The sequence below is a fragment of the Marmota monax genome, unplaced genomic scaffold, assembly GCF_021218885.2.
Source record: "Marmota monax isolate L192 unplaced genomic scaffold, Marmota_monax_Labrador192_F-V1.1 WCK01_AAM20220418_F8-fsc00007, whole genome shotgun sequence".
Classification (NCBI taxonomy): Eukaryota; Metazoa; Chordata; class Mammalia; order Rodentia; family Sciuridae; genus Marmota; species Marmota monax.
This window is the reverse complement of record NW_026692781.1, coordinates 12,554,179-12,698,357: the sequence shown is the minus strand read 5'-3', so window position 1 is coordinate 12,698,357 and position 144,179 is coordinate 12,554,179. Positions and strand designations below refer to the sequence as shown.

The 144,179-nt window shown below is 38.9% G+C and overlaps 5 protein-coding genes across 65 annotated transcripts in view; 3 read left to right on the top strand and 2 right to left on the bottom strand.

Moving 5' to 3' along the window:
• Positions 1-57,766, top strand: part of Ttn (titin) — a 266,741-nt gene extending 208,975 nt beyond the window's left edge. For 49 of the 50 annotated variants that reach the window (XM_058580253.1, XM_058580254.1, XM_058580267.1 and 46 more), the window contains 53 exons: positions 1-195; positions 495-794; positions 1,561-1,848; positions 2,191-2,487; positions 2,578-2,880; positions 2,980-3,285; positions 4,106-4,393; positions 4,485-4,775; positions 4,866-5,153; positions 5,321-5,908; positions 5,997-6,101; positions 6,520-6,717; positions 6,808-7,104; positions 7,198-7,785; positions 7,876-8,178; positions 8,291-25,396; positions 26,203-26,499; positions 26,604-27,191; positions 27,286-27,588; positions 27,699-27,995; positions 29,361-29,648; positions 29,760-30,059; positions 30,287-30,589; positions 30,680-30,985; positions 31,100-32,866; positions 33,182-33,475; positions 34,118-34,405; positions 34,522-34,821; positions 34,918-36,984; positions 37,086-37,388; positions 37,490-37,795; positions 37,888-38,178; positions 38,273-38,569; positions 38,711-39,016; positions 39,911-40,216; positions 40,302-40,583; positions 40,757-41,350; positions 41,470-41,757; positions 41,859-42,158; positions 42,616-42,918; positions 43,204-43,506; positions 43,620-44,204; positions 44,333-44,638; positions 44,758-45,057; positions 45,715-46,290; positions 46,388-46,693; positions 47,170-47,763; positions 47,886-53,578; positions 53,701-53,857; positions 54,560-55,251; positions 55,345-55,498; positions 56,016-56,318; positions 56,450-57,766. The exon at positions 1-195 is cut by the window's left edge and continues 108 nt beyond it. In XM_058580253.1, coding sequence (XP_058436236.1) covers positions 1-195; positions 495-794; positions 1,561-1,848; positions 2,191-2,487; positions 2,578-2,880; positions 2,980-3,285; positions 4,106-4,393; positions 4,485-4,775; positions 4,866-5,153; positions 5,321-5,908; positions 5,997-6,101; positions 6,520-6,717; positions 6,808-7,104; positions 7,198-7,785; positions 7,876-8,178; positions 8,291-25,396; positions 26,203-26,499; positions 26,604-27,191; positions 27,286-27,588; positions 27,699-27,995; positions 29,361-29,648; positions 29,760-30,059; positions 30,287-30,589; positions 30,680-30,985; positions 31,100-32,866; positions 33,182-33,475; positions 34,118-34,405; positions 34,522-34,821; positions 34,918-36,984; positions 37,086-37,388; positions 37,490-37,795; positions 37,888-38,178; positions 38,273-38,569; positions 38,711-39,016; positions 39,911-40,216; positions 40,302-40,583; positions 40,757-41,350; positions 41,470-41,757; positions 41,859-42,158; positions 42,616-42,918; positions 43,204-43,506; positions 43,620-44,204; positions 44,333-44,638; positions 44,758-45,057; positions 45,715-46,290; positions 46,388-46,693; positions 47,170-47,763; positions 47,886-53,578; positions 53,701-53,857; positions 54,560-55,251; positions 55,345-55,498; positions 56,016-56,318; positions 56,450-56,748 — 42,983 coding nt within the window. In that variant the 3' untranslated portion in view covers positions 56,749-57,766. The remainder of the gene's footprint in view (positions 196-494; positions 795-1,560; positions 1,849-2,190; positions 2,488-2,577; positions 2,881-2,979; positions 3,286-4,105; positions 4,394-4,484; positions 4,776-4,865; positions 5,154-5,320; positions 5,909-5,996; positions 6,102-6,519; positions 6,718-6,807; positions 7,105-7,197; positions 7,786-7,875; positions 8,179-8,290; positions 25,397-26,202; positions 26,500-26,603; positions 27,192-27,285; positions 27,589-27,698; positions 27,996-29,360; positions 29,649-29,759; positions 30,060-30,286; positions 30,590-30,679; positions 30,986-31,099; positions 32,867-33,181; positions 33,476-34,117; positions 34,406-34,521; positions 34,822-34,917; positions 36,985-37,085; positions 37,389-37,489; positions 37,796-37,887; positions 38,179-38,272; positions 38,570-38,710; positions 39,017-39,910; positions 40,217-40,301; positions 40,584-40,756; positions 41,351-41,469; positions 41,758-41,858; positions 42,159-42,615; positions 42,919-43,203; positions 43,507-43,619; positions 44,205-44,332; positions 44,639-44,757; positions 45,058-45,714; positions 46,291-46,387; positions 46,694-47,169; positions 47,764-47,885; positions 53,579-53,700; positions 53,858-54,559; positions 55,252-55,344; positions 55,499-56,015; positions 56,319-56,449) is intronic. The other variant, XM_058580271.1, reaches the window with a different exon arrangement.
• A 16,387-nt stretch (positions 57,767-74,153) lies between these two features.
• Plekha3 (pleckstrin homology domain containing A3) lies at positions 74,154-98,096 on the bottom strand. Its single transcript, XM_046447233.2, has 8 exons — positions 97,690-98,096; positions 92,865-92,981; positions 86,871-87,026; positions 84,201-84,337; positions 82,582-82,746; positions 79,322-79,365; positions 77,759-77,874; positions 74,154-75,103 (listed from the first exon to the last, which is right to left on the bottom strand). Exons 1-8 carry the CDS (start codon positions 97,727-97,729, stop codon positions 74,976-74,978), a joined length of 903 nt encoding a protein of 300 aa, XP_046303189.1. The 5' UTR covers positions 97,730-98,096; the 3' UTR covers positions 74,154-74,975.
• A 2,011-nt stretch (positions 98,097-100,107) lies between these two features.
• Positions 100,108-113,005, top strand: Fkbp7 (FKBP prolyl isomerase 7). 5 transcript variants are annotated; one of them, XR_009227025.1, is made up of 4 exons: positions 100,108-100,445; positions 101,834-101,985; positions 107,324-107,438; positions 109,291-109,424. XR_009227025.1 is itself a non-coding variant. In XM_046447634.1 (4 exons), exons 1-4 carry the CDS (start codon positions 100,123-100,125, stop codon positions 112,842-112,844), a joined length of 768 nt encoding a protein of 255 aa, XP_046303590.1. In that variant the 5' UTR covers positions 100,108-100,122; the 3' UTR covers positions 112,845-113,005. The 5 variants fall into 5 exon arrangements, 3 of the variants coding, with proteins under 3 accessions (XP_046303590.1, XP_046303589.1, XP_058436223.1); XR_009227026.1 differs by having other exon boundaries at positions 109,294-109,407; XM_046447634.1 differs by lacking the exon at positions 107,324-107,438 and adding an exon at positions 112,683-113,005 and having other exon boundaries at positions 109,294-109,424.
• A 2,427-nt stretch (positions 113,006-115,432) lies between these two features.
• Pjvk (pejvakin) lies at positions 115,433-124,014 on the bottom strand. Of its 6 annotated transcripts, XM_058580238.1 has the most exons (8): positions 123,483-123,653; positions 121,851-121,942; positions 121,345-121,534; positions 120,423-120,618; positions 119,221-119,362; positions 117,657-117,774; positions 116,121-116,219; positions 115,434-115,918 (listed from the first exon to the last, which is right to left on the bottom strand). In XM_058580238.1, the coding sequence occupies exons 2-8, from the start codon at positions 121,857-121,859 to the stop codon at positions 115,626-115,628; spliced, it is 1,047 nt and encodes a 348-aa protein (XP_058436221.1). In that variant the 5' UTR covers positions 121,860-121,942; positions 123,483-123,653; the 3' UTR covers positions 115,434-115,625. The 6 variants fall into 6 exon arrangements, with proteins under 6 accessions (XP_046303459.1, XP_046303461.1, XP_046303460.1 ...); XM_046447503.2 differs by lacking the exon at positions 120,423-120,618 and having other exon boundaries at positions 115,433-115,918; positions 121,345-121,412; positions 123,483-123,649; XM_046447500.2 differs by having other exon boundaries at positions 121,345-121,942; positions 123,483-123,654.
• On the top strand, positions 123,920-139,329 carry Prkra (protein activator of interferon induced protein kinase EIF2AK2). Of its 3 annotated transcripts, XM_046447511.2 has the most exons (8): positions 123,920-124,057; positions 124,623-124,792; positions 128,184-128,265; positions 131,166-131,244; positions 132,348-132,465; positions 133,978-134,072; positions 135,157-135,331; positions 138,644-139,329. In XM_046447511.2, the coding sequence occupies exons 1-8, from the start codon at positions 123,993-123,995 to the stop codon at positions 138,799-138,801; spliced, it is 942 nt and encodes a 313-aa protein (XP_046303467.1). In that variant the 5' UTR covers positions 123,920-123,992; the 3' UTR covers positions 138,802-139,329. The 3 variants fall into 3 exon arrangements, with proteins under 3 accessions (XP_046303467.1, XP_046303468.1, XP_046303469.1); XM_046447512.2 differs by lacking the exons at positions 123,920-124,057; positions 124,623-124,792; positions 128,184-128,265 and adding exons at positions 128,294-128,640; positions 129,978-130,087; XM_046447513.2 differs by lacking the exons at positions 123,920-124,057; positions 124,623-124,792; positions 128,184-128,265 and adding an exon at positions 128,294-130,087.
• The last annotated feature ends 4,850 nt before the right edge of the window (positions 139,330-144,179 follow it).

Sequence of the window (144,179 nt, the reverse complement as noted above, 5' to 3'; positions counted from 1 at the left end):
ACCTGATTGAACGAAAAGAAAGAAACAGCTTGCTGTGGGTGAAAGCTAATGATACTCTTGTCAGGTCAACCGAATATCCTTGTGCTGGCCTTGTGGAAGGTCTTGAGTATTCATTCAGAATCTATGCCCTAAACAAAGCTGGTTCCAGCCCACCCAGCAAACCAACAGAATACGTAACGGCGAGAATGCCAGTGGGTGAGTATTTTTTTCAATATTGTAGAGGCACATTTAAATCTTGGGGCCTCTGAAGATTACTAATTTTCTAGAATAGCCTCCCTCCCACTGCCCCATCTCTTACCATGGAAGTCTACTATATATAACTCTCTTTGAAGCATATAGCACAGACTCAAGAGCTTCCCGTGTGGGGGATTATTAAAATGGGATGACTGTCATCCTGTTGAGTTTGTTACTTAGTTCACATTATCACCTCTGTGGCTATGAGTTTAAACTTCTGCAAAGAAGATATATGCTGAGACGATCTCTTTTGGTTTTAGATCCTCCTGGGAAACCTGAAGTTATCGATGTTACCAAAAATAGTGCATCCCTCATTTGGGCCCGCCCCAAGCATGATGGAGGCAGCAAAATCATTGGCTATTTCGTAGAAGCTTGCAAACTTCCTGGTGATAAGTGGGTTCGGTGCAATACTACACCTCACCAGATTCCCCAGGAAGAGTACACAGCTACTGGCTTAGAAGAGAATGCTCAGTACCAATTTAGAGCAATTGCCAGGACTGCAGTAAACATTAGCCAGCCTTCTGAACCCTCAGACCCAGTGACTATCCTTGCAGAGAATGGTAAGATTCCATTGTATATTATAGACAAAGATGCACAACATTCATGATATTCATTTCTTCTGATAAAATACTAAGTTTACACACACAGAAAAAAGAAAAATAAAACAATAGATATTTCTATATAATACTAAAAAGTATGATTATAGAGAATGTTAACATGCTAAACTAGAAAGCAGGATACTGCATTCAGGACTAAATAATTTCAAAAGTAAACATTCACAGAAAGACGGCAAAGAAATGCATTTAAATGACATTATGGGAACTTACTTTTTATATTTCCAACACTGTAAGATTTCTTGGTATAGAAATTATTTTAAAAAATAATATATACATTATTTTAAAAAATCATATTCTTGGTGGTTACCAGAGCTGGGGATTAGGGAGGTAGGGAAAAGGGGAGATGTCAGAGGGTTCAAAGTTTCAATTAGAGAGGAATAAATTTTAGTGATCTATTGTACAGTGACCATAATTAATAATGTACATCTCAAAATTGTTAAAAGAGTAAATTCTAAGTGTTCTCACCACAGATAAATGTTTAGTCAGTGAGGTGATAGATGCACTAACTAGCTTGACTTAATTATTCCACAGTGCATACATATACCAGAACATCACATTGTATCTCATAAATATATGCAATTATTAGCCTATTAAAATAAATAAAAATCCCATTCTTAAAAGAGAACATATGAATTTTTAATATTATTATTAAGAATTAAACTATGTATTTTCACATACATGAACTCCTTTTCATCTCATTTCTTTCCAGTTCCTCCCAGGATAGACCTGAGTGTGGAGATGAAATCTTTGCTTACTGTGAAAGCAGGAACCAATGTTTGCTTGGATGCTACTGTTTTTGGTAAACCAATGCCAACAGTTTCTTGGAAGAAAGATGGCACACCACTAAAACCAGCAGAAGGCATAAAGATGGCCATGAAGCGGAACCTGTGCACCTTGGAGCTATTCAGTGTGAACCGGAAGGACTCGGGAGACTACACCATCACTGCTGAAAATTCAAGCGGTTCCAAATCAGCTACCATTAAGCTTAAAGTATTAGGTAACTAAAGCATTTAATTAGAATCCTGCACTTAGCTTTGGTTAACAAGATGCAATAAGATTTACAAAGTAATATGTGAGAAAATTATATATCCTACTATGTATTTCCTAAGCACAGAATTAATCTTATCTCAGAATAGTGTTTTAGAGCTGAGAAGAATATTAGAAACCATATGTTCCAGGTACCTAATTTTACATATGTGGAAACAGATTCTAGAAAATTAAGCAACTTTAAGGTCACAGAGGAAGTTAATGACATAAAGACCGCAGCTCAGGTCTTCAGACTTCTAATCTATATGGAAGTAGAAAAACTTCACTTTCATTCCTTATTTTTTTTTTTTAGATAAGCCTGGTCCTCCAGCATCTGTTAAAATCAACAAAATGTATTCAGATCGTGCAATGCTTTCTTGGGAACCTCCTCTTGAAGACGGAGGCTCAGAAATCACCAACTATATTGTTGACAAACGTGAAACCAGCAGGCCCAACTGGGCTCAAGTCTCTGCCACTGTGCCCATCACCAGCTGCAGCGTGGAGAAACTTATAGAGGGCCATGAGTATCAGTTCCGCATCTGCGCGGAAAATAAATACGGAGTGGGTGATCCAATCTTCACTGAGCCAGCAATTGCTAAAAACCCATATGGTAAGAATGTTTTCCTATAGTTTTTCCTTTTCCTTTTTAAAAATTACCTGTTAAGCCTGAGAAATTAACCTTTCAAATCAATCCCTGCAGACCCACCTGGACGCTGTGATCCTCCTGTCATCAGCAACATAACCAAAGACCATATGACAGTCAGCTGGAAACCACCAGCAGATGATGGCGGTTCACCCATCACTGGCTACTTGGTTGAAAAGCGAGAAACTCAGGCAGTTAACTGGACAAAGGTCAACAGAAAACCTGTCATTGAAAGAACAATAAAAGCAACGGGTCTTCAAGAAGGTACCGAATATGAGTTCCGAGTTACAGCTATAAATAAAGCTGGACCAGGCAAACCCAGTGATGCATCCAAAGCTGTTTATGCTCAGGATCCTCTGTGTAAGTCTACATGGGAGTTCCATATGTGTGTTCTAATCAGCATTAAACAACTGGGAAGGAAAGTTTTACTAAAGTTTTCTATTTTTGTGTTTTCTGCAGATCCACCTGGCCCACCAGCTTTCCCTAAAGTATATGATACAACCCGGAGCTCCGTGAGTCTCTCCTGGGGCAAGCCAGCCTATGATGGTGGTAGCCCTATCATCGGTTATCTCGTTGAAGTCAAACGAGCTGACTCTGATAACTGGGTGAGGTGCAATTTACCAGAGAAACTACAGAAAACACGCTTTGAGGTTACTGGCCTGATGGAAAACACGGAATATCAGTTCCGTGTGTATGCTGTTAACAAGATTGGATTCAGTGACCCCAGTGATGTGCCAGATAAACACTGCCCCAAGGACATCTTAAGTAAGTATGACCAGGAGAAATACATAGGGCTTTTCTCATTAACCGTATTCTAGGAGGGAGACTAGAACTGTTATATATTTATAAGTTTTAACTTTGGTAATTCCAGAAGTACATTTTAGGAGAGCTGGGTGGGTACTTCAAGGTATCATAGAACAGGCCAAAGGAAATGCAAGGTGGTTTGTGGTTCTGAAAGGTTTTTTTGTATACACAAGAAAATGTCATGTCTTCGAAGGAATATGGAATTTTATTCTGAGAATAAAGAGGGTTTTTTTAACTTAGTGAACTATTATCATTCTCATGGTTTTCATTTACTCTTCTAATCCAACCTCTCTCTAAGAATATTACTGGCAGACTATCCATCTTAAATTCCCTGCCCCTTGTTCTTCCTAGTTATTCTCTGTAACAATCCCCTTTTAGTTACCTGGTATCATATTTCATCCACTTTTCTTCATACATTGAAATAATAAAAGGAATCAGGGTATTTGGCAGAGTACCCTCACTGAATACAAGAAAAACCAAAAATGGAATAGAGCCAATGACCAGCCACCTACTTTCTTTAATATACGTAGAGTTTGAGGGTTCAAGAAAAGAGGAAATATAGGTCCCCCAAGGAAATTTTTGTTGAGGCTAAAACATATTGGAAAATGGAAGGGCCAACAATGGGTACAAAATATTGAAATAGTTATGAAGATGACATTAAGGATGTTCAAAAGTAATAAATAATTTTAGAAATTTATAAGTGATAAGGTCAGTCCATGGAAATCATTTGAGCATTAATTTTTTTTTTCACCAAACCTTTCTCCACCCCCAAATTAAATAGTTCCACCTGAGGGAGAACTTGATGCTGAATTAAGGAAGACACTCATATTACGTGCTGGAGTTACAATGAGACTCTATGTACCAGTAAGAGGACGTCCACCTCCAAAGATTACTTGGTCAAAGCCCAATGTCAACCTAAGGGAAAGGATTGGACTGGACATAAAGTCAACTGACTTTGACACTTTCTTACGCTGTGAAAACGTAAACAAATATGATGCTGGAAAATACATCCTAACTCTAGAGAACATCTGTGGTAAAAAGGAATATACCATTGTAGTGAAAGTGCTTGGTAAGTCAAAAAAAAAAAGAATCATATGTTTAAAACTATGGCTTCTGTATCTTTTATATATTCATTTCTTACTTACCCATTACTTATCCAGATACCCCTGGGCCACCTGTCAATGTGACTGTTAAGGAAGTATCCAAAGACTCTGCTTATGTTACCTGGGATCCTCCCATTATCGATGGTGGAAGTCCCATCATAAACTATGTGGTAGAAAAACGTGATGCAGAAAGGAAGTCCTGGTCCACGGTGACAACTGAGTGCTCAAAAACAAGCTTCAGAGTATCCAACTTGGAGGAAGGAAAGTCCTACTTCTTCAGGGTGTTTGCTGAAAATGAGTATGGCATCGGTGATCCCGGTGAAACACGAGACGCCGTGAAAGCTTCTGGTGAGCAAATGAACTACAGCTCCATACAGTTAAGTGACATCCAACTGTGGTTATTTGGGGCTTAGCCTCATCATTTCTCTTTTGCTTTAGAAACCCCTGGACCAGTTGTGGACCTGAAAGCATTGTCTGTCACCAAGTCATCTTGTACCATTGGCTGGAAAAAGCCTCGTACTGATGGTGGAAGTCGAATTACTGGATATGTAGTTGATTTCCTGACGGAAGAAAATAAGTGGCAGCGTGTTATGAAATCATTAAGCCTGCAGTACTCCACAAAAGATCTGACTGAAGGGAAGGAATATACCTTCAGAGTGAGTGCTGAAAATGAAAATGGAGAAGGAACCCCCAGTGAAATCACTGTCGTGGCAAAGGACGATGTCGGTAAGCTTCTCCCTCTACATCTTCATTTTCTCTTTACTATCATCAAAAGTGTGTCCTTGAGCCCTAACCACTAGCCTATCAAGCAAATCCTTTAAAATCCATATGATCTGAAAGAGTTAATTGCCTGGTCTCAAAAATGATAACAATTCATCTCTGCTGAATTACAGTGGCTCCTGATCTTGACTTAAAGGACCTACCTGATCTATGCTACTTGGCTAAAGAAAACAGCAACTTCCGTCTTAAGATTCCCATAAAGGGCAAGCCAGCACCATCAGTATCCTGGAAGAAAGGGGAAGATCCTCTGGCAATTGACACAAGAGTCAGTGTTGAGTCATCTGCAGTTAACACAACTCTTGTAGTGTATGACTGCCAAAAATCTGATGCTGGAAAATACACAATCACACTCAAGAATGTTGCTGGCACAAAGGAAGGAACCCTTTCCATAAAAGTTGTTGGCAAGCCTGGCATCCCTACTGGACCAATCAAATTTGATGAAGTCACAGCAGAAGCCATGACCTTAAAGTGGGGTCCTCCAAAGGATGATGGAGGTTCTGAAATCACCAACTATATCCTGGAGAAGAGAGATTCTGTAAACAACAAGTGGGTGACGTGTGCCTCAGCTGTCCAGAAAACCACCTTCAGAGTAACCAGACTTCATGAGGGTATGGAATATACCTTCAGGGTCAGTGCTGAAAATAAATATGGTGTAGGAGAAGGCCTGAAGTCAGAGCCAATAGTGGCTAAACATCCATTTGGTAAGTGCCTCAAGGCTAAAAACAAAGCAACACATGGTTTTGTGGAGGTTCCCTGTTTATAAATCTTGTACTATGTACTTTCTTCTAGATGTGCCTGATGCTCCCCCACCTCCCAATATTGTGGATGTTAGACATGATTCAGTCTCTCTAACTTGGACAGACCCCAGGAAAACGGGTGGATCTCCGATTACAGGTATTTAATTTGCTCTTATCCCACAGGTTTTCTACCAATGTTCCTTCCAAATATTTCCATGAAAACTATATGACTGTGTGCTCATTCACAGCATAAAGTACATATACAATAATGTATTTTTCTTTCAGCATATGTGGCTAATGTTTAATTTCATTGAAAACCTCCTAATATAACAGTTAATAGGGTGTTTCTTTGTGATATGTAATATGGGTTAAAACTGTTGAACAGGACAATAACAATGCTATTCCAAGAAAAGAAATGGCACTATGCCTGGGTAATAAGAATATAGATGGCAAAAATGATCATCTATTTAATATATCCTATATAAACAATTTTGATAAAAATACATGTAAATTTTTAAAATACACTTATATTTATACTTGCTATCCGAATTGATACATCCATGGGTTATTTGCAGGGTATCATATTGAGTTCAAGGAAAGAAACAGCCTTTTGTGGAAGAGAGCTAACAAGACTCCTATAAGGATGAAGGACTTTAAAGTGACAGGATTAACTGAAGGTCTTGAATATGAATTCAGAGTTATGGCAATCAATTTAGCAGGAGTGGGCAAGCCAAGCCTGCCATCAGAGCCAGTTGTAGCACTTGATCCAATTGGTAAGTCATTATACAAAGAAAAACCTAAGGGCATTTGCTACCTGAAGCAAATGTTGATATTCATTTGACTGGCTTTATTTTTTGTTTTAGATCCTCCTGGCAAACCTGAGGTTATTAATGTAACAAGGAATTCAGTGACTCTCATATGGACTGAACCCAAATATGATGGTGGTCATAAGTTAACTGGATATATAGTGGAGAAGCGGGATCTACCTTCTAAGTCTTGGATGAAAGCCAACCACATTAATGTTCCAGACTGTGCCTTTACTGTAACTGACCTAGTTGAGGGTGGAAAATATGAATTCAGAATTAGAGCAAAGAATACAGCAGGTGCCATTAGCGCTCCATCGGAAAGCACAGAAACTATTATTTGCAAGGATGAATATGGTAGGTCAATTTTACTTTTTACTTTATTTAAAAAATAGCACTAAACCTCCTTCCTTTTCTGATTGCAAATGTTTTTTTTTTTTTCCTTTGCAGAGGCACCAACCATTGTCCTTGATCCCACAATAAAAGATGGGCTTACAATTAAAGCAGGGGATACCATTGTTTTGAGTGCCATTAGCATTCTTGGCAAACCCCTTCCAAAGTCAAGTTGGTCCAGGGCAGGAAAAGACATTAGACCATCAGATATTGCTCAGATAACTTCAACCCCAACATCTTCCACACTTTCTGTCAAATATGCCACTAGAAAAGATGCTGGTGAATATACGATCACTGCTACCAATCCTTTCGGCACAAAGGAGGAGCATGTGAAGGTAACAGTCCTTGATGTGCCTGGTCCCCCAGGTCCTATTGAAATCAGTAACGTTTCTGCTGAAAAAGCAACACTTACATGGACACCTCCTTTAGAAGATGGCGGATCACCAATTAAGTCCTATGTTCTTGAAAAGAGAGAAACTAGCCGGCTTTTGTGGACAGTGGTTTCTGAAGATATTCAGACTTGCAGGCATGTGGTAACCAAGCTTATCCAAGGAAATGAGTACCTTTTCCGTGTCTCAGCTGTAAACCATTATGGCAAAGGAGAACCTGTACAGTCCGAACCTGTCAAAATGGTAGACAGATTTGGTACGTAGAGCACAGAAAAAGAATCGACAAGAACATTTATAGCAGATTTTAGGAAATCATGGATTTCTCACAAATTTGTTTCCTTTTTAGGTCCTCCTGGCCCTCCTGGAAAGCCAGAGATATCAAATGTCACTAAGAACACTGTCACTGTCAGCTGGAAAAGACCAACTGATGATGGTGGCAGTGAGATCACAGGATATCATGTAGAAAGGAGAGAAAAGAAAGGCTTGCGGTGGGTGAGAGCCACAAAGACGCCAGTTTCCGATCTCAGATGCAAAGTGACAGGACTGCAAGAAGGAAACACCTATGAGTTCCGCGTCAGTGCAGAAAACAGAGCAGGAATTGGTCCACCTAGTGATGCTTCAAATCCTGTTCTAATGAAGGATGTAGCATGTTAGTATTTACCTTTCTCCACCCTGCTCATTGGGGAGTTCCAGTACTTTATATAAATTATCCAAAAGCCAAAGTCTTAACATACACTTTTTATCTTTGTTTTTTTTTTCAGATCCTCCAGGACCTCCTTCAAATGCACATGTCACTGATACTACCAAGAAATCTGCTTCTTTAGCATGGGGCAAGCCTCATTATGACGGTGGACTAGAAATCACTGGTTATGTGGTAGAGCATCAAAAAGTAGGAGATGAGGCTTGGATAAAAGACACAACTGGAACTGCCCTCAGAATCACTCAGTTTGTTGTCCCTGACCTTCAGACTAAAGAAAAATATAATTTTAGAATCAGTGCCGTCAATGATGCCGGTGTTGGGGAGCCAGCAGTGATTCCAGATGTTGAAATTGTAGAGCGGGAAATGGCTCCTGATTTCGAACTAGATGCTGAGCTTCGAAGAACACTTGTGGTCAGAGCAGGACTCAGTATTAGAATTTTTGTGCCAATTAAAGGTCGTCCTGCTCCTGAAGTGACATGGACCAAAGATGACATCAACCTAAAGAACCGGGCCAACATTGAAAACACAGAATCATTCACTCTTCTGATCATCCCAGAATGTAACAGATATGACACTGGTAAATTTGTGATGACCATTGAAAACCCCGCTGGGAAGAAAAGTGGCTTTGTTAACGTCAGAGTCTTGGATACACCAGGTCCTGTCCTTAACCTGAGGCCTACAGACATCACAAAGGACAGTGTCACGCTGCACTGGGACCTGCCTCTGATAGATGGGGGCTCACGCATAACAAATTATATTGTGGAGAAACGTGAAGCAACAAGGAAATCTTATTCTACAGTTACCACTAAGTGTCATAAGTGCACATATAAAGTTACTGGCTTGTCTGAGGGATGTGAATACTTCTTCAGAGTGATGGCAGAAAATGAATATGGAATTGGAGAGCCAAGAGAAACTACAGAACCCGTAAGAGCCTCCGAAGCACCATCACCCCCAGACAGCCTTAACATTATGGACATAACCAAGAGCACAGTCAGCCTGGCATGGCCCAAACCCAGACATGATGGCGGCAGTAAGATCACTGGCTACGTGATTGAAGCCCAAAGGAAAGGCTCTGACCAGTGGACCCACATCTCAACGGTGAAAGGATTAGAATGTGTTGTGAGAAATCTCACTGAAGGGGAGGAATACACCTTCCAGGTGATGGCGGTGAACAGTGCTGGGAGAAGCGCCCCTCGAGAAAGCAGGCCTGTCATTGTGAAGGAGCAGACAATGCTTCCAGAGTTGGATCTCCGTGGCATCTATCAGAAATTAGTCATTGCCAGAGCTGGTGAAAATATCAAAGTGGAAATTCCAGTGCTCGGTCGACCAAAACCCACAGTTACATGGAAAAAAGGAGACCAGATTCTTAAACAGACACAGAGAGTTAATTTTGAAAATACAGCAACTTCAACCATCTTAAATATCAATGAGTGTGTCAGAAGTGACAGTGGGCCCTATCCACTCACAGCAAAGAACATTGTAGGAGAGGTTGGTGATGTCATCACCATTCAAGTCCACGATATCCCAGGGCCACCAACAGGACCAATCAAATTTGACGAAGTTTCATCTGATTTTGTAACCTTCTCTTGGGACCCACCTGAGAATGATGGAGGAGTACCAATAAGCAACTATGTAGTGGAAATGCGACAGACAGATAGTACTACGTGGGTGGAGTTAGCAACCACGGTAATACGGACTACCTATAAAGCCACTCGCCTTACTACTGGAGTGGAGTATCAATTCCGTGTAAAAGCTCAAAACCGATACGGAGTTGGACCGGGCATCACATCAGCATCTATAGTCGCCAACTATCCATTTAAAGTTCCAGGGCCTCCTGGTACCCCTCAGGTTACTGCAGTTACCAAGGATTCAATGACAATTAGCTGGCATGAGCCACTTTCTGATGGTGGAAGCCCCATTTTAGGATATCATGTTGAAAGAAAAGAACGGAATGGTATTCTCTGGCAAACTGTGAGCAAAGCATTAGTACCAGGCAACATTTTCAAATCAACTGGACTTACAGATGGTATTGCTTATGAGTTCCGAGTAATTGCAGAAAACATGGCAGGTAAAAGCAAGCCAAGCAAGCCATCTGAACCAATGCTTGCTCTGGATCCCATTGACCCACCTGGGAAACCAATACCTCTGAATATTACCAGACATGCAGTGACACTTAAATGGGCTAAGCCTGAATATACAGGAGGCTTTAAAATTACTAGCTATATAGTTGAGAAAAGAGACCTTCCTAATGGAAGGTGGCTGAAAGCCAACTTCAGCAACATTTTGGAAAATGAATTTACAGTGAGTGGCCTAACAGAAGATGCTGCATATGAATTCCGGGTGATTGCCAAAAATGCTGCTGGTGCTATTAGCCCACCATCTGAGCCATCCGATGCCATCACATGCAGAGATGACCTTGAAGCACCAAGGATAATGGTGGATGTTAAATTCAAGGACACTGTTATATTAAAAGCAGGCGAAGCATTCAAGCTGGAAGCTGATGTTTCAGGTCGCCCACCACCAACCATGGAATGGACCAAAGATGGAAAGGAGCTTGAAGGCACGGGGAAATTAGAAATAAAGATCGCAGATTTCTCCACTTATCTGGTGAACAAGGATTCTTCAAGGAGGGATAGTGGTGCCTATATCCTTACAGCAACAAATCCTGGTGGCTTTGCCAAACACATTTTCAATGTCAAGGTTCTTGATAGACCAGGCCCACCTGAAGGACCTTTAGCTGTATCTGATGTAACATCCGAAAAGTGTGTATTGTCATGGTTGCCTCCACGGGATGATGGAGGTGCCAAAATTGATCATTACATAGTGCAGAAACGTGAAACCAGCAGATTGGCATGGACAAATGTAGCCTCAGAAGTCCAAGTAACAAAACTAAAGGTTACTAAGCTTTTGAAAGGCAATGAATACATATTCCGTGTCATGGCTGTAAATAAATATGGAGTTGGAGAGCCACTTGAATCAGAACCTGTGCTTGCAGTGGATCCTTATGGACCTCCGGATCCACCCAAAAACCCCGAAGTTACAACTATTACTAAAGATTCTATGGTTGTCTGCTGGGGACATCCTGACTCTGATGGTGGAAGTGAAATCATAAATTATATTGTGGAACGGCGTGATAAAGCTGGCCAACGCTGGGTGAAATGCAACAAAAAGACCCTTACTGACTTAAGATACAAAGTGACTGGACTGACAGAAGGACATGAATATGAATTCAGGATTATGGCAGAGAACGCTGCAGGAATTAGTGCGCCAAGTTCTACCAGTCCGTTCTATAAAGCTTGTGACACTGTGTTTAAACCTGGCCCACCAGGTAACCCACGTGTTCTGGATACAAGCAGATCATCCATTTCAATTGCATGGAATAAACCCATTTATGATGGTGGATCAGAAATCACTGGGTATATGGTTGAGATTGCCCTGCCAGAAGAAGATGAATGGCAGATTGTCACACCACCAGCTGGGCTCAAGGCAACATCTTATACCATCACCAACCTCATAGAGAACCAGGAGTATAAAATCCGAATCTATGCCATGAATTCTGAAGGACTTGGGGAACCAGCCTCGGTTCCTGGAACTCCAAAGGCTGAAGACAGAATGCTGCCCCCAGAGATTGAACTGGATGCTGATCTGCGCAAAGTTGTCACTATAAGAGCCTGCTGCACTCTGAGGCTTTTTGTTCCAATCAAAGGAAGACCTGTACCTGAGGTGAAGTGGACCCGGGAACATGGAGAGTCTTTGGACAAAGCTAGCATTGAATCCACAAGCTCATACACCCTGCTTATTGTTGGAAATGTGAACAGATTTGACAGTGGCAAGTACATACTAACTGTAGAAAACAGCTCGGGCAGTAAGTCTGCATTTGTGAATGTTAGAGTGCTAGATACTCCAGGCCCTCCACAGGATCTGAAGGTAAAGGAGGTCACAAAGACATCCGTCACATTGACATGGGACCCTCCTCTCCTTGATGGAGGCTCAAAAATAAAGAACTACATTGTTGAAAAGAGAGAATCAACAAGAAAAGCATATTCAACTGTTGCAACCAATTGCCATAAGACTTCCTGGAAGGTAGACCAGCTTCAAGAAGGCTGCAGTTACTATTTCAGGGTTCTCGCCGAAAATGAATATGGCATTGGGCTGCCTGCTGAAACCGCAGACTCTGTGAAAGCATCAGAACGACCTCTTCCTCCAGGAAAAATCACTTTGGTGGATGTCACAAGAAACAGCGTGTCACTCTCCTGGGAGAAACCAGAGCATGATGGAGGCAGCCGGATCCTAGGCTACATTGTAGAGATGCAGAGCAAAGGCAGTGACAAATGGGCCACATGTGCCACAGTCAAAGTCACTGAAGCCACTATAACTGGACTGATTCAGGGTGAAGAATACAATTTCCGTGTTTCAGCTCAGAACGAGAAGGGCATCAGTGATCCGAGACAACTAAGTGTGCCAGTGATTGCCAAAGACCTTGTCATCCCACCAGCCTTCAAACTCCTGTTCAATACTTTCACTGTACTGGCAGGTGAAGACCTTAAAGTTGATGTTCCATTCATTGGACGCCCTACACCAACTGTAATCTGGCATAAAGATGATGTACCACTGAAGCAGACAACTAGAGTAAATGCAGAGAGCAAAGAAAATAATACACTACTGACAATAAAGGAAGCCTGCAGAGAAGACGTTGGACATTACACAGTTAAACTGACTAACTCAGCTGGCGAAGCTACTGAGACCCTTAATGTTATTGTTCTTGACAAACCAGGGCCTCCAACTGGACCAGTTAAAATGGATGAAGTGACAGCTGACAGTATTACTCTTTCCTGGGAACCACCAAAGTATGATGGTGGAAGTTCCATCAATAATTACATTGTAGAGAAACGGGACACTTCCACAACCTCCTGGCAAATTGTGTCAGCCACGGTTGCAAGGACAACAATAAAAGCTTGCAGATTAAAGACTGGGTGTGAATATCAGTTTAGAATTGCTGCTGAAAACAGATACGGAAAGAGCACCTACCTCAATTCAGAGCCCATCATAGCTCAGTATCCATTCAAAGTTCCTGGTCCTCCTGGCACACCATTTGTCACACTCTCCTCCAAAGACAGTATGGAGGTACAATGGAATGAGCCAGTCAGTGACGGAGGAAGCAGAGTCATTGGCTACCATCTAGAACGCAAGGAAAGAAACAGCATCCTCTGGGTCAAATTGAATAAAACGCCTATTCCTCAAACCAAGTTTAAGACAACTGGCCTCGAAGAAGGCATTGAATATGAATTCAGAGTCTCTGCAGAGAACATTGTGGGCATCGGCAAGCCAAGTAAACCATCAGAATGCTACGTAGCTCGTGACCCATGTGATCCACCAGGGCGGCCAGAGGCAATCATTGTCACAAGGAATTCTGTAACTCTTCAGTGGAAGAAACCCACCTATGATGGTGGAAGCAAGATCACAGGTTATGTGGTGGAGAAGAAAGAATTGCCTGACGGCCGCTGGATGAAAGCCAGTTTTACAAACATCATTGACACCCAGTTTGAAGTAACTGGCCTAGTTGAAGATCACAGATATGAATTCCGAGTGATAGCTCGCAATGCAGCAGGTGTGTTTAGTGAGCCTTCAGAGAGCACAGGGGCAATCACAGCACGAGACGAGGTGGAGCCACCCAGGATAAGTATGGACCCCAAATACAAGGATACAATTGTGGTTCATGCTGGTGAGTCATTTAAGGTTGATGCAGATATACATGGCAAACCAATACCAACCACTCAATGGATAAAAGGTGATCAGGAGCTTTCAAACACAGCCCGACTAGAAATAAAGAGTACTGACTTTGCCACCAGTCTCAGCGTCAAGGATGCAGTACGTGTTGACAGTGGGAATTACATTTTGAAGGCCAAAAATGTTGCCGGAGAGAGATCTGTCACTGTGAATGTCAAAGTTCTTGACAGACCAGGACCCCCTGAAGGACCTGTTGTTATATCAGGGGTTACGGCAGAAAAATGCACACTAGCTTGGAAACCTCCACTTCAGGATGGTGGCAGTGATATCATAAATTATATAGTAGAAAGGAGAGAAACCAGCCGCCTGGTTTGGACTGTGGTTGATGCCAATGTGCAAACTCTCAGTTGCAAGGTTACTAAGCTTCTTGAAGGCAATGAATACATTTTCCGTATAATGGCAGTAAACAAATATGGTGTTGGTGAACCTCTTGAATCTGAGCCATTAATTGCCAAGAATCCATTTGTAGTACCAGATGCACCAAAAGCTCCAGAAGTCACAACAGTGACCAAAGACTCAATGATTGTTGTATGGGAAAGGCCAGCATCTGATGGTGGCAGTGAAATTCTCGGATACGTTCTTGAAAAACGAGACAAGGAGGGCATTAGGTGGACAAGATGCCACAAGCGTCTGATTGGGGAGTTGCGCTTGAGAGTAACTGGACTCATAGAAAATCACAACTATGAATTCAGAGTCTCAGCTGAGAATGCTGCTGGACTTAGTGAACCAAGTCCTCCTTCTGCTTACCAAAAAGCTTGTGATCCTATTTACAAACCAGGCCCTCCCAACAACCCCAAAGTCATGGATGTTACCAGATCTTCAGTTTTCCTTTCTTGGAGCAAGCCCATATATGATGGTGGCTGTGAAATCCAAGGATACATTGTTGAGAAATGTGACGTGAGTGTTGGTGAATGGACAATGTGCACCCCGCCAACTGGAATTAATAAAACAAACTTAGAGGTAGAGAAGTTACAGGAAAAGCATGAATACAACTTCCGCATTTGTGCCATTAATAAAGCTGGAGTTGGTGAACATGCTGATGTCCCTGGACCTGTAATTGTTGAAGAAAAACTGGAAGCACCAGACATCGATCTTGACATGGAACTAAGGAAAATTATAAATATAAGGGCAGGTGGCTCTTTAAGGTTATTTGTTCCCATAAGAGGCCGTCCCACTCCAGAAGTGAAATGGGGAAAGGTGGATGGTGAAATCCGAGATGCGGCTATAATTGATGTCACTAGCAGTTTCACCTCGCTTGTTCTTGACAATGTCAATCGATACGATAGTGGAAAATATACTCTCACATTAGAAAACAGCAGTGGAACAAAGTCTGCCTTTGTTACTGTGAGAGTCCTGGATACACCAAGTCCACCTGTTAACCTGAAAGTCACAGAAATCACCAAAGACTCGGTATCAATTACATGGGAACCTCCTTTGTTGGATGGGGGATCCAAAATTAAAAATTACATCGTTGAGAAACGCGAAGCCACGAGAAAATCATATGCTGCCGTTGTCACGAATTGCCACAAGACATCTTGGAAAATTGATCAACTCCAAGAAGGTTGCAGTTATTACTTTAGAGTCACAGCTGAGAATGAGTATGGTATCGGCCTACCTGCCCGCACTGCTGACCCAATTAAGGTTGCAGAAGTTCCACAACCTCCAGGAAAAATAACTGTGGATGATGTCACCAGAAATAGTGTCTCTCTGAGTTGGACAAAGCCTGAACATGATGGTGGCAGTAAAATCATTCAGTATATTGTGGAAATGCAAGCTAAACACAGTGAGAAGTGGTCAGAGTGTGCTCGAGTAAAGTCCCTTGAAGCAGTAATTACCAACCTAACTCAGGGAGAAGAATATCTTTTTAGAGTCATTGCTGTAAATGAAAAGGGGAGAAGTGATCCTAGGTCCCTTGCAGTTCCAATAGTTGCCAAAGATCTGGTCATCGAGCCAGATGTAAGACCTGCATTCAACAGTTACAGCATACAGGTTGGCCAAGATTTGAAAATAGAAGTACCAATTTCTGGACGTCCTAAGCCAACCATCACCTGGACTAAAGATGGTCTTCCCCTGAAGCAGACCACAAGAGTCAATGTTACCGATTCACTTGACCTCACCACACTCAGTATTAAAGAGACTCATAAGGATGACAGTGGACAATATGGAATCACAGTTGCCAATGTTGTTGGTCAGAAAACAGCATCCATCGAAATTATCACTCTAGATAAACCTGATCCTCCAAAAGGACCTGTTAAATTTGATGAAGTCAGTGCTGAGAGTATTACCTTATCCTGGAACCCTCCAGTATACACAGGAGGCTGCCAAATTACTAACTACATTGTTCATAAGAGAGATACAACCACCACAGTATGGGATGTTGTTTCTGCTACTGTTGCTAGAACTACTCTCAAAGTAACTAAACTGAAAACTGGTACAGAATACCAATTCAGAATATTTGCTGAAAACAGATATGGACAAAGCTTTGCCTTGGAGTCTGATCCAATTGTAGCTCAATATCCTTACAAAGAACCCGGTCCTCCAGGCACACCATTCGTCACAGCCATTTCCAAAGACTCTATGGTTGTACAGTGGCATGAACCAATCAATAACGGTGGAAGCCCAGTCATAGGTTACCACCTTGAGAGAAAAGAAAGGAATAGTATTTTGTGGACAAAAGTCAACAAAAGTATTATCCATGACACCCAATTTAAAGCACTGAATCTTGAAGAAGGCATTGAATATGAATTCAGAGTTTGTGCTGAAAATATCGTTGGCGTAGGCAAGGCAAGCAAGAATTCTGAATGCTACGTAGCCCGAGATCCCTGTGACCCACCAGGAACACCAGAAGCAATAATTGTTAAGAGAAATGAAATCACTTTACAGTGGACCAAACCTGTATATGATGGCGGAAGTATGATTACGGGCTACATTGTAGAGAAGCGTGATTTACCTGAGGGCCGCTGGATGAAAGCCAGCTTCACCAATGTCATTGAAACTCAATTTACTGTGTCAGGTCTTACTGAAGATCAAAGATATGAATTCAGAGTCATTGCAAAGAATGCAGCCGGTGCCATAAGTAAACCCTCTGACAGTACTGGACCAATCACTGCCAAGGATGAGGTTGAACTCCCAAGAATTTCAATGGATCCAAAATTCAGAGATACAATAGTGGTGAATGCTGGAGAAACATTCAGGCTCGAGGCTGATGTCCATGGAAAGCCCCTACCTACTATTGAGTGGTTAAGAGGAGATAAGGAAATTGAAGAATCTGCTAGATGTGAAATAAAGAACACAGATTTTAAGGCTTTACTTATTATAAAGGACGCCATTAGAATTGATGGTGGACAGTATATTCTAAGAGCCTCCAATGTTGCAGGTTCTAAGTCATTCCCAGTAAACGTAAAAGTGTTAGACAGACCAGGACCTCCAGAAGGGCCAGTTCAGGTTACCGGAGTCACTTCAGAAAAATGCACTTTAACATGGTCTCCACCACTTCAAGATGGTGGCAGTGACATTTCTCACTATGTTGTTGAAAAGCGAGAAACCAGCCGACTAGCATGGACCGTTGTTGCTTCAGAAGTTGTGACTAATTCTCTGAAAGTTACCAAACTATTAGAAGGGAATGAATATATTTTCCGTATAATGGCTGTCAACAAATATGGTGTTGGAGAGCCTTTGGAATCTGCACCGGTACTAATGAAAAACCCATTTGTTCTTCCTGGTCCACCCAAAAACCTTGAAATTACAAACATTGCCAAGGACTCCATGACAGTCTGTTGGAACCGTCCAGATAGCGATGGTGGAAGTGAGATCATTGGTTACATTGTAGAGAAACGAGACAGAAGTGGCATTAGGTGGATAAAATGTAATAAACGCCGCATCACAGATCTGCGTCTGAGAGTAACAGGCTTAACAGAAGACCATGAGTATGAATTCAGAGTCTCTGCAGAAAATGCTGCTGGAGTTGGAGAACCTAGTCCAGCTACAGTGTATTATAAGGCCTGCGATCCTGTGTTCAAACCAGGCCCACCCACCAATGCACACGTTGTAGACACCACTAAAAACTCAATCACACTTGCTTGGGGCAAACCCATCTATGATGGTGGCAGTGAGATCCTGGGATATGTCATAGAAATTTGTAAAGCAGATGAAGAAGAATGGCAAATAGTCACTCCACAGACTGGCCTGAGAGTCACACGATTTGAAATTTCAAAACTCACTGAACATCAAGAATACAAAATAAGAGTCTGTGCCCTCAACAAAGTTGGTCTAGGTGAGGCTGCATCAGTTCCTGGGACTGTGAAACCAGAAGATAAACTTGAAGCCCCTGAACTTGACATTGACTCTGAGCTAAGGAAAGGAATTGTGGTAAGAGCTGGTGGATCTGCCAGAATTCACATTCCATTCAAAGGTCGTCCAACACCTGAGATCACCTGGTCTCGAGAGGAAGGTGAATTCACAGATAAGGTCCAAATTGAAAAGGGAGTAAACTATACCCAACTATCAATCGATAATTGTGACAGAAATGATGCTGGCAAATACATTCTCAAGTTGGAAAACAGCAGCGGATCGAAGTCTGCTTTTGTAACTGTGAAAGTTCTCGACACCCCAGGACCACCACAGAATTTGACAGTCAAAGAAGTAAGAAAAGATTCTGTCCTACTGGTATGGGAACCACCCATCATTGATGGGGGAGCCAAGGTCAAGAACTATGTGATCGACAAACGTGAGTCAACCAGAAAAGCGTATGCTAATGTGAGTAGTAAATGCAGCAAAACAAGTTTCAAAGTTGAGAATCTTACAGAAGGAGCCATTTATTACTTTAGAGTCATGGCTGAGAATGAATTTGGAGTTGGTGTTCCAGTGGAAACTGTGGATGCCGTGAAAGCTTCTGAACCTCCTTCCCCACCAGGAAAGGTTACACTCACTGATGTGTCCCAGACCAGTGCATCACTTATGTGGGAGAAACCGGATCATGATGGTGGTAGCAGAATCCTGGGGTATGTTGTTGAAATGCAGCCCAAAGGAACCGAAAAATGGAGCACTGTGGCTGAATCCAAAGTCTGTAATGCAGTTGTTACTGGTTTGAGTTCCGGACAAGAATATCAGTTCCGTGTCAAGGCTTACAATGAGAAAGGAAAAAGTGATCCGAGAGTGCTTGGTGTTCCTGTCATAGCCAAGGACTTGACTATACAACCTAGTTTTAAGTTACCATTTAACACATATAGTGTCCAAGCTGGAGAAGATCTTAAAATAGAAATTCCAGTTATAGGCCGACCAAGACCTAAAATATCTTGGGTCAAAGATGGTGAGCCTCTGAAGCAGACAACAAGAGTAAACGTTGAAGAAACGGCTACTTCCACTATTTTGCACATTAAAGAAAGTAGCAAAGATGACTTTGGAAAATATACCATAACAGCAACAAATAGCGCAGGCACAGCAACAGAAAATCTCAGCATTATTGTTTTGGAAAAGCCTGGACCTCCAGTTGGACCAGTGAGGTTTGATGAAGTTAGTGCGGACTTCGTGGTCATATCTTGGGAACCTCCAGCCTACACTGGTGGCTGCCAAATAAGCAACTATATCGTAGAGAAGAGAGATACAACCACCACCACTTGGCACATGGTATCGGCAACCGTTGCAAGAACAACAATTAAAGTAACCAAACTGAAAACAGGCACTGAGTACCAGTTTAGAATTTTTGCTGAAAACAGGTATGGAAAAAGTGCCCCTCTGGATTCCAAACCAATTATTGTACAATATCCATTTAAAGAACCTGGACCACCAGGAACTCCTTTTGTGACATCAATCTCAAAAGATCAAATGACTGTGCAATGGCACGAGCCAGTTAATGATGGAGGCAGCAAAGTTATCGGCTACCATCTTGAACAGAAGGAAAAGAACAGCATTTTATGGGTCAAGTTAAATAAAACTCCCATTCAAGACACCAAATTCAAGACAACTGGGCTTGATGAAGGCCTTGAATATGAGTTCAAAGTTTCTGCTGAAAATATTGTTGGCATTGGCAAGCCTAGCAAAGTGTCCGAATGCTTTGTTGCTCGTGATCCATGTGACCCGCCTGGTCGTCCTGAGGCCATTGTTATCACAAGAAACAATGTCACCCTGAAATGGAAGAAACCTGCCTATGATGGCGGCAGCAAAATAACAGGTTATATCGTAGAAAAGAAAGATCTACCTGATGGCCGTTGGATGAAAGCCAGCTTTACCAATGTCCTAGAAACTGAATTTACAGTGAGTGGACTTGTAGAAGACCAAAGATACGAATTTAGAGTTATTGCAAGAAATGCAGCTGGCAATTTCAGTGAACCATCCGAAAGTAGTGGTGCCATTACTGCAAGAGATGAAATTGACGCACCAAATGCCTCTCTGGATCCCAAATATAAAGACGTCACTGTTGTTCATGCAGGAGAGACTTTTGTTCTTGAAGCTGATATCCGTGGAAAACCAATACCTGATATTGTTTGGTTGAAAGATGGAAAAGAACTTGAAGAAACAGCTGCTAGGATGGAAATTAAATCTACTATTCAGAAAACCACACTTGTTGTCAAAGATTGTATACGGGCTGATGGAGGTCAATATGTTCTGAAACTTAGCAATGTTGGTGGTACTAAGTCTATACCAATCACGGTAAAGGTACTTGACAGGCCAGGACCTCCGGAAGGGCCTCTGAAAGTTTCTGGAGTTACTGCAGAAAAATGTTACCTGGCATGGAACCCACCTTTACAAGATGGTGGTGCTAGTATTTCACATTACATCATTGAAAAGAGAGAGACAAGCAGACTCTCCTGGACCCAGGTTTCAACAGAGGTACAGGCTCTCAACTACAAAGTCACTAAACTTCTTCCTGGTAATGAGTACATTTTCCGTGTCATGGCCGTGAATAAATATGGAATTGGAGAGCCCCTGGAATCTGAACCTGTTATAGCCTGTAATCCTTACAAGCGGCCTGGTCCTCCTTCAGCACCTGAAGCCTCAGCAATCACCAAAGATTCTATGGTAGTAACCTGGGCCCGCCCAGTGGACGATGGGGGTGCTGAAATCGAGGGCTACATTCTTGAAAAACGAGATAAGGAAGGCATTAGATGGACCAAGTGCAACAAGAAAACACTGACTGATCTCCGGTTCAGGGTAACTGGCCTTACCGAAGGCCACTCCTATGAATTCAGAGTGGCTGCTGAAAATGCAGCTGGTGTGGGTGAGCCTAGTGAGCCATCTGTGTTCTACTGTGCATGTGACACCTTGTATCCACCAGGTCCACCAAGCAATCCAAAAGTGACAGACACTTCCAGATCTTCTGTGTCCCTAGCATGGAATAAGCCAATTTATGATGGTGGGGCACCTGTGAAAGGCTATGTTGTTGAGGTCAAAGAAGCCACTGCTGATGAATGGACAACGTGCACACCTCCAACAGGATTACAAGGGAAGCAGTTCACAGTGACTAAGCTTAAAGAAAATACTGAATATAACTTCCGGATCTGCGCCTTCAATTCTGAAGGGGTTGGTGAACCTGCAACTATCCCTGGTTCGGTGGTTGCTAAGGAAAGGGCAGAGCCACCAGAAATAGAACTTGATGCTGACCTGAGAAAGGTGGTCATTCTACGTGCAAGTGCTACTTTACGCTTATTCGTCACTATCAAAGGTCGACCAGAACCTGAAGTCAAGTGGGAAAAGGCAGAAGGCATTCTCACTGAGAGGGCCCAGATCGAGGTGACCAGCTCCTACACAATGTTGGTGATTGATAATGTGACCAGATTTGACAGTGGTCGGTATAATCTGACATTAGAAAACAATAGTGGCTCCAAAACGGCTTTTGTGAATGTCAGAGTTCTTGACTCACCAAGTGCCCCTGTGAATTTGACTGTAAGAGAGGTAAAGAAAGAATCAGTGACTTTATCCTGGGAACCACCACTTATTGATGGAGGAGCTAAGATCACAAACTACATCGTTGAAAAGCGAGAAACTACAAGAAAAGCCTATGCTACTATCACCAACAATTGCACTAAGAATACCTTTAAAATTGAAAATCTACAAGAAGGATGTTCTTACTACTTCCGCGTCTTGGCTTGCAATGAATACGGAATTGGTTTGCCAGCTGAAACAACTGAGCCCGTGAAAGTGTCTGAACCACCCCTCCCACCTGGAAGAGTGACTCTTGTCGATGTGACCCGGAACACAGCTACAATTAAGTGGGAGAAACCAGAAAGCGATGGTGGCAGCAAAATTACTGGTTATGTAGTCGAGATGCAGACTAAAGGCAGTGAAAAGTGGAGCACTTGCACACAAGTTAAGACCCTAGAAGCAACTATATCTGGCCTGACGGCTGGAGAAGAATATGTCTTCAGAGTATCTGCAGTAAATGAAAAAGGACGAAGTGATCCAAGGCAACTTGGAGTGCCTGTAATTGCAAGGGATATCGAAATAAAACCTTCAGTAGAGCTTCCCTTCCATACTTTCAACGTAAAGGCTAAAGACCAACTCAAGATTGATGTGCCATTCAAAGGAAGACCTCAAGCTACTATAAGCTGGAAAAAAGATGGTCAAACTCTCAGAGAGACAACTAGAGTCAACGTTTCTTCTTCAAAGACTGTAACAACACTAACTATTAAGGAGGCTTCAAGGGAAGATGTTGGAACTTATGAACTCTGTGTTTCAAACAGTGCTGGATCCATAACAGTTCCTATCACTGTAATTGTTCTTGACAGACCAGGGCCTCCAGGACCTATACGTATTGATGAGGTTAGTTGTGACAATGTCACCATTTCTTGGAATCCTCCAGAATATGACGGTGGCTGCCAGATTAGCAATTACATTGTTGAGAAGAGAGAAACCACTTCTACAACATGGCATGTGGTTTCACAGGCAGTTGCAAGAGCATCCATTAAAATAGTTCGTTTAACAACAGGAAGTGAGTATCAGTTCCGTGTTTGTGCAGAAAACCGATACGGGAAGAGTTCCTATAGCGAATCTTCAGCTGTTGTTGCAGAGTATCCATTTAGTCCCCCAGGTCCTCCTGGTACTCCTAAAGTTGTGCATGCCACAAAATCTACCATGATTGTTAGCTGGCAAGTGCCAGTTAATGATGGGGGAAGTCAAGTAATTGGCTATCACCTTGAGTATAAAGAAAGAAGCAGCATTCTTTGGTCCAAAGCCAATAAAACCCTCATTGCCGACACTCAAATGAAAGTCTCCGGTCTTGATGAAGGACTGATGTACGAGTATCGTGTATATGCTGAGAATATTGCTGGAATTGGTAAATGCAGTAAATCTTGTGAACCAGTCCCTGCCAGAGATCCTTGTGACCCTCCTGGACAACCTGAAGTCACAAATATCACAAGAAAATCAGTGTCACTTAAATGGGCTAAACCACACTATGATGGTGGAGCTAAGATCACCGGATATATTGTTGAACGTAGAGAACTCCCAGATGGCCGGTGGCTGAAGTGCAACTTTACCAACGTACAAGAAACATACTTTGAAGTAACTGAACTTACTGAAGATCAGCGTTACGAGTTCCGGGTTTTTGCAAGGAATGCTGCTGACTCCATTAGTGAACCCTCTGAATCCACTGGACCTATTACAGTTAAAGATGATGTGGAGGCTCCAAGAATTATGATGGACGTCAAGTTCCGAGATGTCATTGTTGTCAAAGCTGGAGAAGTCCTTAAGATAAATGCAGACATTGCAGGGAGACCTCTGCCAGTTGTCTCTTGGGCCAAGGATGGCATAGAAATTGAAGAAAGAGCAAGAACAGAAATTGTCTCAACAGACTTTACTACCTCATTAACAGTTAAAGACTGTGTAAGACGAGACACTGGTCAGTATGTACTAACACTGAAGAATGTTGCAGGAACTCGGTCTATGACAATTAATTGCAAAGTACTTGATAAGCCTGGTCCACCAGCAGGGCCACTTGAAATAAATGGCCTTACCTCTGAAAAGTGCTCTCTTTCCTGGGGACATCCGCAAGAAGATGGTGGTGCAGACATCGACTATTACATTGTAGAAAAGCGTGAAACAAGCCGCCTTGCATGGACAATATGTGAAGGAGAGTTAAGAACAACATCTTGTAAAGTGACCAAATTACTGAAAGGCAATGAATATATATTTAGAGTGACAGGTGTTAATAAATACGGGGTTGGTGAGTCCCTAGAGAGTATAGCTGTAAAGGCACTAGACCCATTTACAGTTCCAAGTCCACCCACATCTTTGGAAATTACCTCTGTGACAAAAGATTCCATGACACTTTGCTGGTCAAGACCCGAGAGTGATGGAGGTAGTGAAATCTCTGGATACATAATCGAAAGGCGAGAGAAAAACAGCCTACGATGGGTGCGGGTAAACAAAAAGCCAGTTTATGATCTGAGAGTGAAATCAACAGGACTTCGGGAAAGGTGTGAATATGAATATAGGGTTTATGCAGAAAATGCTGCTGGCCTAAGTCTTCCAAGTGATCCTTCTCCTTTAGTTCGGGCAGAAGATCCAGCATTCTTACCGTCTCCTCCATCCAAACCCAAAATTGTGGACTCAGGCAAGACATCTATAACTATTGCCTGGGTTAAGCCCTTGTTTGACGGTGGGGCCCCAATAACCGGATACACTGTAGAATACAAGAAATCTGATGAAACGGACTGGAAAACTGCCATTCAGAGCTTAAGAGGCACTGAATACACACTAAGTGGACTAACAACCGGAGCTGAATATGTTTTCAGAGTAAGATCTATCAATAAGATTGGTGCCAGTGATCCCAGCGAAAGTTCCGACCCCCAGATAGTAAAGGAAAGAGAAGAAGAACCTGTATTTGATCTGGACACTGAAATGAGGAAGACCTTGATTGTCAAGGCTGGTTCCTCATTTACCATGACTGTGCCTTTCAGAGGAAGACCAGTACCCAACGTCTCCTGGAGTAAGCCAGACACTGACCTCCGCACTAGAGCATATATTGATTCCACAGACACTCGTACATCGCTTACCATTGAAAAGGCCAACAGAAATGATTCTGGAAAATACACATTAACGATTCAGAATGTGTTAAGTGCTGCTTCACTGACCTTTGTTGTCAAAGTCTTAGATTCTCCAGGTCCTCCAGCCAACGTTAATGTACATGATGTAACCAAAGAGACTGCGGTGTTATCCTGGGATGTTCCTGAAAACGATGGTGGAGCACCAGTGAAAAACTACCACATAGATAAACGTGAGGCCAGCAAGAAAGCATGGGTCTCTGTCACCAACAACTGTAACCGCCTCTCCTACAAGGTCACCAACTTACAAGAAGGAGCTGTTTACTACTTCAGAGTCGCTGGAGAAAATGAGTTTGGTGTGGGTGCACCGGCTGAAACAAAGGAAGGAGTCAAAATAACAGGTATGTCTTAAGAAGGAAAATCTATATACCTTCATTCATTTTGCTAGAATAGTGTGGCCCATTCTACTTAGTCATTGCTTAAATGGTTTTGGTTCATACCATAAATTATTCATTCTAAAGCACAAAATAAAAATCTCTAATAGAGAAAACTTTTGTTTACTTAAATGTTAACAAATTACATATCTAGAAATTCAAAGTGTTGAATTTAAGTAAAATTAAATTTAACTGCATACACACCCACACACAAACATAGACTGTGTGTATGTATTCAGAAACTGGATGATGACATTCCTGACTTTCCTAGGAAATTAGTTTTTTGGGTTTTTTTTTGTTTTTTTGGTACCAAAACACTCCACCATTTGAGCCACATTCCCAACCCTATTTTGTATTTTATTTAGAGAAAGGGTGTCATTGAGTTCCTTAATGCCTCACTTTTGTTCAGGCTGGCTTCCAACTCGTGATCTTTCTGCCTGGGCCTCTGGAGCCGCTGCAATTACAGGCATGTGTCACTGTACATGGCAAGATTGGTCACTTTGTTTCTCCTTTTCTATCCATGATGAATTTGGGGTACATTTTATCATCTAATCTAGGTCAATTTAAAAGCAAATACTTTGACATATAATAACATGATTTGGGGGAGCTTTGGTTGACTCAATAGCCAAACTCGTCATATAAAAAGTAAGAAAGATTCAAAAGTAAGCATATGGCCTTGATTTAAAAGTTCTATTTTGACAATGCATGAAGAGCACATGGGAAAGAATGTTGTTAATAATTCTTCCCTTTCTTTCAATACTTTGTTTTCTTAGAAAAACCAAGCCCACCTGAAAAACTTGGAGTAACAAGTGTATCCAAAGATAGTGTTTCCCTCACCTGGCTGAAGCCTGAACACGATGGTGGAAGCAGAGTTGTACACTATATAGTTGAAGCGTTAGAAAAAGGACAGAAAAACTGGGTTAAATGTGCAGTGGTAAAGACAACCCACCACGTTGTTTCTGGTCTGAGGGAGAATCATGAATACTTTTTCCGAGTCTTTGCTGAAAATCAAGCTGGCCTGAGTGACCCACGAGAACTCCTGCTTCCTGTTCTTGTAAAGGAGCAACTTGGTATGTCTAATTCTATGTAGAAGCAAATTTTGAAATCACTTACATTGTTTTGATTTTTAAAAACTCTTTTTTCACCTCCATTTTTCCATGTTCTTATTTTTCAGAACCCCCTGAAATTGATATGAAGAATTTTCCAAGTCACACTGTATATGTTAGAGCTGGTTCAAACCTGAAAGTGGACATTCCAATTTCTGGAAAACCACTACCCAAGGTGACCTTATCAAGAGATGGTGTCCCCCTGAAGGCAACTATGAGATTTAATACTGAAATTACAGCTGAGAATCTGACCATCAATCTTAAGGACAGTGTTACAGCGGATGCTGGAAAATATGAGATCACGGCTGCCAACTCCAGTGGAACAACCAAAGCGTTCATTAATATCATTGTGCTGGACAGGCCTGGTCCTCCAACTGGTCCTGTTGTTATTAGTGACATAACTGAAGAAAGTGTGACTCTCAAATGGGAGCCACCTAAGTATGATGGTGGAAGTCAAGTTACCAATTACATTGTACTCAAGAGAGAAACAAGTACTGCAGCATGGACAGAAGTGTCTACAACAGTTGCAAGAACCATGATCAAAGTCATGAAACTGACCACAGGAGAGGAATACCAATTCCGCATCAAGGCAGAAAACCGCTTTGGCATCAGCGATCACGTAGATTCTGCTTGTGTGGTCGTCAAACTGCCATACAGTGAGTTTTCAAACTTTTCAAAGATCCTAAGTTTCCATTTACCATAAATGTGCAAAATAGCTGTATTCACCTATGGGTTTTCTCTCTCTTGTAGCAACACCTGGACCACCATCTACACCATGGGTCACTAATGTTACTCGAGAAAGCATCACCGTGGGCTGGCATGAACCCGTGTCTAATGGAGGCAGCACAGTCATAGGCTATCACTTGGAAATGAAAGACAGAAACAGTATCTTATGGCAAAAAGCCAACAAAATGATCATCCGTACAACTCACTTCAAAGTCACAACAATCAGTGCTGGACTTATTTATGAATTCAGGGTGTATGCAGAAAATGCTGCAGGTGTTGGAAAACCCAGCCATCCTTCTGAACCTGTCCTGGCCATTGATGCCTGTGGTATGTGTTTGTCACGACAGTTCTGACACCTTGAAAATGCAAATCTTGTTTCTGTAAAGCAAAATAAATTGGCATAAGTGCCACTAATCTTCTTTCTCTCGTTGCCACAGAACCTCCAAGAAATGTCCGTATCACTGATATTTCAAAGAACTCTGTCAACCTGTCATGGCAACAACCAGCTTTTGATGGAGGAAGCAAGATTACAGGCTACATAGTTGAGAGACGTGACCTTCCAGATGGCAGATGGACCAAAGCCAGTTTCACCAATGTTATTGAGACTCAATTCACCGTCTCTGGCTTGACTCAGAATTCCCAGTATGAATTCCGTGTCTTTGCTAGGAATGCCGTTGGTTCCATCAGCAATCCATCTGAAGTTGTAGGGCCCATTACATGCATTGATTCCTATGGTAAGCATTATTGGAACTTTGAACTCCAACAGCTATCTAACCTAATACCATTTCCTTAATTTAATAATTTTTTGCTGCATGTTGTAATTAAGTTTTTGAAAGAAATTATGAACTAGCTGGGATACTTAGGAAATGTCCTTACCTATAAATTGAGAGAGTTGGACTATATAAAGTATCTAAGGACCTTTCCAACTTTCGTGATTGATTGTATAAGTTGGTGCTTTCATTCCCTTTAAAATTATCAGAGCCAATAGTTAACTCCATGTGTACATCCTCACAAAATATTGCTCTTAAATAAGTGGAAGACTGTAAACAGGGACTTTCATGATGACAGTGTTAGCAGTAGCTAGCATTTATTACACAAATTCTCTTAGTTTAACAACCTTAAAATTAGCCATTTTACAAAAAAGAAACTGAGATTTAAAGTGCTTATGCAAATTCCCCAAGGTCAAGCAGCTTATTAGTGATGAAGTGGGATTCTTCAGAGCCCTAACATCACTGTTCATCAAATATTCATATACTTGACCATTATGGAAAGTAACTGGTACATTCAACTAACAATGGTTTGAAAATTGAAATATCATGAGAGTTAAGAACCCTGTGACACTTTTCCTAAAATTTCTCCGTTTTCAAAAGGGAAAATGAGCCACTATATTGCCTGGACAAAGTATCCACTCCCACCCTCCTGTTGAGAATCCCAGGGCTACTTTGTATAAGCCAGGCTTTGCAGACACTAAATCAATACTGCTGTTATTGTGAAGCAAGTCAAATTTACTTCTGTTTCTCAATGGTTCTAAGCGCCCTGGTATAAAATATTCCCAGTAATATATAATATTATGAGTAGAGCATTCAAAGGTCTGACATGAACCACTCACATGTGGATAGATACCAGTGAAGTGAGACAGGAAAAGAAGAATAGGAAATGGTCAGAAGACATGGAAAGAAAACTAGAGGGAAAGAAAACTAGAGTGAAAGAAAATGCTGAAGGCTGCTTCTTCAGTAATGTTCTCCCTATGCTATCCCATCTCATCACTGGGATGAAATACCTAACAGACTTTAAAACACATTTAGAAGGCAGTGAAGTGCCTGTGCAATTAGTACAATGTTATTGAGGTCAGAGCTTTTTCATAGTCTTTCTTCCCCATCTAGGAGAATAGCTTATAAAATTTTAAAGTTTAAAATAATAGGTGACTAGGATTAGAAGTGTGTGTGTGTGTGCATGCGCGCGCACGCGTGTGTGTGTGTGTGTGTATGTATATATATATATTAGTTTAGTAAGGGCCAGTGACCCTATTTTGAGGTTGTTATGGCTATTTCTTTCATCCTGAGGATATATTAAATATTTCTTATTTGTCATTCTTACAGGTGGACCTGTAATTGACCTACCTTTAGAATATACAGAAGTTGTCAAATACAGAGCAGGTACATCTGTGAAGCTCAGAGCAGGCATTTCTGGCAAACCTGAGCCTACAATTGAGTGGTATAAAGATGACAAAGAATTGCAAACCAATGCACTGGTGTGTGTTGAAAATACCACTGACCTCGCATCTATACTCATCAAAGATGCCAACCGCCTTAATAGTGGAAGCTACGAATTAAAACTAAGGAATGCTATGGGCTCAGCCTCGGCCACTATCAGAGTACAGATCCTTGGTAGGTACTCAATACAGGCCAATGTCATATTTTGTTTGCCTAAAATGTAGTAATTTAAAATTAGTAGACTTTTAGAAGCACTAACATATCATCTTATTCTTTCATTGGCAGACAAACCAGGACCTCCAGGTGGACCAATTGAATTTAAAACTGTCACTGCTGAAAAGATAACACTTCTCTGGCAGCCCCCAACTGACGATGGTGGTGCAAAAATCACTCACTACATTGTAGAAAAGCGCGAGACAAGCCGTGTCGTGTGGTCTATGGTGGCTGAAAATTTGGAAGAGTGCATCATCACAACCACCAAAATTATCAAAGGAAATGAATACATCTTCCGGGTTCGAGCTGTAAACAAATATGGAATTGGCGAGCCACTGGAATCTGATCCGGTGGTAGCCAAGAATGCATTTGGTAAGATGGGATTTTATTAGAAAACTAAAAATCATGAGAAGTTTTAAGATAAACTATTCTGCTAGACTATGAATGCTTTCTTAAAATTATTTCCTTTTGTATCACGTCATATCTTAATGTCATCCTTTTCACATGGTAGAAAATATAATAAACTAATATTCTTAGATAGGATTCAAAGATCAGAAGATAGAATTTGCAAACTCATTTGCCTTTTTCTTTCTAAATAGTTACACCTGGGCCACCAAGCATACCAGAGGTGACAAAGACTACCAAGAATTCAATGACTGTTGTCTGGAACAGGCCAATTGTAGATGGTGGTAGTGAAATAAGTGGCTACTTCCTTGAAAAACGAGACAAGAAGAGTCTAGCTTGGTTTAAAGTGCAAAAGGAGACGATCCGTGACACCAGACAGAAAGTGACAGGACTCACAGAAAACAATGACTATCAATACCGAGTTTGTGCTGTAAATGCTGCTGGACTGGGTCCATTTTCTGAACCATCTGACTTCTACAAAGCTGCTGATCCTATTGGTAAGTGTTCTTACATGCAGCAGTAGCATCTTTTGTGTGAATAAATTGTATATGATTCTGTAATTACCATTTTATGAATGGTCATTCCAGATCCTCCAGGCCCACCTGCCAAGATAAGAATCGCAGATTCAACAAAGTCATCCATCACTCTTGGCTGGAGTAAACCTGTCTATGATGGGGGCAGTGCTATTACTGGATATGTTGTAGAGATGAGACAAGGAGAAGAAGAGGAATGGACCATTGTTTCTACCAGAGGAGAGGTCAGAACCACAGAATACGTAGTGTCTAACCTGCAACCTGGAGTCAATTACTATTTCCAGGTATCTGCAGTAAACTGCGCTGGACAAGGAGAACCTATACAAATGACCGAGCCTGTACAAGCTAAAGATATACTTGGTATGTACACAACTGGTGTGATTGTGTTTTTATCGTTTTATTAGAGTATTTCCAGGAAAAGACTCACTTTCTTGCTTTTAAAATTCACTGTTCCTGTCCATTTTGTGTCTACAGAGGAACCAGAGATCGACCTAGATGTGGCTCTCAGAACCTCTGTTATAGCTAAAGCTGGTGAGGATGTCCAAGTGTTGATTCCCTTTAAAGGCAGACCTCCACCTACTGTCACCTGGAGAAAAGATGAGAAGAATCTTAGCAGTGATGCCAGATACAACATTCAAAATACTGATTCGTCTTCGTTGCTCACTATTCCTCAAGTTACTCGCAATGATACAGGAAAATATGTTCTGACAATAGAAAATGGGGTGGGTCAACCTAAGTCTTCAACTGTGAGTGTTAAAGTGCTCGATACACCAGCCGCCTGCCAGAAACTACAGGTTAAACATGTTTCTCTAGGCACAGTCACTTTGCTCTGGGATCCTCCGCTCATTGATGGAGGATCTCCCATAATTAATTACATTATTGAAAAGAGAGACGCCACCAAGAGAACATGGTCTGTTGTGTCACACAAATGTTCCAGTACAACCTTTAAGGTAACAGATTTGTCAGAGAAAACGCCATTCTTCTTCAGAGTTCTTGCAGAAAATGAAATTGGAATCGGGGAACCCTGTGAAACCACAGAGCCAGTGAAGGCTGCTGAAGTACCCGCACCTATTCGAGATCTCTCAATGAAAGACTCAACAAAGACATCTGTTATCCTGAACTGGACCAAACCTGACTTTGATGGTGGGAGTGTCATCACAGACTATGTTGTGGAAAGGAAAGGGAAAGGCGAACAGGCATGGTCCCACGCCGGCATAAGCAAGACATGCGAAATCGAGATAGGCCAACTTAGAGAACAGTCAGTCCTGGAATTCAGGGTGTTTGCTAAAAATGAGAAAGGGCTGAGTGATGCCGTCACTATTGGGCCAATTACAGTGAAAGAACTCGTAATCACACCTGAGGTCGACCTGTCAGAAATCCCTGGGGCACAAATCTCAGTGAGAATTGGGCATAATGTACACCTTGAACTACCTTATAAAGGAAAACCCAAACCATCTATCAGTTGGCTAAAAGATGGTTTGCCACTGAAAGAAAGTGAATATGTTCGCTTCAGTAAAACTGAAAACAAAATAACCTTGAATATTAAGAATGTCAAGAAGGAACATGGAGGAAAATACACTGTTATTCTTGATAATGCAGTGTGTAGAAATTCTTTCCCCATTACAGTCATCACCCTCGGCCCACCATCCAAGCCCAAAGGACCCATTCGATTTGATGAAATTAAAGCTGACAGTGCCATCATGTCATGGGATGTACCTGACGATGATGGAGGAGGAGAAATCACTTGTTACAGCATCGAGAAGCGGGAAGCCTCACAAACTAACTGGAAGATGGTATGTTCAAGTGTTGCCAGGACCACTTTCAAAGTTCCTAATCTGGTCAAAGATGCTGAATACCAGTTTAGAGTTAGGGCAGAAAACAGATACGGAGTCAGCGAACCACTTGTCTCAAACATTATTGTGGCAAAACATCAGTTCAGGATTCCTGGACCCCCAGGAAAGCCAGTTATATACAATGTGACTTCTGATGGCATGTCACTAACTTGGGATGCACCAGTTTATGATGGCGGTTCCGAAGTTACTGGATTCCATGTGGAAAAGAAAGAAAGAAATAGCATCCTCTGGCAAAGAGTGAACACATCACCAATATCTGGAAGAGAATACAGAGCTACTGGACTAATGGAAGGCCTGGATTACCAATTCCGTGTGTACGCTGAAAATTCTGCTGGCCTAAGCTCACCAAGTGACCCAAGCAAATTTACCTTAGCTGTTTCCCCAGTGGGTAAGTAACTATTATTCAAATATATTTAATTAAGCAATCAAATGTATTAATACAAGTAAAATCAAACACTGCTTTCCTTCCATGTGTCACCTTCTTCCTATCTTCTTGTGACTGGACAACTGGTGAGGTAAAGCAAGGGGAATAATCTTAAGTCAGTCTAATAAAATAATTTAAAGTTCTTTTTAGACTAAGAAGCAGAAAGTTAAAATTAATGAATAAAATGTGTTGGGGAAAGTATTCATGTAATTTTTCTTCTCTTGAGTAAGAACTGGTTACAGATATAATGAGGCACTTAACTTCCTTATGATTTTTCAGACCCACCTGGCACTCCTGACTACATTGATGTCACCAGGGAAACCATCACTCTTAAATGGAACCCACCACTGCGTGACGGAGGCAGTAAGATTGTGGCCTACAGCATTGAGAAACGGCAAGGGGAAGATCGCTGGGTTAGATGCAACTTCACCGATGTCAGTGAATGTCAGTACACAGTTACAGGGCTTAGTCCTGGAGATCGGTACGAGTTCAGAATAATTGCAAGAAATGCTGTTGGAACCATTAGCCCACCCTCACAGTCTTCTGGCATTATTATGACAAGAGATGAAAATGGTAAGCATTTACAACACTTTTAGTGTCACTAAGAGCGTTTTACACTTTCAAAAAAAAAATAGTTTTGGCCACTGGTCTATAAAAGGAGAACAGAAACATCATTTCATACAGATTACCCAAGAATGTTATATAGATGAATTAGATCTTTCCTCCCTTTTAAATGAAGAGAAGAAAAACCATAACTGAAATCAGTGCTTTTTACAATGTCTATTATTTCATTCCATTCCCATATAAAGATCATGCAAGTGATCTAGCTTTGTAATTTTAGCCAGTTATAATAATTGAAAAAGAGCCCCAAGAAGAGGTGTCCATCTGTATTGGAGTTACTAAAATACAACATATAACCAACCACACAGTCATCACCTTGCTTTAGGTACAGCTAAAGGCCTCTTGCATGAACCTGTTTGAACATGCAGCCCTATCTGGAAGTAAATGACCTGTAAAGGTTTCATTTATAATGATGGGAAGATATTTGACCCCATAATCTAAATGCCATTATCAGTCCTACTTTCAAAACAGTCTGGTAGCACAGAATTCATTGCCTTGCCAGACTTTATGATGAAAAATATGTTGATGAAAAATATGTTGATGTATGTCTTTATAAAGCAACACTAACATGCAGTATCTCTATTTCTTTTATAGTTCCACCAACAGTAGAGTTTGGCCCTGAGTACTTCGATGGTCTCATTATTAAGTCTGGAGAGAGCCTTAGAATTAAAGCTTTGGTTCAAGGACGACCAGTACCTCGAGTAACTTGGTTCAAAGATGGAGTCGAAATAGAAAAGAGGATGAATATGGAAATAACTGACGTCCTTGGATCCACCAGCCTCTTTGTTAGAGACGCTAATCGGGACCATCGTGGTGTATATACAGTGGAAGCCAAAAATGTATCTGGCTCCACAAAAGCAGAAATTACAGTGAAAGTGCAAGGTAGTTTTAAAATATTTTATTAATGTTACAATTTATGGGACTAAGATTAAGGACATACCTAATTGTATTTTAATGAAGAGGAAAAAGAAACTAACTCTTAACACTTTTTCTTACAGATACACCAGGAAAAGTAGTTGGGCCCATAAGATTCACCAATATTACTGGTGAGAAGATGACCCTGTGGTGGGACGCACCACTAAATGACGGCTGTGCTCCTGTCACCCACTACATCATTGAAAAAAGGGAAACAAGCAGACTTGCTTGGGCATTGATTGAAGATAAATGTGAAGCCCACAGTTACACTGCCATTAAATTAATAAATGGCAACGAATACCAATTCCGTGTTTCTGCAGTTAACAAGTTTGGTGTTGGCAGGCCACTTGACTCTGACCCGGTGGTTGCTCAAATACAATACAGTAAGTTTCCAGTTTTACTAAATGGTACTCTGTCATAATACCAACTTCCCAAGCAAACGTGTCTAACTATCTTGAGTTTTCCCCCTCCTTTTGCAGCTGTTCCCGATGCCCCCGGCACTCCAGAACCTAGCAACGTAACAGGCAACAGCATTACATTGACATGGGCAAGACCAGAATCAGATGGTGGCAATGAGATTCAACACTACATCCTTGAAAGGAGAGAAAAGAAAAGCACAAGATGGGTGAAAGTGATCAGCAAACGACCCATCTCCGAGACGAGACACAAAGTCACTGGTCTGACAGAAGGCAACGAATACGAATTCCATGTCATGGCTGAAAATGCTGCAGGAATAGGACCTGCAAGTGGTATCTCAAGACTCATTAAATGTAGAGAGCCTGTGAGCCCACCAAGTGCTCCCACCGTGGTCAAAGTGACAGACACATCAAAGACAACTGTGAGCTTAGAATGGTCCAGACCAGTCTTTGATGGTGGCCTGGAAATAATTGGGTACATCATAGAAATGTGCAAAGCTGACTTAGGAGACTGGCACAAGGTGAACACCGAGGCCTGTGTGAAAACAAGATACACAGTCACTGATCTACAAGCAGGTGAAGAATACAAGTTCCGGGTTAGTGCTATCAATGGTGCTGGAAAAGGAGACAGCTGTGAAGTGACTGGCACAATTAAAGCCGTTGACCGATTAACAGCTCCGGAGTTAGACATTGATGCAAACTTCAAGCAGACTCACATTGTTAGAGCTGGGGCCAGTATTCGCCTCTTCATTGCCTTCCAGGGTAGACCTACTCCTACAGCTGTGTGGAGCAAGCCAGACTCTAACCTTAGCATTCGGGCTGATATCCACACAACAGACTCCTTCAGCACCCTCACTATAGAAAATTGCAACAGAAATGATGCAGGGAAATACACCCTTACTGTGGAAAACAACAGTGGTAGTAAGTCCATCACATTCACTGTCAAGGTGCTAGACTCTCCAGGACCACCTGGTCCAATTACCTTCAAGGACGTGACCCGGGGATCTGTCACACTCATGTGGGATGCTCCTCTCCTTGACGGCGGTGCCCGAATCCATCACTACGTGGTAGAGAAACGAGAAGCAAGTCGCCGCAGCTGGCAGGTTATCAGTGAAAAATGTACTCGCCAGATCCTCAAGGTCAGTGACCTGGCAGAAGGCGTTCCATACTATTTCCGTGTTTCTGCAGAAAATGAGTATGGTATTGGTGAACCCTATGAAATGCCAGAACCCATTGTGGCCACAGAACAGCCTGCTCCACCTAGGAGACTTGATGTTGTCGACACCAGCAAATCCTCTGCAGTCTTAGCTTGGCTTAAACCTGATCATGATGGAGGCAGTCGGATCACTGGCTACCTTCTTGAAATGAGACAAAAAGGTTCTGACTTCTGGGTTGCAGCTGGTCACACCAAACAGCTGACTTTCACAGTTGAGCACCTGTTGGAGAACACTGAATATGAATTCCGGGTGAAGGCCAAGAATGATGCTGGCTATAGTGAACCCAGGGAAGCCTTCTCATCTGTCATCATCAAGGAGCCTCAAATTGAGCCTACTGCAGATCTCACTGGAATTACCAATCAGCTCATAACTTGCAAAGCAGGAAGCACATTTACCATCGATGTGCCAATCAGTGGTCGTCCTGCACCCAAAGTAACATGGAAACTGGAAGAAATGAGACTTAAGGAGACTGATCGAATGAGTATCACAACAACAAAAGACAGGACCACCCTGTCTGTAAAGGACAGCATGAGAGGTGACTCTGGCAGATACTTCTTGACCCTGGAAAATACAGCTGGTGTTAAAACATTTACTGTCACAGTTGTGGTCATTGGAAGACCAGGTCCAGTGACTGGCCCCATCAAAGTCTCATCTGTGTCGGCTGAATCATGTGTCCTATCATGGGCTGAACCTAAAGATGATGGAGGCACTGAAATTACTAATTACATAGTTGAAAAGCGTGAGTCAGGCACAACAGCTTGGCAGCTCATCAATTCCAGCGTCAAGCGCACTCAGATTAAAGTCACTCATCTCACAAAATACATGGAATATTCCTTCCGTGTCAGTTCAGAGAACAGATTTGGTGTCAGCAAACCTCTAGAATCAGCACCAATAGTTGCTGAGCATCCATTCGGTAAGAAAAATTAAAATCATATTTCAAAGTCTCATTTATTAAATATTTCCACTGAATTTTGTAAAACCATATTCACATTTGATGCCTTTGTTTATATTCAGTCCCACCAAGTGCTCCTACCAGACCTGAAGTGTACTATGTGTCTGCCAATGCCATGTCAATTCGCTGGGAAGAACCCTACCATGACGGTGGCAGTAAAATCATTGGCTACTGGGTTGAAAAGAAAGAACGTAACACCATCCTTTGGGTGAAGGAAAACAAAGTGCCGTGTTTGGAGTGCAACTATAAAGTGACTGGTTTAGTCGAAGGGCTGGAATACCAGTTCAGAACCTACGCACTCAATGCTGCTGGTGTTAGCAAGGCCAGTGAAGCTTCGAGACCTATCATGGCTCAAAACCCAGTCGGTATGTATATAAAAATCAGGGGTTTGCATTTGTCTTTTGCTATTATTGGTAAACTCAGAGAACTCGGTTATAATTTTAACCTTATTTTTCATCTCTTCTAGATGCACCAGGCAGACCAGAAGTGACAGATGTCACACGATCCACAGTATCACTGATTTGGTCTGCCCCAGTGTACGATGGAGGCAGCAAAGTCGTGGGCTACATCATAGAGCGTAAGCCAGTCAGCGAGGTTGGAGATGGCCGCTGGCTGAAGTGTAACTATACCATTGTGTCTGACAACTTCTTCACCGTGACTGCTCTCAGTGAAGGAGACACTTATGAATTCCGTGTGTTGGCCAAGAATGCAGCAGGTGTAATTAGCAAAGGGTCAGAATCCACAGGCCCCATCACTTGCCGAGATGAATATGGTAAGAAATAGTCAACGTTCTCCTTTAAATTATCACAATTTATGTGGGAGTAAACTCAGATATTCATTCACATCTCTTTTGCGTATTGACAGCTCCACCCAAAGCTGAACTGGATGCCCGATTACAGGGTGACCTGGTTACCATCAGAGCAGGTTCAGATCTTGTTCTTGATGCCGCAGTTGGTGGCAAACCTGAACCCAAAATTATCTGGACCAAAGGAGATAAAGAATTAGATGTCTGTGAAAAAATCTCTATGCAGTACACTGGCAAACGAGCCACTGCTGTGATCAAGTTCTGTGACAGGAGTGACAGTGGAAAATATACCTTAACAGTGAAGAATGCCAGTGGGACCAAGGCCGTGTCTGTCATGGTCAAAGTACTTGGTAAGCATGGTACCAGTTCTTGAACTGTTACAGCATTTTCGAGGGTGAGCGGAAAGAATGGTCTTCATCAAGGCTTATCACACATCTGTTTCAGATTCCCCTGGCCCCTGTGGAAACCTCACTGTCAGCAGAATAACCGAGGAGAAATGCACTTTAGCCTGGAGCCTTCCTCAGGAAGATGGAGGAGCAGAAATAACTCACTACATTGTAGAGCGCCGTGAGACTAGCAGGCTCAACTGGGTGATCGTGGAAGGCGAATGCCCCACTCTATCCTATGTAGTTACCAGACTCATCAAGAACAACGAGTACACGTTCCGAGTGAGGGCAGTAAACAAATATGGCCCTGGTGTGCCTGCTGAATCAGAGCCAATTGTAGCCAGAAACTCATTCAGTGAGTATTAACACTTTTAAACACTTTGGTGACCAAAACATAATGGGATCAGGAAGGGGGGAGAGGGGAAAAGGGCATTCATGATAATAGTGATTGTGTTCAATTCTGATCATTATCCTTATTTCCATACAATACAAACAGCTATTCCATCACAACCTGGCATCCCTGAAGAAGTCGGGGCTGGAAAAGAGCACATCATTATCCAGTGGACAAAACCTGAATCTGATGGTGGCAATGATATCAGCAACTACCTAGTAGACAAACGTGAGAAGAAGAGCCTGCGCTGGACACGTGTCAACAAGGACTATGTGGTATATGACACCAGGCTGAAGGTGACCAGCCTGATGGAAGGTTGTGACTACCAGTTCCGAGTCACGGCAGTGAATGCTGCTGGGAACAGTGAACCCAGCGAAGCTTCCAACTTCATTACATGCAAAGAACCATCATGTGAGTTCTAAGAATCATACGTTAACCTAATGCCCATCAAAACCATTGACAAATAATTGTCCAACATGCCATTCCAAAGAGCTTGTAAAATTTATGAAATGTGCATGCCTAGAAAAGTGTATGTTAGTCTATCTTAGATACAGGCTAGACAGAGAACCCTGTACTTCTGTTGGTAAGTTAGCATTAGTGTTGCTAATAAATTATTAGCTAAATTATCAGTGTCGATAAATTATCGCAGCATTTTTTCCAATTTGTGAAAAAGAAATTAGTCTGCTATCAATATGAAAAATATGTTTCGTAAATCTTCGTAAGAGTGCATTATAGTGGAAACTACTGAAAAGAAAAAAGTCAAGTCCCTTTTGAAAAGAGGCCCAAGAGGAGTATAAAATTTCTAATATTTAATAAGTTACTCATAAAATAATTGTTATGAGAGCTTCAAAACTAAGAGACAAATCCTTTTACAGAGGTTGAGCTCAAGAGCTCAAAGGAATAATTCATTGGTACTGAATGGAGGGATGAGGAAACAGATTCCTGTGTTCAATAGAAACATAGAGGTGATAAATGATATAAACCCAGTGAAAGAGAGCAACTAAAGAAAGTCCCCACAAACAGCTAAGCCCACTGTTTAACCTAAGAGAGAATACATTCAGCTAGCCAAAGTAGTAGGGAAGAAACATCTAACTTCCTGAAGCAATCTGATTATTAAAATAATATTAGTGATTATGTGGCATATATAGCTGTCCTGTAATATCAGAAAAGCCCAGTTACAAAGCTGGTCTCGCTGAATATGAACAAAGAGCAATAATGCCTTTGTGAATCTAGAAAACCAAAATTACAATTCTCAAAGTTTCCTTGTTTGTATAATATCGACATCCCACTTTTTAAATTCCACAGATACCCCTGGACCACCTTCTGCTCCAAGAATTGTGGATACCACCAAGCGCAGCATTAGTTTGGCATGGACCAAGCCCATGTATGACGGTGGTGCTGACATCATTGGATATGTTCTTGAAATGCAAGAGAAGGACACCGATCAGTGGTACCGAGTGCATACCAATGCCACGATAAGAAATACTGAATTCACCGTGCCAGACCTTAAAATGGGCCAGAAATATTCCTTCCGAGTTGCAGCTGTGAATGTGAAGGGTATGAGTGAATACAGCGAAACAATTGCTGAAATTGAGCCGGTGGAAAGACTAGGTATTTATAATGAAAGCTTTTAAATGAATTAATTTCTCATTCTACCTGTTCATGAATTAATTAAATTTTGGTATTTACTTTCTAGAAATACCAGATCTTGAGCTTGCAGATGATCTAAAGAAGACTGTGACCCTCAGAGCTGGGGCCACGTTGCGCCTAATGGTGTCTGTATCTGGAAGACCACCTCCCGTCATCACATGGAGCAAAAAGGGGATTGACCTTGCAAACCGGGCAATTATTGACAACACTGAGAGCTATTCTTTACTTATTGTGGACAAAGTTAATCGATATGATGCTGGAAAATATACAATTGAAGCAGAAAATCAATCTGGCAAGAAATCAGCAACAGTCCTTGTTAAAGTATACGGTAAGTCTTAAAATTGAGCACACTGTGAGTAGATTCTCTAAAATGGCTCTTTGACTATGATTGATCACTTCTTTAGAGAAGACCTGTGTTGATTATATTTTCCTTTCCCCAACCCCAAATTTATCAACCAATCAGGCAAAGAGGAAATATGGATCTTTCATTCTATTTTTTAGATACTCCTGGTCCTTGTCCATCAGTGAAAGTTAAGGAAGTTTCAAGAGATTCTGTGACTATTACTTGGGAAATTCCCACAATTGATGGTGGTGCTCCGGTCAACAACTACATCATTGAGAAACGTGAAGCTGCCATGAGAGCATTCAAAACAGTCACTACCAAGTGTAGCAAGACACTTTACCGCATTTCTGGACTTGTAGAAGGAACCATGTACTATTTCAGAGTCCTGCCAGAAAACATTTATGGTATTGGAGAACCTTGCGAAACATCTGATGCAGTCCTAGTCTCAGAAGTGCCATTGGTGCCTACAAAGCTAGAGGTGGTTGATGTCACCAAATCCACTGTCACTCTCGCCTGGGAAAAACCACTTTATGATGGTGGTAGCCGACTCACTGGATACGTTCTTGAGGCCTGCAGAGCTGGCACAGAGAGATGGATGAAGGTCGTCACACTAAAGCCCACAGTGCTAGAGCATACTGTTATTTCCTTAAATGAAGGTGAACAGTATCTATTCAGAGTGAGGGCACAAAATGAGAAAGGTGTGTCAGAACCAAGAGAGATCGTCACAGCTGTGACTGTACAAGATCTCAGAGGTATGTACTAAATAGCCAAAAAATAACAATAGTAAAATAAAATGAAAACATTCAGAGTTAATAACACTTTATTGTTAGAAATAATGCCTAAAACTAAATGCCTAATTTCTCTCTCATAGTGTTGCCAACAATTGATCTTTCTACAATGCCTCAAAAGACTATCCATGTCCCTGCTGGCAGACCCATAGAGCTGGTGATTCCTATTGCTGGACGTCCACCTCCTACTGCTTCCTGGTTCTTTGCTGGTTCTAAACTGAGAGAATCAGAGCGTGTCACAGTTGAAACGCACACTAAAGTAACTAAATTAACCATCCGTGAAACCACTATAAGAGATACTGGAGAGTATACACTTGAATTAAAGAATGTTACTGGAACTACTTCAGAGACCATTAAAGTTATCATTCTTGGTAAGAATGTGTGACAAAGATACAAGAAAGTTGTTGATGTTCGGTCACCCAATTTTAATTTGAAGTAAAAATTAATTTTCTGGATTTCTTTTTCTTTTTAGACAAGCCTGGTCCACCAACTGGGCCCATCAAAATTGATGAAATTGATGCTACATCAGTTACCATTTCCTGGGAACCCCCTGAATTGGATGGTGGTGCTCCATTGAGCGGCTACGTAGTGGAACAACGTGATGCTCACCGTCCAGGATGGCTGCCAGTTTCTGAATCAGTGACTAGACCAACATTTAAATTTACCAGACTCACTGAAGGAAATGAGTATGTGTTCCGGGTGGCGGCAACAAACCGCTTCGGGATTGGCTCTTACTTGCAGTCTGAGGTCATAGAGTGCCGCAGCAGCATCAGTAAGTCCTCGCAGCCTTCTACCACTCTCCCTGCCTCTGATTATGAATGTTAACAAACAAGAATTGGTTTTCAGTATGCCCTGATGAGATGAAAACTGGCTCATAAAATTAACTCCAGGATCTAAGGTTTCTAAGCCTCCTTTTAACATGATTTCTTTTTTAAATGTCTTCATTCTTAGAGAAGAGGGGAATTAGAAAAGGAGCATGGAAAGAAGGAAGAAATGGAGGAAGAGAAGTAAGACGGAACCATCAAGCTGTTATAAGAAAAAATAGAGTGCATGCATAAAGTTTATAAATTGAAGAAAATGAGGAACAGAAAAAAAGTACAAAAGTGAAAGCATTGGGAAAAATATTCACAAGTGTTTCTAATATACCATTTAAAATGCCAAAACATGAATAAAATGAGTCTTTAATTTATTCTCAATGCCATGTTGTGTTTACCTCTGTCTTTCTGTAGGCATTCCTGGACCGCCAGAAACATTACAGGTATTTGATGTCTCCCGTGATGGCATGACACTTACTTGGTATCCACCTGAAGATGATGGCGGCTCCCAAGTGACTGGATATATTGTGGAACGCAAAGAAGTGAGAGCAGATCGGTGGGTCCGTGTAAATAAAGTACCAGTGACAATGACACGGTACCGCTCCACTGGCCTTATTGAAGGCTTAGAATATGAACACCGTGTCACCGCCATTAATGCAAGAGGGACTGGAAAACCAAGTCGTCCTTCCAAACCCATCGTTGCCATGGATCCGATCGGTAAATAACATTTTGTATAAGTCAAGCTTATTGAGATAGAATTTATATGTAGTAAAATTCATCCTTCTGAAGCATGTAGTTCTATGAGTTCTGAAAAATGTGCTGTTTTGGAATCACCACCGTAATTAAACTACAGGAAATAGAATACAAAGATTTAGAAAACAAAAAATAGTCTAATGCTAATAGTCCATCAACAACTCAACTGAATGTGTTAGATGGCATGGTTAACTTTCAGTTTTGCAGCAACTTTAACAAGTTATGTTTTTGTTTTATTCCTCTTCCCAGCTCCACCAGGAAAGCCACAAAATCCAAGAGTAACTGATACAACAAGGACATCGGTCTCCCTAGCCTGGAGTGTTCCAGAAGATGAAGGAGGATCTAAGGTCACAGGGTACTTGATTGAAATGCAAAAAGTAGATCAACATGAATGGACCAAATGCAATACCACCCCAACCAAGATTCGGGAGTATACTCTAACACACCTACCTCAGGGCGCTGAATACAGATTCCGTGTCCTAGCTTGTAATGCTGGTGGACCTGGGGAGCCTGCTGAGGTACCAGGAACTGTCAAAGTTACCGAGATGCTTGGTAAGACGTGATCATTTACTTTCTGCTATACCTACCTTAAGACTTATTGCCTAAACCTCTCACATTTAAAAAAAAAAAAAAAATCTAAATTATAACCTTACCTTTTTCCCCAGAATATCCCGACTATGAACTTGATGAAAGATACCAGGAAGGTGTCTTTGTAAGACAAGGTGGAGTCATCAGACTTACCATACCAATCAAAGGAAAACCATTCCCAATATGTAAATGGACCAAGGAAGGCCAGGATGTTAGTAGGCGCGCCATGATTGCAACATCTGAAACACACACTGAACTTGTGATCAAGGAAGCAGTCAGGGAAGATTCTGGAACTTATGACTTGGTTCTGGAAAACAAATGTGGCAAGAAGACTGTTTACATCAAGGTCAAGGTGATAGGAAATCCCAACACTCCAGAAGGGCCACTAGAATATGACGACATTCAAGCCCGCTCTGTAAGGGTCAGTTGGAGACCTCCTGCTGATGATGGCGGTGCCGACATCTTAGGCTACATCCTTGAAAGAAGAGAAGTGCCTAAAGCTGCCTGGTATACCATTGATTCCAGAGTCCGGGGTACATCTCTGGTAGTGAAAGGCCTCAAAGAAAATGTGGAATACCATTTCCGCGTTTCAGCAGAAAACCAATTTGGCATAAGCAAACCCTTGAAATCTGAGGAACCAGTCATACCAAAAACACCACTGAGTAAGTACTTGTTCAACCACAAAATTGTAAAAAATTACTTCAGTATTCTTGTTTTTAAAATGAAAGCCATCAGTTTCCACGATTTGAGACAGTCTGTGACAGGTATGGGTTTTCCACTTTATTTATAGATCCTCCAGAACCTCCAAGCAATCCTCCAGAAGTACTCGACGTGACCAAGAGTTCTGTGAGCTTGTCCTGGTCCCGACCTAAAGATGATGGTGGCTCTCGAGTCACAGGCTACTACATTGAACGCAAGGAAACATCAACTGACAAGTGGGTCAGACACAACAAGACTCAGATAACCACCACAATGTACACTGTCACTGGGCTTGTTCCTGACGCCGAGTATCAGTTCCGCATCATTGCACAGAATGATGTTGGCCTAAGCGAGACCAGCCCTGCTTCTGAACCAGTTGTCTGTAAAGATCCATTTGGTAAGGAGAAAGCCTCCAGAAGGACTAAAAATCAAAGAAGCAAACTATCTTGTTGACTCTTTTTCTCTTATTTTGCCTGTAAATCTTATTCTCTTCTCAATTTTCTTAAAATATTTCAGATAAACCAAGCCAACCAGGAGAACTTGAGATTCTTTCAATATCCAAAGACAGTGTCACTCTACAGTGGGAGAAACCTGAATGTGATGGTGGCAAAGAAATCCTTGGATACTGGGTTGAATATAGACAATCTGGAGACAGTGCTTGGAAGAAGAGCAATAAGGATCGTATCAAGGACAGGCAATTCACAATAGGGGGTTTGCTGGAAGCTACTGAATATGAATTCAGGGTTTTTGCTGAAAATGAGACTGGGCTTAGCAGACCTCGAAGAACAGCTATGTCTATAAAGACTAAACTAACATGTAAGTAGCCTTGAGTTCTCTGCCTATAATTTATAAACTAAACAACATATTAAGACTAACTATTCTTCTATACTAAGTAGAACTCCATCAAGATTTACTGGAGAACAAGTGTTTGGAAACAAATCATTTGCTTTGGCATATGGATACATAGGGAATAGCTGATAAGTTCTCTGAGAAATCATTCATGGCACATAATGCCAACAGGAGATGTTAGATGCATGAACTAAAGCACATTCCTGGAGCAAATTCTCTCTCTAATGCAATGGTGGTTTGTTTTGTGTTTTTTTTTTTTAATACCTCTTAGCAAGATTCAAAGGGTTAACAAATGTACCCAACTCAAGGAACCTAAGAAGGGGCAAGAATACTTAAGGTTTATAGAGAGAATGCATATTTCCCCAAAATCTTTTATTACATTGTTAATGTCCTCCCAATCATAAAACAGTCACTCTATATAACAATATGATGATGGGCTCAATTCATTCATTTTCCACATGACTTTAGCAAAATGACTTCAAAGAATCTGTAAGAATTGAAGTCATATGTAACTGTTAGCATAATAGTGCTACCAGTAGGATAAATTCATTGCTGATGTACAAGGACAAAGGATTATAGATTCAGTAGTAATAATGCATTAATATTATGATTCATCTCCTCCAGCTGGAGAGGCCCCTGGAGTACGCCAAGAAATGAAAGATGTTACCACCAAATTGGGTGAAGCTGCTCAACTCTCATGCCAGATTGTCGGAAGGCCTCTTCCTGACATCAAATGGTACCGATTTGGTAAGGAGCTCATACAAAGCCGGAAATATAAAATGTCTTCAGATGGACGCACACATACTCTGACAGTGATGACAGAGGAACAAGAAGATGAAGGTGTTTATACCTGTATAGCTACCAATGAAGTTGGAGAAACAGAAAGCAGCAGTAAGCTTCTCCTGCAAGCAGCGCCACAGTTCCATCCTGGTTACCCACTGAAAGAGAAGTATTATGGTGCTGTGGGTTCCACGCTTCGACTTCACGTCATGTACATTGGTCGTCCAGTACCTGCCATGACTTGGTTCCATGGACAGAAACTTTTGCAAAACTCAGAAAACATTACTATTGAAAACACTGAACACTATACTCATCTAGTCATGAAGAATGTCCAGCGTAAGACTCATGCTGGGAAATATAAAGTTCAGCTCAGCAATGTCTTTGGAACAGTTGATGCCATTCTTGATGTAGAAATACAAGGTATTTTGGTTTTGCTTATGGTGATTTTCTGTTTTTTAAAAAAAATCTTGGGAAATGCACTATGAAAATCACTACAATTATATTTTTCTCCCAACAGATAAACCAGACAAACCTACAGGACCGATTGTGATTGAAGCTCTACTAAAGAACTCTGTGGTCATCAGCTGGAAACCCCCAGCTGATGATGGCGGCTCTTGGATCACCAATTACGTAGTAGAGAAGTGTGAGGCCAAGGAAGGGGCTGAATGGCAATTGGTGTCTTCAGCCATCTCAGTGACAACCTGCAGAATCGTGAACCTCACAGAAAATGCTGGTTATTACTTCCGGGTTTCAGCTCAGAACACCTTTGGCATCAGTGATCCCCTGGAGGTGACCTCAGTTGTGATCATTAAGAGTCCATTTGGTGAGTACAACCTGGACCCTCTTTTCTCTTATCTCATACACTAACACCTGTCTTTACAAAAAAAAAAAAAACTCTTTTAAACAGAAATAAATTTTGAAAAGAAATAGCAAAGATTCAGATAAAGAAGAATACCTTTTCTCTCACTTTAATTGAATGTTTGCATATCTAAAAGGAGACACATATAGTCTAGCTCCATCTTTATAGGGGAGTTTTATTTTTTGACACATTTCTTAGCATAGGTTAACTAGTTCCATTTGTCTAAAATAGCTATATTAAATAGAACTTTGGAATTATTCACTTTTAGGGCTGGGGTTGAGGCTTAGTGGTAGATTGCTTGCCTAGCATGTGTGAGGCACTAGTTTTGATCCTCAGTACCACATAAAAAATAAGTAAATAAAATAAAATTTAAAAAATAATAAGCTTTTAATAAAGATGCCTGTTTCACCTCATGACTTAAATCTTTTATTTTCTAATAGAAAAACCAAGTGCTCCTGGCAAACCAACCATTACTGCTATCACAAAAGATTCTTGTGTGGTGGCTTGGAAACCACCTGCGAGTGATGGAGGCGCAAAGATTAGAAATTACTACCTTGAAAAGCGTGAGAAGCAGCAGAATAAATGGATTGCTGTGACAACAGAAGAAATTCGAGAAACGGTCTTTTCAGTGCAAAACCTTATTGAAGGTCTTGAATATGAGTTCCGTGTGAAATGTGAAAACCTAGGTGGTGAAAGTGAATGGAGTGAAATATCAGAACCTGTCACTCCCAAATCTGATGTCCCCATTCAGGCACCACACTTTAAAGAGGAACTGAGAAATCTAAATGTGAGATATCAGAGCAATGCTACTTTGGTCTGCAAAGTGACTGGTCATCCAAAACCTATTGTAAAATGGTACCGACAAGGCAAAGAAATCATTGCAGATGGATTAAAGTATAGGATTCAAGAATTTAAGGGTGGTTACCACCAGCTCATAATTGCAAGTGTCACTGATGATGATGCCACAGTTTACCAAGTCAGAGCTACCAACCAAGGTGGATCCGTGTCTGGCACAGCCTCCTTGGAAGTGGAAGGTAAACACGAATCAATAAATGTCAATTTGGTGTCTGATAACCTACCATTAAAATGTTGGGGGGAGTGTTACACTTAATGAGATTACTACATCATATTCTTTTTTTCTTTTATTCTGATACAGTTCCAGCTAAGATACACTTGCCTAAAACTCTTGAAGGCATGGGAGCAGTTCATGCCCTCAGAGGTGAGGTGGTCAGCATCAAGATCCCCTTCAGTGGCAAACCGGACCCTGTGATTACCTGGCAGAAAGGACAGGATCTCATTGACAATAATGGCCACTACCAAGTTATTGTCACAAGATCCTTCACATCACTTGTTTTCCCCAATGGAGTAGAGAGAAAAGATGCTGGTTTCTATGTGGTCTGTGCTAAAAACAGATTTGGAATTGATCAAAAGACAGTTGAACTTGATGTGGCTGATGTTCCTGACCCACCCAGAGGAGTAAAAGTCAGTGAAGTCTCACGAGATTCTGTCAACTTAACGTGGACAGAGCCGGCTTCTGATGGTGGCAGCAAAATCACCAACTATATTATTGAAAAATGTGCAACTACTGCAGAAAGGTGGCTTCGGGTAGGACAGGCCCGAGAAACACGTTACACGGTGATCAACTTATTTGGAAAGACAAGTTACCAATTCCGGGTAATAGCCGAAAATAAGTTTGGCCTGAGCAAGCCTTCTGAGCCTTCAGAACCAACCATAACCAAAGAAGATAAGACCAGAGCTATGAATTATGATGAAGAGGTAGATGAAACCAGGGAAGTTTCCATGACTAAAGCATCTCACTCCAAAACCAAGGAACTCTATGAGAGATATATGATTGCTGAAGATCTTGGACGTGGCGAGTTTGGAATTGTCCACCGCTGTGTTGAAACTTCCTCAAAGAAAACATTCATGGCCAAATTTGTCAAAGTCAAGGGGACTGATCAAGTTTTGGTAAAGAAAGAGATTTCCATTCTAAACATTGCTAGGCACAGAAATATCTTATACCTCCACGAATCATTTGAAAGCATGGAAGAATTAGTTATGATCTTTGAGTTTATATCAGGACTTGACATATTTGAGCGCATTAATACAAGTGCTTTTGAACTCAACGAAAGAGAAATTGTAAGTTATGTTCGCCAAGTCTGTGAAGCACTGGAGTTCTTACACAGTCATAATATTGGACACTTTGACATTAGACCAGAAAACATCATTTACCAAACAAGAAGGAGCTCCACAATTAAAATCATAGAATTTGGTCAAGCTCGTCAGCTGAAGCCAGGGGACAACTTCAGGCTTCTGTTCACTGCCCCTGAATATTATGCACCGGAAGTTCACCACCATGATGTTGTCAGCACAGCCACAGACATGTGGTCACTTGGGACACTGGTATATGTGCTGCTGAGTGGTATCAACCCATTCCTGGCTGAAACTAACCAACAGATAATTGAGAATATCATGAATGCTGAATATACTTTCGATGAAGAAGCATTCAAAGAAATTAGCCTCGAAGCCATGGATTTTGTTGACCGGCTATTAGTGAAAGAGAGAAAATCTCGCATGACAGCAACTGAGGCACTCCAACACCCATGGCTGAAGCAGAAGATCGACAGAGTCAGTACTAAAGTCATTAGAACTTTAAAACACCGGCGCTACTACCACACTCTGATCAAGAAAGACCTCAACATGGTTGTGTCAGCAGCCAGGATCTCCTGTGGTGGTGCAATTCGATCTCAGAAGGGAGTGAGCGTTGCTAAAGTTAAAGTCGCATCCATCGAAATAGGCCCAGTTTCTGGGCAGATAATGCATGCAGTTGGTGAAGAAGGAGGATATGTCAAATATGTATGCAAAATTGAAAATTATGATCAGTCTACCCAAGTAAGCTGGTATTTCGGTGTCAGACAGCTGGAGAACAGTGAGAAATATGAAATTACCTATGAAGATGGAGTGGCCACCATGTATATCAAAGACATTACCAAATTCGACGATGGTACCTACAGATGCAAAGTCGTCAATGACTATGGTGAAGACAGTTCTTACGCAGAGCTGTTTGTTAAAGGTGTGAGAGAAGTTTATGACTATTACTGCCGTAGAACCATGAAGAAAATTAAGCGCAGAACAGATACCATGAGACTCCTGGAAAGACCACCAGAATTTACCCTGCCTCTCTATAACAAGACGGCTTATGTGGGTGAAAATGTCCGGTTTGGAGTAACTATAACTGTCCACCCAGAGCCTCGTGTAACATGGTATAAATCGGGTCAGAAGATCAAACCAGGTGATGATGACAAAAAGTACACGTTTGAGTCTGACAAAGGTCTTTACCAATTAACAATCAACAGTGTCACTACAGACGATGATGCCGAGTATACGGTTGTGGCAAGGAACAAATACGGTGAAGACAGCTGTAAAGCAAAGCTGACGGTAACCCTACACCCACCTCCAACAGATACAACCCTAAGACCCATGTTCAAACGGCTACTGGCCAACGCAGAATGCCAGGAAGGCCAAAGTGTCTGCTTTGAGATCCGAGTGTCAGGCATTCCCCCACCAACATTAAAATGGGAGAAAGACGGACAGCCACTGTCCCTTGGGCCTCACATTGAAATTGTCCATGAAGGCTTGGATTATTATGCTTTGCACATCAGAGATACTTTGCCTGAAGACACGGGTTACTATCGAGTCACAGCCACAAACACAGCTGGGTCCACCAGCTGCCAGGCTCACTTACAAGTGGAACGTTTGAGATACGTCAAACAGGAGTTCCAGAGTAAGGAGGAACGGGAACGCCACGTCCAAAAACAGATTGACAAGACGCTCAGAATGGCTGAGATTCTTTCCGGAACTGAAACTGTGGCCCTGACACAGGTAGCCCAAGAGGCTCTGAGAGAAGCGGCTATCCTTTATAAACCAGCCGTGAGCACCAAGACTGTAAAAGGGGAATTCCGACTTGAAACCGAAGAAAAGAAGGAGGAGAGAAAACTCCGCATGCCTTATGAAGTACCAGAGCCACGCAAGTACAAACAGACCACCATTGAGGAAGACCAACGCATCAAGCAGTTCGTGCCCATGTCTGACATGAAATGGTATAAAAAGATCCGTGACCAATATGAGATGCCTGGGAAACTGGACAGAGTGGTTCAGAAAAGACCCAAGCGCATTCGCCTTTCCAGATGGGAACAGTTCTACGTGATGCCCCTCCCGCGCATTACAGATCAATACAGACCTAAGTGGCGCATTCCCAAGCTGTCCCAGGATGACCTGGAGATGGTGAGGCCCGCCCGCCAACGTACACCCTCTCCAGAATATGACTTTTATTACAGGCGCAGGAGACGCTCTCTGGGTGACATCTCCGATGAAGAGCTGCTCCTCCCCATTGATGACTACCTGGCAATGAAAAGGACAGAGGAGGAGCGGCTGCGTCTGGAGGAAGAGCTTGAGCTGGGTTTCTCCGCTTCACCCCCCAGCCGAAGCCCTCCACGTTTTGAGCTTTCTAGCCTCCGTTACTCTTCTCCACAAGCTCACGTCAAGGTGGAGGAATCAAGAAAAGACTTCAGATATTCGACCTACCACATCCCTACCAGGGCTGAAACGAGTACGAGTTATGCAGAGCTGCGGGAACGGCACGCCCGAGCCTCGTACAGACAGCCCAAGCAGCTGCAGAGGATCATGGCCGAGAGGGAGGACGAAGAGCTGCTCCGTCCGGTCACTACCACCCAGCGTCTCTCAGAATACAAGAGCGAGCTTGACCACATGTCCAAGGAAGAAAAGTCTAAAAAGAAATCAAGACGACAGAGAGAAGTGACCGAAATAACAGAAATTGAGGAAGAATACGAAATCTCAAGACGTGCACAGAGAGAATCGTCCTCCTCCGCCTCCAGGCTCCTGAGACGGCGGCGCTCCCTGTCACCAACTTACATTGAGCTAATGAGGCCGGTGTCGGAATTGATCCGATCACGTCCACCACCAGCTGAGGAATACGAAGAGGACTTAGAAAGAAGATCCCCTACTCCAGAGAGGACCCGCCCACGTTCCCCCAGTCCTGTGTCTAGTGAGAGGTCACTCTCAAGATTTGAGAGGTCTGCAAGATTTGATATCTTTTCCAGGTATGAGTCCATGAAAGCCGCTTTAAAGACTCAGAAGACATCCGAGAGGAAGTATGAAGTCCTGAGTCAGCAGCCTTTCACACTGGACCACGCCCCTCGAATCACACTAAGAATGCGCTCCCATAGGGTGCCCTGTGGCCAAAATACTCGCTTCATCTTAAACGTTCAGTCTAAGCCAACTGCTGAGGTTAAATGGTACCACAACGGTGTGGAGCTCCAAGAGAGCAGTAAGATTCATTACACCAACACAAGTGGAGTCCTGACGCTGGAGATTCTGGACTGCCACAGTGATGACAGCGGAACCTACCGCGCTGTATGCACCAACTACAAAGGAGAAGCTTCTGACTATGCAACCTTGGACGTAACAGGAGGGGATTATACCACCTATGCATCCCGGCGCAGAGATGAAGAGGTCCCCAGATCAGTTTTCCCTGAGCTGACAAGAACAGAGGCATATGCAGTTTCATCGTTTAAGAAAACATCTGAGATGGAAGCTGCTTCTTCCGTCAGAGAAGTGAAATCACAGATGACAGAGACAAGGGAAAGTCTCTCATCCTATGAACACTATGCTTCTGCAGAAATGAAAAGCACTGCGTTAGAAGAAAAGTCACTGGAAGAAAAATCCACAACCAGAAAGATCAAGACAACACTGGCTGCGAGAATTCTAACAAAGCCACGGTCCATAACTGTGTACGAAGGCGAGTCTGCCAGGTTTTCTTGCGATACAGATGGTGAGCCGGTACCAACTGTGACCTGGCTGCGGGGAGGGCAAGCGATAAGTACTTCTGCCCGCCACCAAGTGACCACTGCAAAGTACAAATCGACCTTTGAGATCTCTTCAGTGCAGGCGTCTGATGAAGGCAGCTACAGCGTGCTGGTAGAGAACAGCGAGGGGAAGCAGGAAGCACAGTTTACCTTGACGGTTCAGAAGGCCAGGGTTACAGAAAAGGCTGTGACATCCCCACCCAGGGTCAAATCCCCAGAACCTCGGGTAAAATCTCCAGAAGCAGTGAAGTCTCCCAAACGAGTGAAATCTCCAGAACCAGTGACTTCTCATCCAAAAGCTGTGTCACCTACAGAGACAAAGCCTACACCAACAGAGAAAGTTCAGCAGCTGCCAGTCTCTGCTCCACCAAAGATAACTCGATTCCTGAAAGCAGAAGCTTCTAAAGATGTTGCAAAACTAACCTGTGCAGTTGAAAGTAGTGTATTAAGTGCAAAAGAGGTCACCTGGTACAAAGATGGCAAGAAACTGAAGGAAAATGGGCATTTCCAGTTTCATTATTCAGCCGATGGTACCTACGAACTCAAAATTCATAACCTCACTGAGTCTGACTGTGGGGAATATGTCTGTGAGATTTCTGGGGAAGGTGGAACTTCCAAAACTAACTTCCAGTTTATGGGACAGGCCTTTAAAAGTATCCATGAGCAGGTATCCAGCATATCTGAAACTAAGAAATCAGCTCAGAAAACTGCCGAGTCAACAGAAACTAAGAAATCAGCTCAGAAAACCGCTGAATCAACAGAAACCAAGGTATCAGCTCAGAAAACTACCGAATCAATAGAAACCAAGAAAACTGAACCAAAAGCTCCTGAACCAATTTCCTCAAAACCAGTAATTGTTACTGGGCTACAGGATACAACCGTTTCTTCAGACAGTGTTGCTAAATTTATAGTTAAAGCCACCGGAGAACCGCAGCCAACCGTCAACTGGACAAAGGATGGAAAGGTAACCAGTTCTTAACTGTCCCTTTTTCTTTTTCAAAAACTAACCTCTCCCTTCATCCCCACTCAAAAATAGAAATTAAAATTAAGTGACTTTTAAAAGTTCAAATCATTTGCATTCCACAGGCTATTACACAAGGAGGTAAATATAAACTCTCTGAAGACAAAGGAGTATTCCTCTTAGAAATTCATAAGACTGAAACTTCTGACAGCGGACTTTATACTTGTATGATAACAAATTCAGTTGGATCAGTGTCCTCCAGCTGCAAATTGACAATAAAAGGTAGGCCAACGTTTGTTCTTAACCAACATTTTCCAGAAAACAATATAAAGGAAACATTTTTTAACATCCCCTATTACATACACAAGAAAATTTTAAAAACATATTTTTTCTAATTCTAGAATGCCATTTGTACATAAATATATAAGCACAAACAGTTAATGTAAACCTTTATATCAGTATATAGATCATGCATATTTATATGTGGAATTATATAAGATTCCACAAACAAACCCAGCCCCCAAGAATAAAGTCAGGTAAATATACAAAATGGTACTGCTTCCTTAAACTTTCACTCTTGTTTTTTTCCAAAGTGATACAAAGTTAATGAGAGGCTATATCTGTTTTCCCAATTAAAATTTGTTTGCTTTCATCTCAGTCTTTTAAAAGGTGATTTAATTTTTCAGTTACTTGAAATATTTTCAGTCCACACATCTCCTAAATCTTTTCACTATTCTTTTCAAGACTTTTTTTTCCTTAAGTCATAAAAATCATCTTCGACTTAGTTTAAGGAATCCTTACACTTAGAAGTCATACATGACAATTTTCCTAGATTGGATCTGAGACAGAATTGGTTACCTCTACATATATAGGTTAGAATTTTTTTCCTTCTGACTCTATATTATGAACATGCAAAATCTAAAGAAAGGGTGGAGGGAGGTCTTTTTCCAATTAAGTTTGCCTTACAGAGATTTCTTATTTTAGCTATAAAAGACACTGAGGCACAGAAAGTATCTACACAAAAGACCTCTGAAATCACACCTCAGAAGAAGGCAGTTGTCCAAGAAGAAATTTCCCAAAAATCTCTGACTTCTGAAGAAATCAAGGTGTCAGAGGTGAAATCTAAAGAAAAGTTAGCATTCAAGGAGGAAGAATCAAAGGTTCTGATCTCTGAAGAAGTCAAGAAATCAGCAGCAGCCTCCCTGGAAAAATCCATTGTCCATGAGGAAATCACAAAAACATCACAGGCATCAGAAGAAATTAGAACTCATGCTGAGATAAAAGCCTTTTCTACTCAGATGAGTATAACCGATGGTCAAAAAGTGACTTTAAAAGCCAACATTGCTGGTGCCACTGATGTGAAATGGGTCCTGAATGGCATGGAGCTCACCAACTCTGAGGAGTACAGATACGGGGTCTCAGGCAGTGACCAGACCCTGACAATCAAGCAAGCCAGTCACAGAGATGAAGGAATCCTCACCTGCATAGGCAAAACCAGTCAAGGCATCGTCAAGTGTCAGTATGACTTGATCTTAAGCAAAGAACTCTCAGATGCTCCAGCCTTCATCTCACAGCCCAGATCTCAAAATGTTAATGAAGGACAAAATGTCCTCTTTACTTGTGAGATCAGTGGGGAGCCATCTCCTGAAATAGAATGGTTTAAAAACAACTTGCCAGTAAGTGAAATCATGAATGCATTACTGAAGAAAAATTTAGATACCATGTCTATCGATGAAGAACATAAATACCGTTTTTCTCCTTCATTTTAGATTTCGATCTCTTCAAATATCAGTGTAAATCGCTCCGGAAATGTATACACTCTTGAAATCCGGAATGCATCAGTAAGCGACAGTGGAAAGTACACAATTAAAGCCAAAAATTTCCGTGGCCAATGTTCAGCCACTGCTTCCTTAACAGTCCTTCGTAAGTATATCTTGGCCATTTCCCTTACTTAAGGTTTTCGTGGGGTTATGGGGGTGGTTGTTGCCAGAGTGCAGACAACTCTCAAAAGCTGCTATCAATTCCATGTGGAAAAGGGATAGGCATCCTGTGTGAATTCACCCTTACAGTTGGTTTCTTTACAGCTAAACAGAAACTTGGATAAGTTGAATTTCCAAGCAAAGCTACCAACTACCTTGTAACACTTACTTTCAGAATGTACAATGTCAATTATTTTCTATATCACTAATCATTTTTCTCCTAGTGACTCCTAGCATCTGCATGTAATGTAATGATAGGAAATATAAGGATTCGTTTCTTGGAGACATTGAGCTAGCTCTTGACAAATGTATGTATTCATGTATTCGCTTACGCTTCAACAGCAAATTGTTTGGGTTATGTTTCTGTGTGTCTTAAGTTTTCATTTCTGTAAGTCATTGTCAGATGTCACCATTTAACCAGATGTCATTGATGTTCACTGTGTATCTGCTATGCTCCACAGCTCTAGTTGAAGAACCTTCCAGAGAGGTAGTATTGAGGACAAGTGGTGACACAAGCTTGCAAGGAAGCTTCTCGTCTCAGTCAGTCCAAATGTCTGCCTCTAAGCAGGAGGCCTCCTTCAGCAGTTTCAGCAGCAGCAGTGCTAGCAGCATGACTGAAATGAAATTTGCAAGCATGTCTGCCCAAAGCATGTCCTCCATGCAAGAGTCCTTTATAGAAATGAGTTCCAGCAGTTTTATGGGAAAATCTAGTATGACACAACTGGAAAGCTCAACTAGTAGAATGCTTAAAGCAGGCGGAAGAGGTGAGCAATAAAATTACTGGTAGAGGTAGACTAGCCAAGTAGCGTGGTGTAGTCTTTAGTACACATAATTTAGTAGCAAGCATATCGTTATTTTTTCAGTGATCCTAAAACCTTTTTGTTGTTCCCTAAAGGAATTCCACCTAAAATCGAAGCTCTTCCCTCTGATATCAGCATCGATGAAGGCAAAGTTCTAACAGTAGCCTGTGCTTTTACGGGGGACCCAACCCCAGAAATAACATGGTCCTGTGGTGGAAGAAAAATCGAAAACCAAGAACAACAAGGGAGATTCCACATTGAAAACACAGATGACCTGACAACCCTGATCATCATGGACGTACAGAAACAAGATGGTGGACTTTATACCCTGAGTTTAGGGAATGAGTTTGGCTCCGACTCTGCCACTGTGAACATAAACATTCGTTCCATTTAAGAGGGCCTTGTGCCCTTATACTCTACATTCATCATTCTTAACTTTTCACAAATAATTCACATGGACTAATCTTTCTGATCTGTAAATATTTTTTAAACAGTAGTTTTGTATCCACCTAAATGAGTCAAGTTCAAAAATACACATTTCGATCTCTCATAATTGTTGACCTAAGAATATTAGACATTTCCTAATGACATGTACATACTGTATATAGCCGGATTAACGGTTATAAAGTTTTGTACCTTTATTTTATGACATTTTACAATGTAACTTTTGAAACTAACTGTTGGCAGGAGAAAGTTTCTTATGGAACGAATACCCTGCTCAACACTTAATCTTTGTGCCTCAACATACTGTTGATGTCTAAGTATGCCTCAGTGGGTTGAGAAATTCCCCACTGAAGATGTCCTACCCACCTCAAAGATGATGCTGCTGCACATGTCATCTGATATGTGCACCAATACCTATTGAATCAGAAATGTAAGGCATTGGTGATGTTTGCATTTACCCTCCTGTAAGCACCACTTTAATGTTTTACATTTTCTTGATGATGTCACACTTAAAATTATCATGACTTAAATATTACCAGAGCAAAGTGTAACGGCCAACACTTTGTTCGCTCATTATACACTGTCTCTGCCATAAAGAGTGCCTGGATAGCTTGGAAAAGTACCATCACCTGGCCATCCCCTCATTTAACCAAGTTATCCAAGTATTCCTATGCCAGAGCAGTGTCAACTCCTGGAGGTCCCAGGTGCAGTCAATGCCTTTGTGTGGTAGCTCTAAATTTAAATTACAACTGAAAAACCGGGCAACTAAGCAATGAGCCACAGCAAAAAGTAAAGTACAACAACATAATAAAGCTGTTGTTAAGTTAAAAATAACATTACAAACTGCCCAAAATGTCAATTTGATGTAGTTCTTTTCATGCAAGTATAAATTCAATTGTTAGTGATACTATTACTGGACCTCCTTGAGATAGTAACAACAAAATAAAGCAAGCTATCTGCACCTCAAACTGTGTGGTGGTTGTTTTCTGTAAGATTTTAAGGTAGAGAAGTATGTGCTTCACACATCACAGATGTGATCATAGATAAAGCAACACAACTTGAAAATAGCCCATGTTAATAAGTTCTTTTAAGCAAATATTTAAGTTGCTGTTTTGTATATTTTGCTTTAAAAGTCTAGATATAGTTCTTGAGGACAAATTTATCCTCAAAAGCTTGTGTTCTAAACTTATTAAGATAAACTGTTTTATGGGAGGTGAGTCAACTAAATTCAAAGATGAACATCTGCATTTCACAGTATTTTGTGCTAGATACCAGACAGAACAATGCAAAGATAAGTAAGATGACATGGATCTTGTCCATTTGAGAAGTACAGTGAACAGAAAATGACAAACACAGGGACTGAGTCCATATTAACTACTGTAGCTCCAAAATGAGACAGAACAAATGAAAGACTTAGGACTGAAGAACTTATTTAAATAGTATATTTCTACCATGCTTTTTGAAATAACTGATACTCCATTTAAAAAAAGTAAAAAATCTAGCACCATAAACACCTGTATTTATCCACTTCAGTTAGCTTAACAGTAATTGTAAACCCACGATGTTGGTTATTTGCTTAAATTGACCTCCTTAATGTAACTGCAAGTGTTCAAAGATGAAGCATATGTACCATTGATTTTTATTTTCCAAAGGAAGATCTTGGATCTTCATTAATTTATTCGTCAAGTTTCCTATCTTAAATCAGATTCCCAAAAGCAAAACTCAGATTCTTGTCTTAACCCAGAGCCTGGAATTTTGGCTTTTTAGCTGTTTTGGTCAACAAAGAACTGCCCTTCGCAGCAGGTGCTCCTCTTCATCTGCTCACCTGAGAGGTAAATATTCACTAATAAAGACAAGGATTCTTGTCTTGGTTAAATCTTCTCAGGAAAAAGGGGAAGCAGGCACATAGGGCAGAAGAGGAAAGTTAAGAAAGACTGTAGAATCAGCAGCAGCCTCAACCCAATCTCACAGGAAGCATCAGTCCCTGGAACCACAGAGCTGATTCCAACCAGAGCTAGCGGGAAGCCCTTTTGTACCTCCTTGCAATCAGTCAAGGGCTACAGGATGTGATGGGGGAGGGGAGAGGAGCGGGAAATAACCTCCCAGGTGAGGCCAGGTGATGGGGCGAGAAGCACACCTGTTGGGCACAGCCATTCTCTGTCCACCGAGGCAGCTAAACAGCAAACACTCAAGAAACCGGGAAGAAACAATGTGGGTAAACATGCCCTGGTGAATCGGGACAGAGCCAACAGCACCCGCTAAGCCACCTTACAACGTTAAATGCCTTCTCATACTTCCAAGTGAGAGGCGGATCGGAGGGGGTGACTTCCTAGGGTGATTCTTCCCAGCTTTGACGGGTTATATACTCACGTGTCCTCCCCAAGGCTGACCCCGTTGGTGTTGATGAGAATGCCAAACCTGATCCTGCAGTAGCAGCTCCCCATTCCCTCAGATCCGAGCGGGCCTGGGAGTAGAGGAGGGCAGCAGCCTGTGGCGCGAAGGGGATGTGCGTCAAAAGCCAGGCTTGACTTCCTTTTATAGAAGGAAGAAAGCCCCTAGCCTCTGCCCCAGGGCGTGGCCGGCTAGGTGGATTTGCCAGGATTACGAAGGGGGAGGATCCTGAGAGGCCAAGGGCGCTCCAGCTAGAATCACAAGAAGGCCTTCCTGAGGTTTCTAGCTTGTCTCTTTCCCCTGCTCCTCCAAAATCATTGCTCCCCGCGGAAGTAGGACCTCTTCCAAACCAGGTCTTCCTACACCAACAAAGCCTCAGCAATAGAAGCTTCTTGCTAGGTGCACGTCCCCTGAAAGGGTAATTCTCCAGAGATGCTGAGACTTGCACCAGACATCCTAAATACATCCTTAATGTAGTTAGTATTCCTGCTCCGTATCGCCCCAACGTCAGCAAGGCAGGAGTGGTTCCTCAGCAACATCCCATCATTTCAGAGTTCCCATGGTTTCCTCTCTTTTCCCCTGGTCAACCCGGAGGTGACTGAGAGCAGTAAGCTGGCAGACATATTCTCCCAGGTGCCAACCTATTCAAACCGTAAAACTTACTGTCCATAAAACTATCAGTGTCCTAACCTTCTTTCCCCTCTCTTTCCTGTAATTTATATAGACCCAACGATAAGCATAATAATGTTGGAATCATACATCCTCATTCAACAACTCTGAACACCCAGCTCTAACCTAGGACCTGCTTTTTCCTATCTTGGGTTATGGTGGGGTGGCAGGTGGCACACATTATTGAACTCATTACTTGATGTGCTCATCTATAAAGTGAAAATAACAGCAATCTAACAGGATTATTGTGAGGACTAGATGGTTACTGCATGCTTAACACAGGACTTAGCATGGCACCAAACTAAGTACTAGCAATCATTATATTAAGGACTGCCATGCAGAATCTTCAAAAGAAGCAGTTTTTCAGAGGGGACCAAATAGATCTCACTGATGTTCCCTAGATAAATTAGTCTGATAGGGACACAATTCAACGTATGGAACTAGATGTGATGGACATAGGACAGCACAGGCTTATAGGAAATGTTTTGATGGAATTTCTCAAAAGATGAATTTATTATGTCTGTAGCCAATTATATAGATGAACCATGTAGAGACAGAAAGGTAAATCAGAAAATCAGTAAACTAATAGATTAAATCAACAACAAAGACAAATTCAATAAGAATATTTTATGGTTGAACTCCAGAAAGATAATGTGTTAATTTTGTTTACTCTACCCCAAGTGTAATTTTGAGAGATTTGAGCAGAGAAAGTTTAGTTTTCTTGTCTTAGGAGAAAATAGTGTCTGCCAGATAAATAAGACAACTTTGAAAAGAGACTGGCCCATGAATTTTTATCCAAAGGTTAAAAAAATGTGAATTTTTGCCTTGGATAGATTTTTGCCAAACTCTTTCCTCAGGATGTCTAAGTCATCTGAGAAATCCCTACACACAGTTCTTCCTGAAAAGAGCAGCAATGATTGCCACTCATGAAACCCCTGAGAAGGCTCTGCTGCTCTGAATTCCTTTCCTTCCTTTCCTTTTCCTTAGAGAGGCTGTGTTAATGCACCTTGTATAAGGCCTCTTCCAAACCAGGTCCTCCTACACCACCAGAGCCTGAGATAGAAGCTTCTTGCTAGGTGCACATTCCCTGAGTTAAAGGGTAATTCTCCAGAGATGCTGAGATTTGCACCAGACATCCTTAAGGAGGAACACAGGGACAGAATTCTTCCCTGAAGTTGCCACACATGAATGAAATCAGCTTTTTGTTGGCAACTGCCAGATGAGAGCACCAAAATCTGCTTTTATCAAAGTGAGGGATTCAGGTACTCCTCATTCCCCAAACTGCTGAGAAATTCGTCCCACATCTATAACGAGGGCAGCTGTCCCTTCTCCACTCTCACTTGTTGGCTTAGAACAATTCAAAGAAGCTAGGGAGGACACCAGCAGACCCCTTTGGCCAAGACTGGACCAGAGGCTAGGATGCCCTGTCCTAATAAATCGAACTACTAAGGAGAAAATAATGAGGACTTTAATAGCCAAAGTGGAAAGCCCTGAGATCCAGGGCCTTTGAAAAACATACCCAGCCACATGGTCAGCCTCAGACCTAGAACTCAGGGCTTTTTTATAAATGTTGTCTTAGCACCACTCCCTAACACCAAAATCAAACCTGCTAAAGGGTGAGAGGGCTAGAGACAATGTTCACTTATAAGTGCTCTGCTCTATTTTGAGGGTCACTGTTCCTGGGCAGGATCAACAACAAAATCCCTTTGGTCATTCCTGTTAAAAGGCCCCTTATTTCCAATATAGTCAATTAGCCTTCTTCCCGGAAAGCTATGGCGAGAAATACTAAACCCTTTACTGGCATCTGCAATAACACCAGGGAAGAAGGTGATTACCTGATCCAGTATTGTCATGGAAAGGGGAAGCAATGGAGAGAGCCAATGTTATGGTTTGGATGTGAGGTGTCCCCCAAAAGCTCACATGTGAGACAATGCAAAAGGTTCAGAGAAGGAATATTTGGGTTATGAGTCTTAACCCAATAAGTGAATTAATCCCCTGGTAGGGATTAACTGAGTGGTAATTGAAGTGGTAGGGTGTGGCTTTGGGGTATATATTTATATCTGGCAAGTGGAGATCCCTCTTCTCTGCTTTCTGATCATGATGTGAGCTGCTTTCCTTTACCACACTCTTCCACCATGAAGTTCTGTCTCACTTTGATCCCCGAGGAATGGAGTTGGCCTTCTATGGATTAAGACCTTTGAAACCACGAGCCCCTAAATAAACTTTTCCTCCTTTACAGTTGTTCTGATCGGATCCTTTAATTGTAGTGGCAAAAAAAGCTGTAACACCCAGTTTTCCAGAAACTACAGTAATGGGCCCAAAAGAAAGAAAAGAATCTTTCTTTCCTTCAGGAAAGAAGACAAACTAATCCCCCTGATTCCTGGGGGACTAAGACAGAGGGAACCCAGCTGAGATTCCTGAAATGTTATCATGTACTACTACTGCCATGAGAAGGGAGGTTTCCTGAGTGCTAGGCACTGGGTAGATGCTATCCCAGAGAACTTGGAGAATTCCATTTTATTCATTTCAATTTGGGATTAGGATAAGCAAATTTCTTAAAGGGATATTTTTTTCCCTTTCAAAGAATTCTCAAAATACAAGTATGTAGGTCCTTACAAAGCTGTACTTATTTTTCCTTAATACACAAGGCAGCTGAGTAATTAAGAGCACTGCCTTCAGCCTGGTAGTCAATCTGTTGACTATTTTCTCCTTCCCTATCTCAGGTGATGGTGATGGGGTTGTTTCCTTCACTGTGGCTCCAGATCCGAAAATTCTCTCTAGTTGTTAACATGCTGAAGTGAGCACACTAGTTTCATTTTCCAGTGCTGAACAACAGTGTCATGAACAACAGTGTCATGAGTTGCTTAAGACACAAAGAGACTGAGTATTATTCAGCCTTAAAGAAAAATGAAATTATGGTATTTAACTTAAATGGATGGAATTAGAGAACATCATGCTAAGTGAAATAAGCCAGTCCCCAAAAAACCAAAGGCTGACCCATTGTGCTGGTGGAGGGGGGTGTGTAGGGCTGTGGAGGTGGGAAGAATGGTAGAAGGAGACAGACATCATTACCCTATATGTATGAATAAGCACACACACAAAAAAAAAGACACAAAGAGAGGGGGCTGGGGTTGTGGCTCAAGAGGTAGAGCGCTCATCTAGCATGCGTGAGGCCCTGGGTTCGATCCTCAGCACCACATAAAAATAAAATAAAGATATTGTGTCCACCTATAACTAAAACAAATATTAAAAAAAAAAAAGACATGAAAAGAAAAAGACAGGGAGATAAGACCTATAATTACCCAATTACCCCAGGTCTTGTGAAAATGCAGGATCTCACTTGGCAGGGGAGGGACCTGACGGTGCATTTCTAAAAAGCTGCCAAGTGAAACAAGCTGCTGATTCTCAGAGCTGGAAAATGTTTGGTTATTCACAATCTTTAATGATGGCCCCAATTAATGAGATAAATGTATTTATACATAAATAGAGATTTGTATACACTCACATATTCACCTGTTCTTCAATACAACGTCAGGAGTGTATGTTTCCACCCAGTTCAGTTGTTCTCAACTTTGGCTACCCACTGGGATTACTCAGAAATTTTTTAAAAATACTGATGATGGGTTCAACCCCGAGAGATTCTGCTGTAGTTGGTTTGGAACAACCTAGACACTAGGAAGCTAAAATGTACCCCCATTTAAATGATTTAAGAATCACCTTATTTATCTAGTCAAGGACCAGAAGAACTTCTGACAGACAAATAAGGGGAACTATTTCATACTTTCATTTAAAGTTTAACTAGTCTCCTAACATCTTTTCTCAAAATCACAGAACTAACTTGAAGCTAACCAATCAGGTTTTACATTTAAGTGTTCAACAAACCAGTGTTATTTTTGGAAAGCGGAGGATTACCCTTTCTTAGGTTTTCAGAACATGCTGGCTTTAATGTTTTTTTTTTCTTAGTGACATGGCAAATTTATTAAACATTTTCCCCCACATTGTTCACATGGCTCAGTTTTATTGAATTTATAAAATTATTACAATAATTAAACAAGCAGAATTGTCATAACAAAAATATGAATATACACCTTTAGAATTTGGAAGAGAAAAAGAAAATACTCACAAATAAGTATACATATATTTTTAAATGAAGTTTATTCACCCCCCCACCTTGGGAATAAAAATCCTATTCTGAAGGTGCTTTAAAATTAAAGTGCTTTTAGTGAGATCCATATTTGCTATTAGATTAATAAGTTTACTTAATGACTAGCTCTTCTATCAATTCCAATATTTCCAATTTATTTTTCTTTTAAAGTTACAAATTTTTCATTTAAATACCCACAAACTTTTGTTGCAAATTTATTATATGTATTACTTATAGCTGATCAAAAACAAAGACATTTAAAAGGCAAAAAGAAATTCATGTGCTTATGTTTTTAATAATATTTATATACAACAAAAAAAATTTTAAACCAACAAGTACATTTTTCTAATGCTGATTTATATTTAGGTTAAGATAATAATTGGTGTGCAAATGTGAATAAGAAATGGTATTCAAATAGCTAAACAAGTGAAGTTTTTAAGAAAGCCAATTAAAGTTAGGATAGTCAATTTAAGTTGTTAAATAATAATGCAGTGAGTTTTAAGTGCACTTAAGAATTAAAAAGTAAAGTAATGTAAAAAACATTTAGAATGCAAAAATAAATATTAGCAACATAGTACTCGGTGAGTAATCAAATGAATATGGACTAAAGAAATTTTTTAAAAAGAGGTAAATAAGTGAATAAGCTATCTTAAATTAAATGGTTAACAGCCCCTTAGGTGGACTCGCCATCATACCCAAGTGATTCTTTTCTTTTCCAAAGTAATACACCAAATAAAGACACACAGAGGAGCCATTTTTGAGGATTCTATAATCATAAATAAAAATTGAAGAAAAAAGATAAAGTGAAGAAAGAAAAAGGGAAAGGTAAAAAAAATGAGAAACATTCATGACTTGCTTTTCAGCAAATTATGGATAATACTGTAAAGTGCTTAGAAATTTCCTTTAAACACCCAACCACGATTTCGTAGACATTCTTCAGAGCAGGTAGGAAGAGAAGGTTGAGATAATACACAGAATTTTGAAAACCGGAAGGCAAAAACATAGTATGGAAAGCAAAGGGCAAAAACAAAAAATTAAAACTAGAAGACACAAAACCCTTCATTTCTTCATTTTCCTGGAGCAAGCTACTTGAAATAGCTTTAAGTATTGTACTTGAAGTATTAAAAAAAAAATCATCTAAAACTGTATCTACTCCCATCATACCCCCCACCAAAAATACCCATAGGAGTCACATCCCCAAAGGTGACACATGCAAACACCACATAGAGGATGCCAAATGTCCCCCAAAAAAGAATGTTATAAGACCAGAAATGGTAGGTCCAGACTCAAGTCACTTTCAAGGACTTCATGTGGCCAACATGGCCTGATTCACAAAAACAAGAAATGAAAGTTGCAACTTATCTCTAAGGAGGTTTGCTACTTGCAAAACCACAAATGAACTGAAACTCTTCTCTCCAGTGATGACCAAGGATGATCTAAACATGAAAGGTGACTTACGCAAAGCACTGATATGCTGTTAAGTTTCACTTACTTTTAGAAAATAGTATTAGCACTTTATTTTTTCCTGAGCATCATGTCAAGGTTGCAAAGGTTTTTTTTAAATTCATAAAGGCACTGCTAGTAAGTTAATGATATACATTACTTATGCGTGTATATATATATATACACACACACACACACACACACATACACATACACACTTGGTCTGAATGAAGAGATGATGAGCTATGTTTGTTTCTATTTTCTACTTTGTTTTTTGGTACTGGGGATTGAACTCCAGGGGCACTTGACCTCTGAGCCACATCCCCAGCCCTTTTTTATGTTTTATTCAAAGACTGGGTCTCACCGAGTTGCTTAGTGCCTTGCTTTTTGCTGAGGCTGTCTTTGAACTCTTGATCCTCCTGTCTCAGCCTCCCCAGCTGCCAGGATTTCAGGCATGTACCACTGCACCCAGCTCCATTTTCTATTTTTAAAATATTCATATATTTAAGTTCATCCTATTTGGACAGTAGAAACTGAAAACAGGGAATCAATTATGAGTTGTTGATTGTGTTTATTGTGACTGCTTAAAAAAATAAAATCTAGCAAAATTATGCTAAGTCTACACCATAATCATTGCCCTGTGTTCTCGATGACAGCTATCCTTGCCACCATTCCCCGCACCTTTTACCAAGCCCATGAAGACATCATTAATCAAATAGGTACATCACTCTCTGCTGATTCTAGCTTCTCCTTCAGTATTTCTGGAAGTCAAAACTAATTGATCAGAGTTGTCATAGAAAGGAAAAAAAAAGAAAGGTTGCCATATAATGTCACACTACTAAACCACAGATATATATTATCACAAACTTCTCCAGCCAATTATTGCTAAACAAGAAAATAAAGAAGAAATAATAGAGCTAAATGACAGTTGTATTCTAAGGCCTCACCCAAGATGGGAATGATGACAAAGGGCTATGAAATATCACCTGAGTATGCCAATTCTGAAGGCAAGATGAAACTCTTGATAACCTAGCAACCCCAAATTCTACAAGAAAAGGCCACCTATAGAATTCCTATTTATTCAAGTATGGAGGTTAATTTCAGTGATAAGATTGAAGAGGCATTCACTGAATACTTATTTACTACATAAATTTGTTAAATGACGTTTTTAATTGCATGGACATATATACTTTCACTGACAGAAATCTGGATGCTTAACCCTTACTATCTAGAGGCCACACTTTTGACTGTTGCCAAACAAACAAAAACACAACTCTCTATTTTGACCAAGTTGTGGTAACTTCTACAGCAAAAGTTGGTTAACTTCTACAGCAAAACTGTTTTGATCCTTTATAGCTAACATTTTAAAATTAACTGTAAAACTAAACATAAAACTGTGAGTCTCAAAACAAAGGACTCCAAGTTGCATTTTCCACAACCAAGAAACCATACACATGCATACATACACTCATGCTCCCTCACAATTAAAGAAAGCACTAGAAACTTTAGCATTCTCTTTTAAAGAAAAATGCTCTATCTAGAAAAACGTAATCAATTCATAGAAAATGAAAGAGCTAGAACACCTCTCTGACGAACAATGTAGGGGTCAGAATTGTTCAACTGTCATACACAGAAATATACTCAAGTAAAGCAATATAGAGTCATCTCCTATTACAGGCTACATAACGTAAGTGTGCCACTGTTTATTAAACTATCTTGCTTTTAATGAGCTAATCCAAACTAGTAAAAACGGGGACCTCCACAAAATCTAAGTCAACACTCAAGAAATAGGCCTGAAAGAGTCCATACCCGAAAAGAGTAGTTAACCTCTTCCTGGGGGAGTGCACATGAAGGTGAATTTAGATTTATCCATATTATCTAAATTATTATCTAATAAAAGCTATATAGTCAAGTATTGCTTTGAAAAATTAAGAAGAGAGGTGGAAAATACCCAGTTCTCCCAGGATATGAAGTCCAAGTACAGGAAGAAAGGGCATGGTGCAGATAAGACTGAAACATTTTCCTAGAACACTCCCTTTCATGCCCCGAGACTCACCATTCTTCATTCCTAAACTGCTTCATCTCATCCACATGATGACTTCTGTGTCTAATACCAGGAAAGGCCCAGGAAAGGAGAGTGTAGGTACATAGCTCCTGGTGGCTCTGGATCCCTTCCTGGCACCGTTCTCTCCTATGTTCCTAACTATCCCATCTAATCAAATCGGGTTATATATGTTATATTGAAATGAAAGTGGGTAAAAAAAATTCTTTGTGCCAAACTTTCTAAAAAGACAGGGAATATCAACAGCATTCTCCTTCAAGCCTGACAGAATAAAACTGAGGAGAAAATTTATTTCAGTCATATATTTTGTTCATTTCTGATATTGGGACTACATGAAAATTACTTCTCATTGATGTCAAGGTACTACTTAATGTGTAAACACCCCTTACATTAATTCATTTCGTTTATCTATAACTGATCAAAATTTAATCTACCCTGCCATCAAATTCTGGGCTTGGTTGGTAAATTCTGGATTAGTCATTCATTAAGTCCAAAAAAATGAAGAGGTGTAGGAACTAAAATACTCAATCAATAGATAATGCAAACACTTAGAATTTCAGATAATAATATTAATTCTAACCAAACATGTGTTAATCCTATATCTGTGCATGTTGGTTGGTCTTGTATTCTTGTACTTTAATATCTCCATTATGAGGCTAAAATGAAGTCAAACACTTGGCTTATAGTAATGGTTTATTAACAAAAAGAAAGGGAGGGAGGAAAGAAGGAAGAGAGGGAAAGAGGGAAGAAGGAAGGTAAGAAAGAAGGAAGACCAAGGGGAGGGAGAACATATTAAAGGGCAAAAAGGACAAATTTTATCTTATGAAAATATACTAGATTAATTACCTCATTTGGAGAAGATACAGCATAAGGACTCTAAAGATGCAGACATCAAAACTCAGAGATCAAAGCAGACGTAAGAGGACCCAATAAAGCCTATAACAGAGACATCCAAGAAAAGGGGAAAATGCCAGTGTTATGACAACAGCAGGGTTTGTTTTGCCTTGGGTACAACTACTATCTATTTTCATCTGCTCTATTTGCAAAGAGGTTTAGTTACACTAAGCAACTGGCTATTGCTTTTGGATAAAAAAAATTCTAATCTCTGGAGGTATTGATATTTACAGCCATCTGTCACAACATGGGATTCTACTTTGTGAGGAAAAAATGCAACTGTCCTTAGAGATAAAAATCTCCTTCCTCAAAATATACAGCTCAGTGTCCGTTAATAAAAAAAAAAAGTAATGCATCACCTACTTCCATTTCATTTCTAAGAACTGAATCTTATTATGCAACTCCCTTAATCCAAACATAAAAGGATACTTTAAATATCTTAGAAAAAGGAATTTTGAAATAGGCTCAGAGTACCTTGTACCTAGAACAAATTATTTTACTTTTAGATATTAACATAAAAAAACCAATCTAAAGTAAAATATTTTTAAATATTAAGTATTTAAACATTCTCCAAAACATTCTAATTATACAATAAATTAAACTTTTACCTACTGAATAAATGCATGCATTTTCTTTGTATACATTCACAACATTTTCTGAAAGGTGTACAACCATTCACAAGAAGGTTACAGATGCAATGTTTGCAATCTACTATTTCTCTATTCCTGTAATCTATGTGGTCAAAAAGTTATTATATCTACTAGCTACAAGTAAGGTATAACAAATACCATCTTCATAACTTTATTCTCCATACCTCATATTTAGATAAGACCAAAACAGTTCCAATAAAGTTAAAAGCACTTCAAAATTATTATACTCTTCTTAAAACATTTGAAGTAATGACTACTAATTGGATTTCTTAAGGCTTTAACATTTCTCAAAAAAAAAAAAAATAACACTGAACACCTCATGTGAAGTAATGTAATGTCAATATTATCAACATTATATTTTCCCAGATATTAATAATTATTCCTATGGCAAAACATCTTCATTCAAGTCTAAAGGGGATACTGAATTCGGAATGATAGTAGTGAAATTAATAATGATAATAACAATATTCATAATAAAGAATCCTTATTTAACACATACTGTGTACCAGGCACTATTCTAGGTGTTTTAAGTACTGCCAGCTGTATGAGGTAGGTAGTACAGTAAAAGCATGGGAATTAAAAATTACTAAGTGGAAAGGATGAATTGCAAAATATTAAAGAATTTTTATTTTCTTACACACTATTAGAATTTAAATATAGACTTTCAGTTAAACACGGTGAACTGGCCACATGAATTTATTTTCTCTACTTCCAAAACCCCACCAAAAAGACACTTAAGGAATATAAAAGAAATTAATTCCCAAAGACAAAGAGAACAGAATACAAAGTCAAGAAATCTCAAAAGTTTCAAAGAATAGAAGCCAGGAGGAGTATGGAGGAGGTTAAAGCCTAAGCAGAAGCCTAAGAGGGAGAAGCAAAAATACATCAAACCTCTGTTAAGTGCAAGATTTGGAAATATTGTTATTGTAGAAAAAAGGAGGGAGGCACAGGGCTAAAAGGAGGGAGGCACAGGGCTGAAATGAGGATTAGAACTCTATACAAAAGTAATTGGATCCCTGGTTCTCTCCCCTACTCTCCACAGCCGCCAACCACCTTCTTCTGCTATCCACAGGAAAACTGCAACAGAGGGTTACAAATCATAGAGGACTTAGGTGGGATGGGATGGGATATGAAGAAAGCTGAAAATACAGAGATTAAGTAAAGGCCATCACACAAACTGTAGGGTTTTCAGCCATCTTCTCCTAAGCTATTTTCAGAAAGCAACTTTCTAGAGAAATTGAATGACACCAAAGACAAAATCTACACTGAAATTCAGTAGATCCTAACCGAAAAGGCTAGCCCTCTGCCCCATGGCCCTTAAGACAACTGATAAAACAGCCCAAACATAAAGGCCTATGAAATTAGCTTTGTGGTACATGACTAACCTGAATGGATGATCTCTCCAAATTCCTAAGAAAGCCTTCAGAAAGAAAGAGTACAACACAAATAAAAAGCAGGAATATGGGGAATAGAAATGATGAAAGAAAGAGGAAAGATATAAGGAAAAGCCCATTATTTTGTACTCAGGGAGATAAAGAGGCACTGAATCTATAAAATAAAAATAGGGTTTTATGAAAAGTAACAAAGTAAAAAGATCTCTTGGCAATTTAAATGTAGAAAATTCAACTGAAGACCTAAAGGGTAACAAAAACAACAAAAAATAATACAATTGAAGCAGCAACTGGAGAAAATACTTTTAAAATTAGAGTATCAGTCTGGAATCTGTGAAGTTCAACATTCAAAATGGGGCAGAAAGAATAATCAAAGAAACAACACACAAAAAATTCCTAGAATCAAAACAGGCAAATCTACTGGGAGACTCCACCAAGTCAAGTACTCATTAAAATGAATGAATAAAGACAGACATTTTGAAACATTAGGGTTTTTGTAAAGAGATGCTCCTAAATGCCTCCAGAGAGTAAAAGTAAGAAGGATGTCAGAATTCTCACAGTAATATCAAGTGATGAAAGACAGTGCCTTTAAAATTCTGAGAGGAAATTCTTTTTGACAGACTCCTAACCACAATCAATCCAGAGTAGAGACATTTTCAAACCTGGAAAGCCTCAAAATCTATACCTCCAATGCATCTTTTCAGGAAGCTATTGTGCATAAGCTCTGGCAAAAACAATTCTTTAAATAGAGACAGTAAATCAAGAAAGAAGAAATCATCGTATCGAATAAACAGGAGATACAAAGTGAGACTACATCACAATGCACAGACAGAAACATGCCTGGAGAGTGCACAGTCCAAATGGCAAAAGAGAGATTGTGGAAGAAATTCTGCCCATAAAGGGCAACCATAAAAAGAAATGTATAGATTATGTGATGTTTTTGAGGAATTGTGGCTTTGGATTATCACTGTGATAGGTATATAAACAATACTAAGCAAATTTTACAATTGGGCAACATAACTCTAGGAAAAATAATAGAAAGTAAATAATGATAGTCGTGTAGACTGTCAGTGAACAATATTTGTAACTACTGATTTAACAAAATCTAGGTAAGGGAAGGGATAGGGAAAGAAAATCAGGAGACATGTGGATATAAAAAAGCAAATCCTGCCTACCATAAACAGAATTCAATAACTCTCTTTTGAAACTGATTAAATCAAGAAAAAAGTACTATATCATTTTTAAATAGAAAGTAAATACTAAAATAAACCATTAAAGTATACCTCTTTGGGATGCTAAATTGCTCTTTTCAAGTATTTTATTTCTTTCAACTATGTACATGAATTACTTCAATAAGAAACCTAACTTTAAAAAAAAGGAAAGAAAAGAATTTAAACTTTACAAATTCAGCATATTCAAAGAGAGGACTGAGGAACCAAAAAGACATGAAACAGTAGCCCTATCTATCAGCTACCTACCATTTACTTACTCAGCAGAGCTCTTAAAAGAGAGACCTCTCTACAGGAACACCTATAACCAAATAGGGCTTCCCTCCAGGCCACAAATGACAAAACTGCAACAGCAAAACTCAAATGACAGACACAGAGGTACCTCATTAAATAAAGGAAAAACCAGCAGAGTCTAAATTAAGGATGCAATAATATTAACAGCACTCTAATATTAATATACCACAAATACAAGCTTCCTGAGATTTTTATGATGATTTTTAAATTTCTAAATGTGATAATGCATAGTAAAAAACTAATTCGGGGTCACAGGTTCCAAGGCATCTGTGAAAATTAAGATATTTTATCTCCTGCCTTGGAATTTAAATTTAGCAATAGCATCCATTTCTGGACTTATCTTGATTGAAGATAAAACAATTATTCAATATAATGTAACAAAATTCAAATTAAGTTCATTTACAAAATAATTCTTATCAAGAACCCTCTAATCATGGAGGAATATACCAGGCACTTCAGATGAAAAGCAAACACTGGTTTTTCTTAGAAGACCACTGACATGTCAAAAGAGTCTCCAGAGTTCTCAATAACCCCATGCCTTAGACAAAGCAAGAAAGAGTCAATAAATAACTATATATCATAGAAAAACCTGATAAGCTAAAATTCTTACAGAATTGTTTTCATTTGGTTCACTTTTACCTTAAAACTCAGAAGTCAGGCACACTTGAAAATACATGGGGTTTCTCAAAATGCAAGATTACCTTACTCTTTAGAAGTTGCTTCATGCTATTAATCCACTAATAAAAAACCTAGATATATACAACGTGTCACCACACCTGTAGTCTCAGTACTCCGGAGATTGAAGCAGGAGAACTGCTTGAGCCCACAAGTTTGAGACCCATGTGGGCAGCACAGCAGGACCTTGTCTCAAAAAAAAAAAAAAAAAAAAAAAACCCAAAACCTACTTAAAAATTAAGATATACACACACACACACATATACCCACTCAAAAAAAAAAAAAAAGATGATTTCACAAATTTATTTGGTTCCTAAAGAAAAAAAGTGGATCCAAGTCACAATAAAAGCCATTCTTAGGGTTAAAGCACACCTATTCAAGCACCTGTTTCAAGGGTGAAAAATAATACAAATTAGAAATGACTATTTTTTATTTTTAAAATATTTACAGAAAACTTCACAAACTTATCCATCTGTAAAGCAATAGAAAATAGGCTTGACTATTTCCTTTGAATTCAAAATCTTATTAATGTTTTCATTATAAATGTAATACCTAAAAAAAAAAAAAAAAAAACTATCAGAAAAACTTTACCAGAAGCACCTTGATCTTCAAGGTTTCATCACTGTGCAAGTTCCTACCACAAAACAAACAAAAACAAAACCTGACTGTCCATTCAACATGGAAACTTACCACATTATCAATTTTTTTTTCAATTAGACATGAAATATAACTTATGAGCAGGAAGATTCCACTGAACACAGAGTATTCTGTGACCTGCGTGCTATTTAAAATCACAAACATGTTTAGTAGCATTTTATCTAAATACATGTTAATGTATAGAGATCATTGATGTCATATCTTAAACTTAAAAAGCCTATAATTACATATCTTTTCTGCGTAAATATCAACTATTAATTCATTTCAAAAAAACTGCCACATAAACTTATAAGAGAAATTTAAAGGGAAATAAGCTACACCATTCTAAGCTCACAGGCAACAAAAAGCTAAAAGTATGCTTCATTACCAGTAGGCCTGAATATACAAATTAAATCATATCAATAAAGAATACTATTAACACTTAATAAAGACTACACAGAATATCAGTGAATGTAAAAAATACAATATATTATATGATGAGTTTGAATGCAAAAACCACATATTTATTAAACACACGATTAACTTAAAAACACCAAGCCAATTTGTTTTTTTAAAGTGCTGCTCATCCAAAATCTTGGACAGAACTATCATCCCAAAGTGAATAAAAAAAAAAAAAAAGAGAGAGATTACAAGGCAAACACTGACAATAGATATGGACAGGCACTATCAAACAAATGCTAACTGCTCTTTAAATAATGCCATTCTTAAGTGATACAGAACAGTCATCTTGACAGGATTCCTTTTTTGTATAAATAGTCATAAATTAAAAATGTCTCTAGATATTCTAAAGAGCTGCAAACAATACCTTATAACAGCAGCTTAATGTCTACTTCAGGAAAAAAGCACTAAAATCCTCTTCCATTGAAAGTCATTTATTTCTCTGGTGTAAGTGAGCCAAGTCACTACAACATCATCCTCTTTTGTAGAACAATGTAAATAACAACATATACACATCTTAAATTTGGTAGGTCACAAAAGTTAGAAAACAATCATCTTTGAGGAAACAAGAAAATAAATAAATAAAATTAAATACTTTAACCCAACATTTGGTATTGACAAATCAGTAGTGTCAACTTCACATATGAAGGACAGCACAGTCTGGTTTTTAAAGAATATTCAAAATGTCATGTTATTTGGGCTAAAGATATTTAGAATATTAAGCGTTTCCTTTTTTCTTAAAGGAATTTGATACAATCACCATCAAGCTGCTATCATAACTCATTTTAAGCTGGGGTAAAGTGACCTTTTGGTCCATGGCACAATTTACATGTATCACACTTCTGTCAAACTGAAACCTTACAAGATTTCATGTTTATAAGCTACAATACACACTGACCAAGATGTCAGTCCCTCACAGTTTTTTAGAAAAATATCTACATTTGTCCTTATGGATGTCAAAATGTTACAGCATCATTTGTTGTTTTTTTTTTTTTTAAAAAAAGAAAGATGCACATTCATACTGTGAAGTTATTAGGAAAATACTCTTGCAAATAAACTATATAAAGATAAAATACACTTCAAAAGTATGTGGGTTGTTTTTTGTTTGTTTGTTTGTTTTACAATATTCTATAAAGTGCAGAGAAATACTAAGTAAAGGGAAAAACTACTCCCTATAACAAGTTGATAACAGCAGCTTTTGCATAGCAATACTTAGAGGAAGTTGGACACTTCAGTTTCCTCAGGAAGAGAAGGATGGAAGAGGATCTTCCAATTCAGATTTTTTTTTGGCCATAAGTCTGCTTTCTTCAGGAATGGTTGCTGATGGCAAATCTCCATTAAGTGTATTTCTTGAACAGTGAACAGGTCCTAGTAAGAAATTGATTCAAAGGTTAAACTCTTATCAGTATTAACTCCAGACCTCTATGAAAGAACATTCTCAATTCCCTGTTCTGAGACATGAAATTCCTTTAGCTTCCTATTAATATTTTGTCTGTTTAATAAAGAAAAATCTAACTTTTCTACTATTGACAATTATAAGGAGAATCCTCAGAGTTCATGAGATAATTAAGAAACTATCTGAAGTAGAGATTTTTGATTTGTTCATTGCTAAAATTGTGGTTGGCACATAATGGGCAGTCAATAAATACTTGCTGAATTGAATTTAACCTTCCTTAATTATTGCTCTTTCAGTCTATTTTAATGCTGTTATGTCCTCCTTGCTTCTATGCAAATAATCAAAGATCCAAAGCAGATTACATGTCTTACCTAAGATCTACAACTGGTAAGAGAACTAAGATAAATTAAAGTCTTCCTCTTCATGAGACTTTCTAGGCAAAGTCCCCATCTTTCCACATGGAATGCACCTCACAGAAATACCACTGAAACTCCAAAAGGACACAACTGAATACACTAGCATAGTCCTGCTCCAGAGTGGATTATTTTATACATATTGTTTGAATGTACAAGACCTTTTATTACTTTTCTAATTTAAAAAATATTTAAAAACGGAAGCAGTTGTACCTCACAAGAAGAACATTTGTGAATAAAGACTTTCAATGAAGACTGCCAAATGCAATGTATATGCTTTAAAAGAAAGAGTGGTAATTCTCTTTCTACCACATAAACTAACTGTTCAGTTGTCAACTAACTGAAACACTAGCTTTAACATAAACAGAAAAATCTAAGGATGAAACTTTTGACTTTGTCTATTTAGAGAAGTTCTGAAAAAATGAGATATACATACATATTTGTGTGTTTATGTGTGACAAATTAGTTTTGTTATAGTCCTAACAGCTGAATTATGGAATGCTAAATGTACTAAGGCATATAAACCTAAATCTTTTTAAAAAAAATCAGGACCCAGAGTCTTAAAAAAGAAAGGAACTAAGGAAAAATGGCTAGTTTTATAAAAACTTATCACAAAAGATCCTCTTTAAAAAGAAAAAAAGAAGTATCATTTAGAAGGCAGCACACTGAATATTCTCAGGAGCTCTGGATTGAAAGAGTTGTGTATAAAAAGCATAAAGAACAAGAGGAATACGAATCTATATTCCTGCTTCAGAGACACCTTTTTCACATAACCTGATTAACCCTCTTCTCCTTTTCCCTTTCTCTACCAGGTCTTGCTCAGCTGGCCAGGAAAACTGTTTTCTTCCCTCACCCTTCCCTACCCTCACCTCTATTCCTTTTTTCACATCTCCAACGTTCCAACTTAAATTCAAAACGGTAGTAAGTATATGTCCTATGTCATTAAACAGGTTATTAGTTCTATTTTAAAGAAAGATGCCACTACCTTCTAAATATCTGAAAACGCCACCAGCCCCATTCAGAATCCCATCATCTGCATGAACTCTACTTCCTCCTCCAACAAAACCTGTTTGACTTCCTTTTAAGTAAAACAACTCTATCTTAATCAGTGTGTCCCACATAATCAAAGACTAGAAATGCAATGACATGTTTTTTTGTCCTACCCAGCCTTGCTATGATTTAGCTGGGTTGTCCTAGGCTATGTAAAAAATCTGACCACCATTTACTGTGTCACTTCCTAAGAGAAATAAAATTGGTGTTCCAAACAAATGACTTACAAATGAACTTTTGGAGCACAATCTGCTCCTTAATTAGGAACTGTATGTAATTTCTAAACCCCATGCTTCCTGGGAAATAGTAAAGACTAAACAGTAATAGTCTACTCATGGCAATATAATAAGAAGACGTATTCGTGTTCACTAGAAATCATGGTCACCACTGTCAAACTAGGTAACCTAATATACTTTCAAAGCTTTTTTCTCTTCAGAAACAAAAAATAAAAGTATACAAATCACAAAAATTTTCCTAAAAATCACAATATAACCCCTCTTTAATACAAGAGAAAAATAACGAATAAATGCTATTATCATTCACCACTACTACCAGACAGAATTATTGTCCTTAGCCATATCAAGGCACATAAGTAAAAACAACTGATTTGTTTTCCTTGGATTTATTTATTTTTTTTTAATTTTTAATTTTTTATTGTGGGTTGTTCAAAACATTACAAATTTCTTGACATATCATATTCCACACTTTGATTCAAGTGGGTTATGAACTCCCACCTTCACCCCATACACAGATTGCAGAATCACATCAGTTACACATCCATTGATTTACATATTGCCATACTAGTGTCTGTTGTGCTCCGCTGCCTTTCCCATCCTCCATTTCCTTGGATTTAGAACTTGCCTTTATTTTCCCCAGAAAAAATCCTACCTATAATTCGTGCTTTCTTCTAAAATGTTTTTTTCAACACAAATGTAGCAGGAATAAGAAGATTATGATATTTTATATATACATATATATGAATATAGATATTTACAAAGCAACCCTCAGCACTTCTTAGTTGATAACAAAGCTGTTAGTAACTAGATGTATGAGCAGCTGTTACTGTATGCTCCAATGTCAGTATTCTTATTTCCAGAAATTACAGAGTAATACAACAAGTATGCTAAAAAGGCCAAAGAAAGAGACAAACTCCGTCTAACTTACTATCTGAATCTTCAAGGGGAATGTCATTACAAGAGTCTGTATCTGAGTAGGTTCTCCTGCGTCGCTGGGAGAGTCGGTGAAGTGTAGATACTGGTTCTTTTATAGAGTAGCTACTCCTATAAATTAAATTTTAAAAATTGAATTATAAGACCTTAGACAAAGGAAAACACTATCACTTAATTGGAATTTTAAATTATTTCTCTTAAATCGAAAGAGGAACTATTTTTATGCCCAACAAAGTCAGCAACATTCTACTCATTCAAGGGTCAAACTGCAAGCAGTCAACCTACTTAAATCCAGCCTCAGGTAACCTGGAGAAATGGCCTCGGGTTGAATTAAATAGAAAAGGAGTACAACGAAGAAATGGCTTCTAGAGAAGAAGGTCCACCAAGGCAGTACCCGTATCAGATGGTTCACTAATATTTGGAAAATAATTATGGGTTTTACAAGTGCACAAATCTGATCATAAAGGACATGACAAAGAAGTATACAGAAAATGCTGGTGGCAAACTCACTGACAGGAGCAAGAGAAGGTGAAGAGGGCCAAAAAAAGTTTTAATATTTAGTCTAAAAAAATTAAACAGGAATCACTACCATCTAACAGTACCTCAGAGGATATTTTATGCGAGCCAAATATTACTGTAATTAATGGCAACCTTAATGCATCAGAGAAATGATATATAATTTATATCTTACTTCATAAGGCAGAAAGGGGAAAGTACAGTTTAGAAACATTTCTTTCATAAAACTTAAAAAAATTGTTAATGACTGTTTAAGCTTCCATATTTCCAGAAAATTCAGTTGGTAAAACTCTTCATTCCCTGACATGGTTGGATATACACATCATCTCTGGCTTCCTCTGAGCATATGATGGTTCAATCAACAATATAAGTGTTAGAGAAAAAAAAAAACCTGACAAAAAAGTGTTTAGCACTTAACATTTAGCATAGAGAAATAGAATGAAACTATAACTTCACCCCTTCCAAAAGAATCAAGTAAGACAACCGCTATAATTTAAAAGACTATTACCTAAGCAAAAAAAGAAAAGAAAAGAAAACTTTAATAACCTGGTATACTGGCAAGATCTAACTAGAAGGTATAATTTTTAAGAGTGTTAAAAGGAATATATACTAAAAGATCACGTGGATTTCTCTTTTCAGAAAGATCTTTCTCATTTAATAAAACTATACCTTAGCATGTATATAGGATGCTACAAAAAGCTGATGTAAAATAAAATGAGCCTCAGTTGTGCAGCCATACTACATCAAGTATGCTTAACCATCATTTGATACATTTACAATACCCAAAAAAGCTCCAATGGTTGGCAAGGTGCTTACCTTGGGTAAATTTATTCACTCCATTTTTCTTTCCTGATTCTCCACTGGGACCAGGACCTGATATCAAGTTCTAAGAGATGTATATACACTGATACTGTGAGGAGTGAACCAGAACCACACTTTACCCATGCAGAGTTTTCATTCCACGCCACTGTTAGAGGCCCAAAGAATTTCCTAACTAGGCATAAGTTTGAAAGAATGTGGCCAAAAGAAAAGGTTATTTTACCTCTCAGAACTGCAAGAACCAGGGTGGCTGACAGAACGCTTCATCTGGAAATTAAAGAAAAAAAAAAAAAAAAACTTAGCATGATCCACATGTGAAGTAGAATAATGCAGCTCTGATTTACTACTGTTATGACAATTATCATAAATTTATAGAGAAAAAGATGCCTGGCCAAAAATAAAACCCTATCTTAAGACTTAAGAAACATCATTAGCTCAATGTCAACCTTTCTCCCTAATAATAATCATTGATTGGAAAATTTCTCAACACATACCAAAAACATGCTGTATTCTTTTCTCAATACTAAAAACTACTATATGTTTGTATATGTATATATACACATATGAATATGATATGTATACATGCATAAAAATATTAAAAAAACAGTATATAAAACTAATCCAAAAGTCACACTTTTTGTAATAAGGACTAAGCAGCAAGCCAGAAAAGTATTCTAATAAACATCACTTTCTTTTTCTCTAAAGGGCAGGCATAGATAGTAACAAAGCTTCTCTTTACCATTTATCATTCAGGTAGCTGACACACAGATGTTCCAAAGTGTGGCTTTCATAGAGAACTGCATGAATAATTCAAGTCTTTAAAGAACTCAGATGAACCCTAAGTCTCAAATAGGTTTCTACCACATATTTTAAACATAAATATCTGATTAAGCTGAGCATTTAATGTAACAAATACTAAATGTAATTTAGAAGCTTAAACTCCCATTAAAAAATAAAGGTCGGCAATCATATAAAACAGATGATTTCAACATTTAACAAGGTAGCAGAAAGGCAAAGTTTATACTAAAGGTTTAAGGTGGTTGCCTTTATATACATGGAGTTAAGAATCTCACAAGTACAGGTCTAGCATTTATGTTATGCAAATGCCTTCCATACTTGAAACAAAGCCACTAGTTGATGAGAAATACCAGTAGAAATATCAGATATGACCAACCCAATTTGTAGTCCAGATACATCTAATATGACAGTCATTAAGACGCAGATAGATACTAACATGTCTTTTAACAGAAATTACTTCCTTTAGGATTACTTCATCCAGTGATATCCTTACCACAAGAAGAACTCAATCAGTTGCCAAAATGACAACTGTCTGTACTAACATGATGATTTGCAATAAAGTTAAATGCAAGTTTATTCTAAGATGGATTCAATAAGTTTGATGAGCCAGTTTTAAAGATCAGATTAAATAGTTTAGGAGCTCTCAAAAAATTTCAGCTTCATTTTTAATATAAGCAAACTTTTATATAAAAAATAAATTGTTTATTCACCAAGTACAGTAGTGCACACCTATAATCCCAGATATTCAGCAGGCTGAGGCAGGAGGATTGCAAGTTGGAGGCCAACCTGGCAGACTGTGTCTCAAAATTAAAAATAAAAAGGGCTGAGGATACAGCTTAGTGATAAAATGCCCCAGGGATCAATCCCCAGTACAACAACAACAACAAAAATAACAACAGTTTTTCATATAAATAAATAACTCATTAAAAAATTGTTATTTTTTTTGCCTTTGAAGACTGTCTGAACTTAATTTCTATGCTGTGTCTCTGGAAAAACTGCCATAACCCACAATTCTTGCTTTTTTTGTGTCAAACAAAATGGCATAATTAGGAAACCTAAGTGGCCTCTAACCTAATATTTCTTAGATTAACTCATTGGATTTCTTTTTTCTTTTTCTTTTTCTTGTGGTGGTGGTGCTGGGGATTAAACCTAGAGCCTTGTGAATGTTAGGCAAGCACTCTACCAGTTGAGCTATATGCCCAGCCCCTAACTCATTGGATTTTTTGTAACTTTTCTGCTGATTAAAGATTTTTTTGATTTAAAAGAGTCAGTTATTATACAGAAAATACACATTTGACTTCTCCAAAGACATTTCCTAAAGAGTTCAATGCAAAAATTGTAGCAATGAAGTATTTTTATTGCACTTGACTCTATGTAGTATACCTTTAAAAAAAAATAATAACCCAAGTACCCCTCATGCATCAACCTCAGGAACAGAGAGAGCACTGTACATCCAACTCAAAAGATTGGTTTCTTTTACATGTTCTAAATACATGTTATTTAACAATTTATAGCATATTTACAATTGTTCTAAAAAGCAATTTTGTCACACTGGGTTCTGCTAAACCCTACAGTCCTATGACAGTACTCAAAAATAAGCAAAAAGGATATTAACTGACAAATTTCAGAAATACTGCACACTACCTCTCTCAACAATTCACACTAAATTTCAGCATTAAAAAGAGGCTCTGAGAAGTCCTGGCTAGACTATTCCTATCAGATTGGGACCAAAAAACCTAATTCACTTAAGTCAACCAAAACTTCCCAAATAAACTGACCATAAAATTTATCTTCATGGTACAGCTGTCTCAGGACATTAGAAAACAAAGCTCTAAATAAATTTAGGAATAATCTTTACTAAATCTCATGTAATTCAATTTGCTGGGGTGGGTAAGAGAACCTAGGAATAAATTGGATCCTATTCTTCTAACCAGTAACTCTTCTGGTGATTGCTAAAACAATAACCATGTAGCATTCTTCCTCCTAAAAGCACTTTGATGAAAAAAATTTAGTCTTATCAAACTTTATCTCACCTACAAGTTCCCCACAGCATGCCAGAGCAAGTTCAATAGCCTGAAAAGGACAACGAATCCTCCGCCCCCAGAGAAAAGAACTCTGGTTGTTCAAGTAATCAAGAGGAAAGAAACCAACATTGGACAGGCAGCATTAACAGGTCAGATCCTTCACAAAGGCCCTCTGATAGAGAAGACACTCTACTGTACAAATGAAGAAACTGAGGACCAGAGAGATTAAGTGACTTGCCTACTTGGGGGGTTCAAAACTAATGCTGATTACAGAATGCTGTTCCCACTGGAACATGTTTCAAGTCCCTTCCAATCTTCTAAAGACATGCTTCATTGCATCTCATTAGGAGGAAAACATTGCCCCACTATAAAGCAAGTGTGCTCACAACCCTTTCTGAGTCCCAGCACATACAGTGCATTACAATGTTTTCCTGGGGACAGCAGCTCAGGGGCAGGCCTGTGCAGCCCCTTCCAGGGAGAGAGTAGATCTATACTCATGCTTAGCTCATTAGCAGAGAGGTCTAATACAAAATACAGGATAAACAAAAAAATTCAATCTTTCAACTGTTTCTTTTCCACTGCCTGTTGCCCCCCCCCTAAAATTAAAAACAAAAGAAAACCCAGAATCAATATCAGTAGAAGAAAAGCAAGAAATTCCAACCATTTGAACAGGAGAAGGCGATACAGGAGAAACCAAGGGATCCGGATGGGGCAGTTGAAACATCTCGGGTTTAAACTTGGCATTCGCTATCTTCACACACTCCTCAAGCGTTGTGATGAATGTATTACACGTGGCACTAAGCAGAGAAGAGGCTTCGTTCATGTTCTGAAAGATCACACGGAAGGACTTGAGCAAACTCACACACAGCTACGTGGGATCATACATATCCTTATAATCAAGTGATGAAACATCATTTCCAGTGGACCCATGATTAGGGTATGACTTAATAACTTAGGAATTACTTAAAATACACTACCTGATAACATTAAAGCGATGCATAAATATGAAATGTCTGCTTCTTAGGTAAACAGTATGAAATTAGATTCCAAGAAAATAAACTTTGCATTTAAATCAAATAGCATACTGAAAACCTGTGTATAAAAAATTTATCTTGGAGAAACCTTAACTGAAACGTGATTTCTCAGTTCTCTATTAGAACTTTGAAGGTGTCATAGCAGTGGAACATTCTTGGGAGTTACTCAGTAGCAGGACAATTCTGGTCTATCCTTCCTTCACCCAGTCTACTTCTTCCTTGGTAGAATAAAAATCCTAATTTTGTTCAGGGCTTGGGGGATGACTGCACACTCATTTAAGCCCGTCTTGGCTATTCTTTGCCAAATACTCATTCCTCACACTCCCCCAAGTTTCTTTTGAGCCAGACAAAAAAGATGAGAAGTCAGCTAGGGGATTTCTAGGATTTTTGCTCCATGATTAAAAACAAGAACAGTAAGTTGAGAAGGTCTATCTATCCCTGGCCTCTCCGAGACCCTAGTAGTCACCTGAAACCTAAGGCATGAGGAGAAAAATCCAATACAAGAATGGCAGAACAAGCCCAGGCCCCTGACGTGGACACTGAGCTTTGGAGCAGTGTTAGAACACCTACCTCAGGGAGCTTGTGGTAAACAGCTCAGTGTTCAGACAGCATTCACCAGAGTGAAACCACTCTCACCTTCCTTACTAAGACCCCTCCCCGAACAGGAAGGAGGAAGATTTCTTGTTCTACTTCTACCACATTAGGCAAAGGGGACTGGGGCATGTTGACCTTTCACCCAGAGACTAGAGGGCTTACCAGTTCCCTTCACCAGAATGGGTGACCTATTTCATAGCCAAACCTACTACTAGCCAAACCCTACTACTAATCGGGATTTTGAATCCTTTATCACTGTTCTGAAAAGAATTTTTTAAGTTATTTCATAAAGATATTAACTCTCAGTAGTTGAAGCTGAGACCTTACTATCAAAAGAAAGATTGAATAACAGCTGTCCAGTGAATTCATGCACTTGGCCAAGAGATCACTGTCCGGAATGCTTCTCATCCCAACCTCCAATCATCAAAATGGTTGCAAAGACAGATTCCCCAGAGAAAAGGAGTCAAGCTTGACTCTGGCTAGACACATAACCTAGAAGGTACTATATATTTCCAAAGAGTCTATAGCAGAGATATCCCAGAATAGATGGAACTCACTGTGAAAATGCTCCCCTATCATCCTTTAGGATGACGAGGACACCCAGGCATAGTTCAAAGTGGAACCAGACATGAGAGGATCCTTTCTCTTATACCTCTATGCTGGGAGATGAATGATTCTCATCATGATGAACAAATTCCTGGATTGTATGAACCTGCTGCATTAGGAGGTCACAGTAGAGGCGAAGTTCAGACATTTTGGTTTTCAGAGATTCACTGGTTTCACTTATTTCTGAAAGAAACATATATAAACATCAATTAGATCATTTTCATATTCCCTGGGCAATACAACAAAATTTAATCAATTTGAATGGAAGGCCAAAAATACCTTTTTGGCCTACAGTTTAAGAGATGTAAGACCTTGGAAGTAGGATAACAGAACCCTGAAAAAATACTTCTTTAGATAACTAGGGGAAAAAAAAAAAAAAAAAACTAAAGGTCATATGTCTGCTGTGAAATTCACATAGATTAATTATAGACATAAAGTGAGGATCCTGGACGTTTCACACAGGATACTTCTACTCCATTACTTGTCCCCTGCCAATTGAAAAATGCCTGTATGTCTCCTTTTGTAAATTGGCTTTTGGGGTCCTTGGCACATTTTTTTCAGCTCTGATGTTTTTCTCTTAAAAATATATAAACTGATAATTTTTAAAATATTCTTACACATTAAAGATAATAATCTTTTATTATCCCATAGACCAAATACTTTTATAGATGTTAGCTCTCTTTTCGTGTTCTTTGTTGTAATATAGTGTGGCATACAGGAGTTTTTAACCTTCCTATAATTAAAAATACTGTATATATTTATTTTTTTCTATTTCTTTCACTTTATTTCACATTATACAGTTTTCAGAATTTTCAGTAACAGCTTACTTACTTCTCCTTAACTCCAGACAAACTTAACTATTCAGCCACCATCTCAGCCACTCATAGGCTCATTCCTTTTTTAAATTTTGGTATCAGGGGTTGAAACCTAGTTCAAGGAGTGCTTAAGCACTGAGCCACATCCCCACTCCTTTTTTATTTTGAGACATGGCATTGCTAAGTCACTTAGAGCCTCACTAAATTGTTGAGGCTGACCTCCAACTTGCAATCCTCCTGCCTCAGCCTCCCAAGTCACTGGAATTACAGGTATGCGTCACCACACCCAGCAGGCCAATACGTTTTAAATTAGAAGTAAAAGTTGCAAAGGAAGAAAAATATATAAACATTCTGGGGCTTCTCCACACTCTCTGAGCCAGGCCAATGCCATTGCTTTCTGGTACTAGCCACAAAGCTACTTCTGCAGAATGTACAAAAGCAGATCTATCTGCACATTTGATCTAACCTAAATCAATTCTTCCCCAAATTATAGTCCATTCCTTTGTTTCTTTTTTAATTATGGTAAAATATACATAACATAAAATTTGCCACTATAGCCATTTTTAAATGTACAATTCACTTGTATTACGTACATTCAGATGTCATACAAACACTATCATTATCCGTCTCCAGAAGTTTTTTCATTTTTCTCAATGAGAACTTTATACTCATTAAACACTAACCCTGTTCCCTCTTTCCTGTAAGGCCTGGGAACTACCATTCTACTTTCTGTCTGCATAAATCAGACTTACTATCCTTGGTATCTCATATGTGGAATCATCCAATATTTATTTTTTGTGATGAATTTATTTCACTTTGCATAATGTCTTTAAGGTTCACCCAAATTGCAGCAAATGTCAGAATCTTCTTTCTAAGGTCAAACAATATTCCCTTGTATATGTATCACACATTTTGTTTATCCATTCAACTATCAACATTTGTGTTGTTTCTATCTGTTAGCTATTATAAATATCCATTCCGTCTTATCAGCTCCTTAGATGTACTTTATCGGTGATGTTCCTTCCTATATTTGAGTAGTAATGTAAATTCCATCCTAAGCCTCCATTTTTCAATATCCATAATTTAGTTGTCTTTATTAATTTAATATTTTTTAAATATAAAAATAATATATTTTCAGTGAAAAATTTTAGAAAATACAGAAAAATCAATCTATGAAAACACAAATACTGTCATTATTTTCAAATTATATCCACATATGGTTCAATTAATACCATATACCATTTCCTTTGCTTTTGACATTTATTTAATCTTTTTGAATTAACAACCCACCTTCATGAGTAAGTCAAAAGGTACTAAATGGTATACAGTGAAAAGTAAGTATCCTCAGAAATTCCTTTTTTCAAAGTAACAACTTTGTAACAACCAACTCTTATACATCTTTCTTAAACCTGCCAATGAATACTGACACTATATTTAATTTTGAGTCCTGCTTTTATTTATTTATTTTTAAATTTTCTATAGTCATAGATGCACAGAATGTCTTTATTTTATTTGTTTATTTTTATGTGGTGCTAAGGATCGAACCCAATGCCTTACACATGCTAGGCAAGCACTCTGCCTCTGAGCTACAGCCCAGCCCTTCCCTTCATTAATGATTGTTTAACCCTGGGCATTTTCTCACATCATTAAAACTTCTTGTAAACATTTTACTGGCCACATAAAATATCAACTAATGGAAGCACCAGTTTACTTACTGAACCATTCCCCTCAATTTATACCTTTACACTGCTTACAAATTTTTAACTATGATCATCTAAATATATATGTAAGTCTTCTACATTACTGGTTATTTCTTTGCAGCAGATTACTAATAAGTAGACAGGGCAATTTATTTTATGTCTTTAAAAATGCTCTTGCCACAGGGGAAAAACTATAGTTACCTTTTTCCTTTTTAGTCCTAGTATCAGTCAAACATGCTTTGGAGCTCCCCAGAGCAACCAGCCACCTCTGTCTTTCAGCTGCATTTACCGCCTTCATGTAGAAATGCTGCTCTCCTGGAATAATTAATTCCATTCTTGTGTTGTCTGCTGAATGAACTATGATGATAAACAAAGGAGAGTACAGTTAAGAATGTCAGTAATTTGGGGAGAATCAAATCACCACTCTTGCATAGTATTAGATGCTTCACACACCTAAACTAACAAACCATGACTCACCGTGAAGGCAGAACCACTGTCTCAGGGGCTGCCCAGGGGCACCTTCCAAACCACCCTTCTTGCATGGACCCAAGAGCAATCTGCCAAAGCGATGGCAGTATATAATAGAGAAAATTGTCAGATTAAGTACTGAGAATTGAGGCACTCCCTTGGTACCACCTATACCACCTTAAATACATGTAACTAACTTCCTTGAAAGCAGAATCTATGTTTGGTATCCCCCAAGCCTAGGATAGTGTCTAACATATAGAAGGAATGCAACAAATAATAATTATGGCCACCTTCTATTAGAGTTGGAATCTGGAACACCCCTCAAACGATGTTAGAAAACCCCCAAAGCAGCAATGTTCAGAGGTGGGGCTTTAAGAAAAGATTAGATCGTGAGGACTCTAACCTCATCAGTGGATTAATCCATTGATAGATTCATAATCCAAATGGACTGCTAAAATATAGTGGGAACTATAGGAGATGAGACTAGTTGAAGGGATTAAGTCCTTGGGGGTGTGCCATTGGGGCCTATATCTTGTCCCCAGATCCTTCCTTTCTTTCTCTTTCTTTCTCTCTCTCTCTCTCTCTCTCTCTCTCTCTCTCTCTCTCTCTCTCTCTCTCCTTTCTGGCCACCATGATGTAAGCAGCTCTGCATGATCACAGTCTCTCTACCATGATGCTCTGTCTCACTACAGGAGTCAGCTGATTATGGACTAAAACCCATGAAACAGTGAGCCAAAATAAATCCTTCTTCCTTTTGTCAAAGCAACAAAAAGCTGACTAGCACACCTTCCATTAGAACAGAAGTTCTGTGACAGGCCCATCACAGTCATCTAGAAAACACATGAATTTTGAAGACTTTCACATCTTCTACTCCCTCCACTTCCCCTCCTATGTACACACCCCTTCTGATATTCTGACAGAAGAGAGCTAATCAAGAACAAATCTGAGCCAATCCCAAGTCTTTGTTGTAAAATGAAATCTGGGCTTTACTGTCATTAAATGACAAGTACTTACTCAGCTCTGGACAGTGCTGGTTGAGGGGAAGATAGGAAGAAAAATGGAGTCATTGCTCATATGGAACTGACAGTTTAACCAAAGAAACAAACTAACACACCAAAAACCATCAGAACACTTACATGTTGAATTCTGTGGTGCAAGATTTCACATGTAATTATGAGAGAAAGGTTATAAGAGACATCAAAAAGAAAAGGCTTCCATATCAAGATCTAATGCCAGCAGGGTTTACTTAGGAGAAAAACAACATGAGAAAAGGCCTAAATGAAAAAATAAACACAGAATGTACTAAGGATATGAGAAAGCAAGCCTCAAGAGAGCCTTGTATTGTATTGCAATGCAATATTCATATTCACGAATGGACAATCTGATGGAGCTACATTATGAGGGGCCCAGAAAGTCTGGCAGAAGCCCTAACTTAGAGAAGTAATTACTAAAAACTGACTGGATGCTCAGTGCATTATGGCAAACAAGTGCCATAAAGGCACTTATATGGCCAAACTTAGGTGTAGATACTGAAAGTTACAACCACGTAACAATCAGTGACAAGTGGGAAAGATTTTTATATCAGGATAAAACTACAAAAAACCCAAAGCTCTAAAATTAACTCTTTTTTGCTAATCACTAGTGCTGGTGAAATCACCAATGCCTACCTTAAACAATTCTCTGATTTCTTTCTTCTTCTTCTTTTTTTTTTTTTGTGTGTGTGTATGTGTGTGTTACCAGGGACTGAACTGAGGGATGCTCTACCACTAAGCTACATGCCCCCAACCCCTTTTAATTTTTATTTTGAGATAGAATCTTATTAAGTTCCCCAGGGTAGTCTCAAACTTGTGATCCTCCTGCCTCAGCCTCCCCAGTCAGTGAGATTACAATGGTGCATCAATGTGCCTAGCTCAATGTTCTAATTCCTAAGGATGTTGCTACAAGATGAAACTAAAATAAGATGACTCACTTTTAATTATGCCAGAACCTATGCATCCAATCAAGGATGGTCCTCTCCAAAGCTGTCACCTGAGAAGTTAACAAACTTAAAAACAAAACTTCTAATACATCAAGTCCCTAAGGAAAAAAATGATGGATCAGACCTCTATAGACAGAACTACAAAGCATTACTGAGGAAAATTAAATACCTAATTAAATACAAGGCCACATCATGCTAAATCAATATTGTTAAGAATATAATTCTTCTAAAATTAACCTATAAATTCAATGTCACTCCAGCCAAAATTCAGCAGATATTTGTGGAAATTTACAAGCAGATTCTAAAATGTATAAGGGAATGCAAAGGGCCAATAGCCAAGATAATACTGACAAGGAAAAAAGTTAAAAAACTTAAGACTACAGGATACAAAGAATATAAAGCTAAAGAAATTAAGACAGTGTGCTATTGGCACAAGGATAGAAAGAAAAGAAAAGAAAAAAAAAAAAACCCATAGAATTAAACAGCCTAGAAAGACCCACAGAGACAAAGACATCCCTATAATGGGGAGGGGGGGCATTTTCAAAAATGTGCTCAGTTAGATATATCCATATGGAAATAAAATGAATCTTGATTCTTACCTTACATATCTAATTTGGAACTAAATATAAATGGTAGAACAAGAAACCTTCAAAAAAATGACATAGAAGATGTCCTAAAAGGGGAATCAAATGTTCTAGTAAAAATTATTTGCAAAATGGACTTTGCTGAAATTAAAAACTTCTGTTCATCAAAAGATACTAATAACAAATTGAAAATACAAACAGAGTGAGAGAAGATACTTGCAATACAAAAACTCATTCACATTATACAAAGAAGTCCTGTAAATCAATGTGAGAGATAGTCAAGTTCAGAAAATGGGACAAAGAGTTGAAAAGGGACTTTAAAAGAAGAGGATATTCAAATGACTGTTTAATATTCAAGAAGAAAAAAATACTCAACATCATTAGTTACTGAAAAAATACAAGTTAAAGTCACCAAGAGATACCAGTATACGTATAGAAATATTCAAAATTTTAAAAAATTGGCAATGTCAAGTTTTGATGAGACATAGAACAAGTGAAATGCTCAAAGTCCTTCTATCAATAAGTTGATATCAATAAGTTCATAGAAGGACTTTGGAAAACAGTCTGGAATCATCTCTGAAAGATTCTCCCCTTAACCAAATTTCAGTCAGGATCTTTTGAGTCCTCAGCTCCACTGGGCTTCCGTCTCCATGCTGATAGAGACCAGTTTCAGCAAGAACTCTGCCAAGTCAGAATCTCCCATCCTGGATATCTCTTTACCCTTGTATATGAACAAATTCTTTATTCCTTACCACCCTGCTGGAAGTAACTGATCATCCTGACCTACCTCTGCAAGAATCCTGTTAAGTGGGTTTAGTTAGAATCCCCAGTGTCCCTAAAGTTTCTTCTTAGTAACTTTTCAACTGCCAGTTCCCCTGTCCTGCATTTGGGTTGTCAGATCCCACTTTTCCTTGTTGTATTCAGAGTTGAGCTCACTTTCTTTCCTCTGCTACAAAACCCACTCCCTATATCTATCACCACAGTCCTAAATAAAGCATGCCATACTATTTTAACAAATGTCAAGAATGTTTTTCTTTAACACCTCTTAAAGCTAAATATATAAAATATTCAATGCCTCATCAATTGCACTCTACTAGACATATACTAATTATAAAGGCCTACTTATGTTTGATAAAAGAAATGTGTAAAATGTTAACATTACTGAACTATACATTTAAGAATGGTTAAGATGATAAACTTTATTTTATATTTATTATACCACAGGAAAAATTTTTTTAATTAAAAAAATGTTCATGATAGCTTTACTCATTATAGTCTCAAAGTGGAAATAACCCAAAAGTTATGGACTATTCACACACAGGAATACTACATAACAATGACTGAACCACCATGAAGTAGAATATGGTTGGATTTCACAAAAATAATGCTGAGTAAAAAGAAACCAGACACAAAAGAAAATACTGAACTGCTCTAGTTATAACAGGGATAAAGGCTAGATGACTGATGAAATTTTAGGGGATAAGTGGCTAAGCGGACCCCCACAGCAGATTTCTGAGTGTCTGGTGATAACCTAATTCTTGATCTGTGGTGGCTACACAGATTCTTTCACTTTTAACGTCTGAACATTTTTTTTAACATTTATGATCTTTTCTATGAGTTTGTTATTCTTTAATAAAAACAATTAAACCAACAATGATGTTGCCATGGTTTGAAACTGTTTTGGCATAAGAATTCCACAGCTGTCATTTAAATATTTTCAAAGATGGCAAAGCTTCTAACTTTGTAGTTTTGATTTATGACCAGACCTCATCTGGGATTATCAGGAATAAGATAAACAAACATTTTTTTAAATAAAAACTAATGTTCTGGATGTGTTCTTCTTGTGCATTTATAAACTGGCTCATAAGGCAATTTCAAGAAAACACTTTTAAAATGTTATAGGTGGTGATAATACAGTTGAAAATAATTACAGACACCAAAATGAATATATGGAAAGCCAACAAACACTTTTTTGGGTATATGTTTCAGTATATTTGTTAGAAACATGCATGTAATAAAAAAAAAACCAGGCTGCAGTGCTTCTATCTCTATTCATGTAGCCAAGACTCTCTTCCATTAAAACTGTAATAACAATCAACTAAAGCAGACATGATACAATCACCGGGCACATGCAGTTTGGTGAAAGCTCCCCAGAAGACATCACCTTCTCCTCTTTGAGAATATGGATAATGAAAGAACCTACTAGTAACTCTGAAATGAAGGTGAGGAAACAGATGTTGTAGATAAAGAATGTGCATCCAAAGAAGAAAAATACCCTTAGTCTCCTTAGGTAAATCTAACTAAGAATTACTAGAAAAATCACAAAGAAGTAGCAATCTAGCCCTGGTAAAAGTAACACAATGCATTAGCTGCTGCTCTGGTTGAATCTAAGAAAATGTAGAGAGGTAAAACAACTCTGGAGTACCTGGCAGCTATGAGCAAGAGCTCACCATTTCCAAAGAACTATTCTTTACAAAGGACAAGTATTCGGGCTACAGAAGGGGGATGAGAAAAGCCTAGAGAGAATTTAACACACACCTCTTCTAATGCTCTAGTTTTTCCTCAATTCACTCTGGAATTCAAGACTTTTCATTATAATTTTGTCTGATTTCATAGTGCCTATCCCCACACCAACCACCCCAACCACAAATATAAATGAATCAATGATCCATGAAACATTCTGGAAAATTACAGCATGACCTAGTGCTTTATTCCTCCCCCTTTGGAAGGGAAGGAAATCATCTCTATCATCTAGAACTTATCTCCAGTTCAGCAGATAATCAAAGCTTATGCCTCTGACTTTATCAATACCCATCAGAGCTGGCATGGTCATCTTCAGAGCTCAACTTTTAATCTTTACAATATCTTTCTATAAGAATTAAATAGAATGCACATGGAGGCATCATGGACAAAAAAGTGGCATCCAGCAAAAAATTGCAACGGTCAAACTGGAAAAGTAGCACAGTTACTCTGAATTTCAATTCACAGTACATTTATAAAGGGAGAATTATCAAAACCAATGCTATATGCCACTCCTGACTGCTAAGGAAATTAATAGCACTAGAAAATCGCTACATAATTGGAAATGCTTTTGTCCTCATTTGGAGCATGCTATAGAACCTTTATTACCTAACCTCAAATTCCTAATTACCTATTTTTACTCACCTTTAATTTCACAAACTGCCATCTTTATACTTCCTTTGCTCCCTTTGCAAACATCATCCTGTGAATCATAGTAGGATAGAATGCCATTATCTAAAACAAACCAGCGAGGTTGCCAACCTAAAAAGATCATAAATAACAAAGGTTAACAAGAATTTACTTTTATCCCATAGAAAACTGTGATTTCAAGCCCTGACATATACATGATTTCTTGGCTCTCAAGAAACATCTGACAATAAAATTTTTAATGGCCAACACTTGCCCAAAATGTCCTTGCTAGAGAAATGGTTCCCTGGAATCATCTTCAATAATAGCCCTACACAAGGTACAACATAATTGCTCCTTTTCATGAATACAGACTGAGTATCCCTTATCCAAAATGGACCAGAAGTGTTTGGGATTCAGACTTTGGAATATTTGCATATACATAATGAGATACTTTGGGAATGGGCCCCAAGTCTAAATATAAAACTCATTGTTTCATGTACACCTTATACACACAGCCTGAAGGTAATTTTATACAATATTTCTGGTTCTGTGATTCATCCTATGAAGTGATATGTGGAATTTCCTATTTGTAATATGTCAGAACTAAAAAAATTTTAGATTTTGCAGCATTTTGGATTTCAGGTTATCAATGCTCAAACTGGAACAGTAACAGAAAACAGGGATTTTAGACTGTTCTACAATCATTCTTTTTGAATAACCAGGGGCAAATCTTTTCATTTCAATAAGTCTCTAAAGTACCCAGTCTCCAAAACAAGTAGGTTGCACAAGATGACCCCCTCAGCTGCGACCTAACCCTCTAATTCTACAATGGCCTTCCCTTCTCTTAGAAAATACATTGTCTAAGCAAACTCCCTTAAACACCATATAAGAGCTAAGTGAATTCCAATCTTTACACAGACTCTATAACCTATGTAAGAACATATATTCCCCATGACCTCCCTTCCCTCCTCTGATCTGCTACAGACTTGGCTCTAAGGCAAACCTGGTAAGCAGGAAGATGGTTTTCCTTGGTGCCCAACTCCCACTCCTCTTGCAAACCAAACTCCATGTTCCCTGGAATCTTATCAAGCATGCTACTAATTTACAACAGTTCACTAACTAACAACATGGTGACCATGCTGGAGGCAGTGTGACTGTCCTTGTTCTTTCTGTAACTATTAAGTCACAATTTGGCACAGGTATTCTAGGCTAAAATGTACCACCTTTTAAACCACTGGTGTTCAAATCCTGCTAGATTTAGCTATAACCAGTTATATGCTTAATCAATTCAGCTTTTCCAAGGCAGATAGTACCAAAAAAGGGGAGACAGGTGAAATATTCTTAAACCTTGCTTTACAAACCCAGGACTTTCTTCCCCAAAAGGCTTTACCTATAACACTTTTGAAATGACAGCACCAAGTCATCATTAAAAAAGTTAAATTTTTGGTGGCACATGCCTGTAATCCCAGTGGCTTGGGAGGCTAAGACAGGAGGATCATGAGTTCAAAGCCAGCCTCAGCAAAAGTGAGGCACTAAGCAACTCAGTAAGATCCTGTCTCTAAATAAAATACAAAATTGGGCTGGGGATGTGGCTCAGTGGTTGAGTAGCCCTGAGTTCAATCCCCAGCACCAAAAAAAAAAAAAAAAAGAGAAGTTAAAAAAAAAAAAATGTTTATAAGAAAGTAGAAAATGCTATAATACAGTTCAGAAAGATAGATGTCCAAAATAAATAAATCAAGCAGCCTTAGATGCCTAGAAAATATTTTTTGCTGTTGCTTTTTTTGGCACTGGGGATTTTAACCCAGGGATGGTTTACCACTGAGCTATATCCACAGCCCTTTTGATTTTTTTTATGTTGAGACAGAGTCTCACTAAGTTGCTTAGGGCCTCAGTAAATTGCTGAGGCTGGCCTTGAACTTGCAATCCTCCTGTCTCAGCCTCCTGAGCTACCAGAATTATAGGAGTGCGCCACCACACCTGGCTTGGAAAATCCATCTTTAAGAATGCTATATACCCTAATGCGGCCTGCCAAATTAGAAAGTTCTTGAATACATGGACTTTATCATGTTCATCACTGCATTCCCAGCAATTAGAATGGTGGTTGGTGCCTGGCGTAACAGGTGTTTAAAAAATATATTTCTCAAGTGACAGAAAAAAACAAATGAATGAACACCATAAATGTGAGATCTTGCTATGATCCATAAAAAAACAGATATTAAATATTATTATTCATAAGTATTGAACATGTATAGAAATGATGAAAACATATTTCCAAATAGTAATTCACCTTGGTGAGCAAATTATAAGCAGAGTATGAAAGTACATTCCTCCACCATAGATCCAGTGTACCTATAGGACAAAGTATGATTCTGCAAATGTGGATTATTGCAGTTCAATATCTATTTAAAACAAATATTGAAGCCAGGCACTGTGGTACACTTCTGTAATGCCAGCAACTCAGGAGGCTGAAGAAGGAGGCCTACAAATTCAAGGCCAGCCTAGGCAACTTATTAAGACCTTGTCTCTAAATAAAGCAAAATGGGCTGGAGATATAGCTCAGTGGTACAGTGTTTGTCCAGTATGTTTACCAAAAGCCCTGGGTTTGAGCCCTAGTAACACACATACATACACCAAAAAAAAAAAAAAAAATTCTTTTTTTTTTTAGTAAAATGATTCATTTCGAATTTGTAGGAACACAAATGGTGACCATGGTTGAATATATTATTCTAACCAAGTCTGTTAATAATCACTATATACCTTTTTTGAAGAAATATTTAACAACCCAACCTGTTGTATAAACATTTACACAATATAGGACTGTACCTGTGGAAAAGAGCCACACATTACTCCCTTTTAAAAATTCCTCTTTAAAAAAAACAAAACAAAACACGTATTTTTATATCAAACTACCAAAAGTTAATTACCAAAACTCTTATTCTACAAAGGATTCCCAAATTACACTAATTTTAAATTTTAAGGACACAGGAAGTCCTTAAAAACCACTTAGCATGGACAGCTGCTTGTCCTACAGACCCAAGATGAACTAACTAATAATCAGCATGTGGGGGAGCCAGATTTAAATTTTAAAAATGGAATCCTTCCAAACCAAAGATTTCATTTCAGCAAACCCTACATAGCTTACTAGAAGTTACCTAAAATGTTCTGCAAAGACTAAAACCTAAGACACAGCTGGTACTCAGTACCAAAGGATATGAGGAAACTGCCAAGACCACATTTCACTCCAAGTGAAACCTCACCTTAAATTATGACTCATCTTGGTAACTGCCATTGCTCTGGGCTACTCAGAAATGGTTCATCTGGCATGAACTCCCAGGACACAGTGCTTACAAATATTTGCAATGAGGCAATCACTTGCATCTCAAAGCATAGAAGCTACTGACTCACCATTAATGTGATACCTCAACCAAACACTAACTGTGCTTCTCACAACCACCCAAATGAAAATACTTAATAAAAAATATTTGTCTTGGGGTCAGGGGTGTAGCTCAGTGGTAAAACACTTGCTTAGCATGTGGAAGGCCCTGAGTTCACTTCTCAGCGTCACCAAAAAGTTTTTTAATTTAATGTTTTTAAATGTGCCTTGTTTTTTTAAATGTTTCCTGTTAAAATATGATAGTTAAGGAAATAAATTTTTATTTTGAACGAAATAAAACATCAGTGATTCATAATTATTAAAGTATCTGCTACTGTATATCTGGCTTTAAGGTTCTAATTAACCAAAAACCAAGAACAACTATGGCTCAGTACCTATGCCTTATAGTGTGTATATGCAGATTTTGCACAAAGTCCAGTGAACACAAGTTGAGTACAGCATATAATCACTAAAGGGTTCAATATCTTTGGCAGAGTAAGTGGGCAGCAAGTCAATATTTGCCATTATGTTTAACCAAGAAATCTGTTTACTATTCCAATGTTTTAAATACATTCCCCTTCCTCTTATTTGGTGAGATAACAGAACTCAGGAGTTGGAAGACACTTCCAGTTGTTGATCACACAGGCCTTACAAAAAGACTGAGATCCTGAGAGAACAAGCCATTTGCCTAATTTAGCGCTGATTGATAGTAGAGACTGCACTACAATTCAGACTTAAGAGCTCTTAATAGCCTTCATTATCATGGAAAGTGGCCCTTTCCACAGAAGCTACTAACAGTATGTAGTTCTGCCTTCCAACCCATCTCATGGATGAATCTGATAAGCCTGCTCCATTTCTGTGTATTGCACTTCCTTGCACTATTTCTCAGTTACCTGAATTCCCAAACGTTCGGATACTTCGTTGAAAACCAACCCTTAAAAGAAAAATACCTGGGGACAGATTCCAAAACCATGCTTGCTAAGTTCAACAAGTGAACTTCTAAAATCAATAGTGTTGTTCAGGAGGTTAAAAGGAATATTGAAAACATCTCTTAAAATTAAATCTTGATCCTAAGAGTCCAATCCTGTCCAATACCCCGGACAACTCAGTTATTAACAAACCACTGACTATTAAGTGTGAACAAGGGCTGAGAATGCAACACACATGGGGGGTGACTGAGAATAGTTCCGGAAGCTACAGGGGGCAATCAGAACTATTACTACACACAGCAAAGAAGTGGTCTGGTGCATGTCCCATCCTCAGGAAGGTGCGCAGTCTCGAACTCTCCTCGGCGGAGGCCAAATAGACTCCGAGAGGGACCCAGAGGGGGATTAAGCTTTGAATTCGCTATGAGGGTCACCACCCTCCAGGCAGAGAGGGGGCCCCTGATCCACCATCTCCACAGCCTAAGCCTGCCCAACCCTTCATCCTCTCCCCGCTGACCCTGGACCATGGGAGCCCCGATACCTGTGAGATAGTTGGTCCACTTGTACAGAACCCCCTCCATGCTTCAGAGCCCGGCGCCGCGCATCCTCCTGGCCAGGCGCCGGCCGCGCAGATGGGGATAGGCACCGGGCCTGGGGCAGCCGCCCCTCCCGGGCGCCCCGGCCCCCTCCCTGGTCCTCGCCGGTCCTAAGCCGCCCTCAGCCCGCGCGCGCCGCCGGGACGTGGCGGCTTAGAGGCCAGGACGGCGGGTGCCGCGTGGTGCTCCGGGGCCGCGAGTCGCGCGCTCAGACATCCCGGGCGAGCCTCGGTGGCGGCGACCGTGGCAACGGTAAAAAGGCTACCGCGGCCGCCCTCCCGCTCGCACTTCCGCGGCCCGGTGGCTCTCTTCCGCGCCCCGGCGCTCCCTCCTCCTCGCCCGCCTTCCTTCCCCCGGGTTCCCCGTTTGTTTTCATTGACCCCGACGTCGCTTTCACTTCCTGGATGAAAGGGGCCGGCCCGTCCCGGGAAACCCCTCCCCCGCGGCGGGGCTGCAGGAGCGGGCGCGGCCTGCCGCCCCGCCGCTGTGCCGGAGGCGGCGCAAGCAGCCCGCGCGGGTGTGGCGCAAGTCTGGCCTCCTCCTTCTCCGCCCACGCCCTGCGGCTCCGCAGTCTTCCTTCACTTGGGCCCTGCCGCGCTCAACCCTGCTCTGTCTGAGCACGAGCTCCGGTGCATTAGTCTCGGGGACAGTGACATAGGCCTCTCCTATTAAGAGTGTTCCTGTAGGGTAGCCTAAGGTCCTTTGGTGATTTTTATTTGTTTGATTTTAAGAAAATAAAAGGCTTGTGTGGGCTTCATATTCTTCTCACACTCAGGGTGTCCGAGAAATTCTCTTCTAGGAAGGTAAAATTACAGCTGTGATGGGGTCCTCAGACAAGAAATTGCCATCATCCCAATAAATAACCTTGGAGAGCCAGGATTTTATCTAGAATATAAAACGTGGAACTAAACTTTGAAATTGCAATGGGGGGGGGGCTTTCTCTAAACTTTGAAATTGTATTTGAAAAATAGGGGTTTTCTGCAAATTTTGAAATTGTATTAATAGAGGCTTTCTCCTAACTTGTGTGTTTGTGTGTAGTACTAGGAATTAAGCTAAGGCCTTCAAGCACGCTAGGTAATTACCACAGAACAACATCCTCATCCCTTTTTATTCTGTCTTGAGATAGAGTCTTTATAAATTCCCAAGACTGCCCTTGAATTTGCAATCCTCCTGCCTCAGTTAATAGGCCTGTGTCACAATGCCCACCTCTTCTAGCTTTTATGGTTTTTTTTTTTTTAATCTTGGTTGGTAATGATTGTCACTTCGCATAATTGACAGTAATTTTCAGAATTATAGAATTTTGCAAACTCTAATTCGCTATGAGGGTCACCACCCTCTAAGCAATCACATAAAGTAGCCTCAGTGCTGAGACTTATAGCATCATTGAGATAGAATAATATGTCTCTTCCCAAAAGTTAATCCAGGCCTTTCTGAAAGCTTTCTAGTTTGGGGTAGTCTGGACTTTCACTTGGAAATAAGGTGAATTGGTGGAGAGATGGATATGTAGTAAATCGAAAACAGTTCAACATTAATGATAGAATCTAGTTGGTGGGTATAGGGTATTCACTGCAAATTCCTACTTTTCTATGTTTGGAAGGTTTTCATACTGAAATGAGGGAAGGGGGTTGCATCAAACAGAATTGGCCTAATCTTTGCTGCATATTAGCTGCGAGATTGGACCAAAATGCCCGGTATTCAAGTCTCCTCATCTGATGTGGATAAATCTGATGTCACAGAGTTAGCAGGGGAAAAAAAGGTCAAGAGCTTTTCCCGCAATACTAGAGTCCCTCAAGTCAAGGGTGGCCCGGAGTGGTGGCAGACGGAAACGAAAGGCAGTGGCGGGTTACAAATCGCTGAGTACAGCGACGTGGCTATTTGACCAGTTCAGGTAACTGTCAGGCTGTGTATGGCTGACGCGGTCTGGAACTCTTTAATGCATGACTCCGACCCCAAGAAAGAACTTTAAGGACTCTCCAGAAGCACTCAGCAACCGCAAGCCTTACCGTCTTTTTTCCAGAATACCTGTCCCCCCCCTCCATTCCCGCTAGTTCCCTATGGGTCTTATAAGCCTTTTGCACCAGAAATAACGATTATATTCTCTGGTTCTAAAACATCCCACCGCAGACTGTTCATCTCGTCTTTTACACAGTTTTATTTTAGGAAACGGGAGTGTTACTACTGAATCTGGAGGAAACCGGCTCTAAAACACGCGGACTTCTCGAGGACAAGCGTGCGAGGTTGCGACACCTTAGCAACAGAGGACAGCCAGCCCAAGAACCCATTATCACAGACACGCGTCAGATCCCACACCCCACGAAAACTACAGTTGTTGCGCGCGGCTGGGGGCGGGGCATCTAGAAGCCCCGCCCAGGCTCTTTATGACGTATGACAATGCCTGCCACGCGTCGGAATTCTGCCCTGGGAAGAGCCACCCAAAGCGAAAGACACGCGGTGGGGAACGCGGTGGTATCGTGGGGCCTGTTCCAGGAATCATGCATTTCTTATCCAGATTAGTTGTTTTCTTTTACCTGTGGGGCTTTATTACTGCTCAGGGACTAAAGAAAGAAGAGAGCCCAGAGGAAGTGAAAATAGAAATTTTGCATCGTCCCGAAAACTGCTCTAAGACAAGCAAGAAGGGAGACCTGCTTAATGCCCATTACGATGGCTACTTGGCTAAAGATGGCTCGAAATTCTACTGCAGGTAAGAAATGCCGCAAACTGTCCCCATGTCCAACTGATACACCAAATCTTACCTCCTTCCACCAACCAAAAGGCTAATTATTTGGTTGTTTTGTTTCTGTTTAAAGTAAGTTGAACCATTTATTTGTTTTTGTTATTGATGTTGTTGTTTTTCTTTTTGGTACTAGGGAGTGAACCCAGAGGTACTTAACCACTGAGCACAACCCTAGCCCTTTTATTTTGAGACAGGGGCTCACTAAGTAGCTGAGGCTGGCTTTGAACTTGTGATCCTCCTGCATCAGCTTCCCCAGCCGCTGGGATTACAGGCGTGCACCACCACACTTGGTCATTTCGTCATTTAAAAAAATCAGATGTCAGTAGTTCTCTAGTAAACTGAATATATTTTAGTTGTTGAAAATGATGGCTTAGTTTCTGATAAAAGTACACTACACCCCCACACATCTCTAACTACCACCACTATCCTTAGGACTAAATCAAGAGATCACCTATGATAGCATTCATAATTTCCCTGAATTGAAGCGTCTTTACTAAGAATCACATTGGATGATAGCTAAAAAAATTTTATTCCATCCCTGAAGCTGGAGTGTGGGGTGTGGTTTCTCACTACGACCACAACAATGACTTGCCTGGTGTTTTCTGCTGGGCCCTCTGTCCCACTCTCATCCCACCTACTGCTTAGTCTGATTTAATAAACAGTATATTATTCTGAGTCCAAATGCTATTATCCTATAAAGATAAGATTGGGGGAAAGTAAATTCTTCTTATTTAGAAGAAAAGAGAGACATGTAGGCTAAGGCTGTGGTACACCCTATAAGGCTAGCAGTGAGGGAGGCTGAGACAGGAAGATCTCAAATTCAAAGCCAGCCTCAGCAACTCAGGAGCCCCTGTCTCTAAATAAAATACAAAAAAGGGCTAAGGATGTGGTTCAGAGGTTAAGCACCCCTGGGTTCAGTCTCCAGTACATATATATATATATATATATATATATATATATATATACACACACTATTTTAAATTACCATTAAAATGGCTTTTTGAGACTAAACCCACTCCATCTTTTTTTTTAGAACAAACCCAGATAAGTTAAATGAGTTATATGTATAAACCACACAGCAAGTTAGAGGCTGGAGAACCACTAAAAAGTGAACTGTTTCTGTAGCGATCAGAATAAAAAAGAAATTAAGATGACTCCTAATGATTAGCTTTGAGCAAATCATACCTCTTTCTACCAATTTTAGGCAAGTTTGAGCCAAATATCCCATTGGGGGTTCAAAAAGGGTGCTAGTATGGGAAAAGATATTCTAATTTTAAATTATAACTAAACACCCACCTGTAATTTGAAGTTTGGCTTCTTGAAATCAGCTTACCTAAGATAATTTTTTATTATAGCCGGACACAAAATGAAGGTCACCCCAAATGGTTTGTTCTTGGTGTTGGACAAGTCATAAAAGGCCTAGACATTGCTATGATGGATATGTGCCCTGGAGAGAAGCGAAAAGTGATTATACCCCCTTCATTTGCATATGGAAAGGAAGGATATGGTAAGTTGTAATATTTATTTTTCTTTTCAGTTATATTTGAAAATAAATCATAGATTTTTGTGTGTATATCCAAAAGAATTGAAAACAGAGTATAGAAATTTTGTATGTCCATGTATGATTCACAGTAGCATTATTCACAATAACTAAAGGCAGAAGCAACACTAGTGTTCACCAAAGAGTGTATAAACAAAATATGGTATATTCATACAGTGGAATGTTATTCAGTCTTAAAATGGAAGGGAGTTCTGACCAATGCTACAAAGTAGATAGGGCATTATGCTAAGTGAAATAAGCCAGACACAAAAAGAAAACACTGTGTGATTCCATTTATGTGAGGTATCTAGAGTAGTCAAATTCATAGAGACAAAGTAGAAAAGTGTTTTCCAGGGACTGGAGGGAGAGTGAAAGGGAGAGGTATTAAATAGGTACAGAATTTCAGTTTTGCCAAGAAGTTTTGGAAATTGTTTGCATAGCAATATGATTGTGCCTTACTAAACAGTGTGCTTTAAAATGATTAATATATATTTTACCACAATTAAAAACAAACAAAAAAAGTAATGGAAAAAATAATCACAGAAACATAGGGTTCAACAAACTCTAGCTATCTCTAAATCAGTTCAGTTCTTTATACTTACAAAGAAAATAAGACATTGTTGGAATATAGGTCTCTGGCCAGAGTTCTTTCCTTTATATAGCAGCAGCACTCATAATGATTTTGCATAGTCTATAAACTCTAGTTTGGACATTTCTGTTTTGGGTATCATTATAGTATTGTTACATGAATATTTATAAAAACATAGATCTTGGTAAGCAAAAGTTAAATTAATAAAACAGGAAGCCAGAACATGATTTTAAAGAACAGCATTGCAAAAGGAATACTTGAGATATAATAAGCTCAATCACTGTTAACCCAATACAAGATAGGCCTTGAAACCTACAGGGAATGAATTCTATAGCAAGAAGTTCCACAAACCCTAGATAAAGCAGATAAATGGGGAAAATGCAGCACATATGAATGACCTACCTCTAAATGAGCCAAATTTATAAACAAATGGTTCACTTAAAAAAAAATACAAATAGCCTTTTAATCTATGAGAGTACTTAATTTTATTTATAAAGAAAGGGAAATTGACACCATTTTTTTACCCATCAGAGTAGCAAAGATAAAGTTGGCAAGAGCATGGAAGAATGAGCCATCTCTTGCATTATTGCTGGGAATGCCAACCATTCAGCCTAACAATTTCATCAAAAGGAAAAATATGCATATCTTCTGACCCATTAATTCTGTTACTGGGAATGTGCACAAAGATACATGTAAAGAAACATTCATTGCAGATTCTAGCAAAAGATGGAAAACTGCCTGAGTATCTATCGCTCAGTGATTAGTTAAATAAATTATGGTGTATCTATACAGTGAATTAATCTATAGCCAGTAAAAAGAATGGTGTAGAGCTATATGTGTGTGTTAATATGTTAAAAATAAAGTGGGATAGATTACATTCCTGCAACAATTTTTTCTTTTTCTTTTTTGGTGTGGAGTACTGGAGATTGAACTCAGAGGCACTCAACCACTGAGCCACATCTCCAGTCCTTTTTTGTATTTTATTTAGAGACAGGGTCTCACTGAGTTGTTTAGCACCTAGCTTTTGCTGAGGATGGCTTTGAACTCATGATCCCCCTGCCTCAGCCTCCCAAGCTGCTGGAATTATAGGCATGTGCCACCACGCCCAGCTTGCAACAAATATTTATTTATTTTAATTTTTTTTTTAGTTGAACATGGACCCAATACCTTTGTTTTACTAATTTATTTATTTTATGTGGTGATGAGGATCAAACTCAGTGTCTCACGTGTGCAAGGCAAGCCTTCTACTACTGAGCTACAACCCCAGCCCCACAACAAATATTTATTAATCATCTATCTCAGGCTCTCTTAGGCACTGGGCACCGGGCAAAAAGTAGACACTACTTGCTAGCCTTAAAGAGCTTACATTATAGCATGGGAATTTCACCTATGCATATATCTTCACAGACTATATCTGGAAAGACAGACAATTATCTGATGACCTTAAGTGTTGGGGAAAGAGGACTAAGAGTCAAGGGTGAGAAGATTTCTTCTCAGAAAAAAAAAAAAAAAAGTAGTGATTCCCAAACCTTTTCTTTCTAGCCAGAGCAGGGGTCCCAAATTAGATTGAGGGAAATCAGTGCCACAAGCCCAGTCAGACCTAGGGAAGTGGTTCTAGGAAACAACAGCTTCATATTTAGTGCTTTTTGACCAGTTTTTTAGTTCCATCTAAATAGCTCCTGGGGTCAGGCTTGGTAGCACATGCCTATAATCCCAGTGCTTCCAGAGGCTGAGGCAGGAGGATCACAAGTTCAAAGCCAGCCTTAGCAACTTGGTGAGACCCTGTCTCAAAATAAAAGATAAGAAGGACTGGGTATGGGTTTCAGTGGTTAAGTGCCTCCAGGTTCAATCCCTGGTATAAGAAAAAATAATAATTTTTTTTTTTTTTTTTTTAATTTTTTATTGTGGGTTGTTCAAAACATTACAAATTTCTTGACATATCATATTCCACACTTTGATTCTAGTGGGTTATGAACTCCCACCTTCACCCCATACACAGATTGCAGATTCACATCAGTTACACATCCATTGATTTACAAATTGCCATACTAGTGTCTGTTGTGCTCCGCTGCCTTTCCCATCATCCACCCTCCCCCCTCCCCACCTCTCCCCTCCCCTCCCCTCCTCTCTCTCTACCCCCTCCACTGTATAACCCTGAGGGTCTCCTTCCATTACCGTGCAATTTACCTTCTCTCTCCCTTTCCCTCCCACCTCTCATCCCTGTTAAATGTTAATCTTCTTCTCCTGTTCTTCGTCCCTACTCTGTTCTTAGTTACTTTCCTTATATCAAAGAAGACATTTGGCATTTGTTTTTTAGGGATTGGCTAGCTTCACTTAGCATAATCTGCTCTAATGCCATCCATTTCCCTGTAAATTCTATGATTTTGTCATTTTTTAATGCAGAGTAATACTCCATTGTGTATAAATGCCACATTTTTTTTATCCATTCGTCTATTGAAGGGCATCTAGGTTGGTTCCACAGTCTTGCTATTGTGAACTGTGCTGCTATGAACATCGATATAGCAGTGTCCCTGTAGCATGCTCTTTTTAGGTCTTTAGGGAATAGACCAAGAAGGGGAATAGCTGGGTCAAATGGTGGCTCCATTCCCAGCTTTCCAAGAAATCTCCATACTGCTTTCCAAATTGGCTGCACCAATCTGCAGTCCCACCAGCAATGTACAAGTGTACCCTTTTCCCCACATCCTCGCCAGCACTTGTTGTTGTTTGACTTCCTAATGGCTGCCAATCTTACTGGAGTGAGATGGTATCTTAGGGTGGTTTTGATTTGCATTTCTCTGACAGCTAGAGATGTTGAGCATTTTTTCATGTACTTGTTGATTGACTGTATGTCCTCCTCTGTGAAGTGTCTGTTCAGGTCCTTGGCCCATTTGTTGATTGGGTTGTTTGTTCTCTTATTGTCTAATTTTTTGAGTTCTTTGTATACTCTGGATATTAGGGCTCTATCTGAAGTGTGAGGAGTAAAGATTTGTTCCCAGGATGTAGGCTCCCTATTTACCTCTCTTATTGTTTCTTTTGCTGAGAGAAAACTTCTTAGTTTGAGTAAGTCCCATTTGTTGATTCTAGTTATTAACTTTTGTGCTATGGGTGTCCTATTGAGGAATTTGGAGCCCGACCCCACCGACTGTAGATCGTAGCCAACTTTTTCTTCTATCAGACGGCGCGTCTCTGATTTGATATCAAGTTCCTTGATCCATTTTGAATTCACTTTTGTGCATGGCGAGAGAAAGGGATTCAGTTTCATTTTGTTGCATATGGATTTCCAGTTTTCCCAGCACCATTTGTTGAAGATGCTATCCTTCCTCCATTGCATGCTTTTAGCCCCTTTATCAAATATAAGATAGTTGTAGTTTTGTGGATTGGTTTCTGTGTCCTCTATTCTGTACCATTGGTCCACACGCCTGTTTTGGTACCAGTACCATGCTGTTTTTGTTACTATTGCTCTGTAGTATAGTTTGAAGTCTGGTATCGCTATACCGCCTGATTCACACTTCTTGCTTAGCATTGTTTTTGCTATTCTGGGTCTTTTATTTTTCCATATGAATTTCATGATTGCTTTCTCTATTTCTACAAGAAATGCCATTGGGATTTTGATTGGCATTGCATTAAACCTATAGAGAACTTTTGGTAATATCGCCATTTTGATGATGTTAGTTCTGCCTATCCATGAACAGGGTATATTTTTCCATCTTCTAAGATCTTCTTCTATTTCTCTCTTTAGGGTTCTGTAAAAATTTAAAAAAAAAAAAAACCTCTCAGGGCTGGGGATTCAGTAGCTCAGTTGTAGAGCAATTGCTAGCATGCTCAAGGTCCTGGGTTTTATCCCCAGCTCTGCAAGAAAGCCAGGGGGCTGGGGGAGGGAGGGATTAAAAAAAAAAAAAAACTCCCATTGCGCCAAAACTTGTATATCTCAATTTTTATTTGTATAATCTAGGAGAGAAAGAAAATGGAAGATAGGTTAAATTTAATACTGTCCTAAAACTGTTGTCATAAAGTTGAGCCCATTTTCTAGATTAAATGATGGTAGGCAGTTTACTTCTTAGAATCTTTTGTTTCATTTTTAGAGTTTCCCTTTCTTTCTTATGTTGTCTCATCAGATGCCTGCATATTCTGCCTCCTCCCATAGCACCCACTCTTCTATCTGCCTAGAACACCTATATCCCTTATCAACAGGTGCCAGTCCTGAATCCATTGTTCTCAGGCAAATGATCACTTATTTTTCATAAACTAATTTATGCTTAGATATGAATGACTACCCAAGTTGCCTAAGCTATTAAGACACTTGCTATATTATGTAGAAGTTTGATTTCAAGAAATTAGTTCATATTCAGTTTGAGGTGTCTCTAATAGAAAAATGGTGACACTCACTAATAATACCACCAGCACCTTCATTGTACCTCTAAGGAAACTGAGGCCCTGAAAAAATGTGTTCACTGGAACATAGTTAACTGCTAGCCTTACCTGAATTACAATAGCTTAGATTATATTTTTTTAAAAGTTGCAGTGTAGATCTTAAGTAAAAGGAAATTTGTGTTTTTAATTTGTCCTTAATTATCAGGAGAAGTTGTTTTTCTGTCTTATGATGATTGCAACTGAATAGAGTTAGCATGGGTTTATAAAAACAACCTTCTTGATTAAGTAAACTTTTTAAAAGTAAGTTGTTATTAAGACCTAACAGTAGCTATAACTTTATTTTAGGTGATACTTGAAGAAGTCTTTCCTCTGCGAAATGTCCTTGTCTCATGTCACAGAGCACCCCTGCATGTCTTGAAATGCATGTGACTTTTTAGTGCTTTAACTAACGATATATGTGGTATGTATAGATTCTTTACATTAACTCCCACTTCTTTGGTCTGCTTCTCTAAGTAGCAATGCTGTAGTAAGTGCGTATTTTTCTCTTTATCATACTTTAAGGTTTTTTTGAGAAAAAAAGGAACTAATTGGCAACATTTTATATGTTCACAGTAGAATTATGATACAAACTTCATTTATATCAGTGATATTTTTTTCTTTCAGAAATTTGAATTTGTTCCAGAGGTGTAGCTCAGTGGTAGAGCACTTGACTAGATAGCATGTGTGAGACCCTGTGTTCCATCCCAAGCACCTAAAAAAGGAATCTCTGTTTGGGGTTTGTCTTTAATTACCATCAGAAATTATTTTTTCTGGGGCTGGGGTTGTAGCTCAGTGGTAGAGCGCTTGCCTCTCACACGTGAGGCCCTGGGTTCGATCCTCAGCACCACATAAAAATAAAGATAAATATCTTTATTGTAGTTGTCCATCTACAACTAGAAAAAATAATTTTAAAAAAAGAAATCATTTTTCTGTCTTAAGGTGATTATAACTGGACAGAATGAGAATCGGTTTTATAAAAAGGATATTGAATCAAGCTCCAGCTCTTTAAAGTCAGGTAATATGTGGTGCACTAATTCACTAATTAGGACTTACATGTTAGTCAATGTAATGCATGGGTAGATTTTTCTTTGTCCTGGTTTTGGAAACTACCGGTATACTGCCTCTTTTGCCTTTAAGTTGCAAACCCTTTTCTACTTGGATTGTTTAAATATTTTAACAAGAATTCTCTGCTTATTCATTAAAAAGAATTGCTGTTCCTTTTAAAGAACAAATTTGGTCACTTTCAAAATAAACATGGGTCATGTATTCAGCAGAAATTTGAACACCTATAGTCGATCAGGCACTGTTTGAGACCCTGGGAATATATAAGCTACCCACTGCCTCCAAGCAAATCATTTTGGCAAGTCATTTTTGTGAAATGCTTATCTGAAACAGAGCATAGCTTACTAAAATTATCTGACTTTAGCTAACCGGTTAACTATTAGTAAGAATTACTCAATTGTATACTTAAAAACTTTTTTATTATGATTAGAAATTTCTTTGTAAAATTATTCCTGGACTTTTTCTGTTATCAGAAAGATTAAAAGATTAATAAAGATCTTGTAATAGTAATAAATAACATTTTTCACACTTTCTTGGTACCAGATGCTATTATAAACACATATAAGTATGTGATCTTATCAAACTGTCATGGTGGTTTATGAGGTAGACAGTGTTATCATCATTTCTCCCTTAAAGATGGGAAAATTGATGCCCAGAAAGGTTAAGTAACCAGTAAAAAAAAAAATCATAATTTAATGTCTATAATTTGAAAAACAGATATATTATTACTTATGATTTATTTATGCTTCCAAGTAGCTGCTTGAAACTTTTTCTAAGAGATTACTCATCTATACTTGGAAATTTTAATTTTACAGCTCATACATTTCTTCTCTAATAATCATAAAATTTATGTTTATTTTAATTAGGAAATAGTGGTTCTGTAATTCCTTTGAACTGATTTGGTTTAAAAACAGATGGAAAAAATTGATTAAAAAAAAAAGCAAAAGGGCTAAAGATGTAACTCAGTGGCAGAATGCTTGCCTAGTGTGTATGAAGCCTTGGGTTGAATCCCTATCACTGTGAGAAGAAAAAAAGAAAGAACCACAAAAAAAGAAAAAAAAAATTTAAAGGCTAAAACATTTTAAGAAAAAAATTCAATGGCATTTAGAAATCAGTTCTCCTAAATGTGAAATAATGTAATCATAATACTATTATGACAAGAATAAATACTTGAAACATATAAATCACACTGTTAAAATTTGTACTCTTAGCAGATGGCAAGATTCCACCTGATGCAACGCTGATTTTTGAGATTGAACTTTATGCTGTGACCAAAGGACCACGGAGCATTGAAACATTTAAACAAATAGACACAGACAATGACCGGCAACTCTCTAAAACCGAGGTGATTAGAACAAATTTCAAGTAGATAGTCTAATTTTTTTCATTATAAATTAAATACATCTGTTGCAACTATTATCTTTTTAGTCCTATCTAGCATGGGCTTTTAGCACTTTAGTAGAGCTGGTTATTAAAAAAAAAACTATACTCTGTGAAGAAAATGTGCTTTTCCAATATAAAATTGAAGAGTCATTCTATTCAATTAACTTTCTCCCTGTACGACAGTCACTAAAATCCCAAACTATTCATTTGTACAAGATTCTTCCATTTTCTAGGCTCTAGGAGTGGATCTCTTTCAGACAGCATCATAAGAATTTGTAACAGGGTAAATAACTCCCTCCTCAGAGGATCATTCATGAGAATTTCACAAGTTTATGAAAAGAACTAGCAAGAATTTGAATTGGGTGGACCAGGAAGTTGCCAAACAGGAGTCAAGAGTTTGGCTTGACATTATATATGAATTGAAAGATTAATAAAGATCTTGTAATAGTAATAAATAACAATTTTAAACTTTCTTGGTACCAGATGCTATTATAAACACATAAGTATATGATCTTATCAAACTGTCATGGTGGTTTATGAGGTAGACAGTGTTATCATCATTTCTCCCTTAAAGATGGGAAAATTGATGCCCAGAAAGGTTAAGTAACCAGTAAAAAAAATCACACAACTATAAATGGCAAAATCAGGATTGTAAGCTTGGCAGGCACTGCCTGCCTCTTTCAGGGAATTTCCATCATGATTATTTTAGAGCTAATGCTTGTTTTATTGAAGTCTAGTGCCTAACCTAGGCTCACAGTCTGTACTCTTAAAATTAGTAACTCAGATGTCTTCCCTCTTTACTTGTTTGAAGGCTATTCAGAATGCTTAACTCTACCACCCTGTTAAGTAGGAAAGGGCTCTGCTGGTCACTGGTTTCAGATGACAGGACTAAATCCTTTTTCTATTTCTTTTTCCTCTCTCCCACCAATCCTCTTCCCACGTTCCACTTCCTCCTCCAGGAACTTAGTAAGGACTTTACCCCAGGGTAGCCAACAGTGGAAATGGGAGAGGGAGAAGAGAATATCCCCAGTGCTGAAGAAGAAGGGCAGCTAGAGGAGAACTGTTCTCAGCATGTATCTCTCTGTTGACTCCTTCACCCTCTTTAGAGTGAATAGCAGCTGCACATGGATCCACACAGCACCCAAGAGCTCAGCCCAGGTGGAGTCCGGTTGTTACCACAGGCACACACAGAGATGTGTTCTGCTGTAGGAGTACTCCTAGACACTAGGGAATCTTCAGTTCTTTTCTGGAAATTAACAGAGAAAATCAAAATGAGTGGCCTACTTAGCTAAAAAAAAATTTTCACAAGTTTATCTTGGTTATCAGATGGATGAGTGATTTTTACACTCTTAAATGACAATAGCTGTCTTTTATTGACTCCTGTAAACATTACTGTAATCCTCACATGGCTCCTATAACATAGATATTGCCCTTCTTCTACAGAAGACATACCTGAGGTTCAGAAAAGTTGAATTATTTGTCCAAGACCACGAGCCAATATATGGCAAAGCCTGGATTTGAAAGATGAACTGCAAGAAACTTCTTTCTTAATCATCAGTTTTAGTAAATAACTTTTCTGGTATAAATGACAGGGGACAGGATAATAGTACTTTTTTAAATTACAAAGTGGAAGTAGTATGGAACCCAGTACTAGCAAAGTTAAGGTCATGTTCTTACCCACTGCTTTTTTTTTTTCTTTCAGTTTTTTACCTTTATTTTATTTATGTACTTTTATGTGGTGCTGAGGATTGAACCCAGTGCCTCACATGTGCTAGGCAAGTGCTCTAATACTAAGCTACAACCCCAGTCCCCCTACTGCCTTTTGAATCCTTTTCTAATACTACAGAGTATTAGAAAAGGAGTAGATTTTTGAGAATCAGCTATACTGGATATAAAAAGAAATAAATTTACCTATTCAGAAACTGCAGATTATTTGAGGCTATTTCAAATTCTCTGTACCTATATAAGATTGCTATATTCATTGGGGGATAAATGTATCCCCCTTCATATAGAACAAAAGTCACATTTGAAAACAGTTGATATATCCTATAGTAAGGTCCATTGATCATTCTAAAGTCTATTTGTGATGGGTTGACCTGGGGATATGTATTGCTAAAATCCTTTCAGGGTTCAACTTCAGCTTTCAAAGGTTCTCTTACCTCAGAAATGCTCCAGCCTTCAAGAACATTATCTCCAGATTTTTGTGCTTTGTTTTCTTTCATGATTATATAGGTTAGCACTTTCCAGCGAAAATATTATTGAGTCACACATTCAATTGTAAATTTTTTAGTAACCACTTTTTAAAAAGTAAAAACAAAGACAGGTGCAGTGGTGCACACCTGTAATCTCAGCTACTTGGGAGGCTCAATTGAGCCCCCATAAGTTTGAGACTAGTCTGGGCAATGTAGTGAGACTCTGTCTCAAGAAATGAAATGAAATAAAATGAAAAGAAAACATAGGTGAAATTTTAATGATTTATCTTAACTCCACATATCTAAAATAGTACCATTTCAACATGAAATCTATATAAAAACTTATAAGATATACTGTTTCGTACTATCTTCAAAATCTGTAATGTGTTATATATTTATAGTAACTTATCTGGTTGTTGTAGCCACATTTCGAATGCTCAATAGTCACATGTGGCTAGTGGCTACTGTTTTGGACAGTGCTTTATTGTGTGTTTACATAGAGAAATTTCATATTACCTGGAGAAACAGGGAATAATACTTCAGAATGCCAGTTATTTATTTGACATTGTTATTAGATTGTCCTAGTTATATAGACTTAAAGAGAGAACTATAGAAGCATGGAAAAATTAAGAATTAAATTTTATTTTAAAATCTGTGGTTGAGTTTTATTGCTTATACAATATTAGTTTTAGAGCTTATAGAACTGCTAATGTGGATTTATTCACTAATGAAAATCCTTAGGAATAATTAGTGGGAACATGTAGATTACTAGAAAGCATTTAGTTTCAACAAAATTCATGGTATCTGCCACTAACCATCTGTAATCTCAAGGGAAATGGGTACTCTTCAAAAATTGTTTCCAATGTTACAAAATTAAAAATCTCAGATAGCTTTTAAAAATGCAACTTTTTAATATAAGTAGTCTTGGATATGAGTTTCGTTATTGTTATATACTCCTCAAAGTTACTGGTTTGAAAAAGAAACTGGTTATATCTTTTTATTAAAGAAATCTTATTTTGGGTCTCTAGATAAATCATTACTTGAAAAAAGAATTTGAAAAAGATGAGAAGCCACGTGACAAGTCATATCAGAATGCAGTTTTAGAAGATATTTTTAAGAAGAATGACCATGATGGTGATGGCTTCATTTCTCCCAAAGAATACAATGTATACCAGCATGATGAACTATAGCATATTTTTATTTCTACATTTTTTAGCTACTTACTGTACTTTAATACATTATACAGTCATTTTTCTCCAGGTTGTGTTTCTATTTTTCTCCTGTGAGATATTTTGTTCCCTTCAATACATGTAATTTTGTTTAATAAATGTGATGCTGTTTTGCAAATTTATCTCTTAGGAAAGGTATGATTGTGTTTCCTATTGCTTTATTCTGTGAACACAAATTGCAGTGCCATGAAATGGACCTGTAACTGAGTGGGCAATATTTTCCTGTCCAAAGTATAAGAGAACACATGTCAAAATCTGCAAGCTCTTCCCAACTCTAACCTAACCTGAACAATATGTATAAATATGTAAAGGTTCAATATTTTAGATATTAAAATGTTTCATATTTTTAAAATATGAAGTAGGGACTCAGGAACTAGTATATCATCTTTTTATGTATTTCATAACATTATTGAAAGAATTGTGGTCCTTGGCATGCATGAAGGAAGATTTTAGTTATATATCTCTGTCCCACAAAGAACTTTTTTGGTACAAGCTTCTAGCCTTGCATGTTTGTTCCAGTTGGGAATGCTAAGAGGTAGATATTTGACCATAATAAAGACTTTTTACCTCTTATAAAAGGCATAAAGTCAATACTTCTTAGTAAATGTGCTACTGTCTTCCCTCTTGTGGACTTTTATATCTACCACCCCTAACTTTTTGTCTTCATAGTTTTCAATGGATGCCATGGAGTTTCTTAGTTACCAGTATCCTTTCTCTAGAACTTTTCTCATGTCATTTCATTTTACAACATTCTCATCATTAACGTGATTGATGATTATGAACTGGCATGCTGTCAAATTTTGATAACTGTAAAACTTCTATTTTTACTCCAAATGAGGATATACAGAGCTGGGTCAATTTTGTGTCATGGTCAAATCATGAATGGTGGTCTACTATATGTTTTAAATATGAAGTGTCTCCCAAAATCTCATGCTTGAAACAATTTGAGAATTTTCAGATATGAAATTATAAGAGTGATAACTTAATCAGTGGGGTAACCTGCTGATAAGGATTAAGTGGGTGGTAAATAGATTGAATGTGGATAAAAGAGGTGGGTCACTGAGGGTATGCCTTTTGGGTTTTTGTCACTAGTGAGCAGAGCTCTGCTTCCTGGTAGCCACGTCCTGAGCTGCTTTCCTCTTCTGCCATGAAGGTTCTGCCTTACCTCAAGCCCAGATCAATGGAGCTGGCTGTGTATAGACTAAGACCTCTGAAATCACAAGCACCAAATAACTTTTCCTTCCTCTAAAATTTTTCCCATCAGCTTTTTTGGTCACTGTGATGAAAAAGTTGACTTAGAACATCTACCTTGTTGAGAGTAATATGTAAGAGATGCTGTAAAAGATCACTGTGCCAAAGAAAGGGCACATATTTATTAAAGCATGTAAAATTTTGCATACTACATAACATACATATATGGAGAAGTATGGTCAGGCAGTGCATAGCTCTGCTCAAAATAAGTGAGTTTGAAGCTTTTTCTATTTTCTGAAATTTGCTCTTTCTAAATCATTGCTTACCTTTTAACTTAATTAGATACAATGCCAGAGATTCTATTTAAAAGTCCAGGGGTAATACAGAAACCACCACATTAATATCATGTATGCGTAGATACTTTACTATCTTCTTTCTTTCTGGTATGTTTTTGCTTCTATACTCAATTTTCTAACACTTTTTGGCTTGCTTAATTATAACTCTTTCATCATTTTATTTCCCTCAGAAAAGGGAAGTAAACCAGGAATGGTGGCATGTGCCTGTAATCCCAGCTCTCGGGAGGCTAAGGCAAGAGGATCATCTTGAGCCCATGAGGCCAGACTAAGCAATCAACAACAACAACAACAAAAAGACCTTTCAAAACTAAACAGATTAAATGTCTGAAACATTTTCAAAGAAGAAACAGACATGTTCTATTTGCCTTAACTTTTAAAATGACAATAGAAACCAGGCATTGTGCCACAGACCTGTAATGCTAGCTACTTAGGAGGCTAAGGGAGAAGGATCACAAGTTGAAGGCCAGCCTGGACAATTTAGGGAAAACCTTTCTCAAAATAAAAAAATAGGCATAGTTCAGTGGTTTAATCCCAAGAACCACAAAAGATTTTAAAAAAAGATTAAAAGGAGTTTATGAAGCCAAAAAAAATTAAGCAAGTTTTATGAAGACAAAATTAGCATATGTACGTCACAGAATGGCAACCTATTACTACTTTCAGTCACACTGTTAACCAAGTACACAAAACCCCATGCCGAGCTCAGTGTTTTTAATTTGATACTGCAATTAAACATTTAGAATTATATTAAATTATTAACACATTTTTCTCCTTTTACCAGACCTAGAGCACTAAAGGACCATAAAGTAGCCACTGGTGCATTCTTGTCATCCTTAAATGTTGAATTAAAATTTGACTGAAAATAAAACTGATATTTAGAAAAATCTCTTAATTATATAAAATATTATCATAGACTAAATCCCAAAAATGATTCTAAATTAACTGGCAAAATTATGAAGGAATGACTATCTTCTGAATTTTAGGTTTGAACTTTTTTACATACACAATGTTATTAATCATGACAAGTTATAAAGAAAAAAGATGTGCCACATCTCCACTTTATGTGTTAGGAAAATGACATCCACACAGGTTTTCCAGCTCTTCTCTCGGTTTAACTTACCATCAAAGCAAACTAGAGAAGGCTTATGGCACAATTGCACTTAAGACACCAATGAGGCATATTCTGTTTTTTTTCTTTTTATTTCATTCTCTTGTGCCAAATATCAAAACAAGGGACTGCGTGAAGTCTCACATACTTCTGTCCGTCTACAGAACACTGAAAGCAACCATAGACCGTCTCCCTTTTTAAGTTCCCCATTCCACAGAGTATGCAAGGCCCTTTAGGAATGTTGTGATTAAGTAAGTTAACTCGGATATGAGTCCCTTCCTTGAGTGAAACATCAGTCATGCTGAGAGGTTTGTCATAGTAGTCAGAAAAAAGATCATCCAAGTAAAGCTGTGAACGAGAAATGGCATCCATCACTCTTCTATCTAAAAGGACAAACACAGAAATGTATTAGAAGTTAAAACAGAAAACAAACAGCCCAAACTGCATTTATAAATATATGACTCTAAACTATCAGTCATGAAATGATTTGGCTTTTACATTGAAATCTTTCCTTAATACATGGCATTATTGGATATTAATCCAGGAAGGAAAAAATTCATTTGAAATACTCTTCAAGAGACATACTTCTTTCAAATAGTATATTTCTCAGTCTGTAGAGCAGTGCAAACGTTGCTGTTTCTTCCCTTTCAAATCCTCCTTTTGACACTGAAGTGACACAAAGGTCTACAAAACAATTTTGAGAAGATGTTATAACCTGAACAACTCATATGCTATGGGGTGTTTTATAGGGCAATGAATCTAGTAATTCATTCCATTTTTTTAAAGCTAAATTCATACATTTTTGGAAAAAATTCATTTATATGGTACAAAATTCAAATCACATAAAAAGGGTATGCAGGATTAAGTCTCTAGCCCAACCGCACCCAGCCAGTCTTCCACCTTAGAGGCAATGTTAAGTGTCTGTGTATGCTTCCAGAAATACTCCTTATAGTTTACATAAAAGAATATCTATGTATGTATGTGTGTGTGTGTGTGTGTGTATAATTCTTTAGGACCAAATAGTTACACATTAGATACATTTCTTTAAAATATGTCTTAGATATTGGGCTCAGTGGTACATGCCGGCGATCCCAGCAGTTCAGGAGGCTGAGACAGGAGGATCACAAGTTTGAGGCCAGCCTCAGCAACTTAGAAAGGCCCTAAGCCATCTCAAAATAAAATACAAACAGGGCTAGGGATGTAGCTCAGTGGTAAAGCACCCTGGGTTAAATTTCCAGTACCAAAAAAAAAATTAAAAATTCAATAAAATATGTCTTAGAGATTATTCCATGTCAGAGTCTATAGAGACCTCGCCCTTAATGGCTTCCTAGTATCCTGATTTATGGATGTTCCCTTAAGGTTGTTTTCAATCTTTTGTTATTAGGAACAGACTATCCTTATACCCAAACTATTTCACATGTGTGTAAGTACACCTGTAGGATAAATTCCTGGAAGTGCAAGGACAAACATACTTTCATTTAAGAATTAGATGGATACCACTCTATCTTCTTCCCATACATCAATATAACTGTAAAAATCTACACTTAGTAGGTTCCAAATAGAATTTACTCAGAACGTAGTTTTGTTTCTAGGCTTCCTATTCTCTCCTCCCACAGAATTGTAGAAAAAGAACAAAACAGATCTAAAAATGTTTATAAATTATCATGGCTAGGGGGCTCCCTTCCTGGTCTTTTGGGCTATATATACCTGGACTTGGGCTGGCTGGCGGCCAACCAAGCTTAAAGACCTGTGAAATGTAGACAGCGACAGTGTGATAGGTACACAGAGCTATCACACAAGAGGACAATTCTGAAGGAAGTATCTATACTTCTAGTTATGTTTTAGGGGAGTACAGGGGCAGTTGTATCTAATATAGGTAAAACTGAAGTATGGTGCCCTGACACTACAGGCCTCTTTTTACTACTCCTATTTACCACTATCAAAAACTACCTATCAGAAGGTCGCTGATTATCTCCCTATGACTCACAGTGCAGAAAGCAGGCATCACTTTTCTATGATTATCAGAGAAAGGAGGTGGGGGAGGGAAAGGGAGAGAGAGGCTTTTCCTACTAAATTCTCCTAAAAAAAAAAATCACTGTTTGAAGCAGATTCTCCACTCACCAAAGGCACCATCCAAGTAAATGAAGAGTTCAAAAACACTGAAAGCTATGGTTGTATGTGCTGGAAAAACAATAGCTTTGTCCCTTCCCTTGGGATTCTGTTCATCCATAAAATGAAACTATATTAAATAAATAAAAAATAAAATAACATTATTAAGGATGCTGACACGTCAGGATAGATTTTTTTGAGAAGCAAATCATCTTTTACAATACTACTAAAACAAAAAACAAAACCTCTTCAAGTAAAGAATTACCCTGCTTGAATTAGACTGTCATTTCAGAGATCCAAGTGATCCAGCAGGAACTGGTAATCTGAATCGGGGAAGACTTCTAGACTATTTTGCTTACTTTGGTACTGAAGCCAATGATTAGGGCCAACCCAAGAGTAATGCTCTCTGCAATAGAAGTTTTTTTTCTTAAAACTTCAAATCTTACAAAATAACTGTGTTGAGGTATTTTTGGCCCTAATCTGTCTACTGTTTCAAATCCTCCAGAGTTTTTCTGCAACTTTCCAAAAGCGTTAACCATATTCCAATAATGCTTCAGTCTGTGCCCCTCAAATCATCCAATGTTAATCAGAATTCAGTGGACAGCTGAATGTCATACTGAACAGACCTTTATTAGTAAAAGACTTGAAAAAGATTATCATTTAAGTCTTACCTTTCTAACAATTGGCTTTAATCCTATCAAGGCATTATTAGGTGTCACTACATGACAAAGATAAAGAATATCATAACTGAGATCAAATTTAAACCCACGTGGGCCAGGGTTGTGGCTCAGTGGTAGAGTGCTTGCTTAGCCAGTGTGAGACACTAGGTTCAATTCTCAGCACCACATATAAATAAATAAAATAAAGGTACATTGACAACTAAAAACATTTTTAAAAAATTTAAACCCACATAATTTTCTAATTTTTTTAAAGGATTTAAAATTGAATGAAGCATGCTTTGACCATTGATGATATTCATTTAGAAAAACTATTTTAATATAGAATATAAATTCAATGTTTAAAAATTCCAAGTATGAACTATATAACTTAAAAGTAAAATCAGGCCAGGCATGACAGCACACATCTATAAATCCCAGCTACTCAGGAGGCTGAGGCAGGAGGAGCCCAAGTCTGGGCCTGCCTTGGAAATTTAGCAAGACTCCATCTCAAAATAAAAAATAAAATGAGCAGGTGGTATAGCTAAGCAATACAGCACTTGCCTAGGATGTGTGAGTCCCTGGGTTAAATCTCAGTACCTCAAAAATAAAATAATGCAACTTCAGCACTTAGTTTGTTTTCTTAAAGTAGAACTTAAATAGCAACGACAGAAATGCTGGCATGCAAATATTCAACAAGAATTAGTGCTTTATCTGCATCATATTACACATGTTTAGAATCTATGTTTTCTTGGATTTTTTTTCATGTTCTTAAACACTGTGCAAAATCCTAAACCACTGCAGCTCTTTCATCTCAACATTTGATGTAATATCTAAGTTTCATTCTAACTGAGTGCTTTTTTAAAACTTCCCACAGCAACTCTGTAGCTAGTAAGCAAAGCCTAATGCTTCTGTCTTACCCGCATGGCTTCTCCTCGAATGCCAGCATGAACAGACAGGGAGCACTGTCGTGTGGTTCGAATGCTTTCCATGACCACGCAAAGCACAGCCTTTCTGCTGCTCCGTGACTGACGTATCAAGCTGTGATCGAAGTTAATTTTCCTAAAATAAAAAGAAGACAGTCATAAGATTCTTCAACATCAAATTATATATAATCCGGCACATTTTTTTCCTATCATGTGTTACTCATTCATAGTCCATCTTAACGAAATGTAAAAAAGGCAGACCTAATATAAACCAGAAAAGACACCCAAAAGAATGTGAACACCCTGGCTCTTCCTTCTAATTTCTTAAAACAGGCTCATGTGGAGTTTTGTTCTCTCTATTGAGTCTGTTGGAGGGGGCTCTCTACATTTGTTGCAGACAAAGAGTCTTTTTTTTTTTAGTTTAATAATTTAGCCAATTTGTGTAGGGGCTTAGTGATTTTGTGGAACACTAGAAAATCTTCTTCAAACCAAATGATTCTTGGGTATCTACCCTGACCCAAAGTTTTGTATACTGTGACGGCAAAACCAGACCTGGTTGTAAACAGAAATTACCAAAAAAAAAAAGGTTTGGGTAAGAAACCAATGCTTGGGGAAAGTTCCTCTCAGCCATTCTTTAGGAAGCCTAATTAACCAATGGGTTAACCTTTTGGATTACTGTAAATAACTGCCCTAGGAGTTTAACTTCTCCCTCTTGAAATATAAACATCCCTGTGCTATGCTTTTAAGGCTAGAGATTTAACACATGCCTGTGAAAAGAGGCCTTTATCCGTATCTGTTTCTATAAGCATGTTTACACAAGGCCTTCAGCCCTGTAGATTAGGAGTTTTTTTCTTAAAGAGGAAAAAAGCCCCCAATAATAGGATGAGTCTAAAATGATGCCAAATAACCTATAAAAATTGTGAGAAACTGTGGATGAGTGCTCAGAATTAGAGTCTGTTCCCCTCTGGGCCCATCAGCATAAAACAATGTTTGGAGTTCTCCTCTCCTGAGTGCTGCTTGCTGCTCCTCAACCCGTCTGTTTCCCGCAACAATACTACTACATTTGTAATATTTAAAAAAAAAAAAATCACACAAATAAATTACATTAGTAAAATTAAGCATTCTTTACAATGAAGTTTATATATATTAAAACTTTTAATTAAAACACTGACATGCATTTGGATTATTATACTGACCGTGTAGTAATTTCTTTGAGTAATGTTGATACTTCCACTTCATGTTTGGTTACTACACCAAATGAAGCTTTTACTGCAATGGAATCTGATCCAGTAACATTAATCCCAACGTCATTTACAATATGGTTGCCTCGCCTTCCATAAAGTGAAACATCTGATTCATCTTCATAATTCAGTAATTGATAAGATGAAATACCTTTATGAAAAGGGACTAGTATTTTTAAATGCCTCCAGTTCAGCTTATATAGATTATATAAAGTAACAGGTTAATTTGCAATTCAAGATCCAATCTCCCAAATGGTAATTTAAAAAAAAGCAACATTTCAGGCCAAAATTAAAATAGCAGTTCAATTTTACAATAACAAAAAACAAATAGCCAAAATATTTCAAATGAAATCAAATTATCTGTTCAGTCAACAAAATTTCTTAAATATCAAGATATACTAGGTTATTGAAATAAAAACAGGTGTTTAGAAGCAGTAACTTATCAAAATGTCAATTGACTTTTTAATCAAGCTTTAAAAACACATTTAAAAACACATTTAATCAAGCTTTAAAAACACATTTCAGTTTACCAGGTGTAATAACTGAATTGTAAACAAAATTCAAATTATTTTTATCTGGAGATAAGATCAAATAATACACTAATTTATAGAGGAAAAAATACTATGTCGTTTTCTAAGTTGATTTTGATTAAAACAACTTATAAAATAATTAATAGACTTTAAAAGTATTCAATAAGAGATTTGATATTATATAAACTTTAGGCATTGTTCATCTCAATAATATCATTACTTTCATAATAAAAGTTGCTTTTTTTTCATTGAAAATATGTATTACTAGTATAAATAGTACATAGGACCTCTGTTTAGGTTACTAATAACAGTTCCATGAGTAGTCACTCCCAAACATTTAAACTTACCAGCTGAAATTTCTCTGTCTCCTAGGAGAATATCTTTCAGTGTAAAAGGTGTTGAGGTAAATTTATATCTAGGAAACAGAAAGCATCGCTTCTTTTTTACCACCAGACTGAGAGGCTGGTATTTGTCAGCTTCACTGAGGCTTGGAACTGGAACTAATCTCCCTCCATCTCCAACTTGCTTGACAAAGCTCTTTGTAGCAGCAGCAAACATATTAATATCAAAATGTCATCAACTGCAACTCCCAGGTAACAAATCCATTTTCAAACAAGAAAACCAGGCACAAAACTAAGCTTGCTTGATCTTAATACAATTATACATGTTAAAAATACAAAGCATGCTTTCACCAAGTAGTTTACCCGTGTACACCTCACAACATTGCCTATCTTCATGTGCTCAGGTAATAAATAATAGATCAACGGTGTAAAATGATATACTAAAAGCAAGCCTAATTTGGAATGGCAATTTATAGCACTAAAATATACACAGAAAACTAATTCCAACATACCACTGACATCCTTGATGGGAATCATAGTTGATAGTGATTTTCTAGTAGCAATGGGCCAATTCTGAGGAAAGCAGATAGCCCCATGGGAAACGCTGCAATTTAGGCACTAACATTAGTCCTGGATACTATCTATAATGGACCTAGTCCAAAGGGAATTCCTTCACAAGTTCACCAGGCAAATTTTGGCCACAGAACAGTGGTGTTTTTGAAACTTTATGGTATAGAGTTAATGCAGGAACATTTTCCCATCTGTATGTTCACAAAACCAAGTGCCTAATATTAAATATAAATACACAGAATACAGGGAAACAAATGCCTGCAGATATTTACAAAATACTAAATTAAAGCCATTTTACACATTTAGAAAACTATAAAATATTATGCAATGTTTTCTTACTCAGAAGCTAGGCACTCAGTCTATATAACCTGAAATGGAGTCCTGCTGCACTTATTTTGTTTTTATTTCGTCATTATTATCCTACTCAATCTGTAAAGAGATCTATAAAAGGTTTTCACTTGTTTTTAAGAAACTTTTTAGCTAAAAATACATATCCAAAGCAAATCTGTACTAACGTTTTAATGAACATTCAAACAATGTTTCTGTGGTCCTTAAAGATGTTCACTTAAACTTAATACAGCTGGGTATTAGTTGATATACATACACCCATATGTGGTGTAGAGGAAGAGGGACTAGGCTTAATTCAAGCCTCAAATAATGGAAATTAATTTGATTAGATTCTTGGTATTTTTTTTTAACTTGCTTTCAAGTGTTCAGGGGTCACACGCAACCCAAAATGTACTTTTAGTAACGTCCTTTCTGGGGGCTGGGGCGGTAGGTAGCTTAGTGGCAAAGCACTTGCCTAGCATGTGTGAGGCACTGGGTTAGTTCCTTAGAATTACATAAAGAAATAAAGGCGTGCTGTTCATCTAAAACTAGGGGAAAACATTTTAAAATAATAATGTCCTTTGTGAAAGCAGTATTGTGTAAAATCATCTTCCAGAGGCACTAGATTCAACCCTTAGCACCACATAAAGAAATAAAAGGCACGTTGTCCATCTACAACTACAAAAAATTTTTTTTAAATAATAATGTCCATTGTGAAAACATTATTGTGCAAAACCATCTTCCAGAACACCTTGTAAGCACAGGGAGCCATTTCTGCACGTGGAAAGCAAACATTTAGAGAGACGACACAAGTAATGTCGCAGTTTGATCCCCACAAAAGGTAGCGCATCCACCAACGCCATTACAACCAACAAAACTGGAACCTGGCCTACAGAAAGGCCTTCCTTTACACCTAACAAGCCTTGCCGGGCTCTGCTGACCCGCTGTCCAACTTGCCTCCAAGACAAAGGAGCCCGCCCAGCAGGAGAGAAGGGTCTCCAGAAGCCCCAGAGGACGCAGAGGCTGGAAAAGCCTGCTCAGCTCTCAGGAGCCCATAAATCAAGGGTCTCAAGTTTCATCGCCAGGTTCTGAGAGGTTCCCTAGCAATTTTGCATTAACATTTTCAAATCTTTCTTAAAGTGAACCTGTCCCCAGATTGTCCTCCCCACCCGCCAAATACACCGGACTTCTGGCCTCGCTAACCCTGAGCCCACAGGAATAAGCATTCTTTCCGGGTGGCAAACCACCTCCTAAGGCCCCCAAACTCAAGCTCCAGGCGCGGTGACAGCGGCAAGCAAATGATCGACCAGGGTGCCCCGGGAGCTTAAGTGGAGCGCAGGCGGGAACTGGGAAAAGCTGGGGTATGACAGAGGGGGCGGGGCCTGGAGAGAGGAGGGGCGGGGACTGGAGAGGGGAGGGGCCAGCACCGTGAAGTCTCGTGAGCCGAAGGGGGTGCAGGCCAAGCTGGGAAGAGCCGGCGCTGGGAAGAGATGGAGCCGGGAGAGGGGCGGGGCCTGGCTAGTAGCGGGGCCTGAGGTCCGGCAGCGAGGAGGTGTGGCCGGCGCCGTAACGCCGAGTCCCCGCCCTTCCTCCCCCCACCCCGCCCCGCCAGTTCCTTTCGCAAGAGGGACGCCTGCAGCAAGGAGACCTGGAGACTGTAGTGCTGGAGAGCTCCGCTCGGGGACCGACCGACGCGGGAAGCGAGGACGCCGTTCCGCACTGCTCTTTCTCGCGCTGCCTAGCCGTCCCTTCTCGCCATGTCTCAAAGCAGACGTCGCGCGGAGGCCCCGCCACTGGAGCGCGAGGACAGCGGGACCTTCAGGTTCGAGCCCGGGCAGTAGGGGCCGCAGGGCCGAGAGTGGTGGGCAGCAGAGGAGGGGGCGGGGAGCCGGCCCCGGCGGCATTCTGGGTAGAGCCCCTTCCTGTCGCCCCCCCCACACACACACACTCTGTGGTGCTCTGCCCCGCCCTCTTGGCGGCGACTGGCAGGGGTCTATGGCCCGGCCGCCGGGGTCTGTGGCCGCGCCCCGCCCCTTTTGTGGCTCGTGGCGGCGCGCAGGGGGGACGGGGTGGCAAAAGGTGCCACGCGCGGACCGGGTTGGTGGACTTGGTCTTGAGAGTATGCAGCCGTGTGCGCCTGAGAACACCTTTCTGTCCGCATTCGAATTCTGTCTATAAAGACGTCCCTCCTTCACCCTGCTAGCCCCTGCTGGGTGACTGCCTCAGCAGAGCTGGGAGACAGGTGCGCACAGGCCTTGCCAGCTCTGGTCCTGGCAGCCAGGAAGCTACAGTAATTCCCCGGTCACCATTGATAGCAGTCAAAATTGGCCCTGTGTATGCTTCTGCTTCCCTGTTTGCTTTGACACACCTTTTTCTGGTTTTTGCAGTTTGGGGAAGATGATAACAGCTAAGCCAGGGAAAACACCGATTCAGGTATTACACGAATATGGCATGAAGACCAAGAACATCCCGGTTTATGAATGTGAAAGATCCGATGTGCAGATACACGTGCCAACTTTCACCTTCAGAGTAACCGTTGGGGACATAACCTGCACAGGTCTGTATGCACAGTTAACCCCTTGACCCTGCTGGTTGGCAGTCCAGACTTGATGTTACTTTTCAATTGGGAAAAGTGCCCCTTTTGCCAGAGACAGCTATGAGGGGCAGGTTTTAAAACGGAGACCTCATATATTAGGTTGTTAAGAGCTTTTCAACTTCATCTGATTCTAATTTTCTCTTCTCCAGATACAAGGATGCTCAGATAATAAAAAGTTATCCAGGCATCCTACAAGGCTCTTCACATACTATAGGATCCTCCCAAGGTTCCTCCAAGAATTAAAAAGAAACCGGAAGGGTTCTTGGAGCCCTCATAGCTGGGTCAGTAGGTACTATCAAGTTTCATAGTTTTATAAATTATAGCAGATACAGGGAGGCATGACCCCGGAGTTGTCTGAGTTTCCCTTCTGTCTTTATAGAATTATTTGGAACTTTGGATCTCTTGTATCACTCTTAATTATGTCCACAAAAAAAAAAAAAAGGCAAAACAATGAGGAATGTGGAAAGACTCCCATTCACTGTATTAGTAGCTTCTAGTTCCTGAAACTGTACAAGTATTTTGTATAAGATAGTATCTCCTTTTTATACATGAAGAAACAGGTTCAGAGAGATCATAAATAACATGCTCCGAGTCACACTGCAGTGAAGTTTCAGAATTCAGATGCATGCCCATTTGTAAATGTGAACATTATTTTTCTCATATACCTATTTAATTGCAAACAAAAAAGTAATACTAAATTTAATTTGGAAAAATGCCAAGAAAAGTATTAATAGGAAGACTGAAATTATATCATTTGATAATCTGAAGGCATCATTTGTATGTGTCCCTGGAAATTTAGACTCCTCTATTTTCATTGAAGCTACTTTAACAAAAATATGAAGCTTTTTTTTTCTATGTGAGACAGGTGGATAAGAAGTGTGGCTGCAATGTTCCTCATATAAGCCATAGTGTCAACATTGCATTATTATTATTTAAGTTGTTCTATTTTTAAATATCCAGTGGAAGTTTAAAAAGAAGTAGTTCCTCCCACCCCAACATGCTTTAGGCCAGGGAATGATTACTTGTTTCTAGGGCTGGATTTGTGGCTCAGTGGAAGAGCACTTGCTTGCCTGGCCTGTGTGAGGCACTAGGTTCAATCCTCAGCATCACATAAAAAAATTAAATAAAATAAAGATATTGTGTCCATCGACAACTGAAAAATATTAAAACAAAACAAAACACCTGTTTCTGTTATTATCCCTTGGACCTCTTCTCCCACTACCCTGTCTTCCTGTGCTAGCTAATCTGCCTCCATGGCTTCAAATACCAGATAAAGGCTAATAATTCAGAAATATCTTTCTTCCGGTCCCATTTGCAGAACAGTGTATCAACTTGTGTGCTTGTCAGGCAACTTTGTTTGGATGATACAAAGGCCTCTCAGACTCATTGTCTCAAACTGAATCCATCTTTCCCCTTAAACCCATTTTTTTGCATTCATTTTCTCTGTAAAGGCACCATAGTCACACAGTCGCTCAGTAGAAATTCAGGATTTTTATGTGGTGCTGAGGATCAAACCCAGGGCCTCACATCTGCAAGGCAAGCATTCTACTACTGAGCTACAGCCCCAGCCCCAGGGTTGGTATTCTTGATATCTTTTGCTCCTCTCCTCTCTTGTCCAGTTTGTTATTAAAATCTCTCTACTAAATAGCTATTAAGTCTCTTTCTCTCTTCTTCCTATTGCTACCATCCAGACCACTGTCATCTCTTTTTTTGGATTATAGCTTCTGTGTTATAACTGCTCTTTTTTTCTTTTTAAGTTTTTTGATAGATTTTTTTAGCTTTGTTTTATTTACTTTTATGTAGTACTGAGGAGTGAACCCAGTGCTCACATGTGCTAGACAAGCATTCCATCACTGAGCCACAAACCTAGTCCCTCTTTTATCTTCTTCCTGTGTAATGCCCATTCTCTACGAATGTTCTTTTCCTAGTACTCAAATTTGTCCTCCTTCTCTTAACATCCATTGAGTGGTTTCCCCATCACCCTCTGGATAAATACAAAAATTTTAACGTGACTTCTTACCTTCTTGAGATGTAGTCAACAGAAGGATTGATATCATTTGGGTACTTGATGGAAATGCAGAATATAAGGCACATCCCAGATGTATGGGGTCAGAGTATGTTTTAACAAAATTCCTTGTCAATTTTTATACATGTTAAGGATTGAATAGCACAAGTGTATATAATATCTGTGTGTGTGTGTGTGTGTGTGTATGGATATACATATAAAACTCATTCCCCAGCCCCCAAGTTCTCCAGCCTTTTATCTCAAAATTGCTCCCCTTGAGCTCTTACACATTAGCCATATGCAACACTTATGGCCTTGATAACACTGCTTTCTTTTGCCTTTGAGCCTTTGCAGGTGCCTTTCCTCTACCAAGAATGCTCTTCCTAATCTCCTAGTTCTCTCTCCTTTACTAGACTTTCCTCATCTTTCAAGTGTGTGTTTAGTTCTCTTTCTCCATAAAACTGTTCTGAAGCCCTAACAAGAACAGTGGTACTGCTACTTTTGTGCGCTTTCCTAGAGCTCACACTTAGGTTTGGTGTAACATGTTTCAGATACCTATTAGCAGACAAAATCCCACACTAGGCTGTCAGCCATAGAAGTCAAGGAATCTCTTCAGTTCTGTGCTATGTCCCTAATGTCTATGTTATTAGATAAAAGAGTATGGTTTTTGTGTCCTCTGACATTAGAGGGTCACACTTCAATCTTATTTCCTAACATTGAGGGTTTGAACTCAGAAGGAAAAAAATGATTGAATTCACTCTTTACCAGATGCAGCTGCTTGCTGAATTCAAATATCAGTCTTATCCCTAACCTCCCTTATCTACAAGGCAAAAGATACAGATTGTGTGGAAGACATAAGGCATAAGCTGACACCTATTACTGCTTAGCCTAGCATAGGGGTTTGATCCAGAATAGGACCAGGCTATTGTGCACATTTCACTGTCCAAAAGTTCTGAAAGTTTCTTCTGTAAAGGAAATTTCTTGCTTCAGAAGAACTTCCTGCCCAGGAATAAGGGAAGAGTGAAATGCTAAGTTGTGTTTCTTCTGGAGGTGTGACATGGTCTACATCATTACCATTTGTGTAATAAATATATAATATAGAAAGAGTAAAGTTTTTTACATAGGGATGCATAGATTTAAATACATAGAACTTTTTAGATTGTGATTTTGTTCCTGTATCAGTTTCACACAGTGAATAGTTTATTTCAGTGTATAATTGCATGTAGTGTATGTTTTCAGTACTAACTGCATATATGAAAAACCTGTAGTGACTTTGTTTTGTAGTATGACAACATCTCTGTAAGGCACACATTTTCACAAAGACTATCTTTTTACATTTTAATTCAGGTGAAGGTACAAGTAAGAAGCTGGCGAAACACCGAGCTGCAGAGGCGGCCATCCACATTCTGAAAGCCAATGCAAGTATTTGGTGAGCTAAATTTCTTTGTATTCTGCAGCTCAAAATGATCATGGCAGAGGTAAGATTAAAAATGTGAACATGCTCCCCAAAGCAGCAGAGTGAACAGTATCTGAGCTCTAAAATTCTATTTCTTTGTGAAAACCTATCACCCATGAAGATAGTTCTATCCAATTAAGCCCAGCAGTTACCAATTAACTGCAGCCTCTCATGAATTAGGCTTTACTTTGTTGTTTTTTAGATGGCGTGCAGCAGTCGGAAACCATAATATCTCTGGCAACTGTTAATATTCTGTATTAAGACTTTGATTATTTCTACACTGAAGAAAACAAGGTGTGAGATGGAAATAAAAATATTCCTTAGGGAATTCTCATTGGAAAGAAGGAGGTAGAGATTTCCTTTTATTATAGACTGTATACCAAATACGAGAGAATGTGAACTGGGATATCCTTGCCATGTTTTTCCAAATTGAATTTTTTTTTTTTCTGTTTTAGGTGAATCTTAAAGCATCTCATGTATAATAAAATATTATCGTTTGGTTTCTGTTAGGCACACCATGGAACATAGTATGCCTTAAATTCTTTTTACACATGAACTCAAAAATGCTAGAAGTGGAAGCTGGATGTGGTGGCTCACGCCTATAATCCCAGCAACTTGGGTGGTTGAGGCAAGAGGATTGCAAGTTCAAGGCTAGCCTCTGCAACTTAGAGAGGCCCTAAGAAACTTAGTAAGACCCTGTTTCAAAATAAAAAGGGCTGGGGATATGGCTCAATGGTTAAGCACCCCTAGATTTAAACCCTGGTACCAAAATATAAAAAAATAAAGAAGTTACTATACTAATTACTAGTAATCTTTCATTGATTTACATTTCTTTCTGATTTTAGCCCCTGATTCTACATGTGTGTTCTTCCTCTGAATTATAAAACTCAGGTTAAAACAGAAACATCTGGTCTTTGACATAAATTGTCTCAAATTGCAAAATATACACAGATGTTTAGTACATAAAAATGATTTGGACAACAGTAAATAGTTCTTCTGGGTAATAACTTTGTCCACTCAATTTGCTACCCAGTGATAATAGTTCTATATGTCAGCAATCTAAATAGGTTCTTGTGACTTTTTGGTAAATGGATAATATTCAATAATTATTTAAAGAATTCTGAAAGTATAGTTTCAATTTCTCCCTGGGTTCAGTCCCCAGTACCCAAAAATAAAGAAGATGCTTAGAGTTTAGTCTGGTATAATCTGCTCATAACTAACTGCAAAGATCTGTGGAACTTGAAATCAGATTGTTTTTCCTAAAGCCGTAACAAGTCTTTAGGATTAAGTCTGTATTTAGGTTCTCATGCAATACTCTTCCCTTTTCCTAAGTCATTCTAAACTTTTTGGTTAATTTAGAACTAACCAGTGACATAGCAACCCTCTAGACAAGCACTTAACCCAGACAAGCCTTGGATCTCACAAGGTGATACTTGCTTCTCTGGGGTCATACCTTACAATTGATTTATGCTAGCTTTCAAGACATGCCAAATGGCATAGCAGATTTTGAGTTCTGCCTCCACTGATGATGGCTGTGCTATTTCTGTGCAGCCCAAAGGTCAACCCAACATGTTGAGCACATTGGTAGAAATGAGTGTACGGAGTGTCCTTTCTGCATATAGGAACTTCACTTTGTCAGCAAAAAAGGCTAACAAACTTTACTATATATTTGTGCTTCTTGACAGATAAAATGGGAATTACTAAGCTGTAATCAGGCCTAAAATGGCCTGATTTAATACAGAGACTTTTTCACTTCTCCATCACAATTATTTGGGTAGCTTCGGCATGCAGCATTGTAAGTGAATACTTATATCTAATCAGCCTATGTAAAGCTTGAAATTCTGGCATTTGGTAAAGAAACTTGAGGAAGTGCAATAGTTAAGCCTCACTTGTCATGGAAGAAATTATTCTTCTATTGCTTAGGTGGAAGTAACCTTGGAATGCAGCTTCTTCTGCATTAGGCATTGATCTTCTGAGTAACTAGTAATTTCAAACTGCCTAGAAAAGATTGTTCTTTTTCCTTAATCATAATCCCTACATTGTTAAACCAGATTTATGTAGACCATCTATTTTATGCAGGATACATAGAACTCTTAACAGGATTATCTTAGCACTGAGCACATGATGAAATAATAGGTCTCTCTTCCACAGTTATATTGATGATCTGTGTTATCCATAGTGCCAGGCTAAATTTCCTGGCTAATACTCTTATTATATCTTGTGTAGTCATAATAGTGTACTTTGAATATATTTTTATCAAGCACCTATTATGTATAAAGCACTATGAAGCTTATGTAAGTAAATAATGCACCCTACCATCAAGGAGTTTACAATCTGAATTGGGAGAGGTTTGGTGAGGGTCAGACAAATTACTTGTATTTCTAAGGCTGTATAATTTAGGTCAGTTTTCTTAAGAAAGAGTCAAACCAAGCTTGGCATAGTGGTGACACCTGTAATTCCAGTGACTTGAGACGCTGAGGCAGACAGTCTTGTTTAAGGCCAGCCCATACAACTTAGTAAGACCCATCTCAAAAAGAGAGAAAAGAGTGTATCCCATTGGTAGAATGTCCCTAGGTTTGATCCTCAGTACTTAAAAAAATAAAATAAAGAATAAAATGTCAAACCAAATGTTATAATGGTTCAAAGGAGTGAGAGAGTATGATGCATTGGGTAAAAGGCTAGGTTTCTTAGAGGAAGTGACATTTGATATGTACAGATAGATACAGAGTTCAGATTTCTATAGAAATTGTTGAAAAGAAGGGCATCACATGTAGATATAATGCAAGAGCTTCACTTAAGTAGAAAATTTTTTCTTTTTTAGTAAGTAATTTGGGGAAATTATTTTATTGAATAACATTCAAAAATATGTTTAGCTTTGCAGTTCCTGACCCCTTAATGCCTGACCCTTCCAAACAACCAAAGAACCAGCTTAATCCTATTGGTTCATTACAGGTAAGTTGTATATTTTTTCCATACTTACCTTTTTGTCTACTGATAAAAGATAAAATTAATTGGTGGTATTACAGTGCTCAAGATAAGCCATTTTATATTTTCATGATGGTGAAATATTTTGTTTTCCAACTTATTTTATGCAGCTAACTTAGAATTATTTTCCCGTTTATTTAAGTTGTGGATTTTCTTCCATATGCAGTATCTGCCTTTGGTTTGTGAAATTCTCATTTGAAATAACAGGACCTCATTGCACATGGGTAGAGAATATTATACTTTAAGAACATTTCTTCCCATCTTTGTGACAAACCTCTTTCTACTTCTCTTGAGACAGAAGACTTTATAAAGAGCCAAAATTGGGTAACCTAACTCAAGATGCACCCTACCATCAAGGAGTTTACAATCTGAATTGGAAGAGGTTAGGTGAGGGTCAGACAAATTACTTGTATTTCTAAGGCTGTATAAGAAAAGAAATGTAATTAATTTATTTGATTATTCTAACAAAATTATATTTACACACACACATGCACACACATATGTTTATCTTTAAATTTCTGCAAACAGAATATTCTTTTTGCAGATTATCCATGTGCTCTGTTAGGACTATTTTCCTCTCCATTACCTAACCAATCCGTTGGTCTCTTTTTTCTGCTCTATAAGTTTTTCTATTGTTTTCTTCACATGTAGCCTCATCCCAGTTTGTTTGCTGTCTCTGCTCCTCATGAGCCCCTGACCAAATGCTGCAGGTCCAGAAGCCCGTAGGTAGGAGGGGAGAGGCTTTAGGAACTGAGGGCAGGGAGACCTGTGGGTGTCTCCTCTGATGTTCCCAAAGAGGTCACTGGTGGCCGGTCTTTCTCTGATATCAGCTCACTATTGCTTAAAAGAAGAATGCCATTCATAGGACAAAACTGCTTCCATTTTAGTATTGTAATATAAAGATGTAAAAGATGGGAATGTTTATGGGACATATAGGGTCTTTCCTTCTTTTCAAATATATGACTAGAAATGAGATTGAAATCAAGAAGAAATAAAATTTGTGTGATTAAGCCATTGCACAGTTGAATTTTCTATTAATTTACTATTAAAGCTTTATTTCAATTTTATAGGAATTGGCTATTCATCATGGCTGGAGACTTCCTGAATATACTCTTTCCCAGGAAGGAGGACCTGCTCATAAGAGAGAATATACCACAATTTGCAGGCTAGAGTCATTTATGGAAACTGGTACTTGTTTCTTACCATTTAAGACATTTGTAATATTTTCAGATGATGAATGACCATAGAAATCTTTGTTGTTATATCTTCCCAAAAATGTCTGTGGGGAGAAAAATTGATAAACTCCTATACTACTATCTCTAACTTTCTAAGGTAGAACTTAAATATAAATATTTGGTCTTGCACATCTGTAATCCCAGCAACTCAGAAGGCAGGAGAAATGAGGGTTCAAGGCCATCCTCAGCAACTAGTGAGGCTCTGTTCCAAAAACTACAGAGGGCTGAAGGGGTAACTCAGGGGTAAAGTAGCCCTGGGTTCAATCCCCAGTTCCTCCAATAAAAAAAGGAAAAAGAATACTCATGTTTCTTAATTTGATGTTTCTAAAAAAATCATAAGTTGTTAATGGAAAGATGTATTATTGGCTCCATACCTTAAATAATCTTCATCTATGTATTAGTGATTTAAATAATTCATCTGGGAGGAAGAACAGTAGTAAATCTCTTAAAGTTTCAACAGATATTCTAGAAAGTAGGACTAGAGAAGATTACATTTGAAAAAGAGGTGATTAATAAGAAAATAGATGGCCCAAAAAATGCAATAAGATAAAAAATAAATAGAAATTGTCTTTTGGAATTATAGTAACTTCTAAGTTGTAAAAGACATAAACTGTGAGGAATAGCAGCCACTTAATTAAGTACTAGTGAGAATTCTTCTTTATTACTCTGGCATGTTTTTGTTATTTTCAAAATGACCGAAAGTAGACTTTTACCTTAGCTAGATATTAGTTTCAAGTAACAGGCACTGTCTGCCTTGAGAGGTGATGTGGCCACTGCAGAAACCACTAGGCCAGAAGCAGTGCCTCTCCTTTGGGTTCCTGACGTAGTCCTTTATTTTCAAAAGTGAAGCAAATTACTTCAGATTTTTAATTTACAAAGCAGAGTATGAAAGTAGCTATTTAAGGTATCTTTCTTTCAATTCCATCATTTTTTATTCCCTTCTTATTCATGTTAAGGAAATTCTATATTTGTTAGTATAGAAGATTGTAAATAGATAATGGACATTGAGAGAGGGATCATATTCAAATATATTTTGGTAAATAAATTGGTCACAATTAAACCAAATACTGTTCATTAAAGTTAGGCAAAGGGAAGAATAATTATTAAAGAAAAACAGAAAGTATAATTATTAAAGAAAAACTGTTAAAGAAAAGAACTGCCTTCAAAAATGTAAAGAATTAATAGTCATTTGAGGGCTCGAGGTGTAGCTCAGTATTAGAGCACTTGCCTAGCATGCATGAGGTCCTGAGTATAATCCCCAGCACTGAAAAAAAGAGGGGAAATAAGTATATATATTAACGTGTGTGTGTGTGTGTGTTTTACAACCAACAAAAACAATAAACAAAATGTCAAGTGAGTAAGAAAATACCCTAGAAGATGAAAAACATAATCCCTTACACATTCAATCATCCTCTGTGGACACTGATTTCCTTTCTAAATCTACCATCTTTTTTCCTTTTTATAGGAAAGGGGGCATCGAAGAAACAAGCCAAGAGAAATGCTGCTGAAAAATTTCTTGCCAAATTTAGTAATATTTCTCCAGAGAACCACATTTCTCTAGTGAGTATTAAGCAGACAGTTATGATGTTAATTTGATTAAGCTTTTCTTGCTTTAGGAATATTTCCTTAATTTCTTGTTGGATTGATACTTCATTGTTGCAATTTAAAAAAAAAAAAAATCTTTTCATCTTTCATTTGCACACCATGCCAATTTTAGCTGCTTTCTATATGTGAGCCAGAGTCACATGAGGTAACCAGGTAAGAGGACTTGAGAGACACAGTCAATTCAGAATAATAGGATGGGATCTAAACATGACAGCCCCAGCTGGGGTTGTACCTCTGTGGTAGAGTGCATGCATAGCATTTGTGAAGCTCTGGATTTGATTCTCAATACCAAAAATTACTGAAGAATGAATGAATAAAGTGATAGTCCAATGGTGCTATTTTGGCCTTCAAAGCAACAGCACTTTTCCATTTTTTGTTGGTCCATTCACTTATCCACTCAACAATCATTTAGTGTGCTCCTACTGTATGCTAAGGTCTGTGCCCAGTACTGGGCTACAGTGAATGAACAATTTCTACCACTAAGGAGTTTATAGCCTCCTAAACAGGGAAGAATATTACAGATGAGTCCTTACAGAGGGCAGTCTGGGAACATGGAAGAAGGTATCTGATCTAGACTGTGGTTTCAGAAAACCTTCAAGGAGGAAGAGAAACCTTTGCTCTACATACAAAAAAAAAAAAAATTGTGTGGTTTTTGTTTCCCTGATGGGCCAGGGGCCCCCTCTATGTCTCCAAAGTTGCCTCTTAGATAAAAGGCAGCACCATCTTGGTCAAAAGAGAATTAGAAAAATAATTCATTAAAGGTCTCAACAACTTCCAACTCCAATATTGACAAACAAAAGTATTTTTAAATACTTAACAATGTATTTTATTTATTTGTGTTGTTTTTTATTTTTCATTTCATGGTATTTGTTAAACGGATGTGCATGTTAGCATTGTCTAGTTTAAATTAGAAAGATAACCACATAGTACCAATTTAAATATGCTTTCTGAAGTATTAAATGTGAGTGCTTGTAAGTATACTGATACTGGTGTTAAAAGACAGTCTTTAAGACTATAAATCTTCATCTCTATTTTTCAGACTAATGTAGTAGGAAATTCTTTAGGATGCACTTGGCATTCCTTGAGGAATTCTCCTGGTGAAAAGATCAACTTACTGAAAAGAAGCCTCCTTAGTATTCCTAATACAGATTACATCCAGCTGCTTAGTGAAATTGCCAAGGAACAAGGTTTTAACATAACGTATTTGGATATAGGTATGATTTTTTTCTTTGGCTTATCCCAAGATGCATTTCTTTTTAAAATGTGTTTGAAAAACAAAAATTTCTGTTATAATTTGTTATTTCTAATTATAGGATCAAGGATTCTAACTATATATAATTGCCAGACCAGTATTATATATAATTGAGATGTCTTGATTCTTGTGGATAGTAATAATAGCTAACATACAGTTTCAATAATAAATGTCAATAGCTGAAAGTTATAGTTTAACTGTGTGCCAGCCCTGTAGTAAGGACATGTATCAATTAATGAATCCTGAAACTAACTCTGAAGTGAATTCTATTATTCTTACTTATGATTGAAGAAAGTAAGGCAGAGAAAGGTTGAGAAACTGACCCAAGACCACATAACTAGCCAGTGGTAGAACAAGATTAGGGGAAGAGGGTCAGACATGATGGTGAATACCTGTAATCCCATTGACTCAGAAGGCTGAGGCAGGAGGATCACAAATTCAGAGCCAGCCTCAGCAACTTAGTAAGCCATAAGCAACTTAGTAAGACTCTTGTCTTATAATGAAAAATAAAATGGGCTGGGGATGTGGCTCAGTGGTTAAGTGCTCCTGGGTTCAGTCCCTCATACCAAAAAAATAAAAGATTAAAAAAAAAGAAAAGAAAAGAAAATTAGGGAAAGAGTTCCAGCATATTCACTGGCTGTTATACTAGGTCTGTCGGGCATTTGGCAATTAAAAAGCACTCCCATTTGTAGTACAAGTATCAAGTCTGTGTGGGCCAAACCATGTGTCCACTTAATCACTGAGTGCCATTTCTCGGCAGTAAATGGGAAAAAGTCAATTTGTAACTTTATTCCATCCCAGCTATCATCTATTATATTTTCCTTAATTTGTGGTCTTTTATATAGACAAATATGGACAAATGAGAAAGCAAGTCAGTGTAGATTTTATTTTAATTCAATTTGTAAAGCTAGTTGTGTGTATGTGTATGTCACACATTTGGTATCTTGATTTAATATCAGCATAACAAGTGAAGAATTTGATATCCCTACTCCACTCTCAGTGAGATGTAGGAACTCAGCTGTCAGAGATACTAGCACTGGAAAATTAGAGTGGTCAGGGGATGAGAGAACTTCTGATATTCTCTGCTACTTTGGAATTAAATGATGAGTCATGCAGTGTCTTGATAAGCCAAGAATGATGCAGAACCGGGAAAATTAATGAAGAAAGATGGTCAGGAGAGATGGCTGATGGGAATCCACTCATTTAGCAAATATTTATTGATGTTTGTAGTTTGTTGAGAGTTTGGGATACAGAGATAAATGAGCTATGTCACGAATAGAGTTAACTATGGAAGATACAGAATCTCTGAAAAGAAGGAAATTTGAGATGGATATTTTGGATCGTGAATTAATTCCTTTGAAACTCTTATGAATTTTAAGAACTAAATCATTCTTATAAATGTAGAACAAGGGGCTGGGGTTGTGGCTCAGCTGTAGAGCACTCGCCTAGCACATGTGAGGTGCTGGGTTTGATCCTCAGCACTACATTAAAAAAGTTGTGTGTGTGTGTGTGTGTGTGTGTATAAACAAGCTTTTGGCTAACTTTTAGGCAGCTATCTTCAAAGAAAATAGATAAATGACCAACAAACCTATGAAAAGATGTTCAACATCATTACTCAACTGGGAATTGCAAGTCAAAACTACAGTGTGGTACCACTGCACACTATATAGTCAAAACAATGGAAAATAGCAAGTGTCTGATGATGAAGAGATTGGAATCTCATACATTGTTGATGGAATGTAAAATAATTTAGCCACCATGGGAAAATGTCTTAGTTCCTTAAATTAATTGCCAGCAGTTTCACACCTAGGTATATAACCTACAAGAATTGAAAACTGGTATTCAAACAAATAACCAGTACACACATATTCCCAGAAGCACTATTTGCAAGAGCCAAAAGTGGCAATGGTCCAATTGTCCACCAACAAATGAATGGATGAACAAATGTGGAATATCCATTCAATAGAATATTATTCAGCTGTAAAAGGGAATAAAGTTCTAATATGTGCTACAACATAGAAGATAGTGAAAAACATGCTGAGTGAAAGAAGCCAGAAACAAAAGGCTGCACATATTCTATGATTCTGTTTATATTAACTGCCCACAGAAGGGTAATCCATAGACATTAAACACAGATGGTTGGTTGCCAGGATTGGGGAAGAGGGAATGGAGAGTAACAGTTTAAGGAGTTCAGGATGTCCTCTTGGGGTGATGAAGATGTTTTGAAACTGGCTAGAGGGACTACTTGGACCTCACTATAAATCTGCTGAGTGCCACTAAATTGTTTATTTTAAAATGATTGGTTTTATGTGAATTTTCCTTAAATTTAAAAAGATGGTAGAACTAAAAAAAAAAAAGTCTCTTCACTCACTAAATAATCTCACTTTATCTGGATATTCTTCACTAAATTGACTAGCTAAAATAGAAACATTTAATCATGACCACTTTGAATGAATAAGTCATAAATTTACTTCTTAAGAACTCTTGCCTCATTTTACCATCTTCAGAAGAATGAGAAGAATGTGCATTTCCTGGGTTTAAGTGTTGTTTTTAAAACACCATAACTGAGATTGCACAGACTTAAACCCTAAAAATAGGAAGGCACAAGAGAGGTCTTTCCCTGAACCAGGTCTTTTCTTGTTGAAATGCCTACTGAAAATGACTTCCAATGGGAAACAGCCTCTCTAGTCCTCTAGCAAATGGTTCTTTCCCTCTTAAGAAAGTTGCTTATTAGTACAGTGCTTTCCAAGCCTCGTTCAAAAAGTCACATTAGAGTTGCTTGGGAGCTTCCTTGAAATGCAGGAGCCAGCCACCTCCGGCCCCAACCCCATGCTTCTGATAGAATGGGCTAGCATTGAGTCCTAAACACCTGTGTTTCTTTGAAGTTCTGTCAGATGGTTTGAAGCAGTATGTTTGAGAACTGCTATGACTGAACGACCATTTCTGTTGTGAAGCTGGGGATTAAACCCAAGTGCTCTCCCACTGAGCTACATCCCCAGCCTTTTTTATTTAATTTTGAGTTCCCCAACCTGGCCTTGAACTTGTGATCCTCCTGCCTCAGCCTCCTGAGTTGCAGGGATTACAGGCGTGTACCATTGCACCTGACTCATTCTATGTTTTTTGTTTACACAAGCATGACAGAAATGATGAATGAATGAAATAGTGTACCATGGGTGAGAAAGACCAAAAAAACAACAAAAAAAAAGATTGTTTTTATAAAGGATCTGCTTTCTACAGTTGGCACTAATCATCATGTTTGCTTGTGTCATTACAGAAGAACTGAGTGCAAATGGGCAGTATCAGTGTCTCGCCGAACTGTCAACCAGTCCTATCACAGTCTGTCATGGCTCCGGCATCTCCTGTGGCAATGCACAGAGTGATGCCGCCCACAATGCTTTGCAGTATTTAAAGATAATAGCAGAAAGAAAGTAAACTTAGGGCATCTTAGAAAGTCCTTCAGTAGCACATAAAAAGTTTCCGTCACTCCTTCCCCAGTAAAACTTCTACTGTATTGTTTGAGTTTGTGTGTTGTTTCCACATCTCTTCGGATTCCATCAACACTCCAGATTTAATTATCTCCTGGTAGTTATTACTAAGCTCTTTTTAATGGCTTCAACTTTGTATTGGTATATTGTTTTTATAAACTTTGTACCACGAAGCAGAGCAGGGCCAGGCAAATGGGAGGAAGAAACTGCATGTTTGATAATGATGATGAAGAAGAAGAAAAAGAAATAAAACTACTGCTAGCAACAGTCTTACTGGTGCTTAAACAACTTCTTTTTTTTTTTTTTTTTTTGCGCAAGGCTTCCTAACGGGAATTTGAAGGAAGCCCCTTTTAGGTTTAGATGTTGAGAGATGGCATTAACAGACTTTTACTGAATGTGATTGTTAAATTTCAGGGAACATGATTGGTCTCCTGTGTATTTGAAACCATGTAATAAAGAGCTGTTGTTATAATGAGGTTCTGCTCATTTTATTAAAGAGCTACTGACTTGACTTTGGCCCAGTCTTATAAATAATATTTTAATATGGATAGTTTGTTATTTATATAACTCAAAAAGTCAAAGGTAAAAGAACCTGTAGCCTAAGCAAAATATATATGTGATAAATCACTTCCTTATTTTCTGTAAGCATATGCAACATTGTATTTTGCCTTGACATAACCATTCTTAGATGAAGTAGTAGTTGAAAAATCATTAATGGCATTACCAGACAACCCCAGAACCTTTCCAGTTCATTCAATTCCGTTATAAGAATATTTGAAACAAAACAGTGAGTGATTAATAGAAGGTAAGTCTCACAAATTTTGATTTTACCCTCCATATTTTCATATACCATCTGTGACACCTCAAGTCTCATCTGTCAGTGCCAGCTAGTGCAAGCTTTGTAAATGAGAAGGAAGTCTTTTGGCCCTGTGTCCAGAGCTCAGGAGAGCCATGTAGATAGAGAAAGCAAGCTATGAATGATGACAGGAAGTTTTGACTATCTCAAGTGTTAATCTAACAATAGATAAGATAGAGCAGGATTTTGGAAAAGAATCATACCTGATTGGAACCCTTTAAGAATAATGAAACTACATTACAAAAGAAAACTAGTACATGTAACTTATTTGAAGTTCTAAAGAGCACTCAACATAGTTTCACATTACAAGGTACATATATATCAATTACATCATGGAAATTTAGGTACTTTTTTGGTGAGGTTAAGGAATGAGTTAAAGACTGTTGGCAAAGTTTAGGCATAAACAGGATCTTGTGGTTTTTAAGATTGGACTAATCTTGGGTTTTTGTGAATGCTCTGGAATCTCTGTCTAGAGATAACAGTATGTTCTGTGTAGTGAAATATTAACTTTGAAGAGGATAAACTGGGTGAAGATTTCATAAGGCAATGGAAGAAGATTCTTGGATGAGGCCCAAGTGTGGGAAAGAATAATTTAATTTTATTGTCCACAGTTCAAATATATTGATAAAGTGAGTGCCCAGAAGCCAAGCTCTTCCTGCTGCCTTTATTTCTTTGCTTCTCTGTGCAGAGAAAACATGTTCTTAGATACTATTCAAATGTCCTCTCTGTCAGGGCAACTAGACTTTCTAGGACCATTAGGTATTCTTTAAAATACCTTTTTGTTAACTCCTCTTTTAGGTCTCTTTAATTGGTTGTGCCTCTTTTTTTTTTTTTTTTTTTTTTTTGCTACCAGGGATTGAACCCAGGGGCTCTTAACAACCAAACCACATCCCCACCCTTAAGTTTTTATTTAGAGACAGGATCTCACAAAGTTGCTGAGGCTGGGTTTGAACTCATGCTACTCCTGCCTAAGCTTCCCAAACTGCTAGGATTACAGGCATTGTGTCACTGTGACTGGCAGGTTGTACCTCTTAAATGAGTTTCCTGAAGAGGCTAAACAGGTAATTCTGCTACTGTCATCCTTATAGCATTAGTTCTCACCTATGCTAGGCCTCCAGTCAGTGAGAAACCAGTGAATTAGTAATAAATAAACAGCAATAACCCAATATGTTTGTTTTTAAGAGAGAATTAATATTTATTTTTCAGTTTTTGGTGGACACAACATCTTTTTTTTTTTTTTTTTTTTTTATGTGGTGCTGAGGATCGAACCTAGTGCCCTGCGCATGCCAGGTGAGCCACATCCCCAGCCCCCAATATGTTTTTAATACTAATATTACTTATTAAGCACCAATGTGCCCGACACTATCACAGTATTTAGAGATACAGCGTTTACCTACCTTGCATCCACTCCCCTGCTCACAGGGCGTACTGCGATATGCCATTCAGATTCTCCATGCTAGAAAATTTAGTTCCCTTGCTTGTGGGAGTGCTGCTAACAGACCTCAATTGCCAAATCTCTTTATAATTTCCTTAACTGGAGAGAGCCACCTCATGAAGGCACTCTCATTTCTGGGGCAGCCTGCCTTTGAAGACTAATCCCATGGCCCCATATTTGGACAATCCAAAAGCCCATCCTGGCTTCAGAGTTTCCAATAAGGTCAGCTGAGACTGCCTTTAAGATTGCAACATTGCCTATGTTCTCCCTCTGCCCAATGGAGCTTCCTTTCTCTGCACAGGTGGCAATCACTAATCTGTGCACTAACATCCATCTCAAAGTTGGCTTCTCAGACAACAAAACTTGCAACCAGAAGTTCTGCAAGAAAGCAGATTTTTATGTGAAGTAAGAGGCCTGAAATTATACTGCAGAGCTATTGTAACAAAATACCAGACTTTAAATTATACTACAGAACTATAGTAACAAAAACAGCATGGTCTTGGCCCAAAACAGACATGAAGACCAATGGAACAGAAGACAGAGACAAATCCACATATATACAGTTATCACATATTAGACAAAGGTGCCATAAATATACATTGGAGAAAAGATAGCCTCTTCACCAAATGGTGCTGGGAAAACTGGAAATCCATATGTAGTAGAATGAAATTTAATCCCTATGTCTCACCCTGCACAAAACTCTGTGGGGCCTGGGGCTATAGCTCAGTGTCAGAGTGCTTGCCTGGCACACATGAGGCACTGGTTCAATCATTAGCACCTCACAAAAATAAACAAAGGCATGCTAATAAAAAGGGAAAAAAAATCTGGATCAAGGACCTAGGCATTAGACCAGAGATCATATGCTTATTAGAAGAAAATGGAGGCCCAACTCTCCATCATGTTGGCTTAGGAACAGAATTCCTCAACAAGACTGAGAGCGCAAGAAGCAAAATCAAGAATCAACAAATGGGATGGTATCAAACTAAAAAGCATCTTCACAACAAAGGAAACTATCAAGAACATAAACAGCCTAAAGAATGGGAGAAAATCTTTGCCACCTGCACTTCAGAGCATTAATCTCCAGGATATACAAAGAACTCAAAAAACTTAACACCAAAAAAAAAAAGCCCCCAAATAACCCAGTTAATAAGTGGGCAAAGGAACTGAACAGGCACTTCACAGAAGAACATATACAATCAGTCAATAAATATATGAAAAGTGTTCAACATCTCTAGGAGTTAGAAAAATGCAAATTAAAACCACACTGAGATTCCATCTCACTTCAGTCAGAATGACAATTATCAAGAATACAAGTAATAATAAATGTTCGTGAGGATGATGGGGAACAGGTACACTCATACATTGCCCATGAGGCTGCAAATTTGTACAACCACTCTGGAAAGCAGTACAGAGATTCTTCAGAAAACTTGGAATGGAACCACCATTTGACTCAGTTATCTCACTCGTTAATATATACCCAAAGGACTTAAAATCAGTATATTACAGTGACATAGCCACCTCAATGTTTAGAGCAGCTCAATTCACAATAGCTAAGCTATGGAACCAATCTACGTGCCCTTCAACAGATGAACTGATAAGAAAATGTGCTATATATACATAATGTAATATTACTCACCATAAGGAAGAATGAAATTATGACATTTGCCAGTAAATGGATGGAACTGGAGACTATCATGCTAAGTGAAATAAACCAGTCCCAAAAAAACAAAGGCCAAATGTCCTTTCTGATATATGGATGTTAATATACAATAAGGGGCAGGGGAGGAAAGAATAGAAGTTCATTGTATTAGACAAAGGGGAATAAAGGGAAGGGAAAGGGGATAGGAATAGGAAAGACAGTAGAATGAATCAGACACAAATTTTCCTGTGTTCACTTATGAATATAGGACCAGTGAGACTCCATATCATGTATGGTTTTACAAGAATAGTATCCTAATTAGAATGTTATACTCCATGTATGTATAATGTGTCAAAATACACTCTACTGTCATGTATATCGAAAAAGAAAAACAAAAAAAGTTGAAAGTAAAACTAATAAAGGCAAATAAACAAATCTTCCAATCCAAAATATGAAAGAAGGAAGGGAGGGAAGGATTCTTCCTTGGAATTTTATACCCGGTTCTGTCTTCTGATTTACAGGATGAGACCCCCTGACTGGTGGTAGATAGAACACATAACCCCTAGTATACTATGACAGTGCAGTTAAAACCTTCACCAGTAGTGAACTGGGATGGCATGCCAGCAGAAGGGCATGTACTGGTTTACACAGGTGGTTGAGAAATCCAAAGAGAACTGGTAGCAAAGAACAGTGAAACCAATGGACTGCTGTTAAGCTTACCTGATACTTTGGAAAAAGATGAACAAAAGTGATTTATGGGCAGGTAGGAGCAAGTGTGAAAACCTCCATGGTAGCATATAATGAGAATCTCAGCTCTTGAAGCCAGTGGAGAGAAAGCTGGGACCAGACCCAGTGCTAAATTGTGAGACTAGTAGAAGTACCAAGAAGGTAAAACCCAACTTCAGCAGGTCTGATATGGTAAGGTAAGGGCCCTGCTTGATAAAAATGGAACTTTGACACAGGAGGAACCATCTAAGTTGATGAACCTGAAAATCTTTTTTTTTAATACCTTCGTTTTATTTGTTTGTGGTGCTGAGGATTGAACCCAGTATCTCAGTGCCTTACACTTGTGAGGCAAGTGCTCTACCACTGAGCTACAACCACAGCCCTAAACATGAAAATCTTGAATCTTCTGGTTTCCTGAAGTTTGTGAGGCTACAGAAGTGTCCACCCTCTACTCTAAGGAGGACTTGTGTGCCCCCTGCTTTGCTTAAAGACAGTGAAACAATCTCTCTCTCAAGACAACACCTGCAGTCCTCAGGATCTATCACCACTCCCCTCTCAGAAACCCAGCTAACAAAAAGGGTTAAATCAACCCAATCAGAGACCTATAGATCTAATAAGGCAGGGAGAGGAATATACCCCACCCCAAAACTGCAGAACTTAGCTGACACT

Coding starts and splice junctions, on each gene's coding strand:
- Plekha3 (XM_046447233.2), bottom strand. CDS start 97,729: ATGGAGGGGGTTCTGTACAAGTGGACCAACTATCTCACAG. Junction 82,747..84,200: donor ATTCATCTCCCAGCATAGAG/GTATAAGAGAAA, acceptor GTGATCTTTCAG/AACATGAACGAAGCCTCTTC. Junction 77,875..79,321: donor GGTTCTTGCAGTTCTGAGAG/GTAAAATAACCT, acceptor TTTAATTTATAG/GAGTAGCTACTCTATAAAAG.
- Prkra (XM_046447511.2), top strand. CDS start 123,993: ATGTCTCAAAGCAGACGTCGCGCGGAGGCCCCGCCACTGGAGCGCGAG. Junction 124,058..124,622: donor GAGGACAGCGGGACCTTCAG/GTTCGAGCCCGG, acceptor TGGTTTTTGCAG/TTTGGGGAAGATGATAACAG. Junction 128,266..131,165: donor AAAGCCAATGCAAGTATTTG/GTGAGCTAAATT, acceptor AAATATGTTTAG/CTTTGCAGTTCCTGACCCCT.
- Fkbp7 (XM_046447633.1), top strand. CDS start 100,123: ATGACGTATGACAATGCCTGCCACGCGTCGGAATTCTGCCCTGGGAAG. Junction 100,446..101,833: donor GGCTCGAAATTCTACTGCAG/GTAAGAAATGCC, acceptor TTTTTATTATAG/CCGGACACAAAATGAAGGTC. Junction 109,425..112,682: donor GGCAACTCTCTAAAACCGAG/GTGATTAGAACA, acceptor TTGGGTCTCTAG/ATAAATCATTACTTGAAAAA.
- Pjvk (XM_046447500.2), bottom strand. CDS start 121,555: ATGTTTGCTGCTGCTACAAAGAGCTTTGTCAAGCAAGTTGGAGATGGA. Junction 120,619..121,344: donor AGACAGAGAAATTTCAGCTG/GTAAGTTTAAAT, acceptor CTTTTCATAAAG/GTATTTCATCTTATCAATTA. Junction 116,220..117,656: donor TTACTTGGATGGTGCCTTTG/GTGAGTGGAGAA, acceptor ATTGTTTTGTAG/ACCTTTGTGTCACTTCAGTG.